General features: G+C 43.6%; 2 protein-coding genes across 6 annotated transcripts in view; both read left to right on the top strand.

Annotated features, from left to right (window-relative positions):
* METTL2A (methyltransferase 2A, tRNA N3-cytidine) overlaps window positions 1-15978 on the top strand; it is a 38751-nt gene extending 22773 nt beyond the window's left edge. Inside the window, exons 7-10 of one of the 2 annotated variants that reach the window (XM_077460144.1) lie at window positions 2077-2216; window positions 7694-7800; window positions 12449-12514; window positions 15308-15978. In XM_077460144.1, coding sequence (XP_077316270.1) covers window positions 2077-2216; window positions 7694-7800; window positions 12449-12514; window positions 15308-15450 — 456 coding nt within the window. In that variant the 3' untranslated portion in view covers window positions 15451-15978. Of the gene's footprint in view, window positions 1-2076; window positions 2217-7693; window positions 7801-12448; window positions 12515-15288 lie in introns of both variants that reach the window. The other variant, XM_077460145.1, reaches the window with a different exon arrangement.
* A 14681-nt stretch (window positions 15979-30659) lies between these two features.
* Window positions 30660-122814, top strand: TLK2 (tousled like kinase 2). Of its 4 annotated transcripts, none has more exons than XM_077460140.1 (21): window positions 30660-31242; window positions 50445-50530; window positions 69249-69320; window positions 74774-74846; window positions 78968-79011; window positions 79909-80010; window positions 81275-81376; window positions 88417-88509; window positions 89608-89718; window positions 91976-92112; window positions 102077-102229; window positions 102412-102478; window positions 102566-102663; window positions 106859-106940; window positions 107259-107350; window positions 108783-108872; window positions 110341-110510; window positions 111006-111144; window positions 111591-111702; window positions 117551-117658; window positions 117765-122814. In XM_077460140.1, the coding sequence occupies exons 2-21, from the start codon at window positions 50450-50452 to the stop codon at window positions 117936-117938; spliced, it is 2100 nt and encodes a 699-aa protein (XP_077316266.1). In that variant the 5' UTR covers window positions 30660-31242; window positions 50445-50449; the 3' UTR covers window positions 117939-122814. The 4 variants fall into 4 exon arrangements, with proteins under 4 accessions (XP_077316266.1, XP_077316269.1, XP_077316268.1 ...); XM_077460141.1 differs by having other exon boundaries at window positions 30661-31242; window positions 74777-74846; XM_077460143.1 differs by lacking the exon at window positions 79909-80010 and having other exon boundaries at window positions 74777-74846.
* The last annotated feature ends 21365 nt before the right edge of the window (window positions 122815-144179 follow it).

Genomic DNA, 144179 nt, shown 5'->3' with positions numbered 1-144179 from the left:
TCCCTGCACTACTTTGGTCCGACTTGCACTCCGTGAAATCGCGGAAAAATTGTGTGACTTTGAAGTCGCAGTAGGGTGAAAGGAGCCTAAGGCAGACTTCTGGGAAAATTGGTGCGCCAATCACACAAGCAGGAAATGATGATTCTGGGGAGTGGTCAGTACACACTATGTGTACAGAACAACTCCAGGTAGCCATATTGCAATGTATTCTCAGAAAATTACATTGGCTGCAGATTGAAAAGGAAAGGTAATTTTAATCACATTCAATCACAAAATGATTAGTGTCGCAATCGTTTGTTCTATGTTATTAGCTATTTTTTTTTTCCCCCACGAAAGTGGGGTTGCCCTTTAAGGAAGTATGATTTGAAATACCTGATAAAAGTGAATTGGGGCTCCCCGACCATTCCCTCCCCCTCTTTTCTTGGCCTGTGGCCTTCTGGTGCTTTTCCCCCTTTTTCCTTGTCTTTTCTCTGATTCACAATTTTCAGGTTTGTGATCCCTTCCCCTGCGGCGTCACCTTCTTACCTAATTTCCCTCTATATTTCTGATCTATTCTCTTCCTTTTTTGGATTTGTATAGGCTGTATATTGCACCACTGTAGAGGTATTCGCGGGCCCAGGAGACGCCCCGTTTTTGTGGAGAACCTATCCAGGACCCTCTGGCCTTTATGGCTTATTGACTATGCCTATTTACTGCTGTTGTGTCAGTTCTTGGTTTTCTTACATTGCCTTATTTTCGCCATTTTGCTACCATGCAAGCCAACCCATGGTATAAATGTCAAAGCTAGCCCTTGCATGGGCAGAATTATTGCATGTTAACTCCTTGTTAAAACTGAATAAACCTTATTGAAACAAAGAAAAGAAAAGTGAATTGGGGATTCATAAGTCTTCCTGTGCAAATAAATCTTTTGTTTTGCTTGACATGCACATCTCCGAATATGTGCAAGAGACAAAAGTGCTCTTTTTTGTGCCCAGAGTAGGGATGAGCTCAGGCGTGTTTGCATGGTCCACGTGCAGAGCCCGCCAGGAATTCGGCGCAGCTCTGCGCTAATCACAGGCAGTTAGACATTGCCTGATCTCTGCAGCCGTGCATCAGGGCAATATCTCACTGCCTGTGATTAGCGCAGCGCTACCCGACTTCCTGGCGGGCTCTGCGCGTGGACAATGCAAACACGCCTGAGCTCATCCCAGTTGAGAGTTTTTCAACCTGTTAGTAAACCTCTATAATTGCTAAAGAAGCAAGAATTGATTTTTTTTCTTTTAATTGGTCCCACAGCCCTTGGTGACAACCTCAGATGCAAAACTTTTTCCAATCATAAAAGTATTAATAAACAAAGTATGATTGATTATGTACTTGCTGACTGCATAACTTAGTTATATGACATTAGAGCAGCTCTACTGCACCGGATCATGTACTAGGTACATTTCCTGGTAGGGCGCGTGCACCGCAGCTGTGCTATGATTGGACACGGCACAAGCCATTCAGCGAGTACCGGCCAGTGGATGTCCACCGCCACCCACTGATCGGTGAAGAGAGACACAGAACGGAGCTCTGCCTATAAACCAGTCAGAGCTCTGTTCTCTCAGCAGAGATGTGATGGATCTTCTTTCCCTGTAAAGCAGGGAAAGAAAATCCATCACATCCCTTAGTAAAAGCACCACACACAGTACACCCTAGATGTTTAACCCCTTACCAGCAAGTGTCATTAGTACAGTAACAGTGCATATTTTTAGCACTGATCAGAGTATTCTTGTTAATGATTCCCACAAAGTGTCAAATTGTCCACCACAATATTGCAGTCCCTCTATAAGTCGCTAATCTACTAGTATAAAAAATTCATTTTTTATTATTTTTTTTTGCGCAAAACCTAAAAAAACAGAGGTGATCAAATACCACCAAAAAAAAGCTCTATGGGGAAAAAAATGACATAAATGTAATTTATGTACAATGTTGACTGCACAATTGTAATGCAGTTCCATAAAGCAAAAAATGGCCTGGTGATTACATATATTTTTGCACGAAAGAAACGTGGAATATAGTGCATGAAAGTAATAGTTTCTGTTCCAACTTTTACAGACTAATCCTCAGTATGATCCATCACGATGCTTCGCCTTTGTCCACGACCTATCGGATGAGAATTTGCAGTACCCCATTCCTGAGGAGAGCTTAGATGTCATTGTTCTCATCTTTGTCCTTTCAGCCATCCTTCCAAGCAAGTGAGTGACCTGTAACATGGCAAACTATTTCTGCACCAGGGACTTAGATGGATAACTGCAGCTGTGGACTTTTTGCTGAGTTTGCAGCCAATGATTTTAATATGTACCTTTCTATAAAATGGATTGTCCTGACCACATTGTGTAACAACAAGAGCAGCTTCAATGGAAGTATTTAAAGTGAACTCCTCACCAGTTCAATTTATTTATTTATTTTTTAGGGTTTTTTTAAAATAAAAATCGAATTGTCAAATACACAGCTGAAAGTCAGCCAGTCTAGCAAGTCTTGTGATTTACACACGTTTTTCACACTGCACAGCCAGACAGGTGACACATAGTTCCTGATCATGCGGTTCATTATGCTGATGATCATAGAAAAGCTGTCATTGTTGACTTTTTTTTCTAGAAGAACTAATTGCCTGGCTGTTATGCAGACCCCCCAGCTTCATTACTTTGAGTCACTGACCAGGAGAAAGTCTGCTTATCAGAAAAGTAAAGCAAGGGTGGGCAATTTTATTTTCTGAAGGAGCCAAGAAACGGAGACTGCTGTGGAGGGTCGAACTTAGTGTTACTAAACCCAGGACCCTGCATTCACTATATCTGGTCTTCCACAGTACAAGGAAATGCAATTATTTTAGTAAATCTAAACTGCTAAATTACCTATTCTCATCAGCAGTATATAGCCTGCATGTTACCAACTTTGAGTAAACAGGTGCTGGGATTGCATTCCCTGGCATACTTTGTAACTAGGAGGGAAGCAGATTGGTCAGCAGAATCTGCTGACATTCATGGGGGCTCTGCAAGCTGTTCTCATGTTTGGCACAGTCACTGTTATATTTCACTTTTACCCACCTGGCACCAACAACCTGCAGTGGCAATTTCCAATGGGGGAACTCCATGGATTGGAAAAATATTGTGGAAAAAAACTGTTCACATTAATTTTCTGCTCTGTTTTGAATATTCAAATAAAACTTGTAAATCATGTGTGTCCACCACCATCCTCACCAGGTACATTGTGCTGAGCAACAGAATTGCTTATCACTAACATGTTGCAGAGGGGGAATGAGCAAAAAAGATGGAGCCAACAACACTGTAATCCGTATGCATATTTATTGACCACATAAGAGTGAAAATAAAATGAAAAAAACTGACTTGTTTCAGCAAGAGCCTTCGTCATAGCATATTTAGGACTAGAATGGTAAAACATTTATAGTCATACAAACTCCACCCAAGAGCAAATTGGCATAATTGATGCAGCTGCTCAATTAAACAATTTGTACAGAAATACCAAAAGCAGGCAGAAAGGGGAGACAAGCACTGAATCAAACAAACATAATATAACATCTGTATACAAAGCAAAATATTGTTCACAAAATGACCATATAGAAAAAAAAAATACAAAGAAATCAAATGTATATGGTTTAGAAATTAAGTGACAATTGAATGTGATACAATAAATAACAGTGCTGTATGAGTTTAGGAACAAAGAATTTAGCATTAAGGTACAACAATCAAAAGAACTTTCTATATAAATTTAATGCTACAAAAAAAGAAAAAATTAGATGTAGGAAGTGTCATATGTGAAGCAAGAAAATGGGATAGGCTGAACTCCCACACAGAAGTATCAATTCAATCACTTTATTGAAGAGTCCTAAAAGCACTACATGAATAGCCATGATGAATTGATATGTTTATGTGGGAATTAGGGCTGAAACAACTAATCGGTTAATCGACAATTAATCGATAGTGAAATGAATCGATTACTATTTTAATCGATTAAAGCGGTTCTTCACCCTAAAGGGGAAGTTCCGCTAGTATTATCCCTCCCCCCCTCCGGTGCCACAATCGGCACCTTTCGGGGGGGAGGGGGGTGCAGTTACCTGGATAATCCAGGTAACTGCACCCACTTCCGGCCAGACCGCCGCAGACCCCCGCATCGCTCCGCCCCCCCCCCCCCCCCGTTGTGTTCTGGGAAACACGCAGTTCCCAGAGACACAGCGGGGAACCAGCGCAGCGCGACTCGCGCATGCGCAGTAGGGAACCGGGCAGTGAAGCCCTCATGCTTCACTTCCCGATTCCCTGACAGAGGATGGCGGCGGTGGCTGCAGCAAGACGAGCGATCGCTCGTCATCTGCCGCCGACATCGCTGGACCCTGGGACAGGTAAGTGTGATATTATTAAAAGTCAGCAGCTGCAATATTAGTAGCTGCTGGCCTTTAATATTTTTTTTTTTTAAGGTGCAGCTCCTCTTTAATTAGCCAGTAACATAATGGGGTTAAAAAAAAAAACTAAAATGAGCCATTTATAGTACAAAAATAGCAAATAATCGCTCCTGTAAATACCACTTTCACAGTTCTACAGTTAAAAAAAAATGAACCCCTTACAGTAGTGATTATCTGCTTTTTGTTGTAGTATAAAGGGCTACTTTTAGTTTTTTTTTTTAACCCTATTATGTTACTAAACTTAGACCTGGTTCACATCTATGTGTTTTTTGGTGCTTTTTGCAGAAACACACTACAGTTCATTTACATGGTTTCTTATGGGACACGTTCACATCTATGCTTTATTCAGCCGCTGTGTATTTGGACACGGTCAGGGACTTTTTTTTTATTTATTTTTTTTAACGCAAAACAGTGCTTTTTGGGTTCAATGTACTTCAATGGAGAAGCTGCAGAAAAGCATGTAATGGGTTTTGCAGGAAATTGTGTTTTTTAATCTGCCCAACAACAAATTGGGCAAAAAAATGCAAAAACTCAAATCACAGCAAAATCACATGCGCAAAAATCAAAACGCACAGCGAAAAGCACTGCAGAAACAGATCAAAAGCAAACTGCATACCGAGCCTTATGCTGGCCACATGGATCAATTTTCAGATGAAAAATCTTTGTACATTCGCTGAAAGAATGTTGTTTTGAAATTTTCACTTGTTTTTAAAATGAATGTAATTTCTGAACGAAAACCACATACACTGTCTGAAAATTCCTTTCACCAAGCAGTTTTCTATTTCCAAATTTTTCTGTCACTGTGGTTGAAAATGAACATTGATTTGACCCCACTAACGATTAGAAAATTGAACAAGCTTTCTTAAAATGACATTTATTTTGAGGGAAGATCTCCTCTAATAGTATATACAGTATATCTCTTCTGTCTGTTCTCAGAATGGATTAGAGATGTTGCTCTCTAACCATATAGTTGGTTATTTATATTTAAGAATAAATTGCTTTTTTTTTTTGTTTTTTTTTTTTTTTTTTAAACGTTGCATATTAACTAAATTATACACCCCTTTTTTATTTTTTTTATTTTAAGGTTATTAACCGATTAGTGGAAACAATAATCGGCCAACTAATCGATTATAAAAATAATCGTTAGTTACACCTATCCCATTTTCTTGCTTCACATGTGACTGCTGCGTGCGTCCCACTCCATGGATTTCATTTTTGAAACACAGCTGATGTCGACTCTCTTCACTTAGTAGGAAATGTCATATTGAAGTACATTGTTCAAAAAGGCTTTAAAATCATACTTGTCTACATGGTTGCAGCATCTGTCCCCCTCTGGCTCTAAGACTGAGAACGGAACGATCAAACACCGCTGATGACTCAGTTCTCAGAGTTCCAAGAGCAGAGAGCTGGTGACTGTACTAATGACCCTGTAATTTTTTATTGGCCAGTAAGACTGCCCTTATAGTGATGAAACTCTTAAATAGAAAGCCTGGAGTGGAGCTGGTTGGCCTAGAATACTATCCAACACCGGACAAGCATTGAAAATGGGAATAAGGTGCCAAAGTGTACATTGCACAGTTCAGTTAGGTTTATGGAGCTAAGCACAATAAAAATCCAATTTTCAAGGCAAGTCTGGTTTTGGAAAGTTTTATAGGGAAGTGGTGCCAATGATTATCCGCCAGTGAATATGTGAATGGCTAATAAGACTATATTTTATACTACTATTAAAGGAGTGGTGAAGGATTTGTGGAGGATATTGGGTTGTACGTTGAAGGCATCTGAATGTATATGAAGACACCACTAGGTGTCTGTAGTGTACTTATTTAGTTACTTTAATAGGCTTAAGCAGGAAATCAATAGTACTCTTTACAATATGTATCCCTTTAAAGAGACACTGACACTTTGCCATTGCAGAGCAGAATGACAGTGTCTCTGCAAAGACTTCCTCTGACCCACCCTGGTTACCAGCGCACCCTTGACACTGCTTTTTCCTCTGTAGCCATAGACAGTACTCTGCACTTCCAGGTATGGAGGAGCATGTGATCTTCTGCTCTGACAGTGCTTGGGTCTAGCAGCCAACTACTAGTCCCAAATGTCATGTGATCTTGGGAGTGATGTCACAGCTTGGAAGGAGCACAGATAAGGTTAGCGTATTGGTGTCAGGGGAGCTCTTTGTAAAGACGCTGTCATTTTGCCCCATAAAGGCATGGTGACAATGGGGAAGATTTACTAAAACTGGAAAATGCAAAATCTGGTGCTGCTCTGCATAGAAACCAATCAGCTTCCAGGTTTTATTGTCAAAGGTTAAATGAACAAGCTGAAGTTAGAAGCAGATTGTCTCCCATGCACAGTTGCTTCAGATTCTGAGTGTTCCCAGTTTTAGTAATTCTCCCCCACTGTCTCTGTAAAGCACAACTTGGGGACACTTCTGCCGGCATTTGCAATAATGTGTTTGCCGTGTTCCGTCGATGACAGCTCTGCGCTGTCTGTTCCCGCTCCATCACCTGTGCTTCCTTCTTCTCTGATGCTTCTTCCTATACTGGCATCTTTTTCACTTGGCAGTTGGTTAGCTTGCGATACTGCCACTTCCACGCATGCACAATTGTTTTTTGTTGGAACTTTGCTGCATTCATTGGCATCTTACAGGTGTGGGATGTGTATGCTGTTCTGCAGCCAAAACAAAAAATAGCTTTAAAGGAGAAGTCCAGCCTGAGCTCATTTGGCTGGGCTTCTCCTTTGGGGTCACAGGAGTGCAATACGTTTTGCACTCCTGTGACCCTTTTTCAGCAGAGCGCGGACTGAAGTCTGCTCTCTGCTGACATCACAGGAATCAGTCCAGGCACCGCCTCATCCCAACAATAAAGTCTGGATCCGCCAGGTGCCTGGACTGACACCCGTCTCAGCCTCTCGGCTCCCCGCCCCTCCACAGCTTGGCGATCCAGTGAGTGTGGAGGAGCAGAGAGGAGAGATGCTGATTGACAGTCAGCAGCTCTATGCTCGGGGATCTATGAGAACCAAGCAATCGGTGATGTTCGATCGCTCGGCTCTGTGTAGAGGCGTCGGGGGACAGATGCAGCATCGGAACCTAGGTAAGTATGGTGAGGCAAAAAAAAAAACCCAGATGTCTCTCTTTTTTTAAAAGCAAAATAGAACATGTTTTTCAAATGTAAACCTGTATCAATTGAAACTGCCACAGTCAATTCACATCACACCATTTTTTGCTACATTTAATTTCCATCTTTTTTTCTCTCTTTGCAGGATGCAAGAGGCCATTTCACGTTTAAGTAGGCTTCTGAAACCTGGTGGTTGCATTCTGTTGCGGGACTATGGCCGTTTTGACATGGCCCAGCTACGTTTTAAGAAAGGTATTACTGGTCTCCCACAGGTGCCAAGATTGTGAAATCTCTGTAGGGGTCTTTTTGAAGCGCTATATCCAATGGTCTAGGAGTAAAACCTTTAAATCTAGATTCAGGAGGATATAAAAAGCAGAACATGCTGTCATGTACTGTATTCCTTAAGAAAAAAAATTAAAAAGTATATTTAACTACTTGCCAATTCTAACACTTCTCTCCTACATGTAAAAATCATAATTTCTTTTTCATACATCATGGGACACAAAGTCAGGCTAATATTCATTACCTACCGGGTTATACTCCATCACCAGGTGAAAGGACACTGGTATACCAAAGGTCTTCAGACAGGAAGTGATCCCCTATATAACTCCTGCCACACAAGAAGCACTACAGTTTTTTACCAGTGTCTGCAAGGTGGATGGCTCGGTTTGTTTGAGCTCCAGGTCTCTAGTCCCACAAACGGTTCTGTCTGGCTGTTTCTTACCTGTATTATAGCGCACAAAGGTGCGCCATTTCACCTTTGTTCGTCATGGTGCACTTGCATTCGTAAAAACGCTGCCGGACTTAGCAGTTTGTTTGGCGGGCATGCTGCACATGCGCAGTAGCTTTTATCTGGGCGCATAAGGATTTGGGTCATACACGAATACAGCTACGTCCGTTTTGCTGGGGCCACGAGTGTGCACACAGAACGTTCCGGCACACATCCAGCTTATTTAAGCTGCATAGGCCAAGCATGTGGTGCTTCCAGAAGACAGCAGTGGGACACAGAGCAGGCTTTGAACAGACACTTGCAGCGGTTCATTCTTTCCTTAACAGGGTCACGTGAGTGACCAAGTGTTGCTTGGCAGGCTAAAGGTGCTTAATATTGTTACATAGGGGATTAGGAGCCCTATTAAAGGGTCTCCCTTCTGAGGTGTTTTAATACTACACCCAAGTACTCTGTTTTTGTGGGGGGTAAATGTCTTCAAAAAAGTGGAGTGGGATTAACACTTCAGGGAAGGGCACACCGATGTCAGTAGTCCTGATGAACCTAGTCGTATCCCTAATGTTGTATCCCCTGAAAAACCAGAGGCTTCCGGGCAATCTGAGCCGCTGCGCCTATCTGGTATTGTGCCTACAGTCAACTGTCCTCGGCCCTAGCCGGGTTAGAACTGGCATGATTGTCTCCATCCCACAGGGTAGCAGGAAGCGTGACAGATCCCCCTCCCCAGAGCCTCCTAGTCTGGAGCAGGAATGGGTTGAGGATGGGGAAGAGCTTAAAGCTCAGGACTCTGTGGAGGGCCCGGCAGATGAGTATGCTTCCCAGCAATCTGGACAAGAAGATATCCAGTGGATGTCTGCCTCTCAGTTGCAGAGGCTTTTGATCCTGACTCTGACCGAAATGGTTTGTTCTGCCTTTAAGTTGCCTCTTGCAGATGTGACTGAGCCCCCCTGGTCCTCTTTGGGATCCCTGAGGCCTCTTCAGGCTGCACAGGCTTTCCCTCTACACCCCCTTTTGGAACAGGCGGTGCATGCTGATTGGGAACATCCTGATAGGATTTTTGTTAGTCCTAAGAGGTTTTCCCTTTTCTATCCCATGGATGAAAAGTTCATTAAAAATGGAGCATGCCAGCAGTAGATGCAGCAGTTTCTTCCTTAAACAAGAATTGAACTTGTCTGGTAGCTAACATGCAGGGTTTGAAAGACCCTGTTGACAAGAAACTGGAGTCATTATTAAAGGCTTCCTTTTCTTTGGCCAGTTGAGCTAGTCAGCCAGCTGTTGCAGCAATTGGTATTTGCCAGTCCGTAAAGAATCAGGTCAAATGGCCTGATAGGCCTAACCAGGAGGATGATCTGCCTGAAAGTAAGACAGATATTTCTTTCAGTGTCTCAGCGTCAAGGCGGTCCCGCTGCCAACAGGGGGCTAGGGCCAGGGGCAAGCCGCAGGGCCAGAAAAAGCTCTGGGTCCAAGACTCTTCAAAGCCCAGCACCAAGCCCTCCTTTTTAGGGGCACCCCCACTCTATCAAGTGGGGGGAAGGTTGCTGCACTTTGCAGTCATTTGGAGAACAATAACAAAAAACAATCCCGGACGAGTGGGTCACCTCAATTATATCTTGCGGTTACAAGCTAGAGTTGCGGGCGATTCCCCCTCTGAGGTTTTTAAGATCCAGCGTTCCCTCGGATACAACAAAAATAAACGTATTACTTCAGGCACTACATCATCTAGTGCATCAAGGAGTAATTGTAGAGGTTTCAGTATCAGAAAGGGGCACAGGGTTTTACTCAAACCTGTTTATGGTTCAGAAAACAAACTGGGACACAAGGCCCATTTTGGACCTAAGATCCCTGAACAAGTACAGTGCTTTGCAAAAGTATTCACCCCCCCCCCCCCCCCCCCCTTGGCTTTTTACCTATTTTGTTACATTACAGCCTTAAGTTCAATGTTTTTTTTTTAATGTGAATTATAGATGATGGATCAGAACACAATAGTCTAAGTTGGTGAAGTAAAATTAGAAAAATATATACATAACTATTTTTCAGAAATAAAAAAATAATTGGCATGTGCGTATGTATTCACCCCCTTTGTTATGAAGCCCATAAAAAGCTCTGGTGCAACCAATTACCTTCAGAAGTCACATAATTGGTGAAATGATATCCACCAGTGTGCAATCTAATGCCACGTACAGACGATCAGACTATCCGGCAGACTTAGTCTGGTGGACAAACCGCTGTAAAGTCTGCCGGACTGTCCGAACGAGCGGACCTGCCCACACACGGGACTTTTCCGGCGCCCCCCCCTTCCCCAAAGCGCCCCCCCCCCCCATGTTGAGGGGACGCGGCCTGGTACGGCTCAGGAGATGGGAGGTGCTGACCGGCCGGGTAGTGTGCTCGGATAAGGGTCTGTTATGGACCTGGGGGGGACCCCCGCGCTGTTTTTTCGGCGTAGGGCTTCCCCTTTAAGTCCATACCAGGTGACAGGCCAGCGACGTGTCAATCTCTCCGCCGAAGGCGGCGACATTGACTTCCTTCGCTAGTCCCGGCTACCTGGAGCCACGTTCAAAATGAACTGACTTTTCTCCGTGCGAGAAAAGTCAGTTCATTTCAAAAGTACGGCGGACTAGCACACACACGGCCACACGACAAATTTTGGTGCGACTTGAGTCCCGGACAATCCCCATATCCCGGGAGTAGAGAACTGGAAGGCAGATTATCTCAGCTGCCAGCAAATCTACCCCAGGGAATGGTTTCTACACCCAGGGGTGTTCCAAGAAATTTTCCAGTGTTGGGGATGGCCAGAGGTCGACCTATTGCCATCCAGGTTCAACAACACGCTACAGCAATTTGTGTCCTGAACAAGGGATCCTCTGGCAATCGGAAACAGATTCAGTAGAAGCACAGGAGGGTGGGGGAGACATCCCCTCTAACCCGTCTGGAAGGGCGATCAAGCGGCTGAACAGCCACTATGAATGTTCTTACGGTGAAGGGAATTGCTGGCTCTAAAATAAGATATCTGAATGATGCCCGTAATTGCAGGCATCATTCAGATATCCCCACTGATATCCCCACTAAAAGTCTGCAACGTCTTGGTTAAAGAGACACCATCACCTCATCTATTTGAGGTAAAGTGACAGCGAGCGTAAAGACCACCCCCTGACTACTTTATACCCCCCATGATTCCTTTTCACCAAAATATTTTGTATTGGATCGAGTAGTGACATCACCACTCCATCTTGAGACAAAGATCGGGCCTTTTGGTGAATCGCTGCATCATGGGAGGTGGTCACCCATACCAGGAAGCACTGGGTATTTCTTATCACTGCAGAGGTCAGTAGAAAGGGGTCAGGGCTTTACACACACTGTCACTTTTTAAATACACTTCATAGTTCCTCCTGGGACCAGCCCAGAACAGGCATGCATGCAGTGAAAGCAGAAGTCACAATAGGCATTGTCAATGAAGTTATAGAAGAAGTGTGAGAGCCAGGGGCGTATTGGCTTCTAAAGCAAAAAAGCGTTGGTAGCCACTCTGTATTTCTGTCCTACCAAGTCTTCAAGTCTTGCTTCCTGGAGTGCCAAGATCTCCACTTCCTGGCTTTGCACCCAGAGAAGATGAATATATGACCTGCACTGGTCTAATTGTGGATCTCTGCTGTAATTTGCACTTGTTCCATGACTCAGAGGGTGGGGTTCCATGAGTCATACTAAGCAAGTGGATTTAGTCAGCGCAAATGCAAAACAATTACCCCTATCTACAGCAGCTGAACACTCAAGGTCAATATATTGCACGCCTTGAACAGACGTAAAATAAAAATAGTGCATCGCTTAAAAAATAATAAAACGGTACATTCTAAAAACTTCAAATAAAAAATGTCCAACAGTTTTTATATGAAGTTGTTAGAATTTTTACTGTTTTATTATTTTTTAAGCGCTACACAATTTTTATTCTAGGTCCATGAGTCATGCAACAAGACATGTTGACGTTGATTTATTACAAAAAGAGAAGTGCTGATTTTTGGTCATGGATTAATGCAATGAGATGCAATGCAGCAAAGCTAGTATTGAACTAACGTGGGTCTTTTTTTGCCCTCTACATATGCAGTAGTTTATTCCTAGGAGTAAAATTTAATTTTTTCAGTGTGCAGTTACATTCTTATGATACTGTTTATCATGCGTTTTCTCCAGGACGATGTCTGTCTGAAAACTTCTATGTAAGAGGAGATGGCACAAGGGTCTACTTCTTTACTCAAGGTAAGACTGTGTTTCCTGACTTATAAAGGTGCCCATATAAGAGTGAATAGTTTGCCAAGAGGGTTGTTATTCTCTTACATTAATCTCCTGCAACATGATGGCTGACTGAAATCCACTCAACAACCTGGAAAGAAAAAGGAACTGTTCTGGTATCCAGGCTATCAGTCTTCACTGTTTTAGAGTTTGATTAGTATTCAGCATCCAACACCTCTGGAAGTGCTGGGTGTCTTGTACCACTCTGCTCACTCTGGTTTTATTGAACTATGTCATTACAGGACTTTGTGGTGACCTGTGCTTTCCATACACTGGGCAGCACAGTGGCTAAGTGGTTGGCACTTCTGCCCAGCAGCACTAGGGTTGTCAGTTCAAATCACCACCATGGTATTACACGCCTGGAGTTTGTTCTCCTTGTGCCTGCGTGGGCCTCCTCCGGGTACTCTGGCTTTTTCCCACACTCCAAAGGCATGTTGGTAGGTTAATTGGCTCCTGTCTAAATTGGCCATAGTATGTTGTATGAATATGAGTTGGGGACCTTAGATTGCAAGCTCCTTGAGGGCAGGGACTGATAGAAATGTACAATATATGTGTAAAACTGTGTAAATTGATGGCACTAAATAAGTACCTAACAACAGGTAAGGACCTAAAATAAAAGAATACTCTTAAGATATCTGATTCATCAATTCTCTTTTCCTTTTTTAGCATTGATAGCTGTTATTTTCTGAAAGCTGGCTCCTGCAGCTGTTAGAATACCTGAATAGCGGCTGTGCCTGATTGTATGCAGCCATTTAGTGGATGTCAAGTGGGAGAGTGCCCACAAGGCCACGCAAAGCTTGAATTTCAGCTGGCCCATCAGGAACTGGCTGAAATCTGTGCCATGTATAACTGCCATTATAGGGCCAACGGATGATGAAACTTCAGTGTACAGAGGGGACTAAACATCCAACTGTTTGATACAGAAAAATTTCCAGCCATCATAGCTTTGCATCATAAGGATTGACAGCGTAGGTGGCAGGACCAGTAAGAATAAGTTATTTTCTCTACAGGCCAAAATTTTTTTTGTTTTTCAATAGAGAGGGATTAGAACATCTCTTGTATTTTCATTGCTACCTCCGTCCCCGTTTGGGAAATTCACCCTCTCTATTTGTTCTGTTTACCAAGCGAAAGTAAAAGAAAATCCCAAATTTTGGGTTGACACCAGAACAGTAATAGAGGAAAAATCTTCCAGTGGGGACACTCGTTCTGGTGACACCCTCAGATTCCCTCACTTTGTAGAGATTTCTTCTCACTTTGTGTTTTGGGTAAAAGACAGGAAGTGAATGAGAATTTCCCCAATGAGACACAGATGGCAAAAAAAATAAATAAAAAGGCAGGCGATTTGTAATAATGGACACAAATCCTCTGTTTCTATTCTATGTACTGTTTTGTTTTTTTGTTTTTATTGAAAATGATGTACATACAAATTATACTTGTTAAGCCAATACAGTGGCAAAGTACTATCCAATAAACCGTGTATACAAAGGGAACTGCCAAAGCAACAAATGGGCACATCCATTTATATGCACAATCAGAAAGATCTAAAAGGAATAAAAAACGTACATTAAAAAAGTAACAAAAAAAAGCAATCAGACATAAGAATACTGTATGTTAAAGTGGTTGTTTAGCCAATATGATAAAAACTTCTCATCCCCTCTGTAACATAACGATATGTGTCCCTGTGTTTATATATATATATATATATATATATATATATATATATATATATATATATATATATATATATATATATATATATATATATATATATATATACTGCCAATCTGTACCTATATCAGACCTATACCTTTCAGTACTTATATCACAGCCTCTCCTGGCGCTCACGTGAGCCCTGGAAGATGCTCTGATGTAGGTAAAAATCTGCATATTTTCATATTTTTTATACAACAGGCACAGAGACACATCATTATGTTGCAGAGGGAATGGGAGTTTTTTTCATGGTAGTTATAATAGCAGCAGGAGGGAGGTGGGGACTCATACAAGCAGACAGGCGGGGGGAGGATGACAGAGCAGGGCTGCGGATGGAGGGGACATGTAAACTGACCATGGTGTCAAGGCTTGGCAGCCGTGATAAACTGTTTACAGGGGGGAGGGTATAGTCAGGCAGGATCAGCCAGGTTTTTTAGGTGATACGGGGGGGGGGGGGCAAATTACATAGCACAAGCGCTGTGCTGTATAACCTGCTTTAAGGGAATAGGATCTGCTTTTTTATTTTTTATTTTTTTTAGGATAACAAACACTTTAATAGACTGGACTGAAAGTGTCCACACAGGCGCCCAGCACCACGCAAAGTTACTAAATGAAAAAGAAAAAGGTCACAATGTTGGCTATTGTCCCAAAAGTCATAATAACATGAAATTCTACCCCAAACAGGGGCAGTAGCAAGAACAGAGAGGAGGGTTTGACTTCAAACAGAAAGTTAACTAAGGTATAGGGCCAGAGACTAAATGTAGGAGAGAGCCACTGGTGTTTTGTATGTCCAGCCAGGGTCCCCAGATTCTAGTAAACTTCCCTAGACACCCTCTCACCTCAAAATTCTTCTTCTTTAATAAAAAGAGATTATATGAAAAAAAAGAGGGGTTAAAACCCTCTAGTCTATCCAAGATGAAAAAAGTTTTGCCTTTTTAGTTTTACTTTAATTTTTAATCTAATGACAAAGTCGATTTAAAACGTATACAATGGGCCTAATGTTATTATGGCATTTGTTTTTATGACCAAAGAAACATGCTCTCTCTTCAGATGAGCTTGGAGATATATTCACCAAAGCCGGTTTGGAGAAAGTTCAGAATATAGTGGATCGACGTCTCCAAGTAAATCGAGGCAAACAGCTGACTATGTATCGCGTTTGGATCCAGTGTAAATATCGCAAGCCATGCAACTGAAAAATACAAGATAATTCGTCTTCACCACACTATAATCCATAGCTTATGATGAAAGTCATCCTGGAGTGTTGACAAGGAGAATGTGTGTTTTTTTTTTTTTTTTTTTTTTTTTTTTTTTTGTGATGAGCAAAGAATAATGGGGAAACCAGCTACTTTTTCCTTTGTTAACCTTTAGTGTCTGGAACCGTAGTCACCACTGAGAATCTCAGAACTGGAATGGATAAACATTGAGTCTGCTAAATAAAAGGTGAAAAATACCAGTTTCGGAGATCACATGAATATGTCAGTATGGCAAAAGGGCAATTTTTATAAATCGCACTGGAATCTGGATCTGCCCACACTGTAACATTGTATGTATTGTGACCCTTGACCAGCCTCTCTGCAATTTTAAACACATTCTTGTTCCAGGGACTTTGAACTTTATTCTCTGTACAGAAGATAAACATGTGACAAGAGTTCACATAATTTAAAGACTTTTTAAAACTTTTACAAAATAAAATGTCATAGTATTTATCATATTTAACACAAGGATTGCCTGTTTCTTTGAAATTGTTCTAAGTTCCAAAACAACTTTTTCATTTTAATTTTTTATTTGGGATGGGTGGTTGCATAAATGAATTGGTTCCTAGATTTTTCTTTGGGCAGATGTAAATGTAGTTTGTGCTTGCTTTTAACATGCATATTCAAGATATCAAATCTAAGCTCTGCAGATCAGGTAACATGAAGTTACATGCTCATGGATAGACCAGTGAGATCCCAACAGCTCAGGGTTAATAGGGTTGTCTGGCCTATGTTTTAAAGGAGGTCAAGAAATATCAGTCGCACTAAAGCCCCATACACACTTATCAGATTTTCTGCAGATTTTTTCCTTCAGATTTACCTAAACCAGTGATAGTGAACCTTGGCGCCCCAGATGTTTTGGAACTACATTTCCCATGATGCTCATGCACTCTGCAGTGTAGTTGAGCATCATGGGAAATGTAGTTTCAAAACATCTGGGATGCCAAGGTTCACCATCACTGACCTAAACCATATAATATGAGGTCCAACCTTAGGAGTTTCAATTTGTATGCCAATCAGGCAGGCCCTTGCACTACATGGTTTTGGTAAATCTGAAGAGAAAAATCATCAGAAAATTTGATAGTGTGTATGGGGCCCAGCGCTCAACAGACAAAAAACTTCTTGCACAATAGCTTCTATTATATAAAAAGAAAATTATGAAAAAATGCAAGGAAAATATGAATACAATCCCAGCATTCAAAAGTATTCAGTGCAGTAATTGCATTCAATGAACGATAAATTCTACACAAACATTAGTCAGTAAGTAAAAAAAATAAAGTCCATAGAATAGTCCATGAAGTATGTGGGGTGATCCGTATCCCAACAGAATCTTACGAGAAATCACCAAGTTCCTGAATACCGTCACCGATACACCACGGGCACAAATATCCCCTTTTGGTAATGCACTCACCGCAAGAATGAGAAAATCAGCCTGATCTCTCCTCACAATGTTTGATAGACACCTGTACGTGGATCATGAAGGTTCCTCAAAAAGTGGCTCACAAGTGCATCATGCAAAACAAAGGAACACTCCATATAGTGCAATACTGTAATTTTATTAAATAATATCCCCCACAAACAATATATGCTTACAGGAAGAACTATAAAAACAGTGTGTATCCATTGGCCTGTACAACACAGCGTATGTCCTCTCATCGCTTCCTGGGATGGCTGGCAGTGTGGGGTGGGGCTCTCCCTGTTCACAATGGTCAGCATATTTAACTGGGCAGGATTGAATTGTAATTATGATCCATTCAATCCTGTCCAGCAGTAGCACAGCTAGCATTCAGAGCAGGCCATATATGTGTTTATATAAAAGGGTTTCCTTATTGAATAATGCTGTGATCTGTGAGGCAGAACTTGGGAGGTTTGGACTCCTCCTGTCGGAGTGACTAGGGGAGACTGAATGATTATTAGGATGTTTTTAATTCAACCCACCATCAGAGCTGTGAAGGAAGTTACATAATTTGCAGATTCTGAAAGACTACAAAGGAGAGTGTAGTATACTCTGGTCAATGCAGGAAGTAGCTGCGGAAGGGACAGAGTCTATCAGCAGGACATACAGTGTGTCACATGACACAAAGCAACAACTAAACCCAGAATATCAGGAGGTTTGCAGGAAACAGCAGTATGGTTCAGAGGTATGATTTATGATGGGATTTATCATTCCATCCAGTTCTAGTGAAAAGAAAGTTGGAATTCAGCTTTAAACATTGTTCATCTTGCCTTAGTTTATGATGCAAAGCACTTTGGCTGCTTAAATATCACCCAGTTTTAGAGTACACTTTTACAGTTAGTTTTACACTGGTACCTTTTGAAATTTGAATTCTGATCCTGGTAATCCTGCCCCCTGAGCGCTGTCTTTCTCCTTGCTCATCATATATACAATGTGTCACCAAGAATAGAGTTATAGGATACCTTGTGGTAATGCCTGAGGCTACTTGCACAATGAGATGTTGAAAAGGAGAAATGATGACTTCATCGCAATCTTTATGTTCATATTTTTGTCTGGTAATATTTTATTCCTAAATGATAACATGTTACAGGAATGCGCTTACAAATAGGTCTTGACATGTGTATGACATTACCAAGTTAAAGCTACCCAATCCTCCTTCCCTTGGGGACTGGATTTGGGGAGTGAATAGACATGTAATGTTTGAGAAACATATTTATGCTCAATGCAGCACCTCTGAAAAGTTTGCAAAAACATGGATAGCTGCGTCATTTTCCAACTCCAACTTTAAATAAAGGCTACAGTGCCTTGAAAAAGTATTCATACCCCTGAAAATTTACAGCATTTTGTCATGCTTCAACCAAAAATGTAAATTTACTTTGTAGAACCACAGCTGCAAGTCTTTTTGGGTATGTCTCCACCCGCTTTGCACATCTAGAGAGTGACATTTTTGCCCATTCTTCTTTGCAAAACAACTCAAGCTCTGTCAGATTGGATGGAGAGCGTCTGTGAACAGCAATTTTCAAGTCTTGCCACAGATTCTCAATTGAATTTAGGTCTGGGCTTTGATTGGACCATTCTAACACATGAATATGCTTTGATCTAAACCATTTCAGCTCTGGCTGTATGTTTAGGGTGAACCACTGCCCCAGTCTCAAGTCTTTTGCAGACTCTAAAAGGTTTTCTTTTAACATTGCCCTGTATTTGGCTCCATCCATTTTTCCATCAACTCTGACCAGCTTTTCTGTCCCTGCTGAAGAAAAGCCTCCCCCACAACATGCTGCCACCACCATGTTTCACAGTGGGGATGGTGTGTTCAGGGTGACGTGCGGTGTTAGTTTTCCGCCACAGAGTTTTGCTTTTAAGCCAGAAAGTTCAATTTTGGTCTCATCTGACCAGAACACCTTCTTCCACATGTTTGCTCTGTCCCCCACATGGCTTCTCGCAGCCTGCAAATGGGACTTCTTATGACTTTCTTTCAACAATGACTTTCTTCTTGCCACTCTTCCATAAAGGCCAGATTTGTGGAGTGCACAACTAATAGTTGTCCTGTGGACAGATTCTCCCACGGAGCTGTGGATCTTTGCACCACCTCTTGGCTGCTTCTCTGATTAATTCTCTCCTTGCCTGGCCTGTCAGCTTTGATGTATGGCCATATCTTGGTAGGTTTGCAGTTGTGCCATACTCTTTTGGATGATGGAATGAACAGTTCTTTATGAGATGTTCAAAGCTTAGCATATTTTTTTTATAACCGAACCCTGCTTTAAACTTCTCCGCAACGTTATTTTTTGACCTGTCCGGTGTGTTCCTTGACCTTCATGATGCTGTTTGTTCTGGGGTTCTCTAACAAACCTATGAGGGCTTCACAGGACAGCTGTATTTTTACTAGGCTACATTCCACACTATTTACTAATTGGGTGACTTCTGAATGTAATTGTTTCCACTAGATTTTACTTAGGGGCATCAGAGTAAAGGAGGCTGAATACAAATGCACAACACACTTTTCAGATATTTATTTGTAAAAAAAAAATTGAAAACCTATTTATCATCATTGTACTTCCACTTCAAAATGATGTGCCACTTTGTGTTGGTCTATCACATAAATTAAAATACATTAAAAATACTTTTTACATTTTTGGTTGTAACATGACAAAATGTGGAAAGTGTCAAGAGGTGTGAATACTTTTTTAAAGGCACCGTGGGTATGCCCTTGGTAGGCTGGGTTAGCTTGTCACAGAGTTTTTTTTTTTTTTTTTTTTTGTTTTTTGCTTTATTTTAATATACAATGTTAATACTACAGTATACTGGTTGCTCTAGAATATTTTTTTTTTATATTTATGAATTTTTTTATAGATATCTTTAAATAATAGATAATAATAGATATTAATGAATCAAATGTATTAATAATGTTATCTTCCTGTCAGGCAAAATAGATCTCTGCTTAAATTTTCCATTTTCTTTGTTATAGTCTTTTGTTTTAGCCTTTTTTTTTCCTTTTTCTGTTATTTTTTTTAACATATTTTTGTTATGATGAGAGAGAGAGAGAGAGAGAGAGAGAGAGAGAGAGAGAGAGAGAGAGAGAGAGAGAGAGAGAGAGAGAGAGAGAGAGAGAGAGAGAGAGAGAGAGAGAGAGAGAGAGAGAGAGAGGGGGAGAGAGAGAGAGAGAGAGGGAGAGAGAGAGAGAGAGAGGGGAGAGAGAGAGAGAGGGGGAGAGAGAGAGAGAGGGGGAGAGAGAGAGAGAGAGGGGGAGAGAGAGAGAGGGGGAGAGAGAGAGAGAGAGGGGGAGAGAGAGAGAGGGGGAGAGAGAGAGAGGGGGAGAGAGAGAGAGGGGGAGAGAGGGAGAGAGAGAGAGAGAGGAGGGGGGGAGAGGGGGGGAGAGGGGGAGAGAGACCTGTGATTTACCATCGTATAAATAAAGGTGTTTGTGAGTGTACAGGACTTTAGCAGCACCACATGCATAGGACCAGGGCTGTCTTTGATATTGATTGGGGCCTGGGCAAACATTTTCTCTTTACCAGTCTGCTTACCAACCGAATTAACCTGTCCAACAGTATGCATTAAAAAACCGTGTTCAGTTAGCACACGTTTGCAAATGCATGCGTAAGCTGCAAGGCCTCGTCACCCTGTGTATCGCTTGCAGTCCTAACCCTTCTAAATTTTTGAGTCTTCATAATGGAAGCACATGCATTCTAATGGATAGATAAGGGGCAGGTGGGCTTGGAGGTAGCCCAATCCTCCTTAAAGGCACATTGGGCACATAGCACAAGGGCAGCACAGGTGCCCAACGTGTCTCTTCCTCACATTTATACCTGTAACAAAGAGATGCTAAAGGTTACAGCACATCATTACAGCTCACTGCTTGGTTGCTAAAGTGTACAGCCTACAGTAGAAGGATGAGCTGGGTGAGAACTGTAGTCCATGTCTCCCTGACTTTGATGCACTGTCCACCTTCAGAGACTACATGTCACATCATGGTCATGGTCTCTTATGATTTCTCCTTTCTGCAGTCGGGGGGAGAGAGACGGTGGGGGTGGCGAGCTGGGATTTATTACTTGTAGCCAGGGCTTTTATTCAAAGAGAATAGGTGGAGGAACTTGCTCTCCCTTACTGAGACATAGAGCAGCGCCAAATAATCTGCTCATTGCACAAGAATCAAGAGTCACAGAGTAGTATCGCCCTCTGTATTGTATGACACACAGGACTTGGGAGTGCGTACTGTGCAGTGTTGAGGAGTTTGTTTCACAGAGGCCACAGAAAAAAATCAGCACAATGGGGCAGTACTTACCCAAAGTAACCATCTATTGCTTACCCATGTACACATCTTTGCTTACCTCTGCACCCTCATCCACAGCTCACTCCTGTATCCCCCGTCCACAAGGCACCTCTGTACCCCCCTCCCCCATCTACAGCTAATCTCTGTATCCCCCTTCCACAGTTCACCTCTGTACCCACCATCCCCCCTTCCACAGCTCACTTCTTTATCCCCTGTGCACAGTTCACCTCTGTGTACCTCCCTATCCACAGCTTGCTTCTGTATCCCTTGCCCACTGTTCACCTCTGTAACCTACCCCCCATCACAGCTCACTCTCTCTTCTGTAGCCCCCATGTACAGCTCACCCCTGTACCCCCCCATTCACAGCTCACCTCTATACCACCCCCATCCACAGCTCATCTCTATGCCACCCCCCTCCACAGCTCACCTCTGTATCCACAGTTCACCTCTGTACCCCCCCCCCCCCATGCACAGCTCACCTCTATACCACCTCCCATCCACAGCTCACCTCTATATCACCCCCTATCCACAGCTCACCTCTATGCTACCCCCCAGCCACAGCTCACCTCTATACCCAGTTCTCGGCTCAGCCCCTTATCCGCAGCTCATCTCTATATCCCCACATCTCACCTCTGTACTCCCCCCCCCATCCACAGCTCACCTCTGTATCCCTTCATCCACAGCTCACCTCTGTATCCCTTCATCCACAGCTCACCTCTGTATCCCTTCATCCACAGCTCACCTCTGTATCCCTTCATCCACAGCTCACCTCTGTATCCCTTCATCCACAGCTCACCTCTGTAGCCCTCCCCAATCCACAGCTCACCTCTGTATCCCCATCCACCATTCACCTCTGTATTCCCCCATCCACAGCTCACCTGTGTACCCCCCCCCCACCCACAGCTCACCTGTGTATCCCTTCATCCACAGCTCACCTCTGTATCCCTTCATCCACAGCTCACCTCTGTATCCCTTCATCCACAGCTCACCTCTGTATCCCTTCATCCACAGCTCACCTCTGTAGCCCTCCCCAATCCACCATTCACCTCTGTATTCCCCCATCCACAGCTCACCTGTGTACCCCCCCCCCCCCCCATCTACAGCTCACCTCTATTCCTCATCCACAACTCACCTACGTAACCCCCCCCCCCCCCTATCCACAGTTTATATCTGGATTCCCCCATCCACAGCTCACCTCTGTATCCCCACATTTACAGCTCACCTTTGTATTCCCCCATTCACAGCTCACCTCTTTAGCCCCCCCAGCTCACCACTCTATCCCTTGTCCACATCTCACCTCTGTAACATCCCCCCATCTAGAGCTCACTTCTGTATCCCACATCCACATCTCACCTCTGTAGCCCCTCCCCTCACCCATCCACAGCTCACCTCTATCCGTTGTCCACAACTCACATCTGTAACCCTCCCCCATCCACAGTTCACCTCTGTATTCTCCCATCCACAGCTACCCTCTGTACCCCCCCCCCCTCCACAGCTACCCTCTGTATCCCCCCCCCCTCCACAGCTACCCTCTGTATCCCCCCCTACACAGCTACCCTCTGTATCCCCCCATCCACAGTTCACCTCTGTACCCCCTCCCCTTTGCCCCATCCACGGCTAAATTCTCTATATCTCCTCCATAGTTCACCTCTGTATCCCCCATCCACCGTTCACCTCTGTATCCCCCATCCACCGTTCACTTCTGTATCCTTCATCCACATTTCACCTCTGTAGCACCCCCCATCCACAGTTCATCTCTGTATCCCCCCCCCACTCATCCACAACTCACCTCTGTAACCCTCCCCCCATCCACAGCTCACCTCTGTACCCCCTCCCCCCCCCCATTCACAGCTCACCTCTCTATCTCTCGTCCACAACTCACCTCTGTAACCTTCCTCTCCCAGCCACAGTTCACCTCTGTATCCCCTATCCACAGCTCACCGCTGTAGCCCCCCTATCCACAGCTCACCTCTGTACCCCCCCCCCCCCATCCCCAGCTCACCTTTGTATCCCCCAATGACATTTCACCTCTTCCCCCCCAATCCACAGCTCATCTCTTTTCTCCCCTCCCCATCCACAGTTTCCTGCTGTCCTCCTCCTATTCGCAGCTCACCTCTGTATACCCCCATAGGACAACCATGTGGATAAAAGTATTACATGTTTATTAATATTAGAATAAAAAGAAACATAGGCTGAACATATGCTTATAGACATCAACATGCTCACATATGGATAACTTAATCATCAACATTTTATAATATCTGCCCAGATGTCCTTAATATAGCATTGTAAATGCACAAGTTTCCAAAGTTTTTGGAGTTTCTTTTTCCCTTAGAGGCACAAACTGAACAATACAAACAACAAGTTCAACTGTGAAGAGTAAAACGAGTCTCTAAATAAAAGGCTGAGAAAAATCCCCAAAATTTTGCTCACTGTGGAAATATCAATCTTTGAACCACTTCCAAAGACTCAAGTCCTATAGCCACCGCCACATGAAATTGTGTCAGAGCTGGGCTCAGCCCTTCCTTCTCTGAGCTGGCCGCTCAGCTGTGGGTTAATTACCAGCTCCTATCTCTCCACAGTGACTCACCTGTTGATTATTTCCTGCTCGTCAGTCCTGCTTACTTAAGCCATCCAGCCCAGATGATCTCTGCCTTCGCCTGGTCAGCATCACAGAGACTTTCTCTTGCGTTCCTTTTAAAGACTTGCTTGGCTGACATTCCTTCTGGCTCCAGATCCTGCTTACTGTTCCACTACGCTGATTCCTGGCTTCCTGACTTTCTGGCTTGTCTGACTATCCGTTCCGATTACTGAACTTTTTCTATATTTTGACTACATTTGTTCTATTTACTTTTATTATTAAACAAGTGTGATTTAACTGTACTTCTGTCTCGGTCTGATTCATGGTGTCTGACAAATTGCTTACCAGAGCCTCAGACCTGACAGTACATGAGGTCTTGATACACCTGGATGGAAAAGGATGGATGGCTTTCTCTGTGCAGGATGGTGACAAGTGCATACATTAAAACCTGGTCTCACATTTAAAAGAGGAAGAAAAAAAACACATAGTGTAGCAGTTTTCTCAATCATTTTATTAAAAATCAAGTTGCATACTCACAAAAAAGGAAGCGACATGGCAACGCAGCTTATCTGACCCAGTGTGATGATGTCACTGTTTGACTCTGCCCTTACATATTTCATTCCATAGAAAGTAATTTGAGGGATGCCGAGTATGCTGTCCGCTACTGCTATCTTTCCCCCTGCGGATTGTTGCAGCTGGCCATGCTCTGGGATGGTCTACTTTATTTTGGGTACTAAGTGGTTCTTCTGCCCCAGGGGTCTCTGCTTGTACCTGTACTTCCCTTTCCCATATTGGGGTTGACCTCTATCGGATTGCACAGTCTTGCTTATTTTTAACACTCTCATAGGCTGATTGTCTCTCATCAATATTGTCCAGTTTTTGGCCCTGAAGAAGAGAAACTCGAAAGATGACAGTTTCCTGGGCATTTACAATGTTAAGGACATCTGGGAATACTGTATATAATGACAAGTTGATGATTAAGTTATCCATATGTGAGCATGTTGATGTCTGTGAAAGTATAAGAGTCTCTGACATTTGTTCAGCCTATGTTTTTTTTTATTTGAGCCTCTACATCTGATATGAATAAAGATGTATTCCTTTTATCCACATGGCTGTCTACTGTATGTGATGTTGCTAAAGTTCTGTACACTCACAAAAACATTTTTTTCTATATGATATTGGGACGTCAGCACCATCTGTAGTCTCAAGTCACACTGTAAACATTATGCCTGATTTACCATTGCAGTCTATTCCTACACTAACTTGTCCCCTTTTCCCAATGTCATCAAGTTGCCGCAGTTCTGGACCCTGAGAGCACTCCAGTGCTGACCAGCCAATGGGAGGTGAGGTGTCACTGAGGCAACATGGGTACCTGAAGAACGGTTCAAAAATGGAAGACTGGGGATGTGGTGTGTCACGTGACCATATATTTAGTTAAGATTAGGATAATATGGTTTTGGGGCAGAGAAACAGCTGAAGGATTGCAGCTTTAAAACAGAACTTCAAGCCATGTATTTTTATTTAGCCCAGCAATATAAAAATTACAAAAGAGAGGCTTTTGCTGCAATACTCACCTCAGCTATCTATCCATCCAAGGTTCAACACTCCAAAGTATAGCACTGCTATTAGATGGATGGTGGACAGTGTCATTTACAGTAACAGTGGTCATAACGCATTACATGTATGACAGAAAGCTACACAGGCCAAAAGGGTGGTAAGAGGGTTGGAAAGGGAAGGCCACGACATGTCCATGCCCGGTAAGTACCAAAATATTTCCTCTGCTCAGGAGTCCACATGTACACTTAAGGCAAAGTCATTTAAATTTTGCCACCAGATTTCATATAAAATAAAGTGTGTCACTGTGGGAAAGCAGGGGCTCTTATCTGATTGTGCTTACTCTTGGAAGATCTTCGTCAGGCTTTGGGACAGCGGTCTTTGTTGCTCCACTTCATCTTTCTCTTGATATTCACTCAACACAGAGCTCAGGTATTCTTCCTGTGACTAGAAGAAAGGAGTCACTATCCTGGACAATAACAGCTCAGCCATCTCAACAAGGCTTTATAGCAGGACTCCAGGTAGACCTTAAAGTGGACCTTTACAAGTCTGCATGAATAAATATGAATGAATGAATACACCGCATTGTTCAATCCATTCTGTAAGTGCAAAAATTTTACTTTTGATCCTGCTGGAAATATACAGAGCTGATAACTTTCTGGTCTTGTGGCCTCTGAACTATTTTCAGTCCCTGTTCTCTATGTGGAGTACATGTTATAGACAAGGGATAGTATTCTGTAATACAAACACAATTTCTGTCCTACGGTGACAACACAAAATCTTCATAGATTCAGTACAGTGAGTGTTGTCACCCTAGGACAGGAAGTGAGTTACTGGCAGGATCACCGGGTCAAAACCAATGAAAAAAGAAAACGAATGCAGCCACCATATCTAAGGACTGATCAGCTGCAGTATAGTACATTTTTGTATTTCGGATTCCCCCATAGATCTGTTGCCCCATCAGAGTACCCCCACAAATGCCTTGCCCCATCACAGAGCTCCCATAGGTCAATTACCCCATCAGAATGTACCCTTAGATTAGTTGATTCCATAGATTAGCTGCACCCACCAGAGTACATATATAGATTAGTTGCCCCATCAGATTTGGATATCATTACCCCAATAAGTGAGATGGTCTCCGCAAATCAGTTGTCCCATCACAGCACCCCCATGAATTTGATGCCCTATCAGAGTACATATATAGATCAGTTGCCCCATCACAGTGCCCCCCCCCATAGATTAGTTGCCCCAACACAGTGTCCCCATAGATTAGTTGCCCTATCACAGTGCCCCCATAGATTAGTTGCCCCATCACAGTGTTCCCATAGATCAGTGATTGCGAACCTTGGCACCCCAGATGTTTTGGAACTACATTTTCCATGATGCTCAACTACATTGCAGAGTGCATGAGGATCATGGGAAATGTGACGAAAGAACTTAAACCCCTAGTGGTGGACTTTTAAGGTACGTATGAGATAGAAAAATTTATCAAGTATAAAAATAATTTATTGATAGTATAATATCATAAAAAACACATATAGCATAAGGAATGCATTTACAACTTAGTCACCAGTGTACATACAGTAGTCTGCAATACTCTTGCACCCAACGCATTTCGAGTACACGTACCTCCTTCCTCAGGGTGAGTATTTAGTAAGAAAGATTTCTATTCAAAAGATAAATAACATACATTGAAGTATATTGAAAATGGAAACAGAAATATACATAACTGTGCATGTATATAATGTATATAATGTTCAATCTTCATATAATACACTTAAATACACGTATTTGGGTGAAGTACTAGGTTGACATTCCATTATATTGTGGTTAAAGCGGAGGTCCACCCTAAAATGGACCTCCGCTCATCGGAATCCCCCCCCCCTCCGGCGCCACAATCGGCACCTTTCAGGGGGGAGGGGGGTGCAGTTACCTGGATAATCCAGGTAACTGCACCCACTTCCGGGCTAGCTCTCTGCGGAACGGGGCGTACGTTATGCCCCGTTCCGCAAGCGCCCGCCCCCTTCAGCAAGTGCCCCGCTGCCTGCTGGGAAACACACAGCTCCCAGAGGCAGCGGGGACCGTCCGGATTGCGCCGCGCGGCTCGCGCATGCGCAGTAGGGAACCGGGAAATGAAGCCGAAAGGCTCCATTTCCTGATTCCCATACCCAAGATGGCGGCGGGACCCGGCAGCCGAGCGAGCGATCGGCTTCGGGTGCCGACATCGCGGGCGCGCTGGACAGGTAAGTGTCACTATTTAAAAGTCAGCAGCTGCAGTATTTGTAGCTGCTGGCTTTTAAAAAAAAAAAAAAAAAAAACGCGGAGTCCCGGTGGACTCCCGCTTTAAAAACAACAAGAAATGAGACAGGAGTGCCAGGCAGTTTCTCAACTTCAAAAACTCCTAGTGTAGTTGTTTTCTAAGATGTTTAACATCTAAGCCGAATCAGAGTAGAAATTTATGCAGCTTAGTAACAAAAAGCCCAAGATTCTCTTGAACCAGCAATATGGGCAGGGTGCACCCCAAAAAGTCCACTGGGGCAAAAACAGCATGGGAAATGTAGTTCCAAATCATCTGGGGTGCCAAGTTTCACCATCACTGCCATAGACTAGTTGCCCCATCACAGTGTCCCCATAGATCAGTTGCCCCATCACAATGCCCACATAGATTAGTTGCCCCATCACAGTGTCCCCATAGATTAGTTGCCCCATCACAGTGTCCCCATTGATCAGTTGCCCCATCACAGTGTCCCCATTGATCAGTTGCCCCATCACATCACCCCCCATAGATTAGTTGCCTCATCACAGTGTCCTCAGAGATTAGTTGCCCCCCATCAGAGTACCTCCATAGATCAGTTACCCCATCACAGAGCTCAGTGTACCTGTAGGTGAAGTCCCTATAGCCTTGCGGCCAGGAGGTAGGAGCTGAGAGGAGAAATGTGCTGTAGGGCACAGAGCAGGCACAGGAAGTCATTGGTTGCTAGGGATTCCAGCACCCTGGCGGCTCCTATGCACGGGAGTGACGTCATCGCTGCTCCGGCGCTGTGAGTGGCCGGAGCAGTGACACCTGGAAGAAGATGAACACTCCATACTACAGGGTACAGCGGTGACATCGTTGGCTCCTGTGTCAGGTAAGTCACACATAATGGGCTACTATGCGATGCGGTGGGGTCTCGCAGTTCCGCCGCTGTCATTCGGCGAAGCCGCGATGACGTCACTCCCGCGAATGCGCACGGGAGCCGACACGCGCGGCAGCTCCGTTCTTGGAAATGCCGCGCTCAGTGCGCCTGCGCGCCGCTGTCTACGGCGCATGCGCCGTAGACAGCGGTGCCTGTCTTCGGGCAAATATCTCCTAAACCATATAGGTTTAGGAGATATTTCTTGGACCTACAGGTAAGCCTTAATCTAGGCTTACCTGTAGGTCAAAGTGTGTTGTAAGGGTTTCCAACCACTTTAATATCCAAACTCTACTCATGTTTGCTACAGAGTAAAATAGGTGGTGAACCATTGAAGTACCTGTCTAAGCTGAAGGTATCTATAAAACTTTACTTGATTGTTCCAGCTGGTGATTGACTTCTCATATAGGCACGTTTGCCTGCTGGATGTGGTTGGATGTGATTGATGTGATTGACATCAGCGCGAGCCAATGGCTGCACTGCTTTCAATCCATCCACTGCAACCAATCAGCGGCCAAACTGGGCGGCGAAGAGGAACGTCGGGGGCGAGCGCGGGACTTTCCAGGGGTCAGGTAAGTAAAACGAGGGGACTGGGGGCGCCGGCACTGTGAGATTTTTTTTCATCTTAATGCATAGAATGCATTAAGGTGAAAAAACATTTACCTTTACGACCCCTTTAAGCTTTCAGCGCTCTCACACTTTGAATGACTATTCACGCTACACTGTACCCAAATGAAATTTTTACCATTTTTTTCACACAAATAGAGCTTTCTTTTGGTGGTATTGAACCACTGCTGGGTTTTTTATTTTTTGCTAAAGAAACAAAAAAAGACAGAAAATTTGGGGGAAAGAAAAAAATAAATAAACGTTTTTCATATTTTGTTATAAAATTTTGCAAAAGGTAATTTTTCTCCTGCACTGACGGGCACTGGTGAGGCTGCACTGATCAGGAGGCACTAATGGACACTGATTGGCAGCACTGATGATAGGTGGCACAGATTAGCAGTACTGATGGGCACTGATTTGCAGCACTGGTGATCACTAAGGGGACCAATGTCCCTCTAAGATAAGCAGTTTAACAGCTTGCTTCTTTTCTTCATGCTAACAGCGTTCTGTTTACTTCCGTGATCTGCTGTCATTGCGTGGTAGAGGGCCCGCTGTGATTGGCCATTTACCCTACTATGTGATCAGCCGAGTCTCAAGGACTCTGCATTCATAGAGCGTGCCAGGGGGGAGTATGGGCAGCACAAGAACAGGGGGGGGGGGTTGTATATGGACGCCCTCCTGGCAATGGATGCCCCTGCTGTAGCCATCTTCCAGGCTATGGTGCGTGCTCAAAGTGGTTAAATACCACCAAAAGAAAGCCCCATGTGTGTGAAAACAATGATAGAAATGTCATGTGGGTACAGTGTTGCATGACCGCATAATTGTCAAAGTGTGACAGCGCTGAAAATTGGCCTGGGCAGGAAGAGGGTAAAAGTGCCCAGTAGGCACATAGTTAAAAGTTACTCATGTAAAAAAAAAAGGAAAATGACTTTTAGTTATATAATTAGTTTGCTTGAAAAGAAAGACACAAGTCCATTCAGTCAAAGCCAAGACTCTAAAGTGGCACTGACATGGTAAAGGTCAGTGATGGAGATCTCATAGACTGTATCAGGGCGTCATTCACAACCACAATGAGGTCATGTGGTCACACGTGTCTATAAATCTTTCCCAAAATGCCTTTCTCGCCCCACCAATGCAAATTGGCCAATACTGTAAAATGAAGAAGCGGGCGTGGTCCCTAATATTCTTTATTAGCCAATGATAACTTTAATTCAGCTAAGGACCTCCCTCGACGACGCCCTTAGCAGACAGAACAGGCAATCACCGCCCACATGTCTGACCGCAGCCAATCACCCCTCGATCCTTCCCCCTTTTCTCCTCCGTAACACTGAAGGCGTTGACCCAGTCGCCCCACCCACGCACGGAGGCGCTACCGAATCGCCTCTCGCCCCTTCTCAGACTTCTCGCCTTAGGGCGTGGCCCGCACAATCCTCCCACATGTCTCGCCTCGGCCAATGGCCCTTTGCCTTTCTCCTCCCTCGTGCGACGGGAAAGCTCGGCGCGCTCCCGCCGCCGACGCGCGCCCCCCGCCGACCCGATTTTGGCGCGTTTTTCCCTTTCTCATGGACGCGCCCCGTGCTCCGGATCTCGCGAGAAATCCAGCGGTTTCACTATCGTGTTTACACTAATTAAACCCATTACCCCCGATAATCCGAACCGAGCCAATCCGGATTAAGTCGGCCTGGTGGTTCCGGAGTCGAGCCCGCAGAGCAGTCACCCTACAACACCCCCCCTCTCCATCAGTCCACCTCACTGGCCGCCCCTCTCTGACGTAAAATATCGGTCCTTTTCGGTAATTTGTGACGTAAAATATCGCTTCTACCATCTGACGGGGGCCTTAGACGGTCTCCCTGGGGTGGGGGGGCCGCTCCGAGGTCACCTCCCCCGCCCCCTCATGACCGGCTAGTCCGCGCTGGGGAAGGGCGGCCCGGGGAGCCGCGCCTAGGAAAGATCGGGGATTTGCGGCCTAGTGTCCGGAGTGTGACGGGGGAGCACGACGGCCGACAGAGGAGGGGAGGCGGAGCAGAAGAACCCCCGCCGGGGGGGAGCAACACACCCCGGAGACTGGGGACTCCCGCACCGAAGGACGGAGGTAAGATACTACAGACAGGCCTGAGAGACAGAGCTAGGCCCCAAATACCTCCCCATGGCCCGGCACACCCGACAGCTCTGTGTACACCCTATCATCATCACCGGACAGCCCTATATAAACCCCATCACCAATATCACTCAGATACCCCCCTCATACAGATATTGTATTATAACCCCCATCATCTGTATTCACACCTATACCTGATCTATAGTCTCCTATATACCGGCCATTGTGTGCCCATCACCCCCAGATAGATATATATATATATATATATATATATATATATATATATGCGTTATACCCCCTCTATCGTGATCTAAAATATAAGTGTATAGACATGCTGGTAGGTTAATCAGATCCTGTCTAAATTGGCCCTAATATGTGTATGGATGTGATTTAGGGGGGACCTTAGATTGTAAGCTCCTTGAGCGTAGGGACCGATGTGAATGTACAATGTATATTTGTAAAGTGCTGCGTAAATGGACGGCGCTATACAAGTACTGATAATATATCACAGCCATACCAGATATGCGTGTGTTCATCCCAACATCACCCACTTCTATATAGTCAGACATTTTTTAATACATCACACCCTGATCTGTGTGAGATAATATATAAACAAAAAAATATATAATCTCCATGCTGGAAATATGTACAAACATCCAAATATATAAAAATTTGTCAGAAATTCTATCCACATATAATACATAACACCAGAAAGATGTGCCTGATCTTACCTGTGCTTCCCAAAATCGCCAAGAAATCACCCACTGATAAATATTTTTTTTCTATATATAATGTATAACATTCTATACCGATCTGTAATACATCTCTACATCACACGCTGATCTATATACATACCAGATATTTTCTATACCAGGCATTCTATGTACAAATAAGTATAAATATTTATCTTTCTCTTAAAAAAATTTTTTTTTTTATATATTTATTACTGACTTGTGTCTTTTTCGACATGAATATAGATAATATACTCCTGATGATGTCTGCAGAAACCATATTTGTGACCATATATCTTGCATAATACCAGAGTACATACAATATCATATGGTAAAACATGAGAAATTTTATTCCATACCATAGTAGCCAACTGGCATAGCCACATAATATAATCCCAGTGGAAGAATAATGAAAACACCAGACTCATTGTTGTGTGTGTCTCCACTGTAACGGCATGATAAAAATCGGTAGAGTCCAAAAGAGCATATTATAAATGTATAAAAATAGTATGAAGGGCATCGAATACCTCAACGCGTTTCGGGGCTATGTTGCCACTCTTCAAGGGCATGTAGAGGTCCATAAAGGCATTATATAGAGAGAATAGTACAGGAACAAATCTCCTCATACTTACAGACCAACCATGAGTCTGGGGACAAGGGCTGGCCAGGTGGATGTGTTTTGATGCCTATATTGCCACTCTTCAGGAGCAGATGCAACATAGATGTATATTAAGGTAAATATTAGATTGGGTATTAGAGAGAGAATAGTACGGCTGGGCAAATCATCAGTCCAGGAGCTGAGGCGGTGACCCCGTTGACACAGATGTCCCGTCTGCCTGTGCCCAGACTCATGGTTGGTCTGTAAGTATGAGCAGATGATTTTTTCCTGCACTATTCTCTCTATGTAATACCCAATCTAATATTTACCTTAATGTACATCTATGTCGCATCTGCTCCAGAAGAGTGGCAACATAGCCACAAAATGCGTCGAGCTATTAGATGCCGTTAATACTATTTTTATACATTATTTATAATATGCTCTTTTGGACTCTACCAATTTTTATCATGCTGTTACTGTACAGGCACGCAACAATGATTCTGGTGTGTTCATTATTTTACCACTATGATTATATTATGCTGCTATGCCACTGTTACTATGTTATGGAATTAAAGTTTCCTTGTTTTACTATATCATATTTTATGTACTCTGGTATTATGCCAGATATATAGTAACAAATATGGTTTATCCACCAAACATCATCATTAATATTATGTTGTGTTGCCCCCCTGGCTGTATGCTTCACATAAAGTCCTAAACCTTTTTTCTTATATATCCAAATGTCGGGGATGGAGGTACATTCTAATGTCCTCATATAAAGTCCCAACTTGTTTCTCATCTATCTATCTATTTATTTATTACTATACTATACACCAGACCCCATACTTCCTGATATATACACCTCCATAGCACACACTGATGCATTAGTATACCATATGTATATTATTTTCTTTGTCAGGTGTTCTATTTATGTTACCCCAACAGCACCCATAGATCCACCACAGACATACACCAGGGCCCCTCCATCCTGACCTTTTATTACTTCTCCGGATCACACACTGAACTATACACAGCCATATCAGATACAGTTAGTAATTTCTATACTAGGCCTTGTATGTCCATCCAAATATATCTCTTATTATCACCGGTTATAGATCAACCACTGAGGCATACTACTCCTCCATACCATCACCAGCCAATAGTGCGACCACTGATCAATAAATGTCCATACTAACCATCACCAGCTGTAACAACCTCTGATGTATATTCCTCCATGCCATCACAGGCCATAGATCAAACACTGATTTATACACTCCCATACCATCATCCGATATGGATCAACCACCAATGTAAACTCCTCTATACCATCACCAGTCATAGATGTACCACCAATGTATACTCCTTCACACCATCACCAGTCATGGATCAACCACCAATGTGTACTCTTCTATACCATCACCTGTCATAAATCAGCCACCAATGTATATTCCTCTATACCAGGGATATGCAATTAGCGGACCTCCAGCTGTTACAGAACTACAAGTCCCATCATGCCTCTGGGTGTAATGCTTGTGGCTGTCAGTGTCTTGCTATGCCTCATGGGACTTGTAGTTCTGCAACAGCTGGAGGTCCGCTAATTGCATATCCCTTCTCTATAGTATACCATCACCTGTCATAGATCAACCACCAATGTATACACCTCCATACCAACACCAGTTCTAGGTAAACCACTGATTTAGGCTGCTTTCACACTGATCAGTTTTTCAGCAGCCATAGATCAACCACTAATGTATACTCTAGAGCAGGGGTAGGCAACCAGGGGCCCTACAGCTGTTGTGGAACTACATTTCCCATGAGGCATTGCAAGGCTGGCAATTACAATTACTCCCAGAGGTATGATGGGACTTGTAGTTCTGCAACAGCTGGAGGGCCCCAGGTTGCCTACCCCTGCACTAGAGATGCATATCTATATATCTGGAACTGTTCCTGAATAATTATTTTCTTTCCTTCATCCGTACACAGGCTCTCTGTGTTGATGGGGAAGGGTATAATTCAGTATACCTATCAACCATTAATATTTGCTCATGCCTGTGCTATATACAATTTTATATACCCCTGTTCACATATAATTCTCATACCTATGTTAATGACAGATTTGTGTTTATACTTTTGCACTAACTTCATTCACGCACTAGTTTTTGATTACAGATTTATCCACTTGACAACAACTGATGTTCACATTCACAAATGCACTAGGGCTGCAACTAATGATTATTTTCATAATCGATTAGTTGGTCGATTATTGTTTCGATTAATCGGTTAATAACCTTAAAAAAAAATAAGTGGGTCAAATTGACGTTCATTTTCAACCACAGTGACGGGAATATTTGGAAATAATAGAAAACTTCTTAGTCAAAGTAATTTTCAGACAGTGTATGTGGTTTTCTTTTAGAAATGACATTCATTTTAAAAACAGAACGTTAAAAACAAGTGAAAATTTCAAACAAAATTCTTTCATTCAGCGAATGTACAAAGACTTTTCGTCTGAAAATTCTCATCTGAAAATTGATCTGTGTGACCAGCATAATGCTCGGTACACACCTATACAGTTTGCTTTTGATCTGTTTCTGCAGTGCTTTTTGCTGTGCGTTTTGATTTTTGCTCACATGATTTTACTGCAATTTGCATTTTTTTGGGCAGATTGAAAAACACAAATTGCTGCAAAAATGCATTACATGCTTTTCTGCAGCTTCTCCATTGAAGCATATTGAACCAATAAAGGACCATTTTGCGTTAAGTCCCTGACCCTTTCAGATGTGAACGTGTCCCATAGGAAACCATGTAAATGAACTGTATTGTATTTCTGCAAAAAGCACCAATAAACACATAGATGTGAACTAGGCCTAAAATGTTTAGTAACATAATGGGGTTAAAAAAAACTAAAATTAGCCCTTTATAGTAAAAAACAAAAAGAGATAATCACTACTGTAAGGGGTTAATTTTTTTTACTGTAGAACGATGAAAGTAATATTTACAGTAGTGATTATTTGCTCTTTGTACTATAAAGGGCTCATTTTCGTTTTTTTTTAACCCCATTATGTTACTGGCCGATTAATCGATTCATTTCATAATCGATTAGTTGTTTCAGCCCTAAAATGCACCTTCCACATACCAATCACTATTTTAAGCTTCATAATATCTGCATTGTAGTGCAGTATTAAAACTTTTATATATTGATGGCTGCTTTAGTTTCCTTAGTTCCTAGTTTTTCTGCTTCATTTTCACCTGTTGATCTGACCAGTAGTTATGATGATTTTCAACTTCCTTTAACAGACCAAGATTTCCAGCAAAAGTGGGGGTTGGCAGAGGGTTGAGACAAACCCTTTGACACTGCCAGCAATGCTAGCAAAGGTCATTTATTCCAGAAGGAAAAACTGTAACTGCTTAAAGCAGACCTAAACCCACCAACTGCTTTCCAGAATGTCAACTGTCACAGGTGCTTGTTCTCCCAACTGAACTGTCAAGCCATCAAATGGCTGGTGCCATAACTGATGGTATGTGTGGCACCGTGACAACTGCAATTCAAACAGTGGCTAAGATGGCAGCTTCCTTGGTTGTAAAGTATGGGAGGGGGTTAGTCCCGCTTTAAAAAGCTGTTAGCGGGAGTTCGGCTTTAATTTGATTAGTCAATTGCATCTAACCTTACCCTCTCTACAGATTGACAGTGCTGCTGTCCAAAGGAATCCGTGTTGCTCCTCTCCCCTGGATGATTGGAGACACTATAAGGCTCCGTTCACACCATGGCGTTCTGAATAGCGAGCAGAATCTCTGCACTTCTGTCCATGATTCTGAATCACCGCAAAACGCGGGATGCACCTGTGATCCATGTTATTTTCAATGGCACCAAATTGTGGGACTCCTGTCACCCAAAAGAAGTTCCAGAACTTTTTCTGGGCGACAGACGACTCACAATTTTTGTTGCGTGATCTTACCTTGATTCGTTGGGCGATTTGGGTGCCATTCAAAGTAACATTGCACACTCGTTCAGTGTTTTGCTGCGATTCCACCCACGATCCGGAATGCCATGTTGTGAACGAAGCCTAAGACAGGGGAAGTGTGTTACTGGCTGCATCACTTCTGAGAGACCTGGCTTTGATGGGGCCCCGCCCCCCCCCCCCCCCCCCCACGGTCAGACCATTCAGAAAGCACTTTGCGCATGCGCAGTAGGGAACAGGCTTCACTGCTGGTTTCCCTTGCAGGCAATTGCAATGGCAGCACGCGAGAGCTGAGGGATGTTTTTTTTTCTTCTCTAAAGCGGAGTTCCTCCTGGAAAAAAAAAGGAATTCAGCAGCTACAAATACTGCAGCTGACTTTTACAATAAAGACACTTACCTGTCCAGGGCGCCCGCCATGTCCTCACTTGAACCCGACACGTTCATTGGCTCCAGGTGGAGGTGCTGGCAGCTTAAGTAATGGAGTTTGGAAGTAAAGCCTTACGGCTTCACAGCCTGGTTCCCTACTGTGCATGTGTGAGTTTCACGGTGTGTTCTGACTGGTCCCTGCTGTCTTCTGGGACCTGTGTGCTTCCCAGACATCAGGGGGTGGGGGTAGAGGGGCCCGACCAGCATAAACCGCAGTGGATACTGCAGTGATCTTTTGCCGGAAGTGGTAGCAAATACCTGTATTAGCCAGGTATCTGCTCCCCCCCCGAAAGGGGCCAAATGTAATACGGGAAGTTCCATTTCTGGGTAGAACTCCGCTTTCATTGTATATTTCCCCTGCTTTTAAAAAGACCAGAGAGTGCGTTCTTTAGACCCTTTTCACACTGAGGAGGTTTTCACACTATAAAGTAGAAGCTGAAAAGCACCTGAAAACGAACTCCCATTCATTTCAGTAGATGCTTTCACATTGTGGTGGTACGCTTGCGAGGCAGTGAAAAAAAAAATCCCGCAAGCAGCATCTTTGGGGTGTGTTTGGCTCGCTTTAAAACGTGCCTCAAAAACACCCCTGCCACTTCCAAAGTGCCTTAAAAGCATTTAAAATGCGCTGCAAAATGTCACGTGACCTTAAAAAAAAAAAGTGCACTGCTAGCACCTCAAAAGTGAACAGCGTTTTATAGGCAGTTTTTGTAGTGCTTCAGTGTGAAGGGGGTCTTATGCATATTATATCGGTTAAAAAAGCTATTCTAAAAATTTTGTTTATTTGCATCTATATCAGCTTGTGTGTTTTTATTTTTTTTTTTTTTTTTTTTTTTTAAAAACCTTACCTCCATAGCTGAATTATGCACTAAAAACATGCTTGTATTCCCAGCAATCCAGAACACGCATGGTCCCAAACCACCATCTTTTGATGTCATCAGGAGTACCAATTGTCTCTTCCAGCTGTCACTGTGATGATGCTGGGAGAATGTGAAGGGTGAGGGTCTGGTTTTAGAGGCTAGATTCATTGTTAAGGTCAACTTCTCCAAAAACCACCCCAAAAAACTGCCTGTGCCTATTGCATACCTCCTGAAGCCTGACTGGAATACTCCCAGGATGTTGCCAAGTGAGGCCTAGTCATTACTGTTCACCTCCACCATCACAGGAGGGTGTGCTTTCTCTGATGCAAACCCCCTCACATGCTCTCTTTTCCCTGATGCAGTAACGGAGATCAGCGTTTGAGAGCTCACTCCTGTGATGGAGGTCAGCAGTAACGGCTGAGCTTCTCATAGCATTCTGGGAGTTTGCTAGTCGGGTTTCATAAGATATGTAAGTGGCCTTCACCTATAGCAAGGGCATTGTTCAACTTTGTTCAGTGTTTTTATTTATTTTATTTTTTTTACCCACACATGCCCCCTACCTGCATAGGCAGTTTTTCGATAAATGGTTTACTAACCCTTTGAATAAAAAGAAAAAAATAAATATATATATATATATATATATATATTGTTTCAAGCAAACATGCTTTCAGTTGGAGCTTACGAATGCACTCATCACCGCAACTTGTATTCCACCGACAACTAAGACTGGGCTTCCACTACTGCAAATTGAATGTGGATTTCATTAAGAATCATTATCGCAATTTATTTATTTTTGTTGGGATCTTGACAAAGTATTTCCTGATTCTTTCTATGCAAGAAATTCTCTGCTCTGCTAAAGCCAACAGCTGTCAAAAGAAAGGGGGGGGGGGGAAGAAACAGGCAGTCTGCTAAGAATTGCAACATTCTTTAGCAGTGGAACTTAAGTATAAACATTGTAATGATTTGTCCTTTAGCTCAAAGGAATACACTTTGCTGTGTAAATTGGGGAAGTTTAACCACATTAAACCTTTTTCTGACATTTGTTGATTTCAAGTTAAAATATTTTTATTTTTTCTAGAAAATTACTTAGAACCCCAAACATTAGGTATCTCTCTATATCTCTAGGTATCTCTCTATATCTCTAGGTATCTCTCTATATCTCTAGGTATCTCTCTATATCTCTAGGTATCTCTCTATATCTCTAGGTATCTATCTCTCTATCTCTAGGTATCTATCTCTCTATATCTCTAGAGAATAAAATGGGGATTGTTGCAATATTTTGTCACACTGTATTTGCGCAGCAGTTGTTCAAATGCAATTTTTTTGGGGGAAAAAATTTACACTTTAATGAATAAAAAATAAAAAAACGTTTCTAGTTCAACTCAGACCAAATGGCTGTCAGTAACTATATTTAGCAGCTGTGACACATCTGCATGAATACATGAACAGTGACTGCATTTGATTGGATGTAGTCGCTGCTCAGCTGACAATTTTCTACCCGGCTCCTGCAATTTTTAAATCCAATAAATTGTTGAGTCAGGTAGTGCCCTCATGGCTACCTTGTGGCTCCTATTGTAGCCAATTCAATTGGAATTGTCCGAAATTTGAGCTGAAGTCAAATGCTGCCCATACACATGGCACTTTTAACCAGCTTTGGAGTAGGTTGGGGTAACTTTGCCACAAGTGTTTTTTTACTGAAGCAAAGAAAACTGTTGGTCGGTCGTATTGATTTAGTAGTTTTTGCTTTGGAAAGCTGGTTCTAAATGCTTGAAAAATTGTGTGTATGGTATTTATTTGTGTAGGCAAAGTATTAGTGTTTGTTTCAACTCATTTATTGACCCCCCTCCCAAATAAACTGAAGTTTGGTTGTTTTAAGGCCTCATGCCCATGGACATTTTAAAAAACGAGCTGCAAAGCTAGTACCGACGCCAGGAAAAAAAGAAAAAAAGCTGCGTTTAAAAAGTGAGGTGTGTTTTTTTTTTTTTTTTTTTTTTTTTGCATGGGCGTCAATATCCGTTTCAGCCACGCTAGCTTTGAGCCACGCTAGCTTTCAGCCACGTTTCTCTGTCTCTATTCAAAATCGATGGTTCCCTATGGGAGCCCATTGATTTGATTAGAAGTCTCACCAGAAGTAGGATCAAGGTGCAGTGGGGCTTGTGTGCTGAGAATCTTGAAGGGTAACCTTGACAATTTTGCGTGAGGTCTCCTCCCCCCCCCCCCCCCCCCCCCCCAGATCCATACCAGACCCTTATCCGAGCATGCAGCCTGGCAGGTCAGGAAGGGGGGGGGTGGTGGTGATCGAGCACCCCCCCCCCCCCCCCCCGCTCCTGGACCATACCAGCCCACATGCCCTCAACATGGGTGGTGGGTGCTTTGAGGCAGAGGGGCCCCTGTGCTCCCCCTACCCCAAAGCACCTTGTCCCCATGTTGATGAGGACAAGGGCCTCTTCACGATGACAACCATTGCCTGGTGGTTGTCAGCGTCTGGAAGCCCCCTTGGACAAGGGACCCCCCAGATCATGACCCCCCTCCCTAGGTGAATGAGTTATTAAAGCAGATCCCTCTCTCCCTCACTCTCCTATCTTTTGCTGGGTCTTCTCCCCTCTCCGGTCCTTCTCCGCTATCTTTTGCTGGGTCTTCACCCTCTGTTGTCATTTGAAAAAAATAAAAATAAAAAAAATGTCTCTCTAAGAGCTATGGGCAATGACTTGGAGACAGGAGGGGGGGGGCGCTATCTTCCCCTCACTCGTCTCCATGTCAGGCCAGGGATAGGTCCAGATCGCCATCACGGACCTGGCTCCTAACTTTTTTAGCTGGCTCCTAGATTCCAAGCAAATTTGTCAACCCCTGCCATAGGGAACCATCGATTTTGAATAGAGACAGAAATGCGGAATGGTGCACAACTGTGTATACAGCGTTAAGTCCCGTTAAATAGTTTTTAACACCTTTTACTCACATCTGCTGTTTTTACAGCTGTAGCGCTGGAGCCTCGGAACATTTTTTTTTTTTAATTATTATTATTATTTTTTTAAGCTTAAAAACGCCTATGCTACTTACAGCTCAAACGCCATGGTGGGCATGAGGCCTTAGGCTAACATGGAGGTGCGTTTTTAAGCTGCAAAAAATGCTCAAAAAAGTGGCTGCAAAAACATCAGTGGGCATGAGACCTTAAAGTGGTTGTAAACCCATGGGAAGGGGGGAAAAAAACGCAACCTGCAAGGCAAAGGCATAATGAGCTAGTATGCCTAGCATACTAGCTCATTATGAATAACTTACCTGAGAACGAAGCCCCCGAAGCGGTCCTCAGTCTTCATGTCCGTCGCTGCCATGGATCCCGGAGTGACTTCCGGGTCTCGCTGCTTCGGCGCTGTGATTTACCGGAGCAGCGATGACGTCGCTCATGCGCACGGGAGCCAACACTCGCGGCATATCGCCGCTGTCTACGGCGCATGCGCCGTAGACAGCGGTGGCTGTCTTTTTGTAAATATCGGTTTAGGAGATATATACGGTTTAGGAGATATTTCTTGGACCTACAGGTAAGCCTTAATCTAGGTTTACCTGTAGGTCAAAGTGGTTTGTAGGGGTTTACAACCACTTTAAGGTGAACATACTGGGTCTGTTTCTTCAGTGTTTGGCATATAACTGGCCTCAAACAGGCATTTTAAAGGAACTTTAGATATTTTTCCACATTAACATGCAGTCCAAGCTGTCCAGCAAAATCTTAAGCCCTTTTAAAGCCCCTTTTACATGGCCAGGTAGCTGCAGCCGCTGGATTCCTGTGGCAAGAATCGGGGAATTATTGCTGCTGAAATGACCGGATTATGTGATCGGCAGCAGCCGTTCAACCCATTTAAATTAATGGTGGCTGGTGGTAGCCACTGCTGTTCTCATGTAGCTGCACACAAGGTAGCTGCGTTTAGTGACAGATGTATGAGTCTAGACACAGTCAGCCAGCTGTTTGAAAGGGGCCTAAAAGTTGCTCTTGTTAACCCGTCAAGTATGTAATAAAGCAAGATTACAATGACCTTATACCCTGGGAGGGTGGAGTCTACGCTTGCAGGTATAAATTGGGCATCTGGAGGTGCTAGTAGGGGTGTGTTGGAGGCTCAGTGAGTTCCATCATGATGGGGAACTGTTGGAGCTTTGCCCAATCGAAACAGCCTAGTTAGCGATGGCTTTTCCCATGTTCCTATCCTGACTATCATAATCAGTGCTTTATTAAATGTTTTTTTCAGCATTTTATTATGAACCTAATTTTTACATCCAGTGTAATAACCCTACATTGCTCTTTTCACACACAGTGCTTCAAGTAGACAAATACGTGGTGTGCTTTTGTCATCTGTTCCTCCAAGACTTTGACACTGCAACTGGACATGCACAGCTAAAATTTCCACAGATTCTTGTAGCCATAAGACCCCTTTCACACTGAGGCAGTTTTCAGGCCTGAAAACTGCCTCCTATTCATTGCAATGGGTGCTTTCACACTGGGGCAGTGTGCTTGCGAGACGTTAGAAAAGGTCCTGCAAGCAGCATCTTTGGGGTGGGTTGGGAGCGCTGTATACAGTTCTGGAAGTTCATAGCCAGGAAGAGGAAATGACATCCTTGCAGTGAAGAGTTCTACCGGATCCAGCTGCCTGTGTTTCGTCAGAATTTGTAACGGATGTTATGTTCCGCCGCGGCCGTCTTGATACAGTGAGAAGGCGCTAGGGGTGCAACGGATCGTCGCCGATCCGTGATCCGAACGGGTCACCCCGCTGGCATCGGCACACGCCGCGGAGCGCTCCGCGGTCTCGGCCTTAGCAAAGGCCACGGCTTCGGCCTAGCTCCGAAGCGGTGGCCATCTTTCTACACCCAGGCCGTTTACACTGTGATCGCTCCGTCAAATGACGGAGCGATCACTTGTAAACAAACCGGCGTCATGTCATGACGCTGGCTTCTCTCTCACCTCTCTGTACTGATCTGTACAGTGGAGGGAAGAGATAGGTGTCAGCAGCGCTGTGGGCTGGATCTGTAGTGCCCACAGTGCTGCTCTGTGACCGTCATCCCTCCATACCCTGCCATAACCCCGCCAATTCTCTGCCATGCTCAGCCAATATTACAATGGGGGAGATTGTGGATATTACATTGGGGACAATATGGTGGTGGAATTTTCACAGGTTTTTGCAAATTCCAATTATTATTTACTGATCTGAAAAATGATCCGATCCGTGAGTTTTATGATCCGTTGCCCCCCCTAGAAGGCGCCAAGTGGACTTGTTACACCCACTTGCATTTTTACACTTATTTTTAACAGTAAAATTCAACATGTAAACAGTCTCATGTATTTCACCATTTAGCTCTATTTACTGTTAAAAAAATAAGTGTGAAATGCAAGACTCTGGTGGGTGTAACAAGATGTCCGCTAGCTGCTTTCTCACTATTACTGTAGAGTGCGGGGTGTAGCAAGATGACGGCACGTCACTTCCATTAGAAATTTGCGATGGCTCGCCTAATCTGACAGAGCACCTGCACCACGTGGACATTCTTCACTAGTAGTAAATAATGTGACTAAATCTGCACAGAAAAAAACAAGTTAAACCTCAGCTTTGTTAATTTGTTAATAGGCTATTTTTACAGCTGAATTCTTTATTTCCCTGTAGATTTACCACCATTTTCTTGTGCTTGGTTTTGGTGAGGTGGACAGGCATGTAAATGTCGTCCAACAGGTTGTCTGTTCTTCTTGTTAATATTTTTGCAGTTTCAAGGAATTTACTCATGAGTCTCATGGATGCGTTTGTCGCTGATCTCTCAATCTAAAAATTGCTCGCTACAGTAGGTGTCTGTCACTGGTTTCTATACTCGCTGACCTGAACAAGTTTACAGATCGTTACTTCTGACTTTCCTGATCTGCATAATTGTTCTGTATGGGTCAGTGAAGCCAGAGATTCGGCATAACTGCCAGACAAGATATCTTTTTATAGGGGGGATTCTCTCCCCCCCATTCATAGCTGAGCTGCAGTGAATAGAAATTAATGCAATGTAGTTTTGACGTTTTCAATAAAGTTGGCAAAAATAAAAGGTTCACTGAAGCACTAGACCTCACACTGGCAATTGCCCACACAGTAAAACCCTGCGTCTTCCTGTGTATTTAATATCAATTATGTCAGAAGGGTGTTAGACAATTATATCAGATCATCTGTACCATGTTTTGGATTCATAGTTCCTTTTATGCCAACAGCTTAGCAAATCTGTCTGTTGTGTTTGGTGTTTTTTTTTTTTTTTTTGTTTTTGTTTTGCAATTTATTGGTATTGATTTTATTAACCACTTGCCTAGTGGGCACTTAAACCCTCCTCCTGCCCAGACCAATTTTCAGCTTTCGGTGCTTTCTTTTGAATGACAATTACTTCTTTTGGTGGTATTTGATCACCTCCTGGGTTTTTTATTTTTGCGCTATAAATAAAAAAAAAAAGACCGAAAATATTTGAAAAAAACAAACAAAAAAAAATGCATTTTTCTTAGTTTCTGTGATAAGATTTTGCAAATTGTTAGTTTTTCTTCATAAATTTTGGCCACAATTTATACGGCTACATATCTTTGGTAAAAATAACCCAAATTAGGGGATTTTTTTTTTGGTCTTTGTGAAAGAGAGTCTACAAGCTGTTGTGCAAATTATAAAAAATTGATCACATCTGAAGTACTAACGGCCTATCTCATTTCTTGCGACCCTAATAAGCCATGAAAGTGCAAATACCCCCAAAATGACCCTTTTTATTTTAAATTAATTTTTTTGAAAGACATTCCAAGGTATTTAGTAAGATGCATGGTGAGGTTTTTGATGTTGTAATTTTTTTTCCCCACAATTCTTTACAAAATTAAAAAAAAAAATTTTTTCCCCAAAATTGTCATTGTGATATGTTATTTCTCTCACATGGCATGTGTATACCACAAATGACACCCCAAAATACATTCTGCTACTCCTCCTGAGTATTACCATACCACATGTGTGAGACTTTTTCACAGCCTATCCACATAGAGAGGCCCAACATGCAGGGAGCGCCATCACGTGTTCTAGGAGCATAAATTGCACATCTAACTTGTTGACTACCTATTACACTTTTAAAGGCCCTGGAGCACCAGGACAATGACGTGTGGCACAGATGGCACGTGACACTGGGGACAGGTGGCACTGACAGGTACTGTGGGCACTGAATTTTTTTGTGTGTACACTCAGCCATTGGCTGAGAGCGCTGATCAGGAGCCGGTCGGCTACTGGTATTCCATCATGTTCGTCCGACAGAAGCTGGCCAAAAGGCCGCCTTCTGTCAGATGGGGTGGCATACACACGGCAGTTGGCTTTTTTTTTATTTTCTTTTTTTTTTTTTTTTTACAGTCTGTACCGACACTCGGCCAGTTTGGGGATTAAGTGTGTGAATATTCTCATGTTTTCTTTTGCATTGATGATAGTGCCAAATGTCTTGTCTTGTCCTTCTTTGACCTAGAGAGTATATAGTAATATGGTCTTGTTTCCTTGTATTTAGACATTTTAGGAACTGTTTTCCTTCAACAAGAGATGACATTTGTTTTGTCCATATTTGATAAAGTACACAAAACTTTAGTGGATCTGTAAAATTATTTATTTATTTTTTTTGATGAATCCTGCATCTAATGATATAAAGTTTTTAATGAAATATACTTTCTTTTTTATTTAATGGCCCTTTTAAAGTCTGACGTTTTCTTAGTCTTTGGACATGAGCATTTATTTTCCTATTTGCTATGTAGTCATGTGGTGCAGTAACGCTGTGGTCTGTTGGCCTACCATGAACCTATTCATCACATCTGTACAGCAGAAGAGATGAATTTTGTAAACCTTTGTCCATATTCAGTGAGTTATTGATCTGGAAAACCTACGACTTTCCATATGGGCACTCAGAGGTGTATATGGGGCTGAATAGATCTGACAGTAAACAGAGCTCTGGTTTCTGATCGAAGCTGCTCTTTGCTCATCAATGCTCCGTTCTCTGTTTTATTGAATAATCTCATTGATCTGCATGGTTACCAATACGGTGTTTGGCTGGACTTGCAGACATAAGCAATATCTGAGGATAGCTGTGCTTTTTTATTTGTTCATTTAATTTTATTGGTGCTTGCAACACTTTCTTCAGCAGTGTTAACGGACTGATCTTGAAAAGTGTGCTGGTTGATCTTGTCATGTTGCGAGGGGGATGCAGGAAATCCAATCTTATTTTAAGATGAATCCCTTTGGCCTCTCCATCTTTTGGCAGCAGCTGTTTTGAAGTTATGTGGCAAGTGAGGTAAAATGGAGTCTGCTCCTGGAGAAAGACAGACAGCATTTAATAAATAGTGGGAGGGAGGTCAGAGTGTGGTGCTTATGAAACACTTTCCTAATAGGGAATGCAGAGAGGCCTGTGCATATGAATTACATGAAACGTGTGTTTTTACATGTGGTTTCCTCTTCTGAAAAAGGCTCTTTGTCCGCATTGATTTACTCTTGAGGTAGGAGAAAAGGTCAGCCGTTTAAGGCCTTCATGTCTGAGGCATGCTTTATATATTTCTGCAGGTAGTAGTAACTGTGCTGAACTTACTTGTTAAACGCCCGTATTATACTGTGCAAAGTTGAGATCGATCACAATATTCTTATATTCTTCGGTCTTGATACACTGTAAAGAATATAAGTAATTCTTGCAGAATATTGAAGTAGGCTTGGAAGGCATTTTGATAAATGGCCTCTATCTTTTTAATTCACACTCAAAGCAGCTCTGCAAAATGGCAGATGGAATTTCAACGTTTGGAGGACCATTTTACAATATTGCATTTTCAATAGAATGTTATAGGCGCAAAGGGAAACACACAAAATGAAATCCAAAATAATATCTAACAAAATAAAAAAAATAAAAAAACAAAGTACAATAGAATAGGTTATAGGTGCATTCTGCACGCTTCAGTGAAGTGCAATGCATTGGAGGTCCATAGAAATCGATGGATACATGTTAACGTGCATGTAACACATTATGATACATTGTCAACAGATTTTACCAAGCCTTTGCACAATGGCTGCCTTGGTGAACAGACGGGATGTCACTTTTGTGACATCTGTCCCCATACAATGTTTTTATTAGCACCTATAAAAAACAAAACAAAAAAAAAAAAAGCTTTCTGGACCTATATTACATCTAATGGTGGTTAGAGCTTGCATCAGTTTACATCAGACTACCTCCAATCTGTCATTTTTAATTTACAGATTACATTTTTTGAAAAAAATTAAAGCTTTTTTCCTAGACTTGGAAGTAAACGGATGCAAATCGATGCACGTCCAGTTATATCCGTCTGCCTATATAGACATGCTTGGATCAGGACTAGCTGAAAAGCTGACAGGAGGATCCTGATTGGACCACCGGAGTGAATGTGGTTTATGGCTAGGTTCACACTTTGTGTATATATGCAATGGAGTGTGAGCGGATTTCCACGCATCTTGTGTAGGGCAGCCAGTTTATAGGGTCTGCCCTACACGAAAGAAACGTGCAAAACAAATCGCAGATCCTTTTACAAAGTTGTGTTTTGCTGACTTGCATGGTGCTGCACACAATACCAAATGAGGGAGGGTGCCAATAAAAAAATAATTGTAAAGGTGTGTGTGTTGTGTGGGGTTTTATTTTATTTTTTAAGTAACCTTGTTATACTTGCCTGCTCTGTGCAATGGTATTTTTTTTATATTGAGCCTCCTGTTTTGCTGTCCTCCACTGGTGTTCTTGGCTCCTCCTCTTCTTTAAAAGCCCCCATAGCAAGCTGCTTGCTATGGGGACATTTTTACAGGCATGTTCCTAAGCCAGGCCGTATGTGTCCTCAGACACATGGCGTGACTTGGCCCACCGCCTCCCAGAAACTGGATGGTGGCAGCAGGAGTCTATGTACTAAGTAAAGCCTGTGAATGCAGGAAGAGAGCAGAGCTGGGCTGCTGGCGGGGACAGCGCTGGACCGAGAGTGGTGCCAGTTAAGGGGGGGGGGCGGCACATACAGTGCAAGGTTTTTTACCTTAATGCAGACCGTGTCTACAGAACCATTTTAATAGTTAATATCTCAAATCTGCTAAAGGGCATTGTGTCAAAGCGTGTGCATTCCTGACACGCACAAAGTGTGAACCTAGCCTGACTGTGATTTTTGTACCTGAAAAGCATTTTTAAAAGCAGGATGGAAGCATGCATGAGAGAATAAAATAAAACAAAATTCACTTGCAAGCCTAAAATAATATAACGCCAATATGTAGATACAGACCCGAATAGCTAAGTTTTGCCACTGCCTGTGCTAAGCCTGACTCCCTTCCTGTCTGTTTGGGTTTAGCACAACAGTAACTACATTTTTAGTAGAGTGGGCAAGTGTTGCAACCCCAGTCAGGTTTTTTGTGGCAAGCGTACTCATATACTAACTTTTGGCTCTGAGCCTGGTGCGTTTGGCAACGTGCACCAAATCACACTGCGTTTGGGGTGCTGTTAGGAAATTATAGTGCTGCAATTCTGAAACTGGGCAGAAATGCACAATTCTGCCTGCGTTTTCAGTGTATAATCTCACAAGATGTCATTTATGGTGAAGGTCTTCTTCTTCAAGTTCACCTTTTGGGGTAAAAAAATAAATACACGTATTTTTTGAAGAACAAAATGTGCATTTTTTTTTTTTTTGTTCCTGCAGGTGCCTGAAAAGCATTGCACCCATGATCTGTGGATGGAATGTTAGGCTTCTGCAGATTAATTAAAGCTGTCTGCTCCTACCTCCTGTACAGATCAATAAACTGAGAGCGCTCGGCAGCACCCTCACAGTTCATTGAGGTCTACAAGCCATCTACCAGCAATCTGTGAATGAATGGAATAAAAGTACTGTCTACAGTGGCAGACAGTACTTGTATTCCATTCATTCACAGATTGCTGTGAATAATTGGCACAGCTTTGTGGGTGGAGCTCTGCACAGCTGCTCAACTTTTAAATTTGGGACGGCTTTAACGGGGGGAGGGGATTTGGGGTGGTGGGGGGGGGGGGCTCCTGGAGCATGTTACACGCAACCCCCAAATATGGGTGTAATGTGAACTTGTCCCTTTACAAGGGTCGACCTAGAAATAGCTTGAGTTGCTTTGACTTATCTGACCTCTGGGCTTTATTATGTCTGTGCTCTTGTGAATGTTGTAACTCAATAGCATATTTTGTGATTATCGCTAAATATATCTTAAGAATTGAGCATGTTTCAGCTGACATTATCTTGTGATCAGGTACATGGTAATTTGGCAGCCTTAGTCCAAATAACTGTTTAGTTGTGTATTTGGGGGGTAGACGCTACAGTGTGGATTGTGTTTCAGAGTAATAATGACTTGTTTAGACATCTTGGCTCTGACTTGCCTAGAGCACAGCCTGCGACTTTCATTGCTTCCATTTAATTTTCTGCCTTATTAGTTCTATTGTACATTCCAGGTAGCTTTGCTTGCCAGAGGAGATTCTCATTTACACCGGATACTGAGAGCAACTGCAGTAATATTAAACAAGGCTGTTAAATTTTGCGGCTATGTAAATTCTGGTTTGAAGCATAGTCATAACTTTTTATGGGATCAGTCAGTCTTAATACAGAAAAGGGTGTAGAGGTTGGTGTTGTGGGAGAAATGTACCTTCCCCTCCCTTGCTCTGCGTGTCTTGGTTGCATTATAGAAGTAGAATTAAAAGGCTGTCTTAATGATACTTGGCTCGCCCCGTTCCCTGTCCATTCCATTCTTCTATTGGAGCTGTTGAAAGTACTTGGTATGGGAAGAGCATATGACTTTACCCTTCCTCCCAGGATGTAGTGCACAAGGCCTATCATCTGGCCTGAGAACTGTCACCTCTCCTGTCTGAGTCACCCAAAAACGTGTTACTACAGGATGCTTGCAGAATTCTCTCCACCAGCAGCCAAACGGCTCCCAATCAACCGTAGTGTTCTGATTGAGTGGGGCTGTCCCCCTGTTGGAACACAACAGCTCAGCAGGGGAGATCACTTTACTAACATTTTTTTATAATTTTTGGTCAGCTTTAACTCAGACTGGTCTTCTTGCCATGTTTATTTTGCATTTATCTGCTTATTTGTCACTTACGGTGAAGATGTAATTAAAATTGAGCCTTTTAAATGCTAATGGCTTTTGTGTGACCAGGTGACGTGACCTTGCAGAATAAAGATAATGAAATAAAGAGAACAATGTTCACCATATACCCATTTGATGCAAATTGTTCCATTACTAATTCTATTCAAGATAATAGAATTGAGATTTTGTGATGGGGAAGTGTTGTAGCCATTGAGTCTTTGTTGCAAAACTTGACCTTCAGGCTGAAGGTACCTGGGATGTTAGCTGAGGATTGAGCATCCAAGCATGCCATCAATCATTTTGTATGAGGCTCGGGGGTTTATCACCTACCTCTGTCTCTCAGGTAAATGTGAGTACTTTGTTTTGGTAGCAGACATTTACCTGTGCCTCTTGCACTGTAGTGTTACACAAGCCTAGTATCAGTAGGCAGAAAGTTGGTTGATCCCATAATTGTCTATGCAGTTTTTTATGATGACCTGTCTGTGCTAAGGTTTGATTGGCCAAAACATCTAATTTTCTGCATTTTTATCATTTTTTAGAGGAAATGATGGAAGAATTGCATAGCCTGGACCCTCGGCGCCAGGAATTGTTGGAAGCACGATTTACAGGAGCTGGGGTTTCAAAGGTAAGCTTTAACAGCTCATTAGCTTAAATTGCATTTTGGTGTTGTGCTGTAGTAGGTTTTAATATGTCTGTTTCAGTTCTGCTTTGTGTGATTTCACTATTTGCAAGCCCAGTAGACTCTCATAGTCCCTGTTCGTACTTTAAAGGGCCATTCAAATGGGTGTTACACTTGGCACAGGAATTGAGCTGTTGCTAAAGCAAGTTGAAGGTTGGGAAATGGCACCTTGCATCTACCTGAGCTGTTTAATTGTGGGATGCTTTTTAAAGTTTAAACCAGATATATATATATTCCTTCTCTCTGCTCTTCTGAAGCCACAGCCATCAAAAGAAAGGAAGAGAAAAACTGTGCAGTCTTGATATTGACCAAATACTTATTTTCCACCATAATATGCAAATAAATGCTTTCAAATATCAGACAATGTGATTGTCTGTCTGGATTTGTTTCCACATTTTGTCTCTCATAGTTGAGGTATACCTATGATGACAATTACAGGCCTCATCTTTTTTAGTGGGAGAACTTACACAATTGGTGGCTGCATAAATACTTTTTTGCCCCACTGTATGTGTGTGTGTGTGTGTATATATATGTGTATATATATATATATATATATATATATATATATATATATATATATATATATATATATATATATATATATAAAAATTTTATGTACACCCTCACATTTTTGTAAATATTTTATTATATCTTTTCATGTGACAACACTGAAGAAATGAAACTTTTCTACAATGTAAAGTAGTGAGTGTACAGCTTGTATAATAGTGTAAATTTACTGCCCCCTCAAAATAGCCCGACACAGCCATTGATGTCTAAACTGCGGGCAACAATAGTGAGTACACCCCTAAGTGAAAATGTCCAAATTGGGCCCAATTAGCCATTTTCCCTCCTGGGTGTCATGTGAATCGTTGTTACAGGCTCTTAGGTGTGAATGGGGAGCAGGTGTGTTCAATTTGGTGTTATCGTGCTCTCTCATACTGGTCACTGCTGGAAGTTCAACATGGCAGCTCCATTGCAAAGAACTCTGAGGATCTGAAAATAAAGAATTGTTGCTCTACATAAATATAGCTTAGGCCAGTGATGGGGGACCTTGGCACCCCAGATGTTTTGGAACTACAACTTCACTGCAGAGTGCATGAGCATCATGGGGAAATGTAGTTCCAAAACATCTGGGGTGCCAAGGTTTGCCATCACTGACCTAGGCTTTAAGAAGATTGCCAAGACCCTGAAATTGAGCTGCAGCACGGTGGCCAAGACCATACAGGCGTTTAACAGGTCAGGGTCCACTTAGAACAGGCATTGCCGTGGTTGACCAAAGAAGTTGAGTGAAGGGGTGGGGGGGGGGGGGGGGTCAGCCTGTCAGTGCTCAGACCATATGCCACACACTGCATCAAATTGATCTTCATGGCTGTCATACCAGAAGGAAGCCCCTTCTAAAGATGATGCACAAGAAAGCCCAGTTTTCTGAAGACAAGCAGACTAAGGACGCGAATTACTGGAACCATGTCCCGTGATCTTATGAGATCAAGATAAACTTTTTTGGTTCAGATGATGTCAGGCGTGTGTGGCGGCAACCAGGTGAGGAGTCCAAAGACAAATGTCTTGCCTACAGTCAAGCATGGTGGTGGGAGTGTCATGGTCTGGGGCTGCATGAGTGCTGCTGACACTGGGGAGCTACAGTTCATTGAGCCAACATGTACTATGACATACTGAAGCAGAACATGATCTTCTCCCTTCAGAGACTGGGCTACAGGACAGTATGCCAACATAACGACCCGAAAAACACCTCCATGACGACCGCTGCTTTGCTCAAGAAGCTGAGGGTAAAGGTGATGGACTGGTCAAGCATGTCTCCATACCTAAACCCTATTGAGAATCTGTGGGGCATACTCCACCAGCTCCGTGATGTCATGGAGGAGTGGAAAAGGACTCCAGTGGCAACCTGTGAAGCTCTGGTGAACTCCATGCCCAAGAGGGTTAAGGCAATGCTGGAAAATAATGGTGGCCACACACAAATATTGACACTTTGGGCCCAATTTGGACATTTTCACTTAGGGGTGTACTCACTTTTGTTGCCAGCGGTTTGGACATTAATGGCTGTGTGTTGAGTTATTTTGAGGGGACAGCACATTTACACTGTAAGTGCCCGTTGACACTACCGCAACTTGTCAGGCGACTTGGCTGCCTGACAAGTCACACTCCGTTCTGTACTATGGAACCGTTCTAATAGGAGTGACTCAAGTTGCTCCGACTTAGAAAAAGGTTCCTGTACTATTTTTGGGGCGACTTCAGGCGACTTGCATTGACTTCTATACAGTAGTCGTTTTGCAAGTCGCTGCTGAAGTCGTGTGCAGGTCGCGCCTGTGAGTCGCGCTGCAAGTCGTGCCGCCCCTGTGTGAACAGCCACTCATACAAGCTGTACACTCCTTTACATTGTAGCAAAGTGTCATTTCTTCAGTATTGTCACATGAAGAGATAATAAAATATTTATAAGAATTGTGAGTGGTGTATTCGTTTTTGTGAGATACTATGTGTGAAAAAAAAAAAAAAATATATATATATATATATATATATATAATATATATATTTTTTTTATATAATTTTTTATTTTTATTTTTCTATGCATATTTATAAAGCAGTAAATGTGACTTTCAATAACATTCACTGGTGCAGAATCATGGTAATTGTGAACGCCTGCACCTGGATGATTCACCTGCATTTAGCCCCTGTTCACACAGTTGCAACTTGTCATGTGATTTGGACAGTTTCAAGTCGCACCTCTTTGTCGGCAATGAAATCGTTCATATTGCCACAGTTCATGTCGCAACAATTATAAAAAGGGTTTCTGCACTACTTTCTACAAATTTCATTGCAACTTGTATAGACTTAAGGTTTAAATGAAGTTACAAGCCGCAATGAAATCAACAGTGCAAAGTAGCGTGATTTGCGGCACTGATGGGTGGCACTGTTGGGCATCACTGATCTGACAGGCATTCATAATGGTTCCAGTCAGTGCCCATTTGTGTACACTGGCATATAGTGGGCACGCTGTCATCCCTGATGGCCATGGGGGACATACCTGGCCATCCACGTGTTGGGGGCTTCCCTGGTGGTCCAGTGGGGGGCTGATGTGAATATACACTATAATATAAACGTACATTCACATCAGTTATAAAGTGTTATATTTTTGTTCTTAAAGGATAGGTTCACCCTTGGTAACATGTTAAATGTTACTAAAGAGCATCTGCCAGCTGCACTACGATCCCCCACTGGGACAGTGGATGGGGAATGTTCTCCCTGTCAGCTGTCACAAAAAACGGCTTTACTGAGATTCAGCACGAGTCGCAGGTGCAATGCTCTGCAGACTTTTTTTTTTTTTTATAAATGCACATTTTTCTCTGCAAAAATGTGCTTTTATTTTAAAAGATTAACTTGTCCTCTAAATCAGAACTACTGTCCTGTTCTGACCAGGGTCTGGCCCCCTCCGATGCTGCCATTGTTACTGTATTGTTGTATTACGTAGGTGTGCCCACAAGGCTCTGGCATAGCCAATCATCCTTGTTGCCAGTCTTTGCACATGAAAACTCCTCTCATGGGGAGAACATATGTATGTACAGTTGTGTTCATAAGTTTACATATACTTGCAGAATTTATGATTTCCTGGCCATTTTTCAGAGAATATGAATAACACAAACTTTTCTTTCACTCGTGGTTAGTGTTTGGCTGAAGCCATTTATTATCAATCAACTGTGTTTACTCTCATTTAAAGTGGTGTTGCCACCAAAAAATAATAGTGTTTAAAATTCTTAAAAATAAATAATTGGAAAAAAATTTTTTTTACTCACCTCTAAATACCTGTTGCTAGGGGGTCCCTTGTAGTCTGCCGCCTTCCTTGCCCGGGCTGGTGACATCACTTCCCCTCGCGCCGCACAGTCATCTGGGACCTATCACGTGTCCCAGATGACTGTGCGGCGTATCACGGCGCCCTGCTCGCGCATGTGCAGTGGGTGCCCGGCTGTGCCCACAGTGCGGTTGACGGCGCCGCGGGGAACGAGGGGGGGCTTCATTCCCCCGCATCGCTGGACCCTGGGACAGGTAAGTGTCCGATATAATAAGTCAGCAGCTGCAGTATTTGTAGCTGCTGACCTTTTTTTTTTTTTTTTTTTTTTTTTTTTTTTTTTTGGGTCACCCCATTTTAAATCATAATCACAACAGAAGCTACCCAAATGACCCTGATCAAAAGTTTACATACCCCAGTTCTTAATACCGTGTATTGCCCCCTTTAACATCAATGACAGCTTGAAGTCTTGTTTGACATTTGTGGATGAGGCTCTTTATCTTCTCAGATGGTAAAGCTGCCATTCCTCTTAGCAAAAACCCTCCTTTAAATTTGTGGGCTGTCTTGCATGAAGTTTGAGATCTCCCCAGAGTGGCTCAATGATATTGAGGTCAGGAGACTGAGATGGCCACTCCAGAACCTTCACTTTATTCTGCTGTAGCCAATGAAAGGTTGACTTGACCTTGTGTTTTAGATCATTGTCATGTTGGAATGTCCAAGTACGTCTCATGCCCAGCTTCCTGGCTGATGAATGCAAATGTTTCTCCAATATTTTTTGATAACATACTGCATTCATCTTTTTTGACCAAATTTCCTGTTCCTCTGTAGCTCACACATCCCCAAAACATCAGCTATCCACCTCCTGTACCTTTCTCATAGGCCTTGTTGACTCCTCTCCAAATGTCGTTTTTATGGTTGTGACCAAAAAGCTAAATTTTGTTCTCCTGACTCCAAATGACTTTGTGCCAGAAGGTTTGAGGCTCGTCTCTGTGCTGTTTGGTGTATTGTAAGCGGGATACTTTGGCATTTGCATAGTAATGGCTTTCTTCTAGCATATCGACCATGCAGCCCATATTTCAAGTGCCTCCTTATTGTGCATTTTGAAACAGCCACACCACATGTTTTCAGAGTTCTGTATTTCACCTGAAGTTATTTGCGGGTTTTACTTTGCATCCAGAACAATTCTCCTGGCAGTTGTGGCTAAAATTTTTAGTTGGTCTACCTGGTTTGGTTTCAACAGAACCCATCATTTTCCATTTCTCGATTCAAAGTTTGAACACTGCTGATTGCCATTCTCAATTCCTTGGATATCTTTTTATATCCCTTTCCTGTTTTATACAGTTCAACTTCCTTTTCCCGCAGTTTCTTTTGACAATTCTTTTGCTTTCCCCATGACTGAGAATCCAGAAATGTCAGTGCAGCACTGGATGAAAGATGCAAGGGTCTGTCGGAGTCCAGAAATTCATTGATATTGATATATATATATATATATATATATATATATATATATATATATATATATATATATATATATATATATATATATATATATATATATATATATATATATATATATATACATACATACATACATACATACATACATACATACATACATACATACATACATACATACATACATACATACATACATACATACATACATACATACATACATACATACATACATACATACATACATACATACATACATACATCTCACACACTAATTACAAGCAAACAGATCACAGATGAGGATGGTTACCTTTAATAGCCATTCAAACCCCTTTTGTGTCAAATTGTGTGCATGTTAACAGGCCAAAATCACCAGGATATGTAAACCTTTGATCGGGATCATTTGGGTGATTTCTGTTGCTATTATGATTTAAAGGAGTAAACACAGTTGATTGATAATAAATGGCTTCAGCCAAACACTAACCGTGAGTGCCCGTTCACACAGGGGCGACTTGTCCAGGCGACTTAGCTGCCTGACAAGTCGCGCTCCGTTCTGTACTATGGAACCGTTCTAATAGGAGCGACTCAAGTCGCTCTGACTTAGAAAAAGGTTCCTGTACTATTTTTGGGGCGACTTCAGGCGACTTGCATTGACTTCTATACAGAAGTCATTTAGCAAGTCGCCGCTGAAGTTGTGTGCAGGTCGCGTCTGTGAGTCGCGCTGCAAGTGTGTGACCGGGCACTGAGTGAAAAATGTTTGTGTTGTTGTTCTCAGAAAAATGGCCAAGGAATAATAAATTTTTCCAGTGTATGTAAACTTATGAGCACAACTGTGTGTGTGTGTGTGTGTGTGTGTGTGTGTGTGTGTGTGTATATAGCTAGATACATTCCCCCCCCCCCCCCCCCCCCCCCCTATGTTTTGAGGTAAATGCTCACCCACAAAGAGATTCATGCAAATCCAATAGTATAGAGGAACTTGTGCGTCCAGCAGAACAGGTAGATCAAAAAGGTAGCTTTTCTTTTTTTGGTCAACGTTTTAGTGAAGCCCAGTCTTTCACATGATGCCTTGAGAGACTGCGCTTTATAGAAACGTTGACAATAAAAAAAACACTGCTGTTTTGATCTGCCTCTTCTGCAAGACCTGTGAGTTCCTCTATACCCGTGATGGCGAACCTTGGCACCCCAGATGGTTTGGAACTACATTTCCCATGATGCTAAACTTCACTGCAAAGTGCATGAGCATCATGGGAAATGTTGTTCCAAACCATCTGGGGTGCCAAGGTTCTCCATCACTGCTCTATTCTATTGGATTTGCGGATATCTTATCTTATCTAGCTTATCTATCTATACATTTCCTTTTATAGCAAAGACTCTGGAGAATAAAATGGTGGTTGTCGCAATATTTTATGTCACACAGTATTTGAGCAGTGGTCTTTCAAACAAAATTTGGGAATTTTTTTTTGGGGAAAAAATACACTTCACTTTAAAGCTACAGGAGGTATTTTGCGAGAATTATTGCTCTTGCTCTGATGTTTGCGGCGATACCTCGCGTGTGATTTGAACACTGTTTACATTTGCGGACGCGACTTGCGCATGTCTTTTCTTTGGTTTGTAAGGGGGGGCGCTTTGAAAAATATATATTTTTATTTTTTATTTTATAGAAGGACCGTGTTAAAAAAAAAAAAAAAAAATCTGATTGACCCCAAACTCTTCCTCTGCACTTTGAAGTATTCAAAATGCCAAAATCCCTTTTTTTTTTTTTTTTTTTTTTATACTTTGGATTTTTTTTTATTAAGGGTAGACTGAAAGGGGCATGATGTTGTTTCCGGGGTACTACATCGCTACAGGCTCAAAGCCTAAAGCTTAGCCGCATCGGTTCTTACCTGAAAGCCAACCGTCCATGCAAAAAAGCTGTATCCGGGTGAATACCGGCATCGCGCCAGTATAACCACTTCCTCAAAGTGACGTACAGGTACGTCGTTTCGCGGGAAGTGGTAAAAGTCAGAACTCCGACACCCTCTTGCCTCCCATGCTTAGAGTCACCTATCTTGGTAATAAACCAGTAATAAGATGCTGTGTATTTGCATAGCAAAGCACCCTGGATTTTATCACTCCTGGTACATCCTTCAAAGTACTTCTAGATACCGGCTGATGTTCTGGGGTGGCCCTAGGTCCTTGGCGCCCTGCCTTCCAGTGCACACATTTGTAAGCCATCTTGTTTTATACGGTTTTGGGGGGCTTTATCCATCCTCCCCTACCCTGACTTGGTATACTTACCTAGCCAAATATTTTCTTATTGCAGCTATCTTGCATGTCTGCTCCTGAAGAGCGATTTAACCACTTTCAGACCGGACCATTTTGCTGGTAAATGACCAGAGGTCTTTTTACAATTTGGCACTGCGCTGCTTTAACATGCAATATTGTACCCAAACGAAATTTGCGTCCTTTTCTTACCACAAATAGAGCTTTCTTTTAAAGGTATTTGACTTACTCTGCGATTTTTATTTTTTGCGATATAAACGTAAAAAGACCGCAAATTTTGAAAAAAAATGATATTTTCTACTTTTTGTTATTAGAAAAATCCAATAAACTCAATTTTAGTTATACATTTAGGCCAAAATGTATTCAGCCACATGTCTTTGGTAAAAAAAAGTCAATAACTGTATATTTATTGGTTTGCGCAAAAGTTGTCACATCTACAAACTAAGGTACGTTTTCTGGAATTTACGCAGCTTTTAGTTTACGACTGCCTATCTCATTTCTTGAGGTGCTAAAATGGCAGGGCAGTACAAAACCCCCCCCCAAATGACCCCATTTTGGAAAGTAGACCCCCTAAGGAAATTGATAAGTGGCATGTTGAGCCCATTGAATATTTTATTTTTTTGCCTCAAGCGATTGAATAATGACACAAATTTTTTTTTTTTTTTTTTTTTTACACAAAGTTGTCATTAAATGATATATTGCTCACACATGCTATGGGCATATGTGAAATGACACCCCAAAATAAATTCTGCTGCTTCTCCTGAGTACGGGGATACCACATGTGGTACTTTTTGGGAGCCTAGCCGCGTACGGGGCCCCGAAAACCAAGCACCGCCTTCAGGCTTTCTAAGGGCGTAAATTTTTGATTTCACTTCTCACTACCTATTACAGTTTTGAAGGCCATAAAATGCCAAGATGGCACAAAACCCCCACAAATGACCCCATTTTGGAAAGTAGACACCCCTAAATTTACGGGTACACTAGTGAGACTAGGTAATAAATGGCGGGTGCCCTGAAACTATAAAAAAATAACTAACCAGCGTCACCTGTAACAGTTATATGGTGATCACTGGTGAAAGGGTTAACTAGGGGGCAATCGGGGCTTTATGCGGTAGTATATGGGGGTCCCTGGCGCTATAAAAAGCTGCGACGAACCTAAATACCTACCTGCCTAACTAGCGTCACCTGTGACACTAATACAGCGATCAGAAAAACGATCGCTTATTAGGCTGGGTTCACACTGGAGCGATGCAGGAACGCCACGAATCCGCGGCGGGTTCCCGCATCGCATGCCTCCCGGCGGCAGTTCACACTGCCCTATGCGAACTGCTGGGAGTGTCAGTGAAATGTTAATGACACGCCCAGATCAGTTCGCATATCGCAGTGCGATCTGCAAACTCGGATCGCATGGTGTGAACACCCATGCGATCCGATTCTGCTGCGGACCAAAAAAAGGGTCCCGTGCGGGTGCGGCGAATGGCTGAACTCGAATCGCAGAGATCGGATGTGATTTGCACTGCAGTGCGGTGCGAATCACATCCGTTCTCATAAACCGCTGCAATGTGAACCCAGCCTTAGTGACACTGGCGACGGGGGGTGATCACGGGGTTAAACCTTTATTGGGGGGGGTTAGGGGGGTACATTAGAACTAAAGGGGGCTAACCCTAACTGCCCTAACTGCCCTAACAGTTATTACAGTCACAAATGACACCAATGCAAAAAAAAAAAATGCATTGGTGTCACTGACTGGGGGGGCAGGGGTAATTGGGGGGGTGATCAGGGGTGAAGGGGGGGGTGTGAGTGTGCCTGGCATGTTCTACTGTGAAGTGTCGTGTTGGTGCAACTCACCGATCCTCTCTCCTCGGTGCCGGAACGAAAAATACCGACACGGAGGAGAGATTACATCACTTCCTCTCCTGTGTTTACATTACAGGAGAGGAAGTGATGTCACGAAGGATTTCCATTCGTCGGGAGCGATCGCGAGGGGGTGGCCATGAATGAATAACCGCCCCCTCATCCCGGATCGCTCCCGAACGAATACCGACCGCCGCAGGCCCCCCACCCGCGGGAAGGCAGGGACGTACAGGTACGCCCATATGCCTGCCCGTGCCATTCTGTCGACGTACATCGTCGTGCGGCGGTCGGCAAGTGGTTAAAGCCGCGAAACGCATTGAGCTACTGGTGTACGAGTTACACAACCACCATGATCTGTGTTTATACTTCTAACATATTTGGGTTCTTAAGCCTACTGACAGTGCAGATGTTATTATCTCAACATATGTATCCAACTATGAGTATGGTGTCCCCTCTTGTTTTATCTCGAATATCAATGGTTGTAAACATGCTATTATCAATTATTGCCAGATTACAAATTGGCACCATGTTATGGGTGCATTTCTGTGTACATGGAATGAATTTTATGTAAACTTGTTTTTATGCATCGTTAAATCTTTATTTTCCACCATTTTACTCATTTTTGTCATCCTGAGCTTCATTTAAAGTCCCACTTTCTTCTTTTTTGCTCCACCGCTTTTATACAGACGAATGACGCTTTTGTACAGACGAATGTGGTGACAAAGAATGAAATGCACTTTTTCATGTGACTTGACTGTACTAAATTGTCTTTTGCATGGCAGGTATATTTGGATCAGTATTTATAGATGGTTAGCTCATACCTGTTGCTGTAATACTTAGTAAATTAAGTACAGGCGTTGGGATTATTTTGGTCTTCTATATAACCTTTTAGACGTATATTATTAAACTTTTTTTTCTTCCTAAAATTCTATCAATTGTATTTAAAATGACTATCTTTTGACATTATTAATTTTCTGTATAGTGGTTTGTTAGCAAAGGCTAATCAAAGCTTGACAATAAGCTTCTTCCTTTTCTTCCGGGACAACTTTATTTCTGAATTCTGCATGGGGACCTCATTTCCTGAAAACGTTGTCCTTGTCTTCTACATGCCCCTGCCCCATCTCTCCTCCTTTTTAGACAGACACGCCTAGACCTACCCAGCCCCACCCCCATCCCCTCTCTCCTTCACAGATCTCCTGTCTTCCTAGCCTTATTTTGGATAGCCGTTTCTCCTGAGAGGGAGGGGGGTGGGCGTGCTTTGGAAGTATGTTCTGTTTGTTAGAAACTAGGATTACAATGCAACATGCGTATTTTCTACAGTGTAAACCATATGGTTGTTTCTGCATGGCACTCTGTGCATGGTGTGGCACATGCCCAGCTACATGTGAGTAATGAGTTTAAGGCTGCGTTTCCACTAGTGCAAATTTTCATGTGACTTTGGACACAGTCGCATGACAAGTCACAGCTCATCTATGCAAGTTTGAAAAGGTGCCTGCACTACTTTGATGTGACTTGGATCCTAAACTGCACTCAGTCGCACTCTAAAATGCACAGCTTTGGAGTCACGCTAGTGGAAACGTAGCCTAAGGCTAGAGTGCCACTTTGGACTGTGACATTGATGCAACTTTGAGTGCAGCTTTGATCCAACTTTACACTGTCTGGATCAGTCGCATGAAAGCATTGCAGGTACCTTTTCAAAGTCGCATAGATGAACAGGTGCCTTGAAATCAATGGGCTGTGACTTGTCATTGCGATGTTGTCCAAAGTTGTATGACAATTCATACTAGTGGAAACAGAGCCTTAGTCTACATTTCCACTATTGTGACCCCCAAAGTTGCACTTTTTAGAGTGCAACTTTGATGCGACTGAGTGCATTCAACTGTACACTGGATCAAAGTCGCAGTGAAAAGTTAATCAGTGGGCTGTGACTGTGTCCAAAGTCGCATGACAAGTTGCACTAGTAAAAACAGAGCCTTTGTTTGCCTGTACTATGGTCATTGTAAACTGAGCTGAGACCCCAGAGCACTTCCTTCCAACTCCCTTCTCCTGTGCACAGCTATACTGTATATGTGCACTGCTTGAGCGTGTTTTGACATCTATAACCTGAGATCCAATGGTTTGTTCTTTATTGTACATCATGGGACACAGAGCCTTAAGTAATTAATGGGTTATAGGCCACTTGTTTTACCCAATCCAGGAAGTTCACTCGCTATATAACGCCTCCTCCTTCCATGAGCACACCAGTTTTTTTTCGCCAGTGTCAAAGGTGTTGGTCACAAGTGAAGATGTGCTCTGAGGAGCTCCAGGAGGGATCCATGCTGGATTTAAATAGCCTCCATAAAGGTCAGATCCATCCAAGGTGCCACTAAGGCCTAAAAGGATGGTATTTGGGGTCTCGTATATGAAGCACGAGGTTTTGCCTGTAACGCCTCTTTGTAGGGATGGAACCCAGGGCTTTGGTCTTGCTACATTACCTAGATTTCCTGGTGGGGTGCTTTACAGGTCCACGGGAGTTGGAACCCTGATATTTAATGACCCAGTCCTTGAAGGTTTGCTAAACGCAGCCCACTGTGATGGGGCAAGGTTGGATTGTCTGTTTAATTCAAATGCCCTTCATTTAAACGGGCTCTTTCCCCTGCACCAGCAGCTTCCGCCTCTAGGCAGTGGCGAGGGCCTCCGTTGTCAGACTCTAGAGGAAAACCTCAGGGGCAGGCCCAGGCTCAAAAGAAGTCCTGGGGTCAGAAACCTGCAAAGCAGAATCCTAAAGCCACATGATGAAGAGGCACCCCCCCCCCCCCCCCTCACCAAGGTGGGGGGGGGGGGGAGACATCTGCAGTTTTCAGAAGTCTGGAAAGAGGAAATTCAGGGCAGATGGGTCATCTCCAAGGTAATGCTGGGGTACAATCTGGAATTTTGGGACTTTCCAACATCTCACTTCCTGATGTTAAGCGTTCCCAAAGATCCAGAGAAAAGATGATATGTTTCAGGCACTAGACGAATTAATATCTCAAGGGGGTGATCATATAGATCCCCCACAAAAGAGCAAGGTCTGGGGTTTTATTCAAATCTTTTTATGGTACCAAAAACAAATGGGGATGTCAGACCCATTCTAGATCTAAAAAATAGAGATCAGTTTCTGAAGATCCGCTCCTTTCGCATGGACACGATCAGGTCAGTCGTTTCTATCCTTCTAGGAGGATAACTTCTGGCATCAGTCGACATCAGGGATGCATATCTGCATGTCCCTAACGGCAGCATTTTCAGTTTGTGGCCCTGCCCTTCAGGCTAGCCACAGCACCCCGGGTGTTTCACAAAGGTGCTGGCTCCACCTCTAGCCAGGTTAAGGGCACAGGGCATAACAGTCGTACCGTACCTAGATGGTCTATTACCAATAGATCAGTCGGTGTCTCGTTTGAAGCAAAGCGTACACACTACAACCAAGTTTGGTTTGGATTCTCAACTTAGAGAAATCTTCCTTAATACGGGTAAAAAGGCTGGAGTACCTGGTCCTGATCCTAGACACAGCCCAGGAAAAGGTGTTCTTGCCTCAGGCAAAGATCATCATCTCCATTAGTGTGTTGGTCAGGTCAAAAGGCGATCCCTCCATTCGCCATTGCATGATGTTGCTAGGAACCACGGTGACTTCATTCAAAGCAGTTTCCTTTGCCAAGTTTCATTCAAGACCGTTGCAAAACATTATCTCGTCTGCTTGGAACAAAGCAATTTAAGCTTTAGACTTGCCAATGCAGCTGTCCCCAAGAGTGTCCCAAAGCCTCACTTAGTGGCTACTAACCCAGAATCTGTTGAAAGGAAAATCCTTCAAACCAGTCATCTGCAAAGTGGTAACAATGGATGCCAACCTTTCAGGTTGGGGAGCAGTATTAGAAAAGACAACTGTCCAGGGACAGTGGTCAAGAACCAAAAACTTTGCCCATCAATATCCTAGATATTCAAGCAGTGCGTCTGGCTCTAAAGGCCTGGACTTTCAGGTAACAGGATTGTCCTGTCAGGATCCAATCTGACAATGCCACAGCTGTGGCCTATATCGGTCACCAAGGGGGCACCAAGAGTCTCTCGGCGCAGAGAGAGAGGTGAACCATATTCTAACTTGGGCAGAAAGGAATGTTCCGTGCCTATCGGCAGTCTTCATTCCGGGAGTAGAAAATTGGCAGGCGGACTACTTGAATCGCCAGCAGTTATTCCAGGGGGAATGGTCTCTTCACCCCAACATATTTCGGCCTGGTTGTCAAAGATGAGGAACTCCAGACGTAGATTTTCGAGTGTCCAGGTTCAACATGAAGTTGGTCAACTTTGTGGCCAGAACAAGGGATCCACTCGCATGCAGAACAGATACGTTGGTGACCCCATGGGATCAGTTATCACTGATCTATGCATTCCCCCCTATTCAGTTGCTGCCTCGACTTGTTTGCAGGATCAAGATGGAAAGAAAGCCGGTAATTCTGGTAGCACCAGCATGGCCCAGAAGGTCATGGTATGCAGAAATTGTAAAGATGGCAGTGGAGGGCCTGTGGTCCCTCCCACTAAGACCAGATCTGCATTCACAAGGACCAATGTTCCATCCTTCCTTACGGTCTCTAAATTTAACGGCTTGGCTATTGAAACCCACATTCTAAAGAAATGTGTGCTTTCTGGGTCGCTTATCTCTACCCTAATTAATGCAAGGAAGCCAGCTTCCAGAACTATATATTATAGGGTCTGGAGGGCTTATGTTTCCTGGTTTGAATCCAAGGGTTGGCACCCTTGGAGATATATTGTAGGCAGAATTGTTGCCCCTCTAAGATTTATGGGTAGAAATGATATTGGCCTTGAGTACTATTAAAGGCCAAGTCTCCGCTTTATCTGTCTTATTTCAAAGACCACTTGCTACACATTCTTTAGTCTGGGATTTTATACAAGGGGCGACGTGGCTTAAATCCGTCCATCAAGCCTCCCTTGAACCCTTGGGACTTGAACTTTGTTTTGTCTGTGTTAAAGAAACAGCCATTTCAACCGATAAAATGTATTGCCCTAGTCCTTCTGCCAAGGAAGTTGGTATTTTTGGTTGCTATATCCTCAGCAAGGAGGGTTTTGGAATTGGCTGCTCATTCTTGTAAAGAGTCATATTTGTTTTTTTATGAGTGGTGTTACGTCCTCGTCCAGACTTATTGCCAAAAGTAGTTTCATGTTTTCACCTGTACCAAAATATTGTCTTGCAACCATTTCTTCCAGGGAAGAAAAGTCACTACATTGTCTTGATGTGGTGAGAGCAGTGAAAATCTATATAAAGGTGACTGCTCAGATTCGTAAGACTGATGTCTTATTTATTCTGCCAGAAAGTCCTAAGAAAGGACAGGCAGCGTTGAAATCCACTGTCTAAGTGTATTCGGCAAGCGACAATTCAAACTTAAGATTTAAGGGCTTCCCCCCTTTCAAGTTAAGGCATGAACTCTACCAGGGTGGTTAGTGCTTCTTGGGCAGTGCGGCACCAGGCTGATGTACTCCAAGAAAAGGATTTTACAGTTAAGCTGTTATAAAAATCCTATTTTTAAGCGGCGCTGATTTATCAATTTATGAACAAGAGCACCGGATGAACACGCTGGGGGTATCTTAAAGTGGAGGGCCGGTTATAAAAAAAAAAAAAAAAAAAAAAAAGTCAGCAGCTGCAAACACTGCAGCTGCTGACTTAATAAACACACTCACCTGTCCAGGGCGCCCGCGATGTCGGCCGCCCGAGGCCGACCCGTCCCTCGGCTCTCGGGTCCCGGCGCCGCCATCCCTTGTAAAGGGAAACAGGCAGCGGAGCCTTATGGCTTCACTGCCCGTTTCCTACTGCGCATGTGCGAGTCCCGCAGCTACTGCGCATGCGCGAGTCCCGCAGCGCTTTCTGAATGGGACGCGCTGTGTTCTGGAACACACAGTTCCCAGAACACAGCGCGACTCATTACCCAGAAGACGCCGCGACGAAGACAGAAGACAGAAGATCTCCGCGGAGGAGGAAGAGGAAGATTAGGAGAAAGTGCCTAGCAACAGGCATTTCTGGTAAGTAAAAAAAAAAAAATTTTTTTTCATTTTTTTTTTTTTTTAGATTTTTTGTAATTTTTAACATTTTTTTTTGTTTTTCAGGGTGGCCCTCCCCTTTAATAAAGGCAAATCCACTATGCACTACAAGTGCACTTGGAAGTGCAGTCGCTGTAAATCTGAGGGGAAGCTCTGCTGATTTTATCATCCAATCACGTGAAAGCTAAGATGCTGTTTTCCTTGCATGTCCTCCTCCAGATCTACAAGTCAATGTGCATAACTTCACCCCCCCTAAAGTCAATACTTTGTAGAGCCACCTTTTGCGGCTATCAGTCGCTTTGGATAGGTGTCTATGAGCTTGCCACATCTTACCACTGGGATTTTTGCCTATTTCTCCTTGCAAAACTGCTCCAGATCCTTCAATTTGGATAGTTTGCGCCTGTGAACAGCAATCTTTGTCTGACCACAGGTTTTCTATTGGGTTGAGGTCTGGGCTTTGACTAGGCCATTCCAACACATTTACGTGTTAACCCCTTAAACCACTCAAGTGTTGCTTTAGCAGTGTGTTTGGGGTCATTGTCCTGCTGAAAGGTGAACCTCTGTCCTAGCCTTAAATCGCACACAGAGCGCTACAGGTTTTGCTCAAGAATATCCCCGTATTTAGCACCATCCACCTTTCCCTCAACTCTGACCAGTTTCTCAGTTCCGACTGTGTTCTTTGGGTGATGTTAGGTTTGTGCCAGATATAGCGTTTTCTTTGGACAAAAAGTTAAATTTTAGTCTCATCAGACCAGAGCACCTTCCCCCCCGTACATTTTGGGACTCTCCCACATGCCCATTGGCAAACTCAAAACGTGCCATTTTAATTGCTGAAAGTAATGGCTTTCTTCTGGCCACTCTGCCATAAAGCCCAACTCTATTGAGCTTATGGCTTATTGTCATCCTATGTACAGATACTCCAGTCTCTCCTGTGGAACTCTGCAGCTCCTCCAGGGTTACCTTAGGTCTCTGTGCTGCCTCTAATTAAAGAGGATGTAAAGCCATACAAATGGAAAAAAAAAAGACTCTGTAAGGCAAAGGCATACCATACTAGCTCATTATGAATAACTTACCTGAGATGGAAGCCCCCGAAGCGACCCTCGTCCTCCAACGCCGCCATCTATCCCGGAGTGATTTCCTGGTATCGCGGCTCCGGCGCTGTGACTGTCCGGAGCCGCTATGATGTCACTCCCGCGCATGCGCGCGGGAGCTGCCACTAACGCCATGATAGGCGTTAGCGGCATGCTCCGTGTGCCTGCGAGCCGCTGTCTATGGTGTATGTGCCGTAGACAGCGGTGCCTTTCTTTTGCAAATATCTCCTAAACTGTGTAGATTTAGGAGATATTTCTTGTACCTACAGGTAAGCCTTAATCTAGGCTTACATGTAGGTAAAAGTGGTCTGGAAGGGTTTACTACCACTTTAATGCTCTCCTTGCCCAATCTGTGAGTTTTGGTGTGCGCCGTCTCTTGGCAGGTTTGCTGTTGTGCCATGTTCTTTCCATTTGATTGATAGATTTGATGGTGCTCCTAGGGGGTCATCAAAGATTTGTATATTATTTCATAACCTATCCCTGACTTGTACTTCTCAACAACATTGTCCCTTGTTTGGAGAGTTCCTTGGTCTTCATGGCAGTGTTTGGTTAGTGGTGCCTCTTGCTTAGGTGTTGCAGCCTCTGGGGCCTTTAAAAAAGTTGTGTGTGTGTGTAATGACAGATCATGTGACACTTAGATTGCACACAGGTGGATATCCTGTCACTAATTATGTGACTTCTGAAGGTAACTGGTTGCACCAGAACTTTTATGGGCTTCATATTTCTGAAAAGGTTTTATGTGTGTGTATATGTATATGTATATGTATATATATATATATATATGTATATGTGTGTATATATATATATATATATATATATATATATATATATATATATATATATATATATATATATATATATATATATATATATATATATATATTATAAAATTTACTCCACCAACTTAGACTATTGTGTTCTGAACCATCACATATAATTCAGATAAAAAAAAAAAAATTGTTTAAAGGCTGTAATGTTACAAAATAGGTAAAAAGCCAAGGGGGTGAATACTTTTGCATGCCACTGTATTTTCGTTCACCAGTGGATGCGTGCTTTCTTTCTATATACATAGGCTTTTAGCTGAGTATTCAGGATATTTGAGCAACAGCACCTGTCTTGTGTATGTTGGTTTTTATCCTTTTTGGGTTAGTGCGGATATATCTTTTTACGCATACAATTTTATTTTTTTTTTATTTATTTTTTTAACTTGTTTAACCAAAAACTTCTCGAGCCTTGCTTTCATCTGAGAATTGAGATTTTGCATTGTCCATGCAGTATTTAGATGTTGCTGTTTTTAGTGTATTCTTGATCGGCAGACAGAATTACCTCACGGGATATCGTGAAAAGAAAAGAGCACACGCCATGCTCACCCAATCGGTTTCTAAAAGCATTACGCCAAATTGAGCAATTCACAGGCCTGGTAGAAGTGCATGTCATAGGAGCAGCTTCCCACTGACAATTCTGTGTCAGAAAAACAGCTTCCTTCTGGCAATGGATAATTGCTCTCATTGTTTACACCCCCGTGACCCTATTCTTAAAGAGCTTCAATCTAATTAATGAAGGATATGGCTTTGAAATCAGCGGCTGGTAAAATCTCTGAAGAGAACCAATGAACGCTTGAACTCCTCTTAGTGTGGGAGGGCAGCTAATAGGCAGGCCAGTGTTTTAAACCATTGCAAAATAGTCTTTGCCAAGATATCTGCTTCATAAGTCCAATGAATAGACATCATTTATACAAGAAATACATTTTATTTGGTTGTTAAAAATAATGCTAAATATATGGAAGAAGCTTCACTGTAAAATAAGGGGGCCACCTTCCCTTCTGAAAATTCTAGTTGCCTGGCTGTTATGGCAGGCTACTGCATGCAGTGCTTTCAAAGTCAATGACCTGGAACAAGAATGCAGATTTGCAAAGGAGTTAGAGCAAAGTCCTTAAAGTCCAACTTTGGGCACAAAAAACCCTTTTTGGAAATATTGATTTCATTGTTGTGGCTGATCTGTGTACCAGCCTCAAATAATGTCATGAAATATAACTTAATGTGAGTGCTGATATTGGCAATTTCAATCAGTGAAAGCATATTTTCTTTAATTTTAACATTCATTTAATTAAACCGCTTTATTTTCCTTTTTTTTTTTTTCTTCTTAGGGACAATTGAACAGTGAATCTTCTAACCAAAGTCTATGTAGTCTGGGTTCTCTGAGCGACAAAGAACTCGAGGTAAGAAGCTCATTGCAATGTGATATGCTGTTTTTTGTGTCCATGCCCTGTCAGTTTGGGTTTCAGCAACACTCTCCACATTCTACAATCAAGGAATTTAAATGTTATTTTAGTTTTAGGAATAAAATATTAACACTGTTATGTATAAGCTTTTCTTGTTGACATTTTCCATTTGCTTTTTGTGAATGCCAAATTTAAACCGTTGCCATATATAATTGGTTATGAAATCGTGTAAATGTATATTTGCTTCTACCCAAGCTTGGGGTTCTATTAATAATGGCAGCGCAAGTGTGTTGCTCATTTTGCCATGTCTTTAGCACGTTCCTGTAAATGCTTAGGTGTGAATGCAGCCTTAAAGTTTATCCAGATGCAAACATGTATGTATTACAGATTACCAGTTCTTAGATGTGCTGGCTAACCTATTGATCTTGTCACATATATGGAACAGTCTCATCAGTTTTCGTACCCATCTTCTGTAAATGAGCAAAATAATGTATCCATGGTAAAGGGGATGAGGCCCCAAAAATGTAACCAATGTGTGGTCAGCAGTAGCACCCATATACTGTTGCGGTATATTTTGGCCTGAGGGAATGCACACACATCCAATAAAATGTACTGTGCACCTTTTCATGATGAAGATGCCACTAAAGAGCCAAGAAATGTGTTGATGGTGTGTTTTCTTTAATGGATGCCACCGCTAACCACACATTTGTTCTATTTCAGAGCCTCAACCTCTTTACTATTCACCAGTCCTAAACCAGCCTAGAGTAGTGCAGGAATCTCTGGAAAAGGCTGACATGCATATTTTGACTGTCCACATTCTGCATGGAGACCATATTCTCCATGTGCTAAAATTGGTTGCTTAACCTTGGGACGATTATCCAGCAACCTTCTGATCTGTTGAGTTTTTGTTGTACTTTCCTTAGGTCCCCTTTACCCGGGAGAACTGATGGGGGTCCACCTTTCGGTTCTTTAGCCAGACCCGATTGGATTATCCATTGCCCCCTGTGGAGCAGCGGGTCTGTTGACATCTGCTAACATCCGATCCTAACTGCCAAAAACAGATCAGATGGCCGTCAGGTGTAAACGGAAAGGTGGTCTATTTACACCCGAGCGCCCATAGATAACAGTGGGCTGTGTTCTCTCTGCATAAGTGGCGTGGACACGGACAAGCCATCTGCCTGCCCAGCGGGATCAGTGGACAGATTCTCCACTGAGCAGCGGACCCCTAGCAGAGTCCGTCCCATGTGAAAGGGGCCCTATACATACAACTGAACACTACTTTCTTTTAGAGCTTTCTCTCTCTGCTCACCTGGAGCACCACTGACTTATCTAGTAACAGCCATGGCTCCCTCCATAGATGCACTATGAGTGAGTGATTAGCTAAGTAATCCTTTGGATAACCTTACAAAAAATAAGTACATAAAAAAGTAAATAAAAAAGTAATACAAACAATTCATCAAGATAAATCTGAGAATATCCGCATTAAAACAGCGCTCTGTAGAAAGTCCTTTACAGAAATAGCAATGTACGAGCAATCACTAAAAAGTTCTTAATGTGCAGATAAGGTGTCTATAGTGATCTAATCAGCATTGCACGGTGATCAAAGTGCTGTCGACCTTTCTTCCACCATAAACCGGGAGTGCGTCACCACATGCGATGCGTACCCCCTAGGGGGTTAAACTCACCAGACACTGCTGAAAACACAAGCCTTAAGGAGTAGTCACTTCCTTGAGTATGGTAATATATCACCTTAGCGTTGCAGTTCCAAACAGTCCTCCAAGTTTGTCATAAAAATAAAACAAAGTGTGCACATAGCATAATACTGTTTTATTTTTTAAAAGGTTCGCACAAAATAATAAAATCACCCATTTAAATATCTGCGTACATTGTTTAAAACATCATCAGCATTTCAAAATTGTGTACTTCACCGATTATTCAGATCCCCGAGCCATCCACAAGTGTTCCTCTGTGTACACTGTGCATCACTTCCTGGTCTGTGGTCAGCGGTGGAGCGCACACCTCACTTCCGGTAGCGTCGTGTAGGCCACGCCCTGACGCGTTTCGTCACTTGATCAAGTGACGAAACGCGTCAGGGCGTGGCCTACACGACGCTACCGGAAGTGAGGTGTGCGCTCCACCGCTGACCACAGACCAGGAAGTGATGCACAGTGTACACAGAGGAACACTTGTGGATGGCTCGGGGATCTGAATAATCGGTGAAGTACACAATTTTGAAATGCTGATGATGTTTTAAACAATGTACGCAGATATTTAAATGGGTGATTTTATTATTTTGTGCGAACCTTTTAAAAAATAAAACAGTATTATGCTATGTGCACACTTTGTTTTATTTTTATGACAAACTTGGAGGACTGTTTGGAACTGCAACGCTAAGGTGATATATTACCATACTCAAGGAAGTGACTACTCCTTAAGGCTTGTGTTTTCAGCAGTGTCTGGTGAGTTTAACCCCCTAGGGGGTACGCATCGCATGTGGTGACGCACTCCCGGTTTATGGTGGAAGAAAGGTCGACAGCACTTTGATCACCGTGCAATGCTGATTAGATCACTATAGACACCTTATCTGCACATTAAGAACTTTTTAGTGATTGCTCGTACATTGCTATTTCTGTAAAGGACTTTCTACAGAGCGCTGTTTTAATGCGGATATTCTCAGATTTATCTTGATGAATTGTTTGTATTACTTTTTTATGTATTTGTATGTTAACTTTTTAACGGCTGCTATTTTTGTCCGGACTGTTAGGTTTTAATATACTTAGCAGTCATTATTTAGTTTACTGTGGTTTTATAAGTATTATTATTGCAGGCATCTGCATATAGTAAAATCTTTGTTTTTATATATGTGGGTGCACCATATAGATTGGTGCATATACATATATATATATATTGAGGGAGTGTGTGAAGGTCTTAGTTTGGCGCAGAGAGGTATATGATAGGCCGGTTTTAAAATATACCCTTTTTGTTTTGGTACATAAAAAAGTAAGATAAAAGAATATAACTAGTGTGTGTATGTATGTGTATGTGTGTGTATATATATATATATATATATATATATATATATATATATATATATATATATATATATATATATATATATATAATATGTGTGTATGTATTTATACTCTTAACCTTTTTTTTTTATGTACTTATTTTTTGTAAAGTTAAGATAAAAGAATATATGTATACTTTTTATCTTAACTTTATATTTTCTGTTCAGAAGTTCATGAATGTTTATAACTAATTTTTTGCTATGTTTTTTTTCTCTTTTTAAGGGGGAGGGTCTGTGGGGACAGTGTCAGTGTGTTTTTGTTTTATTATTATTTTTTAATATATATATTTTTTTATGCAATTTTTTATCAGCTCTGATGGGGGCTATGGTGAGATATCGGGAGTCTTAACGGACCTCTGACATCTCCCATTTAAAACGGGGAAAGGGACTGGGGACAGAGATTCCCCAGTCCCTTTCTCTGCAGCCTCTGCTGCACTGATAATGAATGGAGAGAAGACAGCGGAAGACGGCACGGAGGGGGAGGGGAGAGAGGGGGCGGCGGCACGGAGGGGGAGGGGAGAGGGGGCGACGGCACGGCGGGGGAGGGGAGAGAGGGGGCGGCGGCACGGAGGGGGAGGGGAGAGGGGGCGGCGGCACGGCGGGGGAGGGGAGAGGGGGCGGCGGCACGGAGGGGGAGGGGAGAGGGGGCGGCGGCACGGAGGGGTAGGGGAGAGGGGGCGGCGGCACGGAGGGGGAGGGGAGAGGGGGCGGCGGCACGGAGGGGGAGGGGAGAGGGGGCGGCGGCACGGAGGGGGAGGAGAGGGGGCGGCGGCACGGAGGGGGAGGGGAGAGGGGGCGGCGGCACGGAGGGGGAGGAGAGGGGGCGGCGGCACGGAGGGGGAGAGGGGGCGGCGGCCCGGAGGGGGAGGAGAGAGGGGGCGGCGGCCCGGAGGGGGAAGAGAGGGGGCGGCGGCCCGGAGGGGGAAGAGAGGGGGCGGCGGCCCGGAGGGGGAAGAGAGGGGGCGGCGGCCCGGAGGGGGAGGAGAGAGGGGCGGCGGCCCGGAGGGGGAGGGGAGAGAGAGAGGGGGCGGCAGCACGGGGTGAGGAAGAGAGAGAGAGGGGGCGGCAGCACGGGGTGAAGAAGAGAGAGAGAGGGGGCGGCAGCACGGGGTGAAGAAGAGAGAGAGGGGGCGGCAGCACGGGGTGAAGAAGAGAGAGAGAGGGGGCGGCAGCACGGGGTGAAGAAGAGAGAGAGAGAGGGGGCGGCAGCACGGGGTGAAGAAGAGAGAGAGAGAGGGGGCGGCGGCACGGAGGGGGAGAAGAGAGAGGGGGGCGGCGGCACGGAGGGGGAGAAGAGAGAGGGGGCGGCGGCACGGAGGAGAGCGGGAGATACTGAGCACTGTGACGCCATCGACGCCTTGCACGCATGCCGGCGTATTTTTGCATCGACTCGTCGTGGCAGCTCTAATGTACACGAGGAGTTTTAAAACCACCTGAACGATTTAACTTGACAGGTAGTAACCAACGTTTAAAAACATCCACTATGCTGCATTTGCATGTCGTGTTTAGCCACTTTTGCGTTTAGAAGTGTGTTTAACTTTTTTTTATTTTTATTTATTTTTTTTCAAAAATGAAAAACTCCTGTAAATGTAACGCAGCTAAACACGAGTTACTGCATTTACAAGCTGTTACAGGCATTTGGCGTTTCAAATGCCTGTGAACATCCATCCTGAACGCAATTTTTGCTTTCCAAAAAATGCTTCTAAACTCAATTGCCTAGAAACGACTATAAACAACCCTGTGTACATGTACTGATAAGATAACACTGAGTACAGCTGAGGGGCAGCTGAAAAAATGCCCAACTGCTCCTAAACGCCTGTTTACCAGCTGCAGTGTACACAAAGCCTTAGGTGACAAAGCAAAAAAGTCTGAAAAAAAAAAAAGACTAATAGTCACCACCACATCTAAGAACTGATGAGCTGCAATATTATTTACTGTTTTTATTAAAGTTAGTATAATATTTGCACCAATCTGCTGATCATGACATCTAGACCTATAAAAGCCCATGCTTTTTATGGGCACCCTCGACATAGCTCTATCCTTCTTATTTTTTTTTTTTTTTTTTTTTTTCTTCTCTTAGAAACGTAGAAAATTATATGTTTGCTTGCTGAAGCCTACTTACTTGACAACATAATAAAGCTATAATTTCCCCTGTCACCTGTCGGTCCTCCCTGACACCCAATCTCTTAGTTCAGCTATTCCCTTGAATTGACATTATAGACCATAACCTCAGTGATCTGTTGAAAAAGTAGGAGATGACTTAAAAACAATGTCCCAAACATCTTACAAATGTGTGTGCTGATCACATGTGGGCAGGATTTCACCCTGTGCTGTAGGACAGACGTGCATATTGCTGTCATTCTAAAAGATTTTTTTTTAGCAGACTCCAGAGAAAAAACAGAATGACCAGAGGAATCGCAAGAGAAAAGCAGAACCGTATGAAACGAGTCAAGGTATGCTGGTGGGCTTGGTTTCTCATGTTTTGTTTTTCAGTTGCTCGATAAGGGGTCTCTCCTTCATTTGAAGCTCTCAAATAACTTGCACGAGGTACATGAAATAGATTAGATTAAATTACATTCAACGGTCAAGCATACCCAAAAAAAGTGACTGCAGCAAGTGACCTTATTAGAAGCCTTTTTGAACCACACTTTTTTTTTTTTTTTTCTTCTTTTGCACATGCATGCCATCCATTGTCAAAGTATACAATAAAACAGTCGTGTAACACTGGAAGCATTATATAAAGGATTCGATCTTTGAATTTGTTATGCCGGGGCTCTACAAACCACAGGCGCCAGGTGGCATTGGTGACTAGAAATAGCGGCCTGGGTCAGGTGTCTTGTCCCCACGTGGCCCCCACCCGCTGGTGCGCAGATTAAGATGCCACACCGGTCAGTAATTGAGGTAGCAGCTTTGCGGCCTACATCGGGGGGTGGGGGGGACTCGTGCCCTCTTGTGGCTGTGGGGCTCCCCATCTCCTTCCTTCACACCAACTCTGCCCACTCCGCAATCTTCCCAGGGCCCAGCTCCGCCTCCCCATCTCCTTCCATCTCACCCACTCCGCCATCTTCCCGGAGACCAACTCCGCCTCCCCCCATCTCCTTCCATCATACCAACTATGCCCACCTCAAGCTGCACTGACATCATAAGCATGAGACAGAACTAAAATCCATGTGTTGAGAAGTGACAGAAAGGAAACCAGGTATGTGATATCTGTATAGACCCTCCATATATATATATATATATATATATATATATATATATATATATATATATATATATATATATATATATATATATATATATATATACCTACCTTCCCTAATGAGCCGCTGCCCATCAAGCCTAGTACACATGGGTTGCATGCCGGGCAACATCGGTTGGTTTAAAAACTGGCTGTCATTCGGCCCATGTGTATGGCAGCTGGTCCAACAGAAGCCAGCCATTGGGCATGCTGGAAAAAAAAACCTGGCTCCTAACTTTTCTAGCTGGCTCCTAGATTTCAAGCAAATTTGTCAAGCCCTGTGTTATGCATACAAGCAGAATATAAAACCAAGAAAATTCTGTGCAAGTATCCAGAACCGTTGAATTGTGGAAAAGATGTCTGTAAAAATGGGAGAATTCATCACCACATTTAATAAAGTCTCTTTTAATAAGTGTAAACCTGATATAGTGCAAGTTTGTGAAAAAGATGGGGTAGACTTGCACTCAAAATACAGCAGTTCTTTACCCTGTATAAAAGTGGACCGCCCATTGTTTAAAAATTTACCGGGGTTATGGTAACTATCTGCTGGCTGAGCAGTATAGTAAATGCCCATGTTGGCACATATTTATGTAATGCTATGCGATACAAGGGTTATTTTGACTCTCCCATTGATATCTGATTTACTGGATTATTTACTATGTGCTGTTGGGAATCTAGGGCATGGATTCTTGCTCCGTATGACAGTAATATAGTGAGTGTGCCCAAGTTCATTTACTTTTGTGCTCTTCTCTTTTTGTTTTAGTTTGGTACATTCTATGCTTTTGTCTTTATGAAAAATAAAAAAAAATATACCAAAAAAAAAAACATGCTGTATTCATGTTTTTGTGCACACTAGCGCTGCACAATTATTCGTTAAAAAAAAAAATCTCAATTCAACCCCTTTACGATCTTAATCCAGCATTTCTACAATTCATGTAACAAGTGCAGAGCTGTTCTCTGCTCACAGCTGTCAAAATTTTTTAAATTTTTATTCTCACAAATAGAGCTTTCTTTTGGTGTTATTTGATCGCGATTTTTTTCTTTTTTTTTTCTTTTTCCTAAACTAAAAAAGGGTTGACATTTTTGAAAAAAAAATATTTTTCTTCCTTTTTGTTATAAAATGTGTTTTTTCTCCTTCACTGGTGGGCACTGATGTGTCGGAACTGGGCACTGATGGGCATTAATGCTGGGCACTGATTGGCAATGTGGGCGCTGGCAGACTTTATTATTGGGGCACTGATTGGTACATCTGATGAGGCTGTGCTGATTATCAGCACAGACCTAAATCCCACCCACCTGACAGGAAGAACTGCCGATCGACTCTCCCTGTCAGCGCAAACCGAGGAATGCCGTCTACCGGCACTTCATGATTCTCACGATGATCAGCTGTGATTGGTCTGTCAGAGGCTTCTTATCACGATCGAAGATGCGGTGTGGCAGACTGACATGCCACACTCATGATCGCTGTGCCCCCGAGGGCAAGCACCAGCATGTTATCCTGCTGGATGTCATGGGGCCCAGTCAGGATAACGGAACCACTTCCTGGCCATCATTCTGTTATAGGCTGGGCGGGAAGTGGTTAAAGACTAAGCCTTTTACTAACACTTTTTTTGCTTTCAAGTTAAAATCAGTATTTTTTGCTAGAAAATTACGTAAAACCCCCAAATATAAATATATTTATATTTGCAGAGACCCTAGAGAATACAATGTGGGTTGCTGCAATATTTTGTCGCACTGCTTGCGCAGTGGTCTTTCAAAAGCAATGGGCTGCATTACAGTAACGCCTGTATGCCTATAAATGTTGCGTTTTTAGGCATCAGTGTGCATGGAGTTTGTCAGGAAGAGTACAGTTTCTAGCGCTAGGTGCATGTTTGCTGTAGAAGACAGCTAGGTTGGGAGTTGGAGGTGGCAATTTGCCCTCTGCCCATTACACTGATGGGGCTAGAACTAGTAGGATCAAAGGAAGTCATGTCACCAGCACACCAAGATCTCTAAAAATGGGTCCAGAACTTTAATCGGCCATCACATAATTACAGCAGAAAGCAACGTTTCGGAGCCACGCAAGATCCCTTTCATCAGGCATGAGATTTTGGTGTGCTGGTGACAGTACGTACTTTGACTATACACTGTTCCAGCCGTTGTTCACTTCAGCACCCATTTATGAATACAGCATTAAAGTTTGCAGAATGTGTGCGTTGGGAATATTGTATTGAAAGAACTAGTAAGATGTCTGAGCCTGTTGGCCCTGACTGGAAGTACTTTCTAATTCAGACATTGCAGATTCTGAAGTAAGCGACGCATGCTAAAAATTAATAACTACTGGCTCCAGACCTACAATCACAACTTCCAGAAGAGGAAAGTCTTCCAGCTTCCTTTGTGATTCTGAGACTTCATGTCATAGCATGCTAAGTGCTGTATGTACAGCCACATTTCACCAAGCCCACCAACGATTGAGGAAAGATTTACTAAAACTGGTGGTGTGCATAGTAGCCAATCACCTTCTGTGTGCACCAGTTTTAGGAAACCAACCACCCGCTCCGCCTCTCCCCTCCCTCCGATGTTACAGGTTGCATGGTGCTTGTCTTTAAAGGCACAGAAAAGCTTCTGTTATTAAAGGGATAGTTGGTTCTGTTCACTCCACAGGCACCATCCCTTGCGTTATATTCACCTAACTGTATAACCTTGCTACATAGATCTACTGTTGGAAAATGTTTGTGACGTTTTGGCCACATGTCTGAACTGGATTTCCTACCGTCTGTTACCTTCTACCCCGCATTGTGTTGTAGTGAGAGGACTTCCTGCATTTGCCTCTTTAAACTGGAAAAGGGGCTGTCTGTGATTTTCTTACACAGTAGATGTCTGATGTTTCAGAAGTGCAATTCTGGGCTACTGCAGTGAATCACTGTGGCGGTAGATATGACTGTGTTGTGACATTTCATTCTTGCCTCCGTGTCTGCCGGAGTGCAGAGTGGGGGTCCAGTTTGGAAGGTTGAATACTTTGGACTGCTTTCGTACTTTCTGCATTTTTCATGTGCTGTGTTTCGACCATATTTTATACACATTTTTCCCATAGCAGGGCCCTCTGTTCCATCTTGTATTGTAAGTGTACTGTCTGCTCTCATGTTGTAAAGCACTGCGCAAACCGTTGGCACTATATATATCTTGTATAATACCTAATGTAAGGTGTATTTTGCTGTAAAATCTGCACCAAAACTTAGACGTGTTGGGTAGCCTTTATGTCTTAATATATATATTAATATAGAACCGCTTATTCATTCACCTTTTCATATGTGCTGTATCTTAATAAAGCCCCAATTTTTGTCTTTGTTTTAGGGAAAAACACTCCTAGAGGACATAAAATTAGTGATTATTTTGAGGTAAGTGTTTTATAAAATGAACTTTATATGAAACCTGAAATATCTCAGCTTGTCTGGAGTTTGGAAGCCATGTAAGGAAGATTTACTTTATACATCAGGGGTGCTCAACCCATGACCTATGGGCTGCATGTGGCCCACGGAGCCCTCTGATTTGGCCTGTAACCACAAACCAGGGAGCTCATGCTCTGGGATGGTGGGTCAGCAAGCACAGATAGCAATCAATGGATTGCCGATCCATACCCTGAAGCATCAGAGTGCATGGTGGGGGGAGCGGGAGACACATAAGCCAATGCCTTCTCTGTAGTTCAGGCTCCTGTCCCAGGTGGAGTGATGCCAACTGCACTTCGCCTGTGGCATTTCTAGCAACTTGGGGAGCAGAAGCTGGAAGAGATAAAGGTCAGTGTATTGAATATCGCTTACTCTGCACTTTCGCAATAGGCATATTAGAAAGTATAAAAAAAAATTATTAGGCTGTTTTCACACTCATCCACAGGCTTTCCTACAGGTTATCTGTAATGAGTCTATTAAATCCTCCTGGGTTTGGTGTGATTTCAGAAAATGCACCACACCCGCAAGAGAAGACTATGGCTCAGTGTAGCTAACCTGCAGGAAATCTGGTGCACTGCGCTGCACCCATGGTGCGGGTCAACTGCAGCACATCCTTGTGGAAGCAGCCATATAGGGGGCTCAGGACAGTAAGGGCTTATTTACATTTGCAATCTGGGGGGGCGGTTAACCCCTATAGTTCATTGTGGCCTGCGACCAGTTACCAATTCACTTAAGTGGCCCTCGCTCTTCGAAAGATTGAGCACCCCTGATATATGGTTTAAAATATATAAGCCAGATACTTTTTTCTGAAAGGTAACATGGTAATGTATATTTCATATTTTAATGCAGTTTGCTGGGGGAAGTGGCCCGGGGACAAGTCCTGGCAGAAGCGTTCCACCGGTTGCCAGATCCTCACCGCAACATTCCTTATCAAACCCTTTACCCCTAACGGTAAATCTTTCTTTATTGATCCACCCACAGATCTTTTCTGACCTAATTTTTTTTTTTTCTTGTGACATTCTCATTGACTCATTATGAAACTATTTTATTTTTCTCATGTTTTAATACACTGGATGTTTTATTGGAAACCACAAAGATGGCTAAAAAACTGTTGTAATTTTGCTTGGGTTTACTAGCTAAAAATTGTTGTTTTTAAGATGATTCAGCTTATTCGGTAAAGCATTGTGACACCCATAGCAGCCAACCAGTCTCAAAAGTGTATACACTGTGTTTTATAGAGGTTAAGGCAATGCTGTAAAGCAAGCCATAGCTGTTCAATTTTCTTTCTTTCCACCTAGGAGGGAAGCAAAGAAAGTTGCTTGATTTTCTCTCCCCCCCCCCCCCCCCCAACAAAACAATGATTACTGCTAATGTTTGTAACCGCTGGCAGTAATTGTATGTAAAAAATCCAACAGGTTGGTTGTACCCAAGGTGATCAACTTGGGTACAATCAGCCTGCTCATAAATGAATCAAATCTCGGCCGGTCCCTGCTGAACCAGCCAAATTTCAACCCATGTATGGCCGGTTTTAGTGTAGTCTTGACAGCACCAGTTTAGCATGTACGGGATTGTGGGGGTGTTATGGGGTGCAAGCAATGGATGAACAGTCTACAGCTGGTTAACATTTTTCTCCAGTTTTTAAAACTAGACAGTATAAATTATTGATAATTGAAACACCCAAAGTGTGAAACATCTGTGCATTATGGTTCCTTGAAATAAAAAAAAAAGTGCAAGGGGCCTAAAGGTTAAAGGAACCTGCTTATAGATGGCCTGTACAGTCTGAGGGAAATTTCTCACCATGGGCCTCTGCTGGGAAAGCTTGGCATGTTTGGCAGCCAACTCTGGGGCCATTTTAGGTGTAGGAATTCTGTCAAAACAAGCATGAGGCTGAATACTGGGCAGTTTTCAGAACATCTGCTTAGTTTTAGTAGTTTTCCTTGCAGGTGGTGGTTATTTTCATTCAGTGATATTTTATCAATTGAACATTTGGTTCAGTTTATCTTGTATACTTGGCACACCTCTATGCAGCACGTGGGGGAGAACAGTCTGTAGTCTTCACATTCATGGTTTTCAGAGTGACTGGTGTGGTGTTTTCCTTTTTTCTTTGCTGCTTTTTTTTTTTTCTCTAAATGTATTTTACCATCTCGCACACATGCCTGTACATTGGATTATCTTAATTCTGCTTTTAACATAGATGTTCCCTTTTTATTTGCAGAGTCAGCAGAGCAGCCCTCCTTCCTCCACACCATTGAACCTGGATCATTCCTCTATCCCCATCAAACTCCCTCAGATTTCCGTCCAGCACAGACAAATACAGGTTAGAACCGTTTGTTTCTGCTTTAAATAAAGCATCCTGGCGTTAGTCTATACATCTGCCAGTCGTTTCCCATCATCTAAGTTGTCTCCTAAAATAGTACAAAGATGTCTGTCAGATTGTTCTATAGTATATTTGATAGCAACCTCTATCTTCATGAATAATACAGCCGTTCATAAAACTGAAAGGATACAATTTTAGTTGATTACGTAAAAGTTTGTAGCTTCAGGAGATGGCTTTGCAGGAAACGCAAGGCGGCTCGGCTGTGCGAATCGCTATACTGGTAAGCCGGTTTGTGCACTGGCTTGCGGGAGCTCGCTTGTGAGTCCGGCCACCCACGATCGCAGGAACAAGGCAGAACGAGGAGAAACTGCGCTCTCTCGCTGCTCCCAGTGAGCCCATCCCCCTGACAGTTAGAAAGTGCCACCCTAGGGAACACTTAACCCTTTGATTGCCAGTGCCATTCATACAGTGATCAGTGCAATTTTTTTTTTTTTTTTTTTTTTTTTTTAGCACTGATCCTGTATTGGTGTCACTCAGGGTCAGATTTGTCCGCCGCAATGTCGCAGTTCTGCTAAAAACAGAGCACAGCCATTACTAGTAAAAACAATTAAATAAGTAAAGTCCCTAAATCTTTCCCCTATTTTGTAGATACTGTAACTTTTGCGCAAAAGTTAATCAATATACTCTTATTGCGTTTTTTTTTAAACCAAAAATATGTAGCAAAATATTCGTCTAAACTGAAATTAAAAATGTGTGTGTGTGTATATGTATATATATGTGTGTATATATATATATATATATATATATATATATATATATATATATATATATACATTTTTATATATATTACAGCAAAAAGTAAATATAGAAAAAAAACTATGTATAAAAATAAAACATTTTTTTTTTTTTTTTTATTCTTGAAATTGTCGCTATTTTTTTGTTTTTAGTGAAAAAAATAAAAATTGCAGAGGTGACCAAATACCACCAAAGAAGTGTGGGGGGAAAAAAGGACATCAATTTTTGTTTGGGGACAGCATCGCACACCTGCACAATTGCCAGTTAAAATAACGCAGTTCTGTATCGCAAAAATGGCCGGGTCAGGAAGTGGGTAAATTCTTCCAGGGCTGAAGTGGTTCATTTTTTTATTTTAAGTTTTAGAAACAAAGGGTTTAAAAAGCATTTGCAAGGTAACAAGTTTCACTTTACCTGCATATGCTTTCTCTGGCTTTTTCCTCTGAGAAATCATGCAGTTGGTTTCATCCAGTAGTTGGGCTTTGCTGAGCTGGTGACTGTACAAAAATTGGCACCAGCTTTGTTTCTGGTGTCAATGCTGCTTAGGTTTTCTGGAGGTGGACCCTCTCCAGTCACATCACTGCTGTTCTGGAATGCCTGGAGATGTAGCCCTACTATGGCTTGTGGCATATAAGCTCATGCAGATTCCTTGTCCTGTTGCTGGCTAATAATGTCACTGCTGTTTTGGAATGCTGGCAGATAGAACTTGCACTTTTTTGTAACTGTAAGTCTGAACTGATTCTCCGCCTCCTGGTGACCACCATTTAAAGAAAAGTTGTGGGAAAAATTAACTAGTTGCAGACTTTGGGTGTGCTACACATGCTCAAAAAAGTAATCGTTTGTACACAGGACATGTGTAGCGTGTTCAGTCTGTCTCCCTGTTGACCAGGACACCCCCTCCTAGTAAACAGTCTAACAATGTTTATAAATAACACTTGTTCAGACACTACAGAAAGATACAAAGTAACATATTTTTTACTTTTGTATCATTCTGTTCAGATGCCGATTAAAATATTAAAGTCCTCTCTCTTTTGCTATAAAAATAACAAGCATGTCATACTTACCTGCACTGTGCAGTGGTTTTTCACAGAGCAGCCCAGATCCTCCTCTTCTCGGGTCCCCTGCCGACGCTTCTCGTCCCTCCCTCCCTTTGAGTGCTCCCACAGCAAATAGCTTGCTATGGGAGCACCTGAGCCAAGTGCATCTATGTATCCATTCGGACACGGAGCTGTGGTTTGGCCCTGCCTCCCCTCTGTCCTCATTGGCTAACTGACATTGACAGCAGCCGGAGCCAGTGGCGCCGCGGCTGTGTCTCAGCCAATGAGGGAGAGTCTCGGTTGGCTGAAGCACTCGTGGACATCGCTGGATTGAGAGGGGGCTCGGCTAAGTATTGGGGGGTGCTGGGGTGGCTGCTACACACAGAGGACTTTTTATCTTAATGCATTAAAATAAAAAAAATTCTGCCTTTACAATCACTTTATCTTCAGTCTGCAGATGTCCGTTAAAGCAAGACAAGTAATAAAAAAAAGAAAAATGTTTTTAAATAAAATATTTCTGTTTAAACTTTTTATTACCCCTTAGTTTACTCTCATCAGCCCTAATTACCGTATATACTCGAGTATAGGCCGACCCGAGTATAAGCCGAGGCCCCCAATTTACCCCCAAAAAACTGGGAAACCTATTGACTCGTGTATAAGCCGAGGGTGAGATATGCCTGTCCATCCCTGTGTGTGTGTGTGTCCATCCATCCATCCATCCCTGTGTGTGTGTGTGTGTGTGTCCATCCATCCCTGTGTGTGTGTGTGTGTGTCCATCCATCCATCCATCCCTGTGTGTGTGTCCATCCATCCATCCATCCATCCATCCCTGTGTGTGTCCATCCATCCATCCATCCATCCATCCCTGTGTGTGTGTGTCCATCCATCCATCCATCCATCCCTGTGTGTGTGTCCATCCATCCATCCATCCCTGTGTGTGTGTGTGTGTGTGTGTGTGTGGCCTTGTGTGTCCAGCCTCCGTCCGGTCCCGAGCCTCCGTCCGGTCCCGAGCCTCCGTCCGGTCCCGTCCCGTCCCGAGCCTCCGTCCGGTCCCGAGCCGAGCCTCCGTCCGGTCCCGTCCCGTCCTGAGCCGAGCCTCCGTCCGGTCCCGTCCCAGGATCACCGCTCTTCGTCGGCGCCCATTCCCCTGTTCAAATGCCGCGCCTCCCTGTCTGTGATAGGCGGAACACAATTTCCCAGCAGCCTGTGTTCCGCCTATCACGGACATCGTCTCATCCTCGTCCGTAGTACGAGGATGAGACGATGTCCGTGATAGGCGGAACACAGGCTGCTGGGAAATTCAGTGTTCCGCCTATCACAGGCGAAGGCGGAGCCGGAGGCGCGGCTTTTGAATTATAGAATGGCCGCTGTCTGTCTGCTCGACACGCTGATCGAGCAGGCAGACAGCGATGACTCGAGTATAAGCCGAGGGGGGCACTTTCAGCCTCAAAAAAGAGGCTGAAAATCTCGGCTTATACTCGAGTATATACGGTATATCCTTATTCTCTTTACATTCAATTACCATTTTCCTGCTGATTTTTTTTGTTTAATGTTCTCAACGATTTAATATTTTAACTTTTTTTTTTTTTTTTTGTTCATTAATATTTTTACACTTCTTAAAATAGTTCTACATTTTCACATTTTTAAAAAGTGAAAAATTGACAAAAAAACTGCAGTAACATTTTATTTTTAAACTAACACTGCTTAAAAAAAGTGGTTTTAGTTTTGTTATATTTTAGTGTCTAAGGATGGTGGAAAAAAAAAGTAATATTCTCGCTGAACATACAGCTCCATAGCAGAATTGTAAAGATTGCTCTGTTCCATAGGTGGTGAAATAGTGGGAAAGGCAACGTGGATAAAGTACTAAACAGGAGTCGCATGCACCTGACAGCACCAGCTGTCTCAAAAATACACGTAGGAACTAATGTGTGGTTGTGTGTAATCTCCATAGTTAGGAGGTATAGAAGCTGTGTTAAGATCTTGAGGTGACACAAGAGGCCCGCATTCTAACACTAAGCCCTGGTGTGACTTGTGACGGTCTCATGATAAGTGAAAACATTCATTTCAATCGCAATTGTTCAAATCAATGTGACTCAAGCAGTATGATGCCACTCCAATGTGACTGAGTCCCATGGACTCTAATGTTGCATGAAAGTCGCAAGCAAGCCACATTGGAAATCGCACAACAGTGGGGTTGCAGCAGTGTGAAAAAGCAAGGCTAAAGCTATTTGCTGTGCGATACCTGTTGCTCTTGTTTTAGTTGTACTTCTCCTATCAGTTTGCTTTAGCCCACGTTCACATTGGGCCAATTTGGCATGCGATTTCACATAATGGCACTGTCTGAATAGGTGTGACGCTGCACCAATTCCCTAAAGTCGTTTCTACACTACTTTTGGCATCTTGGGGGCGATTTTAATAGACATCTGTGCATGAACCCACACAGATTTATATCAAAACAGAAGTCGCACTGCATTGCCGGTTTGAAATCTTGCGAGTTCAACTGAACTTGCACAATTTCAAACCCGCCCTCAATGTGAACCTGGGCTTAAAGCGGGAGTCCGCTGTTTTTTTTTTTTTTTTTTTTTTTTTAAAAGCCAGCAGCTACAGATACTGCAGCTGCTGACTTTTAAAATAATGACACTTACCCGCCCAGCGCGCCCACGATGGCACCCGAAGCCGATCTCTCGATCGTGTCTCGGGTGCTGCCGCCGCCATCTTGGGTATGGGAATCAGGAAGTGGAGCCTTGCAGCTTCATTTCCCTGTTCCCTACTGCGCATGCGCGAGTCGCGCTGCGCAATAAGGATGGTCCCCGCTGTCTCTGGGATCCGTGTGTTTCCCAGCAGACAGCGGGGGACCTTCGGAAAGGGGCGTAGATTTTTCAGAAAGGGGCATACCTTCTGCAGATATCTATGCCGGAAGTGGGTGCAGATACCTGTACTGTACATGTATCTGCACCCCCCTCCCCCCTGAAAGGTGCCAATTGTGGCGCCGGAGGGGGGGAGGGTTCCAATGAGCGGAAGCTCCACTTTAAAGCACATTTACTATCTGCACCTGGAATGTGAAAGGCTTTCACTTAATGACCTGAAGAAATGATGACAGTAGGTTGAGCTCACGCCCCCAAATACAGCAACTGGGGATCCTCTTGGTGCATGTATAAGTTGATTCCTGGCATTCACTTCAGAAGATGGCAATGGTTAAAGATGATATCCTGCAGTAGTAGCCAACCATCAGTTCCCTTCTATTGGCCTGTTTGCTCTTAAATTTAGAATTTGTATTCTTCTATTGAAGCTTTAAAGCTTAAGGCCCCTTTCACACGGGCTGTCCAATCAGATCTGCCTGTCAGTTTTTCAGATGGGCCTTATCAGACCCTCCAGTCTCTCCTATGGAGTGGCAGATGTCAGCGGTGAAATGTCCACTGACATCCCCTGCTATCCAATCCTATCCGCAAAATCCAGATGGCTGGTGGTCCTATTATCAATCCGTTGATCGGATGAAAACGGACAGGTGGTCAGTTTTTATGCGACCTCCCCATAGTTGAGCTGTCCTGGGTCTGTCTTCGCTCTGCAAAGTGAGTGGAGACGGATCTGTCATCTGCATTGCTCGTCGGCGATCAGCAAGCGGAATCACTGTAACAGAGGTGCCCGTGTGAAAGGGACCTTAAATCTACAGGAGCCGTGTGTTGTCCTTTCTGTGATTCTTCCACATCTGAAGTAATGGAACTCTGCGCAGGAGCTTGCTGTAATAAAGATCAGTCACTGCTGCTCTCTTCTTGTGTAGGGTGACTGGTCTTGTCTCTGCCCCCCTTCTGTAGTTTTCTATAACCCCTTCCCACCGAGCGTACGCAGATGTGCCTACTCGGCTTTTGGGGGGTATATTGGGATGATGCCCGCACCTGCAGGCATCATCCCAGTACCGTTTTTGAGACCCGGCGATCGGCTTTCCAGCCATAACCGATGCGGGTAAAAGCCGCTCTGCTGTTATGCCGGAGGAGCGGGAGGGGATGCCTCCCGCCACTCTTACCGGGGCTCCTGTTCAATCAGGAGCCCCGATCGAACATCTGCTGCTTCTGACGGCTAGGGAGAGACTGTCTTGAAGCCGTAAGCAGCTTCATTCCAGTCTCCTAATCGTAAACACGGAAATGAGGTCATGATGTCACTTCCCGTTTACTCGGCTGCCAATGGTGCCGGTTTTTAGACCCCGATCCCTCCATAAAGAGTACCTGTCACCATCCATTACTGTCACAAGGGATGTTTAAATTTCTTGTGACAGCAATAAGTGATCAAAATTATTATTTTTTTTAACTATTTATTTTAAAATAAGAAAAAATGTTTTTTTTTAACGTGCCCCTGTCGATACGAGCTTGCACAGCAAAGAAAACGCATATGGAAGTCGCTCCCGCATATGTAAACGGTGTTCAAATCACACATGTGGGGGTATTGCCGCGATTGTCAGAGTGAGAGCAATAATTCCAGCATTAGATGTCCTCTGTAACTCTAACCTGGTAACCGTAAAAAAAAATTAAACCGTCGCCTATGGAGATGTTTAGGTACCGTAGTTTGTCGTCATTACACGATTGCTTACAATTATAAAGCGTGACATGTTTGATATCTATTTACACGGAGTGACATCATCTTTTACATTATGCAAAAAAATTGTGCTAATTTTACTGTTTTTTTTATTTTATTTTTTTATTTTTTTTTATTAAAGTGTCCCTTTTCCCAAAAGGTTGTGTTTAAAAAACCACTGCACAAATAGCGTGTGACATATAATATTGCAACAATCGCATTTTATTCTCTATAGTCTCTGCTAAAAAAAATATATATATATATAATGTTTGGGGGTTCCAAGTAATTTTCTAGCAAAAAATATGGATTTTAACTTGTAAACACCAAATGCCAAAAATAGGCTTAGTCTTGAAAGGGATAAGCAGCCTGTAGTAGGTGGAGCCTGCGAGTCCCTCCCACAGCTCTTTCTGCACAAGGCTGTGTACAGCACAGTGATGTCGCTGCTCCATGTACCAGGTGCTCAGTCAGTTTACATTCTCTTAATCTTATTTAGGAATAGGTTTAAATAAGATTGTTTAGCGTTGAACTGTTACATATTCATGAGCATTTGTTTGGTGGGCTGAGTGATGGTTAAGTATAGGCCACCAAATGTCGTTTTGTTTAATTCTTTTTCCTTCTATAATTTTTTTTTTTTTTTGTCTTCAGTCTGACCTCACGATGGATAAAATATCCGCTCTCGAAAATAACAAAAACTCTGACCTAGAGAAAAAGGAGGGGAGGATAGATGACTTATTAAGGGTGAGTTCTAATGATTTGGGTGAAAAGTATCAATCATTGTTCAGGTTACTACAAAACTGCTCTGTCTACCTTCCAATATTAATACTGCACATGTAACTGGACAAAACATGAGAAAAAAAAGTAAAAGCAGGCACAGGTGGAAATAAAAACTTCATAGTGTTTCTAGTCCTTCCCTGCTATAGCCAAAACAATTTCATGCTTTGTCTGGGGATGCACATTAATGACAATTTTTTTTTTTTTTTTTATGATTCTGGAATGATTATTTTCCATTTTTAAAATGCCAGTTTATAAAGCCTTTGACATATCCACTTAGATAAATACCTAATTGGCTATCTGGAGATAAAAAAAAATATGGCAACAACCTTTGGGGTTTTAAGCCCTCCAGTACCCTTCCTTAGATTTTTGAAGGTTACACTATTCTGGGTTTTTCAGGGTTTAGGAAGATTCCAGTTGACTTTTTTGTAGCATTCTGATAATCAAATACGTTCATAGTGGACAAAAACTGCAAAGCCTTGACCCATTCTGTCGCCTTTACTTGGAAATCCTGGTTCACAAATTGGTAAGATATCTTAGGCATAAAGTAGGCATACACACCATTTTTTTTAAACAATCCCAGATATTTTTGTTTTACTTTCTGTATATGTAGTTAAAGTTCTAAAGGCAGAAGTGTTTGTTTTTTTTTTTTCTTGTTTTTTTTTTTTTTCTTGTTTTTTTTTCCATAACATGTTCTATGCATTGAGAGAGGAAAAAACTTCAGTGTGCAGCAGCCCCCCTAATACTTTACCTGAGCCCCATCTCGATCCAGTGATGTTGCGCGATAGCCTTGGCTGTCTGAGACTCTACCTCCTGATTGGTTGAGAGACAGCAGCAGGCACCATTGGCTCTTGCTGCTGTCAATCAAAGTTAGTGAGCCAATTAGGAGCGAGAGGGTGCGGGGCCAAGCTGCGACTCTGAACACAGCAGTGTCAAGAATTTAATATTTTAAAATGTTACTAAACCCAGTAATCTGAAAATGGTTCATCTGAGCCTCACTATGAAATGGCAAAGCCAAATTTACAGTTGAATTTGACCTTTTTTTTGCATTAATCATCTGTATAGGTAAATTGTGACCTCCGACGGCAAATGGATGAGCAGAAGAAAATGTTGGAAAAATACAAAGAACGGTTAAACAGATGTGTGACAATGAGCAAAAAACTGCTTATAGAAAAGGTAACCTTTTCAACTTTTTTATATTTTACTTAATCTCTTTTCATTGATTTGGTTTTAGCAATTTTGCTCAACCTACTTTGCTGCTCATTCATTGAGAATTAAAATAGCCGTGGTCTAGTAGAGAAACCAGCCTCTATTGAACATGTAATATGGATCTGTCTTCTCCTTAGCCCTGCAATGTGCCGCAAATCTTAATCCGACACCTTGTTAGACTGCAGAGGAAAAGGGAAACTTTCTTGTATTTGCATCTTTTGGTGGTTTACATTTGAAAAACACTTGCCCATTTACACAAGAATAGCTTTTAGCAGTGTCTTCAGATAAAATAGCTCATTAATTTTAAGTGTCCATAATACGCTGAGATCAATGGGGCAAGGCCTCTTCTAAACTGTGTGCATCCAGGACTGACTTTGCAGATAACAAAATACTGTAGATAAAATCCCCTTGCAACATATTACTTCATTCCAGGGTTGTGAGTGTCAGTGCCCAGTGTTTTTTTCTTTGTAGTGTATTCTAATATGTATTCTGCCATATATTATCTTGGAGCTGCAAAGAGTAAAACTTTTTTCCCCCCTCTGGTGTTTTGACAGATTAGCGTGCAGGCAGGTCTGGATAATGAGGCATTTAGCTTTTTCTCTGAAATACAATTGAATGTGGAACATCTGCGGTAGTCTTTGGAAGGTGTCGCAGTTCATGTTATTTTTAACACCTTCCCACTAACCGTACGCACATATGCGGCCTGTAACAAATCGAGGACCATCCAGTGTACAGTCCAAAGAACTTCTCAAAAAGACTGTGGCAAACAGTGGTTTCTTCAATGCACACCTCAGACTAGGTGATCGGCTGATTACTGTCAAAACATACACAAGAGGGCACAAACGCCTAGTGCATTACCATCTTGACCATTTGTTAAAAAGACACACTGTTCTACGCCCAAAAAAGGAAGGAATAAAATCAAGCCTTTCAAATACACAGCTCCAGCAGGTGAGATGGGTATCTACTGATGCTACACAATGGAGAAGCTTATGCATTTTGGGGGACAGATTCCCCCCTCCTCAAGACTAACCCAGACCAGACAAGTCAAGACTTGGTTGGGTTAGCTCTGAGGAAGGGAGTCTGTCCTTGTATGTGTGGCATTAGATGTAGATACCCATCTCACCTGCCAGAGCTGTATATTTGAAAAGCTTGATTTTATTCCTTTTTTGTGAATATAAGTCATTCATTCATTCATATAACTGTGTTTTCAATGGTTATGGTGGTAATGCACTAGGCATTTGCGTTCTTTTATGTGTGTATTAGGGTAGGCTTTAACTCAGAGTGGCAGCATGCCTGGCCCAAATGTAAACATTTCTGTGCTCCCAGCAGTTACTGGTGGGTACCGGATAGCTCCCAATGCCTACTTGCAAACAGGATCTTTCCAGTCTTGTAACTGCTTTTTAGTGACAATTGCATGGCTCACTTGATCGAAATGCCTGCCTCTGCCTCCCAGCATTCAGAACCTCTTAAAGGACCATGAGTCAGCAGTGGAAAGGGGTTGGGTAGTGAAAGCCATCCCTTCTTTCAACCATGTAAACAATGATTTAAACATAAAACATAACTTTCACCTAACCCCAGTTATTCAGGTATTTAAGAGACCCCAGGGAAAAGGTTTATTTAGAGGAAATTTGGATGTCCAAAGGTTATGGAAATTCAAATTTCTGCAAAAAATAATTTTTGATGTGTCACGTGAATTTTAAAATGGCACATAGACCTCTTTGGTGAAAGCCTCCCTTTATACCTACAAGTAGTTTGTGGATATTGATGTGATTTGCACAGGGCCTTTAAAGTGGTTGTATAGTCAATTTTTTTACTTTTACCTACAGGAAAGCCTATAATAAGGTACGGTTTAGGAGATATTCCCCTCGGTATGCGCCGCTGACTGCAGCGGCGCATGCGCACAAGGGGATTCTCTGCTGAAAGCCTGGCAGTCGCCGGACCCTGCCGGGATGAAATCAGCGTAATAGCTGATCCCATATGCAGCACCATGGCACAGCTGCATATTAGTGGCTAAGGTGGCAGCATCTTTGGCTGTAAAGGATAGTAGGGTTTAGTTCCTCTTTGCGTAAAGCTTCTTTATACCATATGTTGGCTCTTTGCACAGGGCATTCTGAGTTTCAGAGCTTTCTGCCCATTATTATTGCTGTGCAGGCAGTGCATGCCCTGTGTTCTTACATTTTTAAAGAAATGTATAGATCTGATATATCTTGTGTTTTCTCATTAGTCCAAACAGGAAAAGATGGCATGTCGGGATAAAAGCATGCAGGATCGTTTGCGGCTTGGCCATTTTACTACTGTCCGTCACGGCGCCTCTTTCACTGAGCAGTGGACCGATGGTTATGCCTTTCAGAACCTCATAAAGTAAGGAGGACTGTTTTATATGATTAAAATGTATCAACTATATTGATTTACTGTTTCTAGAGCTATGACTTGAATAGGTTTAAAAATTGTGTTAATGTATTCTCTGAGAGGGAATATAGCTCAAGTCATTTGAAAGTTGTTGCTCTTGGGTGACCTGTAACTCCACTAGAAGGTAGATCATTGATCCTTAGGCTTTATGTGGTCATCCTGAGTATTGGTATACCATTTTTGTGGGGCTCTAAGAATGTTATCCATTATTTTGGGGACTGTGTGTATTTTTCAGCAAAATTCTAAATGACTGATTTCACAAATTTGGTAACCCATTTAAGGCCATAATCAAAGGCAGTACATGTGTCTCTCTGAAGACCTTTTCTGTTTGAGACTTCTTACATCTCCGAGCCTGTTCCTTACAACCTTTCTATAGCAGAGGTGGGCTCCATCTGAATCGGTCACTACAGCCAGCAGGCTCCACCTAGACTCGGCTCCTTCCCAGCTCACCCTCCCTAGCACCCTTAAAAGATATGCCAGTTGGGCTCACCCATAGAAGAAGGGGCTTGCTCAACAGTACCCATAGGTCTTAAGTCACTGAAAAGAAACAAAATTTCAAAATGAAGGCCACCCAGCTAGTGATTGCTCTGCTTTAAGTAGCCAATTTTCTGACCTTACAGACGATTTCTGTGTTTTGCAATAGAGGATCGCCATATTGCCAGTCTGCTGTCCCCCAGGGTCTCCAAACTTTCTGAACAAAGGGCCAGTTTACTGTCCTTCAGACTTCAGTCATTGAGGAATTGTGCCCTGCCATTGGGAGGCATTGTACCCCATTGTTGGTGTCATTGGGATGAACTGGGCTCCATCATTGATGTCCTTGGCTAGAATTGTCCCTCTCTTTGGGAGGAACTGTAACCTTTATTGGTGTAAGTAAAATGGTTCCCCAAGGACCGGATAAAAGAACGCATCTGGTCCCCGGCCTGCAGTTCGAAGACCACTGGCTTAAAGTTTGGGGTTGTTGAGAACCCAGGGTATTCTCATTGTCAGATACCCAGATGGCTTGCTACCAAAGCCAGTCATAGATGTATTGATTCTCAGCCAGTTGAGCAGAGACCAGCCAAGAATCTATCCATCTATGGGCTGGCTACTAAGGTCCATCCATCAATTGACTTCAGTAACACCAGTCTGTCGGATTTCTTTCATGCAATCACTGCCGGCGGCTATAGCTGCCAGCAGTGATTATTGCGCTGTAGGAGGGTTTCCCCCATCAACACTGACTGTTGCACTGACGGCTTGCTGGGTTTCTGAGCTGGCTGCACTTTCCTACTTCACAAGACTAGGTTGGTGTTGCGGCATCTTTCTACCTAAGGTGGTTTCTTCATTCCGCCTGAATCGAGCATTGTGTTGCCATCCTTTTCTCCTTATCCTAAGAAGGCAATTCACTTGTTTGATCTTGATAGAGCTGTTCAATTTTATCTGAAGTCTAAGGCTTCATTCAACAGTCTGCTTGCCTCTTTGTATTGTCCCAGGGTCCACGCAAGGTTCAGTTCGCTTCTCCATCCCATATATCTAGGTGTATTAGCTAATTTCTCAGGCATATGAGATTAAGGACAAGGTTCTTTCTTTCCTGGTTAAGGTCCATTGGTTCTTCCTTGGGCTATTCAGCATCAAGCTTCTGTTTTTCAAGCTTAGAAGGCTTTTGAGCATTGGCAGTAATTTTCCATTTCGATTGGGCACCCCATGCTATCCAGTACCTGGGAATTAAGATCCCAGCAAACCCACATCTTATCTACCAACTTAACTTTCAGCCTCTGTTGAAAATTCTCTCTTCTGACCTGGAGAAATAGAAGAACTTGGCGGTCTCGTGGTTTGGTAGATGCAATGTTCTAAAGATGAACATAATGCCGAGGTTACTGTACCTCTTGCAAGCCCTACCTATCAAGATTCCTCAGACCTCCTTCAGAGCTATGCCCACAACTTTCATTAGATATGTTTGGCAGGGCAGACCACCGCGGCTCGAAAGATCTTTGCTGCAGAGACCTAAACTCAAGGGAGGTGTCGGATTCCCCGATCCAGCCTTGTACTGCACAGCGGCCCATATGAATAGGGTTGTGGACTGGTGCAAGCACTTGCCCCATAAACTATGGGTCCAGCTGTAGAGGGAGGCGGTTCCATTTCCTATTGAGGGCTTACCCTGGGCTGGAGCCGGTCTCTCCAGACTTGCTCTACCGCATCCACTAATTGAGGCCAACTTGAGGGAAATTGGCGGATGTACCCAGCTTCCCTTCACCCTTAACTCCTATTATAGGCCACCCATACTTTTTTTTAAAAGTGTTTCCGATTAAACCCTTTCGCCTTCACCGGGTCCAGAGCCTGATCAGGGCCTCCACATTCTTGAGTGCCTCTGGATGGTGCGATCCCTCGAGCGTTTACCCAGGGCTTAGGTCTTCCACTTTGGGCAGATGGAAATTGTCACATCTCACTAATTTTCTTAAACCCCTTCCGGAAGCTGGTGGTTTCCATAGACCAATGGCACCATTTGAAGAGATATGCATGAAGGAGGGACCACAACGGAGATCTCCTATTCATACAATATCCTGCTTGAGCATGTATCCCAACATGACCCCCCATTCCTGACAAAATGGGAAATGACCTCAACACAAAATTCACTGCGGATCAAAAGAATTGCATACTTATTTTTGCGCATAAGTCCTCCTTATGTAGAAAATACCAGGAAATCGCCTATAAAATTTTGACTCGATGGTACAGGACACCCACAATCCTGGCAGCAATTTTCCCAGGACACAGTCCGTTGTGTTGGAGGTGTGGCACGCAAAATGTCACTTTGCAGCACATCTTCCGGGAGTGCCCAATCCTGGCTCCTTTTTGGAGACAAGTTCTACAGATTACTCATAAGCTTACTGATGTCACACTCCAGAACAATCCTGCGGCAGTACTCCTAAATTTGACTCCCCTGTTAGGAATGAAGTTTCGCAAGTCTCTCCCGAGACGCCTTCTGAACGCGGCCAGGGTGTGCATTCCCAGTGCGTGGAAGCAGCAGTCCCCACCGGCAGTCATACTTGTTTGCAAGGATCTGCAACATCCACCGTATGGAGCAACTCAGCTGCCTTGGGAGATGGGATGGAGGAACACAACACCCGCTGGATGCAATGGAATCTTTCAATTTTCGGAGGAATATAAGAACTACACGTGAGTCTTCTCATTCGGAGGTCGCCTGCCCTGCTGGAGTACCACACCCCTTCCCCATACCCCCTTTTTATTGCCTGCTCTCATCTTTCTCTCTGCCCTACTGGTTTCCTATCTTTCCCACCCCTCCCCCTTTCGATCCTTTTACTCCTTTATTTTCCACGTTAATGGAAAATTCTTGTGATTGCCAGATCCCTCTGATATTGTTCCCTAAATTCCCTTAACGATACATGGAATCCACATGGGATATTCTGATGGAACCCTGCACGAAAGAGGGAGAGGCCCCTGCCATGGATACTATCGCCTACTCTTAGCCTGGGTTAGAAGTGATTTGGGGGTTTCCCATGTAGTTCATGAATAGCCACATTGAATGGCAGCGAGAATAGGCCAGCAAATTTTGGCATCATCAGAATGTTGTAATAGATATCGAGATGCAGTTCATGCATGTATTTATTCTGTTTGGTGAGCACTGTGTTCTGTACAATTTTAAGGGATCTTGGGATACCTGTATGATTTGTTTCTTTTTGTATTTCCTGCAATCTTTAAAAAAATGCTTTTGAAGCCAGTCTTCATGTCATACATTTAGTAAGTTCTTCCAAGGTGATGTTTATTCCTCTGCTGATACCAGTTGCGGATAGGTCTTTAAAGCAGTCTTGTAGCGGGGGTTTCCTCCCCTTTCGTTTTGGGGAGTGTTGGCCTTGTTGTGTTGCCTTCTGCTCATGTTCAGAGTTTTGGGACATCCCAAATAGTCATGAATATTCCTGTCTTTCCAGAAGGATTTTTTACAAATATCCTAATTTCTTTCGTTCATTGGCGCACACAGCTCCTTTAAATCTTGACCTTAGGGTTATATTTCCACCTTCAGGAGAGGACTAGGCAGAACATGTAAAAACAGCAAAACTGCACACACCACCCAGGGGGGCGGTCCCATTGGCTATAACCCCTTACTCTGCTTCCCGTAGCTCCAGTTTTTTTTTTTGTTTTTTTTTTCCCCTGCCTAGTGTAGAAGGACCTGGTTCCCTGAGGGGACCATTGGTCCTGGGAATTTAATTTTTTCTGCAAATTTTGATCCTATGATCGACAATCAACAGCCGGGCTGGGTGACCGGCTGGATAATACAGATTTTTGTAGTCTGGCCATCGAGCGTGAGCAGACCCTAGCTACACGCTGGGTCGGCCACAACATGCCCCTTCTGGTCCAGGGGTGGCCGGTGAGCTATATGCTCCGGGGCACACACATGATCGGGCTACTGCTGTCAGTGTGCAGTGGCCGACAGCCACCCTGTACTGCTCGGGTGATGGGTCTGTGGTGGAATGCGTCCAGCAGTCCCGACAGGAGGGGTAAGTATGGCTCCATCTGCCTCGGCAGGATGGAGCAGCTGGGCATTCCCTGAGAGGTCAGCTAGGGGGTCTCTCACTCTCACTGTCCCTTATTCCCTCCTCCCCATGCTGGGGGCGCTGTGTGACTGGGCATGAGGTGCAGTGTATGTACCTGGCTGGGGGTCCTCCAGGCGGTCTCCGGGCCTGGGGGGGGGGGGGGGGGGGGGGACTGCGCTGGCTGTTGTCTTTTTCTGGCCACAGTGAGGTGTTCGGGCTGTTTGCCATGAGGTGAGGCCGCTGCTCAGGCCGCCGCCATTTTCCTGTAGCCTTAGTATTCTATTGCTGTCAGTCATTTCCTAGTAGGTTCGGCGGCCATTTTCCCTGTGATTTCTTTACTAAATCGGCTGGCAGCCATTTTCTTGTAGCCTAAGTGCAGTTTACCTCTAGCGCTGGTGACTGTATGCTTCCAGAACAGCACGGTTTTTACTTTGAGCACATTGTGACTGGCACAAGGCAGAGCGGATGGCGGCAGCACAGCGCAGTACTCTGTCAGGGTGGTGAGTCCTGCAGGGGGCCCCTCAGTCTGCGAGCAACTAGAAGGGTGGGATTTTGTGTACCTTGCCTTAAGTCCCAGAGTAGTGACAGGCGAGTGAGGGTCAGCATGGCACCGGAAGCTGGCGCTTCTTCCTCAGACATCACTGCTATTGCAACCGGCTCACCTGCACAAACTGCGGTGCCTATGGACACTTTTTCGGTGGTCCTAGAGCCCTTTGTTATCGGGGTGGAGGCGGCGTGCAGGAGCAAGGGGGGTAAAAACCGCCCCCCACGCCCCATCTTCTAGGGAAAGCTCTGATTCAGACTCGGGCCCCGCTGTGACAGGCAGCCCCTGTTCTGACCTGTCAGAGGATGTGGACCAGGACCGTTCGGACAGTGAGAATGACTCTGTGTTCGGGTTAGCGCAGGAAAAAGCGCTAGTAGGAGCACTCATCAGTGGTGTAGGATACCCTGAAGATACAGCCTACAGCAGGGACATCTGCAGAGGTGGCAGTTCCTTTTGGCACCGGCCCGCACACTTAAGGTGTTACCGTATTTGACTTATTTTGATTAGTCCATCTACAAGGAATGGGGAAGCCCGCAATGGGCCTTTTCAGTCCCAAGAAGAATGCCAGTGCGTTACCCTTTTTGAGGAGAGCATCCTTAAAAAATGGGCGTCTCCCCCGGTCGTTGACCCCCCCACCCCCCTCCCGGTATCCAGGTTGAATGAAGTAACCACGATTCTGGCAGAAGGGACTCCTGTCTTCAAGGACCCTGCCGACAGGAGGGCCAAGGCAGTTGCCTGGTCCATGTTTACGGTGGTGGGGTCAGTGTTACGACCTGTGCTGGCCTTGGTGTTGCAGACGCTTACTGAATGGGCAAAGGTGTTATTCCGTGAATTGGAGAAGCAACAGACTTCCCCGGTCTGCGTAGAACTGGCAGACCAGTTGGTGCATGGCCTTGTCTGTGTTGCAGCCCTGGATACAGTCCCCTTGCTCTCTAGAGCATCAGTATCAGCAGTGGTGCTACGGCGCCTGATTTGGCTGAAATGCTGGTCTGCAGATCAGGCATCTAAAAAAGCACTGGTGGATTTTCCCTTCCAAGGTGAGAGGCTATTTGGAGCCTCGCTGGATGACATTATTAATGTTACCGGTGGGAAGAGCATGCTGCTCCCACAGTCCAGGAAGGGTAAGGAGCCACGCCGTAGGCAAGGGCCCTCCTTTTTTTTTTTTTTTTTTTTTTTTTTTTTTCTCCCCTGCTCCAAAACAGCTATTTTGCCTGCTCGGGTCGGCAGGTAAGCGTTCCCAGTCCGAGAAGGCGCCGGCTGAAGGACTAATGCGTCCCTGGCTTTGCAAGCCAAACAAGTTTGCGAGCAAAAATGTTATCGCGTGAAGGTTTAACCCTGCCCGACTCTTGGGTGGGGGGCGTCGCCTTCGGGAGTTTGCAGCTCGGTGGACCTCCCTACTGTCCGACCAATGGGTCTGCGAACTGTTTTCATCGGGATACAAGATAGTGTCTTTCTTGTCCACCAAACAGATTCTTTCCCTCCAAGCTTCATCGGCTCTTCGGGAGACCCTGTTTGGGTGCAGTACAGGACCTGTTACAGAGCGTGGTGATAGTACCTGTACCGACGCTGGAAAGGTTTCAGGGTTTCTACTCCAATCTGTCTGTAGTTCCAAAGAAGGAAGGGGTCCGTCCAAGCTTTGTGAAAGTGCAAAGATTTAGGATGGAATCAGTTTGCTCCGTGGTCGCTGCACTCCATCAGGGGGACTTCCTGGCATTCTTGGACATCAAGGACTCATACTTACATGTACACATATGCCTCATGCATCAGAGGTTTCCTGCGATTTGCAGTCTAGGAAGAGCACCATCAATTTGTGGCTCTCCCTTTTTCACCTGGCGTCTTCACCAAGGTGTTGGCCCCAATTTTGGCGTTGTTAAGGCAACGGGGATCGCAATCGTGGGTTACCTAGACGACCCCCTTCTTCCGCCTCAGAATTAAGGGAGGATGTAGCGATCACCATTCAAACTCTCCGGTGGTTTGGTTGAGTACTGAACCTAAAAAGTTGGTATTGGTGCTAACTCAACGCCTGTAATACCTGGGCTTACTGCTGGACTCCTCCAGGTGTGAGAGTCTTTCTCCCTTCAGACAAGCTGCAGACTCTTCAAGCTGCAGTGAAGTTGTTGGTGAACCGCAGGTGCTCGTCGCTGTGTGTCTGCATGCGGTCCTGGGTCTCATGGTAGCACACTCGAGTCTTGCAAAAAGATTTTGTCAGAATGGGACAAATCTCCGTTATCCCTGGATTGTCAAATTCGGGTGAGCCAGTTAGTCAGGGATTCCCTCCTCCATCCCTTTTGTCCGGGAGATCATTCGTTCCTCTCCATTGGACGGTGATCACAACGGACGCCAGCCTGAGTGGTTTGGGGGGAGTCTTGGGTATACAGTTGGCCCAGGGCTGCTTCATGAGGGAAGAATCCCACCTGCCGATCAATGTGTTCGAGCTTCGGGCGATCAGGAAGAGCCTCTCCACATGGTCAAAGAGGCTGCAGGGACGTCCGGTCAGGATCCAGTCGGACACTGCCACGGCAGCAGTGGGTGTAGTTCAGCCATAAAGGAGGAACAACTAGCTCGGCTGCCGCCCAGAAGGTGATTCACATCCTACAGTGGGGAGAGCGGCACGTGCTGGCCGTATACATTATGGGTGTAGAAAACTGTCAGGCGGACTACCTAAGTTGTCAGATGCTGGACCAAGGGAATGGTCGTTGCATCTGGATGTATTCTGGCTCATTTTCCGACAGCGAGACACACCAGATGTGGATCTCTTGGCTGGATCGGAAGGTGCACAGGTTTGTGTCCAGGACAAGAGACCCCTGGGCAGAGGTGTCAGATGCGTTGGTAGCTCCAACGGCTGATTTATGCCCCCTCCCCCTACTAAAGCTTCTGCTACGCTGAGTGGAGGCCAAGGGGATTCCGGTGATTCTAATTGACCCAGATTGTCCTCTTCGTCCTTTGGTATGCTGACCTAGTACGACTGATGTCGGATGTTCCCTGGCGGCTGCCAATGCGAAAGGACCTTCTTTCGCTGTCTACCCTGCTGTTTTTGCAGTGAGGAGTGGATCAGAAACTTGCCTTAAGCACCATCAAGGGGCAGATATCAGCCTTGGCTGTCTTTTTCTAAAGTCCCTTGGCAGCTCACTCATTGGTGAGTACATTTGTGCAAGGGGTTTGACACGTAGCCCCTCCAGTTTATCCACCGCTGCCTCCATGGGGTCTGAATCTGATGCTATCAGCGCTTCGGAAACTGACATTTGAAAATATTAGGGCGATTGCCTTGCTGACTCTCTCAGAAATTAGTCTTTCTATTTGCAATTATGTCTGCTCTGACAGTTTCTGAGCTGGCGGCCTTGTCATGCAAGTCTCCCTACTTCCTCCACAAAGATAAGGCAGTGCTGCCACCGCAGCCTTCGTTTCTTCCAAAGGTGGTTTCGGCCTGTCCTCTAAATGAGGACATCATGTTACCATCCCTATGTCCTAAGCATAAACATCCGAAAGAAGTTGCTTTACGTTCCCTGGACATGGTCTGGTCTCTACGTCTGCTACGGCTCCTTTCCGGAGGTCAGACTCTGTCTCTGTGGCTGGTCCGAGAAAAGGTCTGGCGGTCTAGTCGCCCACCATATCTCGTGGATCAGACAGATCGTGGTTCAGGCTTATGCCTTAAAGGGGCGAGTGCCCCCTTTTCCTGTCACGGCTCATTCCACCAGGGCAATTGGAACCTCCCTGGGCTTTCCGACATCAACAGTCTGTTTCCCATGTGTGTAAGGCGGCGACTGGGTTGTCCGTTCACACTTTCACTAAATTTTGAAAGTTGATGTGAGTGCATCTTCAGATGCTTGCTTTGGCTGCAATGTTTTGCAGGTGGTTGTTTAAGGTTGCAATTCACTTTCATTTAAGTGTACAAGGTTGTTGTGTACGCATCTTCAAATGCATAAGTTGGCCGCAGGTTTTTCTAGCAGCCATTTAAGTTGGCAACTCCTCTGTTGAGGAGTTCCTCTTTGTTGTGGGTGAAGTTATTTATTGCTTTTTCCACCCCTCGTTTTAATTTTACACTGCTTGGGCACATCCCTAAGGTCAAGATTTGGAGCTGTGTCTGTCAATGAATGAAAGAGAAAATAGAATTTTTGTACTCATTGTATCAATGTTTATTGGCAGACACAATACCACCCCTCCTTTTTATGTTTGTACTGCTTTTTGACGAACTGAGCTGCAGGAAGCAGAGTGAGAGTGTTTTGGATCCCAGACAAATGTCTGGCCAAGTTATCTGCACCTGGTCTAATGCAAATGTCCATGCATGTTTAGAAGGAGTACACTGACACACACTGTTCAGTGAATAGCTTCCTTTATTGCTTTTGGGTATATAGCCCCCTTTATAGTAAAAGATGACTCATTGTTTGCAAAAGCATCTTCTAAGGTGTATTCTGTGCTGTCAAGCAGAGATTGGAGGACCCTTATCTAAGGGGTCGTCTCGCTAGTTTCTTCCAGGTTTTCTGCTGATGGCTTGTGGACTCCTGGACTCACTCCGATGGGAGCGGGGGGGGGGGGGGGGGGTCTCCAGGTGAAGCATTTTGAGTAAGGAGATTCAGCATATAGCTTGACATAATAGAAAATAGTCATTTAATCAAAGTATTAAGCAATCCATAACAAGAGGTTATAGCCAGTGGGACCGCCCCCTGGGCGGTGCTGTGCAGTTTTGCTGTTACATGTTCTGCCTAGTCCTCTCCTGAAGGTGGCGATATAACCCTGATGTCAAAATTTAAAGGAGCTGTCCTCATTATTGTAGTGTGTGTGTGTGTGTGTGTGTGTGTGTGTGTGTGTGTGTGTGTGTTATATGTACTATATCTTTCCCTTTTTGTTCTAGACAACAAGAACGAATAAACTCCCAAAGGGAAGAGATTGAACGGCAACGGAAGCTACTGGCTAAACGGAAGCCCCCAGCAATGGGACAAACACCACCTGCAAACAATGAGCAAAAGCAGCGCAAAAATAAGACCAATGGTGCCGAGAATGAAGCGTAAGTATGATGGTGCCTGTTTTTTCTTTGTATTCCCAAAAAATCATGGGCAAAGTCAGATTCCCCTTTTAGGATAAGTCCTTGTTCTTAGCAAGTGTTTGCAGACTTCCCATATTGTCACAGATTGGTGTCCTGGTCTTAATCGGCAGCTGTACATTACTTACTGTTTTTTTTTTTTGTAGGTTAACGTTAGCAGAATATCACGAACAAGAGGAGATATTCAAACTGCGATTAGGTCACCTTAAAAAAGTAAGCAAACAAGTCCGAGTTACCCTTCCCAATAGCCGTGTTCATTTTCATGGTAATGCCAACAAATTCATGGTGTTTGTATTGCAGGAAGAAGCTGAGATACAAGCGGAGCTAGAAAGACTCGAAAGGGTCAGAAATTTGCACATTAGGGAGTTGAAAAGAATACATAATGAAGATAATTCACAGTAAGTTCCCCAGACTTAAAGGAGATTGTTTTCTGGGATTGGCACCTGAATGCTAAACATTTCTGTGGAAATGCTGCCATGCACAGTATTATCTCTGTAGGATATGTGCAGGGGTAGGTAACTCTCAGCCCTTCACCTGTGGCAAAACTACAAGTCCCAGGAGACATTGCAAGACCCTAAAAATCACAGGCATGATGGGATTTTTAGTTTCACCACAGCTGGAGTGCCGAGGTTGCCTACCCCTGGTGTAATTGCATGTTGGGTTTAGCAAGTGACAAACTTTCTGTAATGTCATGTCAGAAGTTTGGGACCGTATAATTGGCTTCAATGATGTACCAGAACAACAAGCTTATCATGAAGCCCTGGTCTGGAAAAGCAACAGTGATCCCCTTCAGTCTCCAGGGAGAGGCTGTTGCAAGGTTTAGAATATGAAGCAAACCACCACCTGCAGAAGATGTGGCTTTATAATCTCCTTGACCTCCACCTGTTCTCCAATATGTTGCTCTTGCAGAGCAGTAGCCTCTTTAGATCTAGCACACTTCCTAATGTGGATGCCTGGTCCCTGGCTGTGCACTGAGCTTACTTCCATTGCACCTTATGGCACTACAGAATGAAGGAGGAGATGTAGGGATAGTGGAAGGAATCATGGCATGCCGAGCATGGGTAGGGTAAGAACCCCATAGCAGTGCATATGCTGTACAGTTTTCACAAATGTGACATAGTACTTGGTGTTCTGCACATGTTATTAAGCATTATCTTTGCATAAAAAAAGGTGCAGGGATCCCCCCCCTCGCACTTGGAATCTGATCGCATGGGTGTTCTCACTTAACCACTTCCCACCCGGCCAATGCATATATACGGCCAGGTGGGAGCCGGCTACTCCTGATAGGCCGTTCAGGAACGTCCTTCAGAAGTAGCGGGATCGCGCGCACAGTGGCGCGATCCCGATGTGCTCGTGTCACCCGGACACGGCACATCTCAGATCGGCAGGAGGGCTCTGTGATTGGCCCTCCTGATCACATGACGGCCGTGTCCAATCACGGCCGTCATGTGATGTAAACAAACAGCCGGTTGCTAGGCAATCGGCTCTCCTCACACGGAAGTCATCGCTGAGGAGAGGAGAGCAGATCGATGCAGCCGGCTGATAATCGGTGAGTATGAGCTGTTTTTTATAGCTTTTTACTCACTGATCATCAGTCTAGTGTCAACACACAACACGCCACACAGTACAAACACAGTCCCCACATATGTCCTCAAAACACACATGTCCCCAAAACATACATGTCCCCAAATAATAAAAACACATGTCCCCCACATATGTCCCACTAAAATCACATGTCCCAATGATGATCTGCACACATATGTACGTGATCACCTGCACACATATGTACGTGATCATTTGCGTACATATGTCCCTGATCACACAAACCAATTATTATACACTTAACGGAATTTTTTTTACCAAAAACATGTAGCAGAATACATTTTATCTTAAATTTATGACAAAATTTGATTTTATTGGATTTCTTTTCAAATAGAAAAAAGAAAACATTTTTTTTTTTCCAAATTTCCGCTTTTTTTGCGCTTATATCGCAAAAAATAAAAAACGGAGTCAGGAATAAATAACACCAAAATAAAGCTCTATTTATGCGAACAAAATGATAACCATTTCATTTGGGTACAGTGTAGCATGACCGCGCAATTGTCATTGAAAGCGCTAGAGCGATGAAAGCTGAAAATTGGGCTGGGAAGGAAGGGGGTGAAAGTGCCCTGTATTGTAGTGGTTAAAGTGAGGATCCACAGTTCGCACTGCAATCTGTGAACCGAACTGGGGGTGTCATTAACATTGTATTGACACCCGCAGCAGTTCGCAGAGGGCAGTGTGAACTGCCTGCAGGAGAGATGCAGTGCGGGGACTGGCACTGGGATCGGGCATTGCTACAGTGTTAACCTAGGCTAAATTAAAAGTTCTGCTAGCGCTGATTTAGAGAACAATCTCCGTTGGGGATATTGCCTTAATGTGGAAACAAGTTGTGAATGAAGCTACATGTTTTTACCTACAGTTACGTGACTTTTCCATAATGACTACTACTTTGTCTTGTATGTTATAGGGCAGTTGACATGTCATAAAAAACAATCTCAGGTTCACATTAGCATCACCCCGTAAGTAAATGGGAATAATTTGTAAAGTAAAGAGTAGTGGGACTTTGAATATGCCAAATGAGAATAAAAGACTTAATAAAAATACATGTATATTTTATTATTATTCACATAGATATTGTGATACTCACCCAGGACAGGGGCTTTTGAAGGGGACAGGGAATGCAAGCCTCCTTACAATGCTTGCCTACTTACTATGGGCCTAGATTTTAAGGTAACATTACTCTTTCTGAGGTGTATGCCTGGGGACCCTTAAAGTAATGTTACTTTGGATTCAAGTCTGTGTCTCCCCAAGAGACACACTCTGGGAACCCTGTATATACCATATTAGAAATGGCGACTGCTTCATAATGTTAGTACTCATAGCAGATGTTGATGTCATCAGCAAGTCACCTGTCTCTTGTCTGCTATAATGTGTTTGTTGTAAATAAGTCTAGTGTGGCTTCTAAAGGGACTTTCACCAATTGTTGTTAGTGCTAATTAACTCTGCTATTGTGTGCAGGAGTTCTGAGTTGATATCTTTGTGATAATGTGATTGTAGTTAGTGAGCTAGGAGATGACCAGGCTGACCTGAAAGGTCATGTCTCTGAATCACTTAGTCTGGTTAAATGATTAGTTAATTAGCTCATGTTAATTTGTTTTCTGGTTAGTTTGTATTGTCATCCTGGTGTATATATTTGTGTGAGATCTCAAATAAAACAGATCATGTTCCAGCTTGTAGCCAAACAAGTCCTGCCTTGCTCCTGGTTGTAATATGTGGCAATAATATCCAATATCAATATTCAGACTGGGAGGAAGTGGTATATGACGAAAGAACTCAAGCGAAGTGTGGGACATTTTCTTACAGAGATCAAAAGTATCACAAAATTAGTGTTAAACACTTTTGTACATGGAAAAATCATGCAATAAATTCAAATATGTATAAACATAATAGATATATGCACTTATAACTGGTCACTACTACCTTGTCTTTTTTTTATTTATTTTTTTATTATTATAAATTCTTTATTTAACAAGATAGAACATGCGGAGATATAGAACACCCAACAGGGTATAATACAATGACAGTACAGGCTAAACATCACTTTATCTATTTTTTACACCAACATGAAAGCACTTTCCTTGAAGTCTCCTAATGGAATAGAGGCAGGATGTATTTCTACTGAGTAGGGGCCCTCTGCGTCCAGCATAACCTTGTTATTTTTCCGGGCATATGCCGTGTTTTAAGGGAGTAGTTGAGGGAATGGAGCCAGTTCTCACTGACCCAAAAAGTCAATATCCCATGTCCTAGCACCGGATAGGACCAGGAACAGAAACAAGAGGATTGAAAAGATAGAGGAGGAAGAGGGGGGAGGGAAGGAGGATTGGAGAAGAAATGGTGGAATAGAGGAGTGGAGGAGAAGAGGGGGAAAAAAAAAAACACAAGGGGGGGGGGGGGGATGGATATATAAAAAAAAAAAAATATATATATATATATATATATATATATATATATATATCTATCCCTGTCTAGTCACGTCAAATCTCTGCAGGGAGTTTTTGCAGTTGTTCCCCTCGGGGATCGGTTCACTATCTGTCCTTATTCCTGTATTCATCAGAATAGATAAACGCGTGCCAGAAATACCCTTTTCTTTTTTTTTTTTCCTCTTTGGAGAATTTCTCATTTAAGCCTTTTTCCATGGCCACCAAGTCCTCCATTGCTTGTATGTCTGTTAATCTTTTCAACCATGCAGCCACCGTCGGGGGCTGGGTCTGTTTCCAATACAGTGGGATGCAGCCTTTTGCTGCTGTGAGCAAGAATGGCAATATAGATTTCCTGTAGCTCTTGATTGGGATCTTGTGGTGATGCATAAGGAATTGTCTTCCTTTTTAATATAGGTATAGTAATAGGGGGTCTATTTATAAAGAATTTGCAAGGCATTGAAAGTGTTCTATCAGCTCATTGCCACTTATAAAACATTTTTTAGTAGCAGTAGCCAAAATGAATAAATTGGCCTAAATTAGAAATATCTGTTTTTTCTTTTTAATATTTTAGGTTTAAAGACCATCCCACGCTAAATGACAGGTATCTACTGCTACATCTTTTGGGTAGAGGAGGCTTCAGTGAAGTGTACAAGGTAGGTAATTGCTGTTAGGGTACAGTAACGCCTCATGTGATCCCAAAAACAAGTTGCTTTATCTTGACGTTCCAAACTAAATGCTGTTTCACATATGACATGTAGAATTTTTTTAGTTGTCTGATCCCACCAGTGTGTAAAACCCGTACACCATAACTCACAGATATGAACCATGCTAGATGTGCATTTTAAAGGTCTGTTAACATGCATGGGGTAATCTACAACAAAGTTAACAATTCAGCCTTAAAGTTGTTGGATTTAAAATAAAAGCACAGAAAAGTTGGCCTATTCTGTCCACTAACACTTTTTATTCTTTAGGCATTTGACCTAACGGAGCAAAGATACGTAGCTGTGAAAATCCACCAGTTAAATAAGAACTGGAGGGATGAAAAGAAAGAAAACTACCACAAGTGAGTGGGTTTTACCATATTCTTGTTATATGCATAACTTGAGCTTAAATGTAACCGTATGAGGATTAATACATTTGATTAGTACATCAATACACTGGTGACTTTTTGTGAACTCAAATGCCTGTTGCAGATTACGCCTACTTTTACTATCCTCTCCCCTGTATGGAGAAGTGAGCAATTCTTGCTGCTGATGGAGATCTACTTGAATGTTAAATTGTAAAAGGCAAATGTGTTGAGCAATGGTGGCTTTTGATGCCACTTAAAATTTTACATTCACCTTTTAGCAAAAACAAATTGCACGTTTATTTGCAGGTAAAAAAAATGTGCATTTACGTTTTTATTTTTTTATTTTTTGTTGTCTTAGGAGCCTGTAAAGCATTGCACCCGCGATCAGCAGATGAGACACAAACACACTTACTACTGTGTCCATGTATAACTGACAGCAGCCTCACCATTGCCATCAGGGCAGCCTGATCGATGCCCATCTGCAGCCTAGAGGGGACAGGGAGGGGGGTGGGATGAGCGCCGACAGATTACAATGGCGATTCTGAATACTGTCTTATATTTTTTTTTTTTTTTTTTTTTTTTTTTTTAATGTCCGCCATTGGCAGCTGAGTAAACCGGAAGTGACATTGTGACAGATTCTGTGTTTATGCATAGGACACTCGATCAAATTTGACGGCACTCGTCCTGTCCCCTCCGAGGCACACGCGCTATTTGCACCCGATTTTCAAGGTGGAAAAGTGAGCGTTATACGCCAATAAAGTACTTTAAGGGCAGAAATGGTATTTTAATCGTGTGCAAAAATGGCTCTGGCAGCAAAAAGGTTAATGAGCCTATTTCATGTCATGTTTAGTTTTGCCATGTCTGACATATTGGGGTCTTTGCAGTCACACATTTTGTTCAGTTCACACCAGGTGTGGGAAACCCATGTTCCATGTGGGTTTCCCGTACTGCATTCAAAATGCACTGCGCTTGCGATCTGCAGTGGGTGTCAGTGTTAGACACCCCAAACATGCTCACAAATGCGGTGTGTGGGCCTACGCTGTATCGCATGGTACAGCTGTCTCATGATTATTGCATGCACTATTTTTGGTGTGGTCCAGCGCAATTTCAGTCCATTTATGAGTGGGATTGAAACAGCAATGCCCCCGGATTGCATGTGAATTGTACAGGCATGCACTCCTGTGTGATTCATGGTGTGAACTGGCCCTTGAGGCCCCTGGCCCCTTTTCGTCAGTTTTTGAAAACACATTATTCTCCTAGGCTAGGGCTGTAAATGAAATTAATTGTTCGGGCAGGTCACCACAAATGTAATTTTCCTATAAAGTGGCACTTTACTGATGCTTATCTGCTTGTTTTTCAGCAGCTGTCTGTGACTTATCAATTTTCAAGTTTTAATTGTTTATATGCTTCATTTTTTTTCTTCTAGGCATGCCTGCAGGGAATATCGTATTCACAAGGAGCTTGATCATCCCAGGATAGTCAAACTTTATGACTATTTTTCTCTCGACACAGACTCGTAAGTAGCTATGAGTGCGCTTTTGTGTATGGTGGCACCATACACAGTCGTGCATCTAGTTATATCAGAGCCAGGTGCTGTACCACGTGATGTCTGGTAAATTAAGGTGTTTTACAGGATTTTGCGATCCTCTTTGGAGAATGCACTATATGTGAAGTTCAGCAGTTAATGAGCTTGTTTGACTTTAAATATGGCTGGTGAATCTTGTTTGTTGGAATCTCTCTATTTGGTTGTATGCTGATGGGGGTAAATCCTATTTAAAAATTATTGATTGGCAAATAGGGCAAATCCTCTTTGTAAAGAATAGACAAACTAAACGAGACAAAGTAAAATTCTGAATTGCACAGCAAATACTTCATAAATAATGTCCTAGGTATTTATCATTAGTAGTTGAGAACCACCCGTGGCTATCAGTCCTCAACTTGGGACCCCTTTCCTTAGTTTGCATCTTCCCCGAAAATTTAGATTTTGGTTTTTGCAACCTGGTGTTCAATTTTTAGCTTTAAGTGGACTTTAAACATTGTGGGCTTTAAATAGTTTGGTGCCCATGCTTTATAATTGTATGCATGACTTGAATATGGACATGTGTTTATAAGTTCTCCAAAAATTAGAGCCTCCAGCCCTGCTGTTCAAAAAAAAAAAAAAAAAAAAAAATATATATATATATATATATATATATATATATATATATATATATATATATATATATATATAAATTTTTTTTTTTTTTTTTTTGAAAGCCCTTTTCTTCAATGCGGAACTTTAAGCACCAAACCACCCAAGATCTATCCTTAAGAGCAAGTTGACCCCCCTCAAAAGCTATCCCCAATAAATGGAGTTTACATTCATTCTAGTTCAGTGTTGCAGCTTATCCTCTTTCGGAGCTATTGATCCCATTGATGCTGCACAGTTGCATGTCCGATCATATCAATAAATATCAACCTCCCTTCTAGGTGTCCTTATGATTATTATATGTCGTCAGGATACCTAGTATATCTAGTAATACATACTTAATAATGCTCAGATCACTGGGCAGGCTGTGGCACTGAATTTAAAGTGTACTCCAATGGAGGTCAGTACTTTGCTCCAACATAATGATTGATTTACTAAAGTCGATAAATATATCAAAATATGCGACTATTCTCTTAAATGATCCAATTGTGTGGAAAAAAAAAATCCTTTTCACGTTTAACACCCAATCACGTGCAGATGCTTTTCAAGTGATTGCATAATTGAAGTAGATATTTAATCGAGTGATGAATCTAAATTCATTCAGTAAATTGTGTAGTCAAAATGGTGTAGTGCACGCATTTGTTGTATGTGTCAAATGCAGGAATATATATATATTACTCCCACAATTGCAAAGAAAATAGGCAAATATAGTTATTAGGTTTATATTGGTGATTTCAGCTTCCTCCGGATTTTCTGTTGGATTTTTCTACAAAAAAATGTTTCTAATTTTATGCAGGTTCTGCACAGTGCTGGAGTACTGCGAGGGCAACGATCTCGACTTCTACTTGAAACAGCACAAGCTTATGTCCGAGAAGGAGGCCCGCTCCATCATCATGCAGATTGTAAATGCGCTCAAGTACTTGAATGAGATCAAGCCACCAATAATACACTATGATCTAAAGCCAGGTAGGTACTATGTGTTGTCACTACTTATTTAATTTACACACAAGAAAGGTGTTTCATAAATTTTGGGCGCAGCAGGGAGGGGCATATTCAGAATAGGTGTACTATGCCATAAAGATAGAATTAATTTGAAGGTTCCCCCACCTAGTGGTCAGTTGCAGTCTTGCGCCTGTAAAACTGTTCTCCGAGATGGTTACATAGTAGATAAGGTTGAATAAATACAGTAGTCCATCCAGTTCAACCTGTGTAGCTGTACATGAGATGGTGAATTAGAAAAAAAAATTAAATTAGGATAATGAAGATTTTCTCTTATCTTGCATGGAAAAAATGTTGAGCAGGTTTATAATTCTCCAAGCCACATAGCAGCTCAGGTAAATGCATGTTTACTAATGAGCATCTGATACACTACGGCCTTTGTAAGATTTTCGTATACTGTAATAAATTCACTTTTATTCCTAAAGAAATTATATATTTTTTTCTATTCTTTCTAAATGCTAGGTAATATCCTTTTGGTTAATGGTACTGCCTGCGGAGAGATAAAAATCACAGATTTTGGACTCTCTAAAATAATGGATGATGACAGCTATAACTCAGTGGATGGCATGGAGCTCACGTCACAAGGGGCTGGAACCTACTGGTAAGTGACAAGCAAGAGTGCAGCTTTAGTTTTTCTTCTATATGTTTAGCATTTAAGAAATCTTCTACTGCTAGCCTAGGCATAATTTATTTTATTCATAACACAGAGTGACACCTCCTCCAGGCCTTGGGTCAATGTGCAATCTCTTGTGTTCTGAGGGCAAGCAGATTGGAGCATTCAGCGGGGAGTTTCATGTTAAGTGGCACTCCCTAGAACAGTATTTCTGTCATAGAGGGACTTAAAATATTTTTTAGGTGTAATGACTTGAGATTCTTTTTATTGAAGATAAATACTGCAGGTCTTTTAAGATGACATGTGAATGTAATGTAACTTTGTGACAATGTTACTATTGGTATTCTACGAAGGTTGTTAATGGTACGTAGAGTATTATGTTTTAAAAGGCTTTAATCTATAAACCGTTTTTTTTTTTTTTTTTTTTCCTCCAGGTACCTGCCTCCTGAATGTTTTGTGGTTGGTAAAGAGCCCCCAAAAATTTCAAACAAGGTCGATGTTTGGTCTGTAGGAGTCATTTTCTACCAGTGTCTGTATGGGCGAAAGGTAATATTCACTTGGATCCCTCAATGTAATTACTGAGATCTCCTTTCACACCTATGTTACTCTGATACCTTTTTGGAGGAAAAAAGTGGTGTTTTGACTATTGCACTTTCAGCCCTACCCTGCACAAATTTTCCTGCTTGCAGGGCAACAATCTAGACACCAACATACAGTGAGTGTCACTAGGGATAGTTACCTCTGCAGTTAACCCTTACACACACACAGTAGCCACCATTTTGGCATTTTGCTTTTCAAAGCAAACACACACTGTTCACAGCAACTGCTGTTGTAGTTCTTAAATGTCTGACATTCCCCACCACATCCAGACAGGAATGTAAAATGAAAATATGGTAGACGTGATGAGCATTGTTTTTCATTTCTTAGAGATGCACCAATATATTGCTCGCTGTAAATTTTTGGCCGACAATAGGGTTATCAGTGTTTTGCCAAAAATACATTTGTTTTCATTTAAGTCATATTAAACAAATATATATATATATATATATATATATATATATATATATATATATATATATATATATATATAATTTTTTTTTTCTTTTTTTTATATAATATAAATATTTATTATTATAGCTGTCCATAATTTTCATTTTGGTGTACCACTAATAATTAGGAAAAGGTTAAAAAGGGAATTTTACTTTAATAAAAGTGGGGTTCATGTGTAAATTAATGGTGGTGTGCCCTATCATTTTAAATGTTGGAGCAATAGCAGGGTTTAGAATCCCTATAAATGTGCACTATATTTATAAGCTAAAAGCCTATCCTAAGAAACGTAAAGCAGAACCCTGGTTTAAACCATTTTCTCATGTGCAGTGGGGCTGTGCCCACACTGAACATGTTCCCTTACTCGTTTTGTTCTAGGGGAGAGGACAGTGGGGGGGAAAAATTTGACCCCCCTGCAGATTTTGTAAGTTTGCCACTTGCAAAGAAATTAAAAGTCTATAATTTTTATCGTAGGTGTATTTTGATTGATAGAGACAGAATATCAACCAAAAATCCCAGAAAAAACACGTTACAAATGTTATAAATTGAGTTGCGTTTCAGTGAGAAAAATAAGTATTTAATCCTCAAGCAGAACATGACTTGGTACTTGGTGGAGAAACCCTTGTTAGAAATTTTGGTCCACTCTTCTTTGCAAATCTTCTCCAAGCCATTAGGGTTTCGAGGCTGACATTTGATAACTCGACCATTTAGCTCCCTCCACATATTTTCTATGACAAGGCCGCTCCAGGACCTTAATGTGCTTCTTGAACCAGTCCTTTGTTGCCTTGGCCTTGTGTTTTTTTTTGTTTTTTATTTTAGACCTTCTCTAAATCCTTAATGTTTCTTGGCTGTCACCAAGGAAGAAAAATGCTGACTATGACCCTAAGAACACCAAATCTTAAGTTAAACAAGGAGGTGTAAACATTATGCTATGGGGCTGTTTCTCTGCTAAAGGTACAGGCTGAGTTTGGTGCCAATGGACGGGGCCATGTATTGTAAAATCTTGGATGAGGACCTTCTTCCCTCAGCCAGAAGACTGAAGTTGGGTCGTGGATGGGTCTTCCAGCATGAGAATTGCCCAAAACATACCACCAAGGCAACAAAGGGATGGCTCAAGAAGAAGCAAATTAACCACTTAAGGACCAGAAGATTTGCTCTCTTAATGACCAGGCCATTTTTAGCGATATGGCACTGCGTAGCATTAACTGACAATTGCGCGGTCGTTCAACGCTTTACCCAAACAAAATTGACATCCCCCCCCCCCCCCACAAATAGAGCTTTCTTTTGGTGGTATTTGGGGTATTAATATGTATCCTATTTTGTGTTCTAGCTAAAGGGGGATGGGACTGTGCAGGGAAACTAACAGATCGCTGTCCATACTCTGTATGGACAGACAATCTGTCAGTTTCCTACTCGGAGAGCTGGAAACTGTGTTTACACACACAGCTGCCGGTTCCATGTGCCCCCCGAGCGATCACGGGAGCCCGGTGGCGATTGAGACCGCCGGGCACTCACGGCGGTGTGGGGCGTGCATGCACGCACCCCCCAGTGGCCGTTTATGCTACCAACGTAGCATAACAGTGATTCGCGCAGCCGAGCCATGCTGCCACACTACAACTGCAGCAGCTGGTCGGCATGAGGTTAATAGCGGTGTTGAAGCTGAACTATTGCTCAAGCAGTGCATATGATTTCTTCTGATGGTACCTTTTTGTACCACCGCCCAGGGCATGATGGGGCAGCGACATCATAAGGAGGCAGGGTGACCGACTGACATCACCTGGTGCATGTCTATATAAATCATTGCACGCTGCATACCCGCCATTACAGCGGGAGAGAGCGTTGTGTCAACATCGGAAGAGGAAAGAAGGCAACGGAGGAGACCAGGCCACCGCTAGCAAGACTGAGCAGAAGATGGCAGAGGAGCCCTGCAGAAGAAACCGGAGAGCACGGAGAAGAAGGAAGAGACCCCGGAGCTGCCCAACAAAATATTTAAAAAATCTGTAGTGTTCTATTTTTGACACGTTTCAAAGTGAATAGGTAGGGGTACCCCATTCTCATTCACATAGGGTGGGGGGGCAGGATCTGGGGGCCCCCTTATTAAAGGTGGCTCCCAGATTCTGATAAGCTCCCTGCGCGCGGACCCCGACAACCAACAGCCAGGGTTGTCTGGAAGAGGCCCTTGTCGTTGTGGACATGGGGACAAGGTGCTTTGGGGTAGGGGGGGCTGCCCCGAAGAACCTCCCCCCCACCCCCCCATGTTGAGGGCATGCGGCCTGGTACGGGGGGGGCTCGCTCGTCCCCACCCCCTTTCCTGACCGGCCAGGCTGCATGCTCGGATAAGGGTCTGGTATGGCTTTTTGGGGGGACCCCCACACCATTTTTTCGGCGAAGAGGGTTCCCCTTAAAATCCATACCAGATATTCATTTTGGCGGGTTTCCCTTCATCCTCTGCACACAAGTCGACTTGTGGTGCAACTTCGTGATTTTATGGCGTTCAGAAAACAGCCCATAAACTCCACTGCTGACGAACGTCCAACAAACGTCCATGTGTGCATGGTCACATAGGATAACATAGAGTGGCGTTTATGGGATTAAAAAAAAAAAAAAAAAAACGCCCAAACTTCAAATGGCTGTTATGAGCGCCAGTGTGCATGGAGCCTTATGCTTGCAATAATTGCTTGTGAGTTCCTTTTGTAGAACTTCCACAAGGTCCTCATGCAGGTGCTGGCTTATAAACTAGCCAAACACAACTGCTGAGATGCTTACGGCAGTTTGTACCTGTATAGGAGACCGCCTGGGCATACCAGGTGCTATACACGGTTCTGTGCACATGAGTGCATGAACGCACATCAGCGGAGGTTAAACTTCCTTTCACCATGCAGAAACTCCTGGCTAGTCTTCCTTTGGTGAAACAGCTATTTGAGGATGTTTGGATAATTCATCAGCAGTTGGCATTGCTATGGGACATCCCACATAGTAACTACTATGGCTCTGTGTCCCCTGATGTATGAAAAAATAACAGGATTTTTAAAAAGGCTTACCTGTAAAATCCTTTTCTTTGAAGTACATCAGGGGACACAGAGGTCCATCCCTTATTTGGTGTACACCTATATTACTTTGCTATAAAACTGAGGTACTCCCACCAGTGGGAGGGGTTACATTTTAATTCAGTGGGTGCCAGTGTCATCACCTGAAGGTGGCCTATAACCCACATCGTTACTACTATGGCTCTGTAAAACTTTATATTCCCATCGCACACATTCTTGGATGAGCTCTCGAGTTTGGGTGCTGTAGCAACAACCAGCTGGATACTGGTTCAAGTCACACAGTGAAGATATTTGCCAGCACACCATGGAATGACACCGCGTCTAAACGGGTGATTTATTGCATGATCACAACACAAGGAGAGTGCAACGTTTTGGGGTCACACAGGACCCCTTCATCAAATGCCTGACGAAGGGGTCCTGCGTGACTGAAACGTTACACTCTCCTTGTGTTGTGATCATGCAATAAATCACCCGTTTGGACACTGTCGTTCCACGTTGTGCTGGCAAATATCTTCACTATTATGGCTTTGTGTCTCCTGATGTACTTCAAAGAAAAATATTTTACAGGTAAGCTGTTTTTAAAAATCCTGTTTTTACACCTCTGTGTTTACCAACAAGGGTTTCTCCACCAAGTACTAAGTCATGTCTTGCTTTGGGATCAAATATTTTACTCACTAAACTGCAACTAAATTTATAGCATTTGTTTGTGTTTCTGCATTTTTGGTTAATATTCTATCTCGCTTAAAATACACCTAAAAATTATAGACCCTTAATTTCTTTGTAAGTAGGCAAACTTACAAAATCTGCAGGGGATCGAATTAATTTTTTTTTCCCCACTGTACTTTCCTGACTCACCGATCGGTCTGGCACAACACCACTGGTCTGGCATCCCCACACTTGAAAGTGGCCCGTTCCTGAGGTCAGCACACTCTAAAGACAGGAACAGTCCACCACTGGTCCATAGGGAAACATGGTTTTCTGGCGGATCAAATTAGTGTAGGGATCTTGCTCACCCCTAGGGGAAAAAAAAAAGGCAGCAGTTGACTGCCCTACACTGCATGGGGAACATAAAAAATTTTTTGCCTGGAGTTTTTCTTTAAAGTGATTGTAAAGGCTATTTTTTCTTTTTAATAAACATGTTATATTTACCTCCTCTGCAGTTTTTCACAGAGCAGCCTAGATCCTCCTCTTCTCTGGTCCCTCTTTGCTGCTCCTAGCCTCTCCCTCCTTTGAGTGGGCCCTCAGTCAGCAGCTTGCTACAGGGGGGCACCCAAGCAGTCAGAGCTCTGTGTATTCAGACACGGAGCCCTGGCCCTGCCCCTCACCCCTAAATGGCTTACGTTGACAGCCGCAGAAGCCAATGGCGCCGCTGCTCTGTCTCAGCCAATCAGGGAGAGTGTACTGGTTGGCTAAGGGGATCGTGGACTTCGCTGGAGAGAAGGGGCTCAGGTAGGTAATTGGGAGGTGATGGGGGGGGGGGGGCTCCTTTTTTTTTTATTTTTTTTTTTTAATGCATAGAATGCATTAAGATAAACCCTTCTGCCTTTACAACTCCTTTAAGTTTTGGTATAACCATAGCTTTTTTTTATTTTTTGGCAAATAGTACACTTTTGGATTTCCCATCACTTTGAATAACGATGGTCACCAAGTCAGGGTGAATTTCCCCAGGTGGACAAATTTTTTTATTTTTTTTCATCTTGATGGGTTCTAATTAGGGTTGTGCCGATACCAAGTATTTGCACAAGTATTGGTACTCGTGCAAATGCACCGATGCCAAAACAAATCTTCCTCTGTTTAACCCCATATTAACTCTTTACTCTAATCAGCCTTAATTAACTCCCTATTCTCCTCCATTTAATTTTCCTGCTTTTTATTTTTTGTTCTGTTCCGGTCTATTTTATAAACGATAATTAACTTTTTTTTGTTTGCTTTTTTAGTGAATATATATATATATATATATATATATATATTAAATATATTACACATTTCAAATTAAAAAAACACAAAATTCAAAAACAAAATCAGTTTATTTCATTTGTAAATGTCTTTTCAATGCTTTGTGCCATTGCTGACAGCTGAAGTGTAAACCAAATTGTTGCAGTAGGTATCAGTAATTGGTACCGGTGAGTACTAAAAAAAATATTGGTACTTGTCGTAAAAAAAAAAAAAAAAATGGTATCGGTGCATCCCTAATCTTCTAATCCACCCAGAACTGGGCTAAACTTTACACTCTTATTGTCTTTGTTTCATGCATTAAAAATGAGTGACCTAAAACATGTTTGCTATGATTTATCTTGCAGCCATTTGGTCACAACCAGTCTCAGCAGGACATCTTACAAGAGAATACCATCCTAAAAGCCACAGAGGTCCAGTTTCCTCCAAAGCCAGTTGTTACCCCAGAAGCCAAGGTATCTATATTCTTACACCCTTGATTTTTGTGTGCCCACCCAGAGGGATGGGAGGTAGGTCTTTGCCACCTTGTTCACAATATATTTACTCTTTTTCTTCTAATAGGCTTTTATCCGCCGTTGCCTTGCCTATAGGAAGGAGGATCGGATAGATGTCCATCAGCTAGCATCTGACCCCTACCTACTGCCGCACATTCGTAAATCTGTTTCCACCAATAGCCCAGCCACCGCTGCAGTAGCATCAACATCTGCTTCCTCCAACAACAGCTTGTCAAACTGAGAGCGCACGGATGAGGCATGAGATTTGATTCTCTGCTGCATTACACATTGTGGTAATGTCAGCAGAGGTGTTACACGGCTCCCTTGGAATGTGTTTCTTCCCTTTTGGCGGAGAGCGGCGAGTGCTCCATGGAACATTTCAATTACTGGCCTGTTGGAGCCACAAAAAGCTGGATTTGAAATGGAGCCTTGCAAGAGATCCACAACCCCTGTTGGGTGGAAGCCTGAGTCTTTGTTGGCAAGGACCTCAAAAAACATGACAAGGCAGCAGACTTGGATCTGTAACTTGGACAATACACCCTCTCCCTTCCCCTTCTGTGGACTTCTTATTCCTCTACACAGCTGACAACCGTTAAACGAAAATAAACTTTTTGTTAAGAAGATTTTCAGGAGCCAGATCCTAGTAGACTGGACTTGGGGGGGCCCCCCGTCACCCCTTCCCCATCCTCCTTGTTGATATTTAAACCTGTTCTGATTCCCCTTTCGTCATTTAATGAAATATTCAAGTGAGATTGCCAGAAAGGTACATGAATTTCTTGTGGCCTCCCTTGTTCATAATAAGTCAAGAGGCCCTTCCTAGAAGTGGAGCTCTTTTATTATCTTTTTAAAGTCGATCCATCACCTGCAGAGACTGGGGACATCTATTTTTTAGTCTAGACTGATATTCTTTAAGTTTGCTAGGAGCTGGTCATGTCACTGTCTTTTTCTAGTTCTAGAATATTGGTTCAGACCAAAAAAAAATAAAAAGTTGCCTCAGTTTTATGTAGGCGATTGGTCCACTTTGAACATTAATCTGGCGGAGCATAGGTTTTTATTAAAGTGAAATCCATATTACTAGGGACAGAGGAAAGTGTTGGCGTTTCTTTTCATCTTCACAGTGCAACATTTCCAGGCAGGTTAAAAAAAAAAAAAAAGCTTTGAATATTAAGGGTCTTAATATTTGTTCTTTGGAGTTTTGCTGTGTTTGAAATACTAGACAGATCTGAAGGGAAGCCTTACCATGGTTGACATCTGGTCTGTTTCAGCAGCAGACAAACTTGCATGCTGTAGTAACTGCTGACCTATAGAGTCCATGATTTTGGCTGACCCGTGGTTATGGTTCAGTTCAGTGAACATAGTGCGGGCGATTGTTCATGTGTGTTATACCACGCTTTTGCAAACTGTTGTAAAGAAAAAAAAATGTAATTTCACTGTAAACCTCTTCACATTTGGTGGCAATTGCTTTTAGCCTTTTTTGTTTTTTTTCTGAATCTTGCTGAAACATGTCTTAAGAAAAAAAAAAAAACAACTTTGCAAATGCTGACATCACACAATGCTGGTGTGTTAACTTGCCTGCTTGCACCTCTGTGTACAATGCCTGTTGTGGCATCAATGCTTTTAGCATTTGAGTCTATACATTCACAGCTATTGTGAGTGGCTGAAACCAAAGGAGTTTTAAAAGCTCACTCTCCCTTTTGCGCTTTGATCATGAACAAACGTTCTCTTAGCCAAAATAATATAGATGCCTTAGTAACAACTATTACTAAATGTGCTATCTGTGTTTGGGGTCACAGCAGTAGTGACTAAGCTTGCAGACTGTAGGTTGTTGAGGCTTTACAGACCACGTAGGAGGTGTTGCAACCCCAAGATGTCTGATGATTCCAGTGGTATGTCCAATATAAAAACGACGGTACCTAAACTGTGTAAGCAACATTCAAAATAGTCTCTAATCTGGTTAAAATGAGTGTAGGAGTGCAGTGCATATTTCACATTGTATCAAGGCAAATCTGTGGCCTTCATCAGTTACACATGTTCAGGAAGGTGCTTGTGTTCTTCCTTTTAAAGGGAAGTGGACAAAAGTAGAAGTATTCAAATCCTAGTACCAAGTAACGTGTCTCTGCATCCATTGACGCGTGTATTTACAAATTGTTTAACCAAAAGGACCTGGGTCAATGAGGGTTATTCAGCTTGGTCTTTGAGTGATGTTGAAGGGTTAGACTAATGGAAAAGGTTTTTCATGGCCAAAATTGTACTGTCTTTTGCATAACTTAAACTTAAATTACTCTGCCATGTATTTGTTGGGCGTAATTGTTTTCCAGAGCTACAGCTAACGATTGGCGTCATGATTATTAGTAATTTTCAGTCCATCAAAAGGATTTCTAAGGCAGACTATACACTGTTCCAAAATTGGCTGGTTCAGTAGGAACCGGCCGAGATTCGAACCATGTATGGGCAGGCTGAATGTAGCAAGTTGATCCATTGACTTGGGTACAGTCAGCATGCCTAATTTTACCTGTGATTATGACTGGTGGCAACTAAGGGTGATGAAGCAGTGATATTTTAACCTTGTAACTACCACTCTGACTTCAGCTACATGTATGGTTGCGGGGCATTTGCAGCTTTCCCATTAATTTGAATGGCTGGCAGTTGGCAGGCTTAGTACCCACTAAACATGACAGAAGTAGTAGTTTTGGGCACATAGCACAGTATTGTGACCACAACGTGTAAACTCCCCTGTCCACTGCCTTTGCAGCTTAAAGCGGAGTTCCACCCATAAAATAAACTTTTCAGAAATCAACAGCATTATGCATCAGGAAAAACATTTGGCATTTTTTTTTTCTCATCCCTTCAGCATTGTTGCTATGGGGTCCTTTGTGTTCTGCCACTTCCTCTGCGCCTGTGCTCGTTAGTGCTTCTGAGAGATGCTTGTCATCATTTCCCAGGAGTCAGTGGGCAGTGCCGAGGGCTTCATTGCCATCACAACGGTGGGCACTTTTGGCAACGTCAGAAGTGTGCGAGCTGCACCTCCTGCACATGCGCTCGGGCGGTGCATGCTGTACCCGATCCCAGAAGATGGTGCTTGTGTGCTTCACATGCCCACAAGCAAAATGGAAAATTCTAGGAGACAATAATAAAAAAATCTTTTGATTGCAGATCGGCAATCGAGCGGCGATAGAGCATAAAAATGTGAGTTATATATAGGAGTTCTAATCCAAAGATATTAATCTAAAAAAATAAAAAAAATAAAAAAAATTGTATTCAGTTGGAACTCCACTTTAGGAAGAGTGCTAAAAAAAAATGTCTCAAATACACATTTTTAATGTCTACACTGCAAATCTAAGCCCTTATTTGTATAACCTCACACAGTTAATTTGATACTGAAAATTGTGCAGCACTTAACCCTGCATCATTTCAGTTTCAAATAAAACATAATCTGCATTTAATTATGTAAATTGGGCAGAAACTCTAAAGTGCTTAGTTATGTGTTTATTGAATTGAGTGGTTGTTCTTGCATACTAAAGTCCTACCATGCAAATGCTGGATACCCTTGCCTTTTTGCTTGGTTGTGTTGTAGAGGATTGCACTGCATTTGAAATCCGACCACCAGTCCAAATCCTGAAAGCTGGAGCAGACATCAGGGAATGCTTTGGTTCCTAGACAGAACAAACAAACAAAATATAGATTTCCACCTATAGCGGTTATTCTGGTGAAGCCTACAGTTGGGGGGCCCCATAGCAGCGAGGTTTCAGCAGAGCTTGGGGGCTGCCTTGGTGTGTATGGACATGGTGGTTCACAATAGAAGTCATCCTTTTGTGTGAAATGTAAATGTTAACTGTCCATTACTTCCCCAGCAGCATATTCTGTTCTACTTTGTTCAGCTGCCTGGAGTAAAAAGTACTCAAAACATGTGTATGTTGCAATGTGTGACCTAACCTGGCTATACATGGTTCAGTTTTTTCCTTCAGCTAGCTGGCTGAACAAAAAAAAAACCGAACCATCTCCCTCAATCATACATTCAAGGTGGATGAGGGAATCCCCTTCTGCTGTGTCAATGTATTCTGATGGTGTCAGATTACTCTTAGCGCTGCAGTCGATTGGCTGGCTGCTTGAGATGATCAAAGCAAAATTTTACAACAAGGTGGATCATGAGAAGTTGGTAGATGGATTGACCCCTCATGAATAAGAACGGCCATACACAGATGGAATTGTGACCTGCTGGCCCAATCTAGATCCATGTATGGCCAGTTGTACTTCTCTATGTGATAGCACCGGTGCCAGGTGAGTTGCCCAATGCTGTGACATAGACACCTCAGCCCCTCTGCAAGCACTAGCACAGCTTGAAGTAGGACTAAACTCATTGATTTAGCTGTTTCCCAAAACACATAGATTCCAGGCATGCCATAAATAACTGTCTCAGTTGCTTGTACTCTCAACCAAACTGTCAAGCCGTTGAATGGTTGGAGCCATAACTAACCTGTGTGTAGCACCAGGGCAACTGCAGATCAAGCAAAGGCAAAGATGGCAGCTTTTATGGCTGTAAAGGATAAAGGCTTCTGCTTTAAAGCATACACAGGTCTGTTTTTCCTTACTACTGATGCTGCAAAGGTGCTAATGAAAAATGAGTGTGAGCTGCTGGGTTGAGAAGAAATCCAATAACCTTGTGCTTTGCACTGCATAGGCAAAAGACTGTAACCCCTAATGCTGGTTGTGCTTTGGACATTGATGGAAGCACCCATGACTACAGTCCCTAAAAGCCTTTATGTAGTACAAACATGCAGCCTGGACCTTGTAGTATGCTACCTTTTTTACATGTAGACTACTACACTGCAACATGGGGTGTAACTTCCTACGTGGTCTTAAAAGTAGTGTCTGCTAGTATGCTTACCGAAGTCTTTAAAATGTTTCTCTTTTTTATGGATGATCACTTGTAGTGACACCAGTGCTGCAAAATTTATGAAACCTGATTTAAAGAATAACCATCTGGTAAATGTCTAACTCCCACCCTTACTTTTTTTTTTTTTTTCTTTTTAATTATCTTTGCCTGAGTTAGTTTCTGTTAATATGGGTTTCACTTTGCTCTAGGAATAATTATAATAAAAATACTGTTTTCATTTTTATTTTTTTGTTCATTTTTTACTTGAAGGACAAATGTGTATTAATTCATATTGGAAAGTTTAGGGGGAAACATCCAAGAATTAAAAAAAATAAAATAAAAAAAAATACTGATATTAAAATACATTTGGAAATGTTAAGACTGCTTTATGATGTACCTTTTTTTTAATATGCAGTTTGAACAATTTTCTTACAGAAGGTTTTGTTTGGAACGCAACCCTAATGAAGAGTTGCAGAAAGCAGAATTGGTGTCTAAACTCTTCCCTTGACAAGATGTAACACTTTTTTTTTTTTCAGAAGAACAGTTACCCTGTCAGATCCCTTTCACATTGGGGAGCTTTGCAGGGGCTACAGCACTACAAATAGCACCTGCAAAGCTCCCTGAAAGAGCCGCTTCTGTGTCTCCAATGTGAAAGCCAGAGAACATTTTTCACACTGGAGTGGTGCGCTGGCAGGATGCTAAAAAATAAGTCCTGTTAGGAGCATCTTAGAAGTGGTGTGTATACCGCTCCTGCCCATTGAAATCAATGGGCAGCGCTGCTATACTGCCAGCAAAGCACTGCTGCTGCAGCAGCACTTTGTGGGTGGTTTTAACCCTTTCTCGGCCGCTAGCAGGGGCTAAAAGCGCCCACTAGCAGCCAAATAGCGCTGCAAAATTGAGGGTAAAGCGCAGCTAAAAATAGCGGTGCTTTACCAACGATGCACACACCGCCCTAGTGTGAAAGGGGCCTTAATCGGATGGGTTTTGGGTCCACATATTTCTTCATTAGTCACTTATAAACTGAAAAAACATTCAGCTGAACTAAAATATTTATATTTTATAATGTGGGTTTTAAATTTATAGTGCCAGTTAGGCTAAATATTAAGTCCACATAACACCTAAAGAAGAATATATCAAGGTGGTATGAAGAGTAGACTAATGCCCTTTTCACATGGTCTTTCCTATCAGGCCCCCTTGTCAGTTACCGTATATACTCGAGTATAAGCCGAGATTTTCAGCCTCTTTTTTGAGGCTGAAAGTGCCCCCTCGGCTTATACTCGAGTCACCGCTGTCTGACTGCTCGATCAGCGTATCGAGCAGACAGACGGCGGACATTAAAATTCAAAAGCCGCGCCTCCTTCTCCGCCTCCGCCTGTGATAGGCGGAACACTGAATTTCCCAGCAGTCAGTGTTCCGCCTATCACGGACATCCGTTCATTCTCATACTACGGACGAGTATGAGAGGATGTCCGTGATAGGCGGAACACAGGCTGCTGGGAAATTGAGTGTTCCGCCTATCACAGGCGGAGGACGGAGGCGCAGCTTTTGAATCGTAGAATGGCCGCCGAGAAGATCGGCGATCCATCGGCACGACACGGGACGGAGGAGGCACGGGACAGAGGAGGCACGGGACAGAGGAGGCACGGGACAGAGGAGGCACGGGACAGAGGAGGCACGGGACAGAGGAGGCACGGGACAGAGGAGGCACGGGACAGAGGAGGCACGGGACAGAGGAGGCACGGGACAGAGGAGGCACGGGACAGAGGAGGCACGGGACAGAGGAGGCACGGGACAGAGGAGGCACGGGACAGAGGAGGCACGGGACAGAGGAGGCACGGGACAGAGGAGGCACGGGACAGAGGAGGCACGGGACAGAGGAGGCTCGGGACGACGGCGGCTCGGGACGACGGCGGCTCGGGACAGAGGAGGCTCGGGACGACGGCGGCTCGGGACACAGGTAGGCTGGACACACACACAAGGCTGCACGGACACACACACACACACACACACACACACACACACACGGATGGATGGATGGATACACACACACAGGGATGGATGGATGGATGAATACACACACACACACACACACACACACACAGGGATGGATGGATACACACACAGGGATGGATGGACGGACACACAGGGATGGATGGATGGATGGACACACAGGGATGGATGGACGGACACACACACAGGGATGGACGGACACACAGGGATGGACAGCCATGTCTCACCCTCGGCTTATACACGAGTCAATAAGTTTTCCAGTTTTTTGGGGGTAAATTGGGGGCCTCGGCTTATATTCGGGTCGGCCTATACTCGAGTATATACGGTATTCAGGCGGACTTGATTGTAAGTTTCAGATCTACCCCCGAGTCCGCTGGAATCTGGGAAAATAAAATGCGGAAAAGGTCTGAATCATTTTTTAAAAAAAATTTACAGACCTAAACATGACTGACGGAACCCTTAAAGTGATTTAAATTTTGTGTCTTGTTTTTAAAAATAAGCCTGTCTATACTTGCCGCCTCTGTGCACTGATTTTGCGTGTCCCCTGCGGCACTCTGGGCTCCTCTTAAGTGTCCCCATGAAGAGCCGCTCTCCTTGGGGGCACACATGCAGGTGTGCTCTCGAGTTCTGCTGCAGCCTCCATTGACGCAGACAGCAGTATTCGGCCCCACTTCCGTGTCACTGGATTTCATTGAGCCATTGGTTCCAGCTGCTATCAATCTATCCAATGAGGATCCGAGACAGCTGCTGGATTGCTGGAAGGATCAGGTTCAGGTAAGTAAAAGGGGGGCTACTGCATCCCAAAAGGTTTTTCACCTTAACGCATTAAGGTGAAAAACCGTGAGGGTTTATAGCCCCTTTAATTTAGAGAGACCCAAGTCCATTTAGATCTGGCAGCCCATAGCTCCTACACAGGTCCACTGTCGAAATGCAGACAAAAATACTGAATGTTACCTTAGTCCATTCTGCTCCAATTTAGCAGGGGGATCTGCTTACAGAGCCCCTGCTGAATGAAGTGGAGCAGCACGCCGGTGTGGAAAGGATCTTTTAAAGAGGTGTTTCAGCCTGGGGAAGAAAAATTAAGTCAGCAGCTACAAATACTGTGACTTTTAATATATGGACACTTACCCATCCAGGGGAGCACACACTGTCGGCACCCCAGGTGCTGCCACCACCATTCCTGGTAAGGGAAACCGGCAGTGAAGCCTTTTGGCTTGACAGCTTGTTCTCTACTGTGCATGCAAGAAGCATTGCACTTACTTGCCCGGAGGAGGGGGCCAAACTTGCGAGAGACGGTGCCATCTCCTGGGACGGGGGAAGGGTACCTGTCAAAACCGGGTACCCCCCCCCCCCCCCAAAAAGTGCCACATGCACCGGAGGGTGGGAGGAAGCAGATAAGCAAAAGTGCCACTCTGCTTTAAGTTCCATCCCCAAAGAAACTTCAGTCCCTGAGCTCAATTTACAGCCCCAAATAGTTCTGTCACACACTGTATTATTAGAGCACATGCCTTGAGGGGTAGCGCTCAGACTTGCAGTCTGGAAGGTGCCACTACTTGGTTTATGGTGCCACTTGCAGTAGTGCCCCAGCGTTGAAGGTTTTTTGGAATGCATTGAAGACTATTTCAAGTTGTAAACACATAAATGGCAGCTTATAGCATCTCGTGTCACTTTTCTCAATGTACAGTCCACTTTTTACAGTTGCTTTGCCATTCATCTAGATGCAGAGGACACCAATTTTCATTGCCTGCTCACTCTGCAGTTCCCAACAACTAAAGAAAATTACAGTTTCCAGTAGAAAAAGTTACAAAGGAAGCATATTCATAACTCCTAGGTTGCCTATGATGCCATTTTAAGACTAGGCCTGGCATATATCTGGATAGGCATTCTCGAGGCCAGGCATATAATGTGCTTCATTGAGAAATTTACACCCTTGCATTCCTCTACTTGACCAGAGTTGTTGGTCAGCAGGGACCACTGAGTCAGGCTACATTCTGACTTTTCACTCTTGCATGTGAAGGAGGCATTTAAGGAAAAACCTTCCCCTAAAAAGTGCTCAGGTAATGGCTTCAAACTGTCCTATAACTATTCCAAGTCGCTCTGTTGTCCCCTATATTTCAATCTTACCTTAAGGAGCAATCTGATTTGGTTTATTCAAAGTTCCTCTGTTCAGTGAAGGATGAGGTGCCTTTCCATTCAGGCATGCCATAATCTTATTCCACAAGTTCAGACCACCTCTAATCCAGCCTGTGCCCAGTACCCTCTTCCCCAGAGGTAATGACTTCAGGTTCGGGATACTGCTGATTCTGAATTGGAGGACAGTCAAAGTGATGCTAGTAAAGGGTTCAGATTCAAGTTGTCCCTAGAGGATGTTGATGACCTTTTTAGATGCTGTTTATGATGCATTAGACATCCAGGAAAAATAAAGCAAGCCCTCTAGAAACTATCAAATGTACTAGGGATTTCATTTAAAACAAATTAACGTGTTTTTTCTTTTCACCAAGTAATGTCTGTTATCCTAAAAGAATGTTCAGATCCTGAAATGAGGCTGTTTTCCAGCACCCTTAAAGGGGTTGTAAAGTGTAATGGTTTTTCACCTTTAAAGTATTCTATACATTAAGGTGAAAAACCTGTGTTGCAGCTGCCCCCAGAGCCCTCCTTTCACTTTCCAGGATGGCACACCAGAGAGATGAGGCTCCTCCCCACAGGAAACACAATTACACAATTGCTTAAGAGCTGTTTTTACGTCCCAACCTGATCCTCAGGTTTTGATTGTGTTTCTCCCTACACAGTGAAATGTGTGTTTTTTTTTTTTTTTTTTTTTTTTTTTTTTTTTTTCTTCTAACCAGCTGGCCAAGGGATTGATAGTAACCCTGTGAGGCAGATATAGGCAGGCCTCTCTGGCTTCTTCTGTCTTTATCCCTAATCGGAGGATGGCGGTGCGACCCTGGGAAGAGGAGACACTGACTAACGTGGTGGCTGAAGAGAGCCCAAAGAGGCACCAGTTCACTACGGTGGGAGAAGTGAGTGCCTAAACCACCTCTGATGGGAAAGAGGGGGGTAAGGTATTGCCCCCCCACCTTTATGAGGGGCCATAGTTTGGAGACCATCTTCCTTGCATGTGGACCATAAGGATATTCATTTTAATGATGGCGACCCTGCCAAACCAGAAAGAGACCGGAAGACCATTTCTTTAAGTCCTGTATTTTGTAGTATTACATGTTTTGAGGTCAGTTAGGGAGGCCGGGAGTTGGATGCCCAGGTAGGTGATTGTGCGGTTGTTCCATGAAAACGGGGAAATTCGTTTGGCATTGCTTACAGGTTTCAGGGGATAGCGTGACATTCCGGGCATTGAATTTTGTAAAATTTATTTGAAGGTTAGTCAGGGTCTTAAGTGTTGAAATCTTTGAGTAGATTAGGGAGTGTCGTGAGCGGTACTGTGAGAAAGGGTATATCATCCACAAAGGCTGCTAGTTTGTAGGTGCGGTGTTTAATGTCTATGCCCTTGACATCTGGGTTAGCTCTGAGACATCTAAGTAGTGGTTCAAAGGTAGGGACAAATATTAGAGGGGAAAGGGGGCAGCCCTGGCAGGTTCCATTTGATATAGAGAAGGCATCCGACAGGTGGCTGTTTAATTGGACTCTAGCTGTGGGGTTGGAATAGAGTGCTAGTATGAAATTTAGCATTTCGGTAGGGAGGCCAATGGCCTTTAAGGCTTCTGTTATGTAGTCCCAGGCCTCCATGTTGAATGCCTTCTCCACGTTGAGGAAAAGTAGGAATCCCTGGTTGTGGGTAGAAGTGAGCCAGTGGTGGACGTTTGATGGCTTTAAGAGTATTGTCTCTCTTCTCTGCCTGGAATGAAGCCGACTTGGTCCAGATCGACCAGTTGGGGGAGAAGCCAATTCGCTAACGTTTTGGCGTAACATTTGAGATCTACATTGAGCAATGAAATTGGTCTGTAACTGATGACCACTGCAGGGTCCTTTCCTGGCTTTAGGATAACTGTGATGTGGACCTTTAGTAGATCTCGTGGGGGTTCCATTGGGGTCGCAAATGAATTAAAGACCAACAAGAAAAAGGGGGTGAGGATATCTGCATAGGTTTTGTAGTATCCTACGGTCAGGCTGTCTGGGCCGGGGCTCTTGCCCATTTTCATTTGTGTCAGTGCTAGGTCAACTTTGTCTTTCTTCAAGGGGGCGTCTAGATCTTGTGCTATGGAGTCAGAAATTGGAGTTGGACTGTATTGTCATGAGAATTCAACTTTCATTTGTTTTCTCGTGGTCTCATCTATGGATGGGTCTGTCGGGGAGAGCTTGTAGAGTTGAGAATAATACTTCACAAACTGGCTATGTCTGGGGTTGAGTTCGGTTTGTGTCCTGATGCATCTGTCACTGTATAGTCATGGTAGTCTTTTTAGCTTGTAGGGCTCTTGCAAGCATTTTACTGGCTTTATTGCCATATTCATAGAACGTTTTCTTTGGTTATATTTGCGCCGTATTTGTTTGCCCATTATTTCTAATCGATTCGATCTGGCTTGTATAAAGTCATTGAAAGTGTCTAGAGCTTGTGAGCGCTTGTTTTTTCTAGCTTTCAGATCCTATCCATGAGTTCTGTGTAATGTTTCTGTCTTTCTGTAAGTTTGTCGGCTGCTGCAATAAGGGTGCCACGAATCACGCATTCGTGGGTCTTCGCAATTAATAAGTAGAGGGGTCGGTGGGTTTGTTCTCTAGGGTGTATTGTGCAACACGGAGTCTAACCTCTGCCGCGACAGAGGGGTCGGTAAGGAGGGAAGGGTCAAGTCTCCACATCTGTGGGCGAGGGAGTGTTTCTGGGAACGTCATTGTCATGAAAATAGGGTGGTGATCTGATAGGAACATGGGCTCTATGGAGGTGTGGTGGAGCATAGACAGATCTTTGCGTGAAACAAATAATCTATCCTGGAGAATCTGTTGTGTGGTGTCGGGGAAAAAAAAAAGTATAGTCTTTTCCATTGGGATTTAAGGTATGCCAAGTGTCGTTGAGTAGTAAATTCTGGAGGTGGGATTTAATTTTTCATAAGACTGCATAAGGGAGAGAGGATATGCCAGTGGAGGTGTCTTGCGCAGGGTTGAGTGATGCATTAAAATCTTCTCCCAGAATAAGAGTACCTTCTTGAAACGTGGTTAGTGCATCAGTAATTGTGCGGAAGAAGGCCACTTGGCCAACGTTCGGGGTGTATACATTCGCTAATGTGAGTTTCCTACCTAGGTATGATCCTTTTAGAAAGAGGTGCCTGTCTCGTCAATGCATCGTTGATATGAAAAGGGCAACGTTTCACTATAAGTATAGAGACCCCTTTCGATTTGGACAATGGGTTGGTTGCATGATACGCTGTTGGGAAGCGGTGATTCTGTAGTTTGTGTTGAGCCAGTGCAGAAATGTGTTTTCGTGTAGGAATATGTCTGCCTTGTAGTGTTGCATGGATAGGAGGAGCTGGGATCGTCTTTTTGGTATGTTAAGTCCCCTAGCATTAATTGAAGCGATCTTGATCGGCGGTGCGGCTGAATTAGATGGTGGAGAGGCCATCATTGTTTCTGTGTGTCCTTCAGGTTATTAGGTAAGACCGGTATGAAGAACCGTGGCAAGGAGGGAGCAAGGGAGAAGGTGGAGTTCCGGTAGTAATGGGAACAGAGGGGTGCCAGACTGAGCTCATCGCTTGACTCTAAGGGAGCTGCCTCCAGGTGCTAATCATACAAGATCTCGGATCATTTATGGACATTATGTTTTAACAAATGTTTTAATATTATGTGTGCTTATTCACACACATTTTATGTATACCTATATTCCAGTTGCTATATAATTTTATGTTATCACCATATCTAGTGCCGCTGTTCACCCCTGGAGTTCCGGTAGTGTAGGTTGAGTGGTGGGGGGTGTTTGGATTGGGTTTTGTGGTGTAAGTCAGAATGTAGAGGGGCAAAGGAGAGGTGTTCCGGTGGCAGGTGAAAACTTGCTCACCCATCAGAGTTGGAGGGTACAACAAAAACGGGTGTACCAGATGGGTTCAGTGGCTGAGTGCCACTGTGTGGGAGTTGGTTATCCAGAGAGAGGAATTGGGGAGTATAGTCCATCAGACCATTGGCCCTGTCATGTAAATTCGAGGTCAAATGGGGATTGGTTTATGCAAGGGGAGATGCGTGATGTGGGCAGCAGGTTAATTGACTTGTGTCTCTATGTATAGGGGAAGACTGTTAGGGTATGACCTCAGTTCATACATGCGTATGACTGGAGTATGAGGAGGGTGACTGTCATTTCTGATCAGTGTAGAGAACTTAATTTCTCTACACTGATGTACTCCATAGCCTGGACTTGCCTGAGTTAGAACATGTAGTGTGTTAACGGTGTCATACTTGTTTGGTCCGTGGTGCGGGTCCACCCTATATGTATGACACCTCGAACAATTGAGGAACAAAAATTTGTCAACATGACAGCCAAAACATTCCGTGTAGAGCAGAGGACAGAAATGAGAGCTGGGAGGATAGAGCAATAGAAAAAGGAGGTGGCCTGAAAATGTATGTGAGTTTGTGGCATGCCTCGGCCGTGTGTCTTGGTGCAGATTTGGGAAGGAGAATCGCATTAGGTATTGTATTTGCCCGCAGTGAGCTGTAGGCAATTGCGGGTGCATAGTGGGGGGGTGGGAGCGTTTTTATAGTGGGGTGGGGTGGGGAATATAGTACTCTGCCCCTGAGTCATGTTTCTAGTCAGGTTGGTAGTGGCAGTGTGTATGGAGCTCCACTAGATGGCACCCTGTGATGGCACCCATTTTTTTTTTTTTTTTTTTTGTGGATTACCAGATAGTGTTATACTGAACATTGCTGGGAAGATAGTAATTAAGGTGGTGTGCATGGAATGTGAAGCATTACAGTCTGCTCTCAACATGTGGCATGCAATGTATAGAGTAGAGACGAGCAGAAAAGCATTCAGTTATTAAACAATTAACTTAAATAGGTACAGACCAGTGAGATGGGGGAGGTCCCTGCCCAGCACTGAGCAGAGCGATGTGGGGCTGGTCATTCCCAGTGTTTGACCGTATTCACGTGACCATTAGCGGGTGGTGTCAGTTCATCTGAAGTGTCACAAGTTCGCTGTGTGGAGGAATATGTATGTAGCTTCTCGTACTCAGGCTGGGTGGCAAGGTCCGGGGGATCAGAGTGACCAGACGAGGGAAAAGTTATCCCTGTGTGAATACCCTGATCTGATTCTGTTGGGGGAAAGTTCTTTGTAGAGTTGCTGTTATAGCCGATCTCCAGTGAGGTGTCACAGTACTTAAGGGCCTCGTGGTGTCCCGCACTCTAGCATGTCAAGGGCAGTCTGCAGCCGTGATGACTCGCGTATCCCAGATGATCGTAACTGTTTATCGGTGGTCTGACACCCCAGATAGGCATGGAAAGTTGTTTTGAGTGATCGTTATTGTCCACTCCCATGTGTTATGTTGGCTTGGGTAATGGAAAGCTAACAGTCGGCATTACATTTCTTTGCGTGTGTGGCAGGAAGGGCGTTTGTAAGGGCAAGTGCTGTCTCACACTGCATAGACAGGAAGTTTTGAGCCAACCCCATAAAAAAAAATAACTGAAAAATTAAAAGAAAAACAGTGGGAGCAGGCTCACGGGCATGTCAGTATCCCATATGAACAAGAGTGATAAAGTGTAGTGAGCGGGTATACTTATCCAAACATCATGGGCATCTGCAGCCGGAGTTATCCTAGCGATCTTGATGTGGTCTACGAGGCATGGGGGCATTTGTTGGGCTTGGGAGCTGGTGCCGAGATATTGCAGCTTAGCTGGGTCTGGTGGTCGATGGTGATCTGTGCCTCCGGGAACCTTGGGTCCTGTGCTTCCATCGGTTCCTCTCTGGATGGGTGGTGATCATGGTTGGGGATGTTAAAGTCTGCATACCAATTTGGGACAGCCACACATGGTATGCCTAGTGTTTTGGCAAAAGATGTCCAGCTCTTCGGGGATTCTTGGCACGGCAGAACGTCCTTGGTGGGTGGCTAGGAGGCCAAACGGGAACTTCCATAGGTAATGTGTTTCCCTGCTCTGCAGGACTTCTAGTAGAGGGTGCAGGTCTTTGCGGTGCCGAAGAGTGATTGCCGAGAGGTCTTGATAAATGTGGAGTGTGTGACCCTCGTGCTCCAACCACGTTTTATCGTGGCCCTTATGGAGAATTTCTTCCTTTATTGCAAAGTCATTGATGTGGCAGGTGTCTCTCGGGAAGGGTCTGTGTCTCTGCCTCGAGGCCTGAGGGCCCTGTGGATGTGCTCCATAGCAACAGGAGCTTGGTGGGGTTGATCCAGGAGGCTGTTGAACAGATTTATGACTGGGAGAATCTGGTCACGTTCAATCGATTCGGAGAGGCCTCTCACCCGCAGATTTTGATGCAGTCCCCGATTGTCCAAATCTTTGACATGGTGTTGTAAGTCATGGAGCTGCATGGTGTGTGTCCACATTATGGCGAATCTGTTGCATCGCGGTCTTCTGTTGTGTAGAGGTGTGCTCCACTCTGTACCCTTCCCGCTATAGCCTGGATTTCATGGCGGAGGTCTGTGATGGCCGCAAAAAGTGTATCTTTTATGTCAGCTGCCACCGCTTGGAGGTCATACACACTTGGTTGTTGAAGCGGTGGCTGGCTATTCTCCACAGGAGCGGGGTGCTGGTCTGTCAGTCAGTGTGATTCCATTGTGAGGAGAGGATGCGGTGGGAAGGGAGGCCGCCATGTTTGTTCTCTGGGTCTGGAATATCTCCAGTATATTCTGGCTTGTGCGACTGCTAACCTCTCTGGGATCTGGGTGCTGAGTTCCAGTGGAATGAAGTCCCCATGGTGGGTGTTAAGATGTAAGCGGTGGTCCCCAGTTATGGCATAATGAAGGTCGAGGTCTGATGGAGTTCTAGGGTTAAGCAGCCGTCTTCTCTCGGGGCAAACTACGCCCCCTTTTTTACTACCTTATTGGCAATTCGGACGGGGCTATTGTCGGCAATAGCCACCGATTTGGCGTGTTATTTGACATGTCGAGTCGCGTGCCAAATTGCTTCAACGTGAACCTAGGCTTTGGGTTGTGGCATCTCTGCCCCCTCCTGTCACACTGCTCCCCCCTACGGTCACACTGGTATACTGATGTAAAGTGAGATTTTAAAGAGGAACTCTTGATTTAAGGAGGGCTCCTGTAAAGGGGCCCTTGATATAAAGGGCCCATGCTGGGTGGGGCTCCTGATGTAAAGAGGGACTGTGATCTAATAAGGGGGCCGTTGATGCTCTGTACAGAGCTCCTAATGTTAATGGTGACTCTTGATGTTTAGGGGAATCCTAATGTGAAGCGGGGACTCCAGTTGTAAGGGGGTGAATACTGATGTAAATGTGGATCTTGATGTAAACGGAGAAACCTGATGTGATGAGTCAACTCCTAATCTAGAGAGGACTTTGATGTGAAAGGAGGGATTCCTAATGGGGGGCACTGATATATAAAAGGGACTCTTATCTAATGGGGGGTCTTTGGGGGGGCACTGATGTATAAAAGGGACTCTTATCTAATGGGGGTCTTTAATCTAATGAAGGTGCTGATATAATGGGACTCTGTTTTAATGGGTGGTCTCTAAGGAGAGGGGAAAATTTGCTGTGCTGTTTTAAGTGTTTGCTTTGCTACACTTCATGGAGTTATTTGCTTATTTTGTGGCACACCAAAAAAAAAACACAACTATGAAGGCTGTCTGGTTTTTCTGTTTTATGGCACAGCTGAAATACTCAACATTTGAAGCTTGTTGGTGTCTTCTGTTTCATATTACCTTACCACACTTCAGAAAAGCACAATGCTAAAGGTTGCTTGGGCCCTTTCTCCGTTTTTGTTTTATTTGACTGCACTTCAGAACTGCATAATAATAAAGGATGTCTTTTCCATGTTCATATTGGTCTTATAACTGTATTTGGTTGCTCTTTAACATTGAAGGTTGTCTTCCTGTCTTATATTTTTTGCCCTATTTTTGTTGTACATCAGTAAAACACCACCATGAAGGGTGTTCCCGTCTAGCTGCACTTCAGAAAATACGCAGCCTTAAAGTTTGCTTGTGTCTTTTTGTTTTTACATCTTGGCCGCACATCAGAAAACCTAACGGTGGAGACTGTTTTTTTTTTTTTGCTGGTCATATCTCTTAAATAGCTTTTAGCTTGTTATGCTTCAATGCACAAGATTGAAGTTTAGATTTCGGCCTTTTCCATTCATATTTGATATATCGGTTTAGCTAGCAGCACTCAGATATACAACATTGTTGTCTGTCTAAATCTATTTGTTGTGCTGTGCACACAATCTATGGCCTTTATATTTGTGATAATAATACATGTATCGCTTTTTTATTGTAGACCACCTTTTTCCATGGAGGGGCCAGGCGTTCTGGCTGCAGATGTCAGAAAGTCTCAGCCCCTTTACATTCAGAGATGCCAGAATCCTTCCCAGTGGTTGAAACTCTGTAGGGTTATAAGACACTGGAGGAAGCATATTAAAAATAAAATCTTTAGTAAGAACTTGGGAAGTTTTGTTCAAAGTATTATGGATTGAAGACAAAGTATAAGAACGTATCTCCTGACCTGTATACCCGACTGAATAGGTTATGGTAGATGGCCTTCTTATCACCCTCTTAGTAGAACTAAATGTAGTAATGAGTTTTCTGCTCCTGCTATGGACCTAATCTCCTGCAGTAGGCATTTAGGTGTAAGGAAAGCCAGGGGTTGGGTGTGCCGTCTAAGCCCAGGGATCTAGCTTCCGTTAATGTATTACCCTTAACCATAAAAATTCATAAAAAGGGGTTACAAGGGTTGTATGTCAGGGAGCCCTTTTCAAAATCAGTCGCCTGAAAAGGGCAGTGTTAAAGAGGGATTCCACCTACAAAAAAAATATTAAAAGCCAGCAGCTATAAATACTACAGCTGCTGACTTTTAATAAATGGACACTCACCTGTCCCGGGGTCCAGCGATGCCGAGGCCATTCTAGGTGAGGGAATCAGGAAGTGAAGCGAATCGGCTTCACTTCCCGGTTCCCTACTGCACATGCGCGAGTCGCGTAGAGCAATAGGAATTGTCCGCGCTGTCTCTGAGACCCGTGTGTGTCCCAGCAGACAGCGCGGCAGGACAGGAAATGACATAGACTCCCACGGGAGTCTATGCCCGGAAGTGGGTGTAAATACCTGTCTTTGACAGGTATCTCCACCCCCTCCCCCCTGAAAGGTGCCAATTGTGACACCGGAGGGGGGGAGGGTTCCGATCAGCGGAAGTTCCACTTTAGGGTGGAACCCTGCTTTAAGACAAGACCCTTTTATTGATCAATGTAGTGTCCTTGTCTTACAAGACAGGTCTCTAATTTGTCTTTTTAGTGGTTCTAAGTAGCACTTACAGGCACAATAAGCCATTGTGAGTGAGACAGGCAACATTACTAGCCTACAAGTTTAACATATTTTATCCCTTTGTCTTTCAGGAGTGCACCTGGAGATAGAGCTGCTCCACCCACTTTCCCAGGAAACACTGAAGTTGTCTTTATAGACCAGACGCTTCCACCATGGCCTCAGTTGTAGCATTGCCTCCGCCATGGTGGAAGCGCTGAAGGGAACTATAAGGTTAGTATGTCAGCAGGCCAGCCAAGCATCCTCCCTTGCGGGAGGGGGATGCTATGGAGTCTCCTCCTCTTCATACCCGGCAAGGATCAGGCTGCTGGGGGTCCCTGCTCGCTTCAGACCGGCGGCACAGGCTGTAAGGAGGTATGGTATGTTTCACTGCGATGAGGACCGCATCTCCTCTGTTCACAAGCCTCCATGCTTTCTGGCTGGGAGCGGGACTTCCGGCGGCACGATGCAGCTTCTGGTTCTGGCCACTGTAACGCAGGACGAGGGGGTGGCCTTCTTGCTGGTGTCATTTCCGGTCCTTGCTGCGGCGAGCAGACCAGAAAATTAAAATAAAAAAGCAGCTGGACGCCATTGTAACCTCGCAGCATGGAGGAGGAACAAACGGCGGTGGCAGGAGCCGCTCACACCAGCCAGGTCCAGGTAAGCAGGAACAGTGGTCTCTGTACATTATTCTGTCGGGTCCTGTATTTTTTTTTCTCTCCCTTACTCCCATGGGTGGAAGATAGGGGAGCCTGTTTCACTCTCCCTGGTTTGTTTGGTACTAGGGAGAGTGTGTTTGTCTATTAAAGACTCTGTGGGGAGATTCCCTAGTAAGCTGCCGTATCAAACGTGGGCTAAAGGGTTAGCTCCTCTATTTGGCAGCTGGTTATGTTTTGCATTCAAGTGGTTACTGTTTATATGTACTGTTTAGATACACATGTTAATTGAGGGGGGGGGGTCTTGGTGTATTTCAGAAGGTTAAAGAAAAGACTAAACATTCCTCCCCTTCTCCTAAAAGGAAATGCCCGTCCTGCAAAAGTGCACTTAGAGAGTCTTGGACCAAGGTGTTATGCAGGACCTGTATAGCAGATCTAGTTGAGGAAACTTTCCCAGATACACCTGTTACTCAACCAGGAGAATTATTAAGCTCCTTCTGGAAAGAACTGGTGGACATGTTTGAGATGTTCCGTTCTTATCTGGATAAGCGCCCAGCTGCATGGCCTAAGGGAAACGCAGTACCCCGTTCTTGTCTGTCTGTTTCTGCATCCAGAGGGGGCAGTGTTTCAGTGGATGAAAAGCAAAGTGTTTCCCCAGATTCTGAGGAAGAAGAGGATGAAGAGAGAACATCAAGGATTATAAAGCCCACTTGTCATTGCACGACAAAATGTTCCAAGGCATGGGTGATGAGAAACATCGGGTATTTCTGGTGCATAAGTTTCCATCGGAGACAGTGAAAAGAGAATGGAAGGACCAAGAGAGGGCTTCCTCCTTTTCGAAATCTCTCAAACAGAGATTTCCTTTTGAAGAGGATAGCTCTCAAGTATGGAATAAAAAAAAAAAACAAAGCTTGATGCAGCTTTTTCTCAAGTATTAAGGAACACAGATCTAGCGTTTGAGGATATGGGTATCCTAAAAGATGCCATGAATAAAAGGGCAGGCTTCCCATTAAAGCATGGGATTCAACCTTAGCTGATGCCATAGCTGGCTTCAAGTTTGCTGTGGTGGCCAGGAACCTAGAGCACTGGCTTGAACAGTTGAGAGCCCATATTGAAGCAGGAACTCCCCGTAAGGACCTGTTGGATACACTGCCAGTACTACAGAAAGTAGTGGGGTACATGGCAGATGCCTCCGCTGAATCTGTAAAAAATGGCCAGATCCTCTGCACTGGTAAACTCCGCTCATAGAACATTATGGGTTAGAACATGATCAGGGTATACAACCTCAAAAACCAAATTATGTGGTCTAACCTTTGAGGGAGATTTAGTTTTCGGTCCCAATCTTGAAGCCGTACTCGATAGGACAGCTGATAAGGCTTTCCCAATAAAGAAGGTGTTGATCCCTTAGGGCAAGAACATTTTTTTGTGCTTTTCGCCAAGCCCAGGACACGAAAGTGACAGGTTACAAAAAACCATGGAGGTCCAAAAGAGGGAGGGGAAAGTCAGGGGTACTGTTTTGAGTTCTCTCAATCCCCACCAACTCGATTTTACGTAACCCGAGCTCCTTGAGACCTAGAGAAATCTCTAGCAATGTCATCCATCCTACAGGAATTGATCCAACAAAGGGTGATCATAACTGTCCACCCCGAAGAGTACGTATTCCTAGTAAGGAAACCATCAGGGAAGTTCAGGTTAATTCTGAACTAGAGGATACTAAATAGATCAATCGGGTACAAGAAGTTCAGGACGGACACAATCTTTTCAGTGAAGGATCTTCTGACCCCGGGCTGTTTTTTGGCATCCATAGATTTGAGGGATGCGTATTTTCATGTGCCTATAGCACTAGTATCGCAGAAATACCTACGGTTTGCGGTCAATATGGGAGACTCAATCTCACATCTTCAGTTCAGAGACCTTCCTTTCAGGCTGTCCTCCTCACTGACGATATTCACGAAGATTATAGCAGAGGCCTTAGCTCCCCTCAGAGTAAAGGGAATATCGATTGTACCATATCTAGATGACCTGCTGGTTGCCAAAACAAAGGATATATTAGGGAAGGATCTGAAGGAGACAGACACTTGAGCAGAGCCATAGTAATTACTATGTGGGTTATATCGGACCGACAGGTGCTGGACACTGGCACGTCCCTAAAGGCGTGTACTCCCCTATATAACCCCTCAAATTACTGGGAGTCAGTTTTTTCGCCAGTGTCTAAGGTGTTGGTCACGAGTAAAGATGTGCTGTGCTGAGCTCCACGGGTAGTAATCCTTGATAAGGGCTAGCCATGCTGACCGTATCCATTTTGATGTCTTTTCATGGGCTAAATGAATGGTACCCAGGCCTCGTGTCCGAAGAAACAAGGTTTTGCTTGCGAACGCTTCTCTTTAGAGAGCTGGGCCCTGGGTTCCAGTACTTTTTGGTAGTGAGGCCATGAAGTTTTTACTGGAAGGGTGCTGTCGCAGGTCCAGGATTGTGGTATAACCTGCGAGTTCCCCAGTTCCTGAAGGTTTCCTATAAGGTCTCGGAGCCTACCGTGAAGATTGGGCTTTTAGCTCTGATAAAACCCTGCTGCGAGGATAAGGTAAGGGATATTTTCTCAGGAATTTCTCCTATGTATAATGTTGTCATGCCTATGTGTCACCACTGGGGGCTGTATTGAGCACTCACCGTCCTGACGCTGGAAACAGCAGAAGCCTTCACTCTCCTCTCCTCCAGCCGGAACAGACCCTCTGGTAAGAAAAGGGGGCCTGGTCTCTTCCTGTGCCCCCAGATTGGCTTTATTCTCCTTCGGGGGACATGCCAGAACAGTTGCCTCTTTTCTTTTGAAATGTTTTTTTTCAAAGGGCAGACCACGGCCGCTCAGTGGAGGATTTACCCCCCCCCCGCCATGCTTACAGGTCCACGGGATGCCGCTAAGCGCGGAAAAACACCTTCCTTGAAAGGAAAGGGGGGCCATAATTCACAGGGGGGAGTGGCTAACAGCATCAGATGCTGGTCACACATGGAGGAAGCTGGTCTCAGCGCTGTATGTGTGAAAGCTGCTGCTGGCTGTGGAGGGACAAAGCAGGTGGATGGCTTGGTCAGGTTAGTGTACACAGGCTTACTTCTTTGGCACATTATACTTTACTGTAGCTAGTGTTAATAGCAGCTAATGGTGCTGAACTTTAGCCTAGCAATGTACTTTCTTCAGGCTATGAATGGTATTGAGAACAGGAACTTCTCCAAAAGGTCATTTGTTTGCACTGTAAAGTAAATGCATTTCCAAAAGAATGTCATCCTCCTTTTGAGAGGGATACGGCTAGTCAAATTGAGCCGTCAGGGGTAGAACACTTCAGTCCCTGTATATATCATACAAACGGGTTTGTTTCTTCTACCATTTAAAAGTTTGAAAAGAAGATTGCTATGATGTCTCTCCATAGTAGGACTAAACATTGCAGATTCCCCTCTAGTACTCAGGGCCCCTTTGTTGAGGTGCAGGAGGCTGGGTTGCAGGTAGATCTTCCTAAATATTAGAAGATACTTATTTTCCTCTTCAAAGGATTGTAATATGGAAGTAGTAGCTTTACAAGTCAAGTGCTAATTGGGTTCATGTATATTCTGAATGGGAACATTTCTATGAAGAAAATGGGTTCCAGCAATTGATGCTGCAATCACCTCAGTGAGCAGAGTCTCACATGTCCGGTGGATAATGCACTGATGTTAAAGGATCCAGCAAATTTAAGTTGAACTTCCTTTTTAAGACGAGATGTCTTTTGCAGTTCAGTAGCCCAGCTGGTTCTTGCTGCAATTGGTGTATCTCAATCCATTAACCCTTTAATGTCTGCTCCAGCATTTTGGTGGAGCACATTTTGAATCATGCTAACTCATTGAAAAATGTGGTCTCCAAAGGGTTAAGGAACAGTTTGTGGAAATACCTGAAATTCTGCCTGATCAGCAGGCCTAGCAATGGGCTGGTGTATCTGACGCGCTATGTCTCACATTAGATGCTATGAAAGACTCTATCATTTATGGCTTATGCTTGGACTAGTGCATGCTCGCAGAGTTCTGTGGCTGAAATATTGATCAGCCGAAGCACCATGTGAAAGCTCTTAGCCAGTTTGTTTCCCTTCCTGGGGTACAGCTATTTAGAGTGGATAAGTACATCCAAAAGACCTCTAATAGGGTAAAGCTCTCTTTACCAGTAAAAAAGAGGTTCAAACATTTCTCCTTTTATCGTTCTGCCTCTCCTATGCCTGGGGCATCTGCCTCTAGGCAGTCTCGTTGGCCTCAACCGTCAGGTTCAAGGGAAAGTCCCCAAGGGCAGCACCAGGATCTTGGGGCAGAAAGCCCACAAAGCAGAATTCTAAAGCCTTCTCATAAAGAGGCACCCCCACTCATTCGGGTGAGGGGAAAGGTCCTGCGATTCTCAAGATCTGGCAGGAACAATGTCAGGACAGATGTATTTCTGCAATTTTTTTCTCTGGGTTAAAACTAGAGTTCCGAGAGCCCAGATGGCTCAGTCGGTAGAGCATCAGACTTTTGATCTGAGGGTCCGGGTCCCTGTTTGGGTGCTGCCTGTGGGGTCCTTGGGCTGCTGATGGGGCAGTCTTTATGCAAGAGTTTCAGTCTCCTCTGAGAATGTTCCTAAGGATCCAGAGAAACAGAGGAGGTCCCTCTTTCTGGCCTCTGGATCAGCTGTTATCCCAGTCGGTGATATCAGAGGTTTTCTTAGTGGAACAGGGGGTTTTGACTCAAATCTTTTAAGGTTCCAGAACCAAACAGAGAGGTAAGACCCATTCTAGATCTTGAAGATCTGAATCGGCACTTAAACTTCCGATCCTTTCATAATTCGATCCTGCAATGAGGGGGGTTGCATATCTCCATGTCCCAAATTTTCCCGCTTCCCAGAAATTTCTGCGGTTTGAAATATAAAATTATTTTCAGTTGTGGCCCTGCACCACGAGTGTTCCGAAAGATTCTGGCACCTCCTTTAGCCAGATTAAGGGCTCAAGGCATAGCGGCCCTAGCCTATTAGAACAGATCATTCAGTCTCGGGTCTAAAACCAGAGTTTGATCTCAGCCATAACTATCTGAAGTCTCTAGGTTGGATACTCAACCTAGGAAGATTCTCCTTAAAACCATCAAGGAGATTACAGTACTTGGGGACTGGTTATAGATACCATACAGAAGAAGGTATTCTTCCCGCAAACAAGAATCAGTTCCATTGTAGGACTAATTCAACTTGCCAAAACAAAGGAAAATTCCTTCATTCGGCTGTGCAGGAGATTTTTAGGGGAAATGGTGGTCTCCTTCATGGCCGTCCCTTACACTCATTTTTTTTTTTACTCAAAAGCTGCTTCAAGACACCATCCTATCAGTCTGGAATAAAAAAGATTCAGGCCTTGTTTGTTTCCAATACTTTTGGCTCCCAACATAAGTCAGAGCCTAAATTGGTGGTTGTTATCCAGCAAAAGGGAAAATCTTTATCTTGGAGGGTGTTAACAGATGCCAACCTTCTAGGCCTGGGAACAGCCCTGGAAGAGGATTCTGTCCAGGGGAGATGGTCCAGGTTAGAGGACCTTGCCTATCAACTTTTGTGGATGTTTCAGGCAGTACATCTGACCATAGAATCTTGGACAGTCATACTATGGGACTGTCCTGTCAGGATTCAGTCTGAAAAGGCCACGGCGGTGGCTAACGTCAATCACCAGGGGGGCACGAGAGGTCATGCAGCCCAAAGAGAGGTGAATAATGTTCTAGCTTGGGCAGAACACAACATTCCTCTGCAATTTTCATTTTTTCAGGCATACTACTTGAGTCGCCAACAATTATTTCCGGGAGGATGATCTCTTTAACCCGACATCTTCATAGCGATATGTCAAAGATGGGGTATTCCGGACATGGACCTATTTGTGTCCAGATTCCTCAACAAAGTCAAAAACTCTATTTTGAGAACAAGGGGTCTGCTAGCAGGCCGAACAGACGCATTAGTCTTCCCATGGGATCAGTTTTTCACTGATCTATGCATTTGCTCCAGTTCTGATACTTCCGCGCCTTCTGCGCAGGATTAAGCAGAAACAAAAGGAGGCGATTCTGGCGGCCCCAGTGGGTCCCACAAGATCTTGATTTACCAAGATCATAAAGATTGCAGTAGGAGTCCTTCGGACTCTGCCATTATAGCCAAACTTTCTTGCACAAGGTCCGGTATTTCATCCTACCTTACGGACGAAAAATTTAACAGGTTTGACTGTTGAATACTACTCTATAAAAGATCGTGGGTAATCTCCTTTGGTAGTGTCTACTTTGATTAATGCCTGGAATCCGGCTTCCAGAATCACTTACTTTGGAGTCTGGAAGGCATATGTTTCTTGGTGTGGATCCAGGGGTTGGCACCCCAGGAAGTATGTCATAGGCAGAATTCCTGATTTCCTGCATATGGGATCTGAATTGAAGCTGGCCTTGACTTCTATCAAGAGCCAGATCCTGGTCTTGTAAGTGTTTTTCCTATGGCCTCTTGCTTCCCACTTTTGGTGCGTAGCTTATTCAGAGGGTAACACGGTTTATTCCCCCTATCAAGGCACCTCTAAATCCTTGGGATTTAAAATTGGTCTTTTCGGCTTTACTGAATCAGCCATTTGAACCTTTATGAGAAATGTTTTCGTTTTTTTTCTGGTTGCCATTTCTTCTGCTAGAAGAGTATCGGAACAAGCGGCTCTGTCTTGTAAGAGCCATATTTCATCATGCATAAGGATGAGGTGGTTTTATGTCCTCATCCTGAATTCCAACCAAAAGTGGTAACAGGTTTTCATTTAAACCAAGATATTATTCTTCATTTCTCCCCAGAGCCTTAATCTATGGAAGAGAATGCACTACATTCTCTTGATGTAGTAAGAGCGATCAGAGTCTATTTAAAGGCGACCGCTCAGGTTCGCAAAACACAGGTTTGGTTTGTACTGCCGGAGGGTCCAAGATGTGGACAAGCAGCATCAAGATCCATTATTTTCCAAATGGATTTGTCAAGTGATGGATCAAGCTTCAGCGTAAAGAAGAAACTTCTTCCTTCTCGTGTTAGAGCACACTCATCCAGGGCTATTAGTGCCTCTTGGGTGGTGCATCATCAGGCCTCTATGGCTCAGATCTGTAAGGCCGCGACTTGGTCTTTAGTTCATACATTTATCAGATTTTATCAAATTGATATTAAAGGTCATGAGGATATTGCCGTTGGGCGCAGTATGAGTCCTCTGGCCTCCAGTTTTTATGTTATGTCTCCCCCCTTCAGTTGCCATTGCTATGGGACATCCCACATAGCAATTACTATGGCTCTGTGTCCCCTGATGTAAGAAAAGAAAATAAGATTTATAAAACAGCTTACCTGTAAAATCCTTTTCTTTGATGTACATCAGGAGACGCAGAGGTCCTTCCCTTCTTTGGGATACACTTGTATTGCTTGGCTACAAAACTGAGGACTCCCAGTAATGGGAGAGGTTATATAGAGGAGTACACACCTTAAGGCCTCATGCACACGAGACGCAGTTAAACGCGCGTTCAGATGCAGTTGGACAGT

Source organism: Lithobates pipiens, unplaced genomic scaffold (genome assembly GCF_037356315.1).
Source record: "Lithobates pipiens isolate NorthernLeopardFrog02 unplaced genomic scaffold, aLitPip1_a1.2 Scaffold_28, whole genome shotgun sequence".
NCBI classification, from domain to species: domain Eukaryota; kingdom Metazoa; phylum Chordata; class Amphibia; order Anura; family Ranidae; genus Lithobates; species Lithobates pipiens.
Note: the sequence above shows the minus strand (reverse complement) of the source record. Positions and strands in the feature narration are given on the sequence as shown.

Bases quoted from the DNA above. Each gene is read 5' to 3' on its own strand.
- TLK2 (XM_077460140.1), top strand. From the start codon at position 50,450: ATGATGGAAGAATTGCATAGCCTGGACCCTCGGCGCCAGGAATTGTTG. The intron at 50,531-69,248 runs GTAAGCTTTAAC...TTTTCTTCTTAG, and splicing joins CAGGAGCTGGGGTTTCAAAG to GGACAATTGAACAGTGAATC. The intron at 106,941-107,258 runs GTAGGTAATTGC...TTTATTCTTTAG, and splicing joins GCTTCAGTGAAGTGTACAAG to GCATTTGACCTAACGGAGCA.